This window comes from Sebastes fasciatus, chromosome 13, assembly GCF_043250625.1.
Source record: "Sebastes fasciatus isolate fSebFas1 chromosome 13, fSebFas1.pri, whole genome shotgun sequence".
Taxonomy (NCBI): domain Eukaryota; kingdom Metazoa; phylum Chordata; class Actinopteri; order Perciformes; family Sebastidae; genus Sebastes; species Sebastes fasciatus.
The window spans coordinates 14,099,044-14,243,222 of record NC_133807.1 but is presented as its reverse complement, the minus strand read 5'-3'; the positions used below and the strand labels follow the sequence as shown (position 1 = coordinate 14,243,222).

General features: G+C 40.5%; 5 protein-coding genes and 1 long non-coding RNA gene across 12 annotated transcripts; 3 read left to right on the top strand and 3 right to left on the bottom strand.

The window, feature by feature from the left end:
• The first annotated feature begins 20,032 nt into the window (after positions 1-20,032).
• On the top strand, positions 20,033-23,632 carry nfil3-6 (nuclear factor, interleukin 3 regulated, member 6). Its single transcript, XM_074655654.1, has 2 exons — positions 20,033-20,384; positions 21,431-23,632. The coding sequence occupies exon 2, from the start codon at positions 21,529-21,531 to the stop codon at positions 22,744-22,746; it is 1,218 nt and encodes a 405-aa protein (XP_074511755.1). The 5' UTR covers positions 20,033-20,384; positions 21,431-21,528; the 3' UTR covers positions 22,747-23,632.
• Positions 23,633-30,924: 7,292 nt separating this feature from the next.
• LOC141780432 (uncharacterized) lies at positions 30,925-41,593 on the top strand. 3 transcript variants are annotated; one of them, XM_074655650.1, is made up of 2 exons: positions 30,925-31,315; positions 37,248-41,593. In XM_074655650.1, the coding sequence occupies exon 2, from the start codon at positions 37,641-37,643 to the stop codon at positions 39,483-39,485; it is 1,845 nt and encodes a 614-aa protein (XP_074511751.1). In that variant the 5' UTR covers positions 30,925-31,315; positions 37,248-37,640; the 3' UTR covers positions 39,486-41,593. The 3 variants fall into 3 exon arrangements, with proteins under 3 accessions (XP_074511751.1, XP_074511754.1, XP_074511753.1); XM_074655653.1 differs by lacking the exon at positions 30,925-31,315 and adding an exon at positions 31,908-31,996; XM_074655652.1 differs by lacking the exon at positions 30,925-31,315 and adding an exon at positions 32,166-32,431.
• A 32,071-nt stretch (positions 41,594-73,664) lies between these two features.
• On the bottom strand, positions 73,665-77,109 carry LOC141779924 (uncharacterized). The gene is made up of 3 exons (XR_012596476.1): positions 76,986-77,109; positions 74,846-74,900; positions 73,665-73,719 (listed from the first exon to the last, which is right to left on the bottom strand). It is a non-coding gene; the product is annotated as an uncharacterized LOC141779924 (long non-coding RNA).
• Positions 77,110-77,705: 596 nt separating this feature from the next.
• LOC141780431 (ral guanine nucleotide dissociation stimulator-like 1) lies at positions 77,706-95,635 on the bottom strand. 2 transcript variants are annotated; one of them, XM_074655649.1, is made up of 17 exons: positions 95,258-95,635; positions 90,484-90,773; positions 89,026-89,070; positions 88,729-88,928; positions 88,443-88,600; positions 88,111-88,359; positions 87,898-88,001; positions 87,482-87,566; positions 85,694-85,765; positions 85,017-85,103; positions 83,968-84,000; positions 83,498-83,619; positions 82,671-82,760; positions 82,240-82,369; positions 80,607-80,933; positions 79,566-79,680; positions 77,706-79,462 (listed from the first exon to the last, which is right to left on the bottom strand). In XM_074655649.1, exons 1-17 carry the CDS (start codon positions 95,279-95,281, stop codon positions 79,323-79,325), a joined length of 2,271 nt encoding a protein of 756 aa, XP_074511750.1. In that variant the 5' UTR covers positions 95,282-95,635; the 3' UTR covers positions 77,706-79,322. The 2 variants fall into 2 exon arrangements, with proteins under 2 accessions (XP_074511750.1, XP_074511749.1); XM_074655648.1 differs by having other exon boundaries at positions 79,182-79,462; positions 82,228-82,369; positions 95,258-95,633.
• Positions 95,636-102,394: 6,759 nt separating this feature from the next.
• LOC141780425 (choline transporter-like protein 2) lies at positions 102,395-128,166 on the bottom strand. 4 transcript variants are annotated; one of them, XM_074655643.1, is made up of 22 exons: positions 127,993-128,164; positions 117,511-117,559; positions 117,343-117,416; positions 117,152-117,236; positions 115,552-115,636; positions 115,207-115,320; positions 114,514-114,574; positions 114,237-114,360; positions 114,036-114,119; positions 113,799-113,911; positions 112,314-112,445; positions 112,111-112,210; positions 111,803-111,895; positions 110,452-110,536; positions 109,924-110,186; positions 109,740-109,834; positions 108,528-108,631; positions 108,350-108,423; positions 108,148-108,218; positions 106,752-106,840; positions 106,480-106,564; positions 102,395-103,190 (listed from the first exon to the last, which is right to left on the bottom strand). In XM_074655643.1, the coding sequence occupies exons 1-22, from the start codon at positions 128,018-128,020 to the stop codon at positions 103,084-103,086; spliced, it is 2,115 nt and encodes a 704-aa protein (XP_074511744.1). In that variant the 5' UTR covers positions 128,021-128,164; the 3' UTR covers positions 102,395-103,083. The 4 variants fall into 4 exon arrangements, with proteins under 4 accessions (XP_074511744.1, XP_074511743.1, XP_074511742.1 ...); XM_074655642.1 differs by lacking the exon at positions 127,993-128,164 and adding an exon at positions 120,504-120,960; XM_074655641.1 differs by lacking the exon at positions 102,395-103,190 and adding an exon at positions 103,643-105,930 and having other exon boundaries at positions 127,993-128,166.
• Positions 128,167-135,805: 7,639 nt separating this feature from the next.
• LOC141780426 (glutaryl-CoA dehydrogenase, mitochondrial-like) lies at positions 135,806-143,340 on the top strand. Its single transcript, XM_074655644.1, has 12 exons — positions 135,806-136,053; positions 137,531-137,646; positions 137,747-137,779; positions 137,900-138,040; positions 138,363-138,425; positions 138,755-138,925; positions 139,012-139,141; positions 140,480-140,696; positions 140,927-141,030; positions 141,152-141,277; positions 142,307-142,467; positions 142,574-143,340. Exons 2-12 carry the CDS (start codon positions 137,544-137,546, stop codon positions 142,645-142,647), a joined length of 1,323 nt encoding a protein of 440 aa, XP_074511745.1. The 5' UTR covers positions 135,806-136,053; positions 137,531-137,543; the 3' UTR covers positions 142,648-143,340.
• Positions 143,341-144,179: the final 839 nt, after the last annotated feature.

The following is a 144,179-nucleotide window of genomic DNA, read 5'->3' as shown; positions in this document are numbered from 1 at the left end:
CCGCTCCTTCAGCGATGTGAGATAGGGCTCGACTCGGCTCTGCACCAGCGGCAGCAACCTAACGCGATGGACAGATGATGGATGACTCATTCTTTCCACCCACACAACTTCCCATCGTCAGGATCCATCATCAAGGAACTCTCACTTGGCTCCAAATTAAACCTTCATACTCCACACCAGTACCAAAGTCTCACTCAGAGTAATAAGGCTAAACATGTAGTTTGGATATTACAGGAAAAAGGGAAAGATATATATGTCCGGGACCAGGAGAGAAATTACCATTAGATTTAAAGGTGCAGTGTGAAGGATTTGGCGGCATCTAGCGGTGAGGTTGCAGATTGCAACCAACTGAAACTTCTCCTGTGTGCCAACTGAGTATTATGGTGGCTGACGTGAAAACCTGAAAACCAGGCAGCAACCTCTGGGTCTGAAAAGTGAAGCCAATGCGGAAGTGCCTTAAACTTGCAATCTTTCTAATAGCCAGCAGGGGGCGACTCCTCTGGTTGCAAAAAGAAGTCTAATTGTATAGAAGTCTATGAGAAAATGAGCCTACTTCTCACTTGATTTATTACCTCAGTAAACATTGTAAACATGAGTTTATGTTCTCAATCACTAGTTTCAAGTCTTCTTCAATACAGCATGATGTTCATTTAGCAAATTATGGTCCCATTTAGAGTCAAATAGACCATAAAGTATGCTTTAGGGCATGGCTGCTTTGTGATTGACAGGTCGCTACCATAGTGTTGTCCGGTCTGGGTGTTGTCGCCTAAAAATGTCTTATTCAGCATTCGGTTGTACTTAGCTCCACCCTCTCATGTCACTTCTGGTTCCAAAAAACTAAGATGGCGACAGCCAAAATGCCAAATTCAAGCCTAAAAACTGTAGTCCACAAACCAATGGATGTTGTCACGGTGACTACTTCCACTTCTTATATACAGTATGTGGTGGAAACGCAAATTGCCCCATCTAGAGCCAGTGTTGGGTTTGTCCGTTCTGGGCTACTGGAGAAACATGGCGGCCGGCCCCGTGAAGATATAAAAGTATAAAAGTAAAATGGATTAATGGCTGAAATAGTTACCTGAAAGTACAAATGGTTGAAATGGCTAATGGGTGAATTGTTGAAATACTAAGCTAAAAGTAATAGATAAATAGTTAGCTAACGTGTCCATCTTCTGCCAGTCCCAAGTAGAAATAGTATGAATGCAAACTACACAAAAACAACCTAAACATTAACAGTTTAAATGTAAGAAGAAGAAAAAACATTGTAACAATATACACTTAATATAGTTAACATAATTAAACATAATCCAGCTTGAAATCAATTGAAATGAACACATCTGGAACATGTTGAGTGGAGTTGATGAAGGGGTACTTGTGTTCATCTGACAGGCCTTTAGAGGTAAATCAGACAAAACAGGTTTGGAACCTCTGAGTTACAGTATGTAAATAGATTCACTCAGATTATGTATTTTTACAGAAAGTCTGCATACTAAATCTGATTTTGTCACTCTAAGGAGGGACATGCTCAGAGTGTTGGACTTGCCGGTGCTTCTTCTCGAATTACTGAAGTGAAATGAATGAATAAACATTGGGTAGAGAGAGCATGAGGTAAGGACGGGATAAACAGACCTCAGATGGCCCTGCTTAGTTGAGCTATTGTCCTCAACAAACCCTTCTATTCGTTTTCGTTCTCCCCGCCTCCTCCTCCTCTCCCCTCCAGCGCTTTCTTTCCGCACAATGAAGACTCAATTGTCTAATTCCATGATCCCACATTACAACAGTCAACAATAATAGAAAGAAGTCGTGCATGATAAGATGATGGGTGTTTGTTGAATGGCTTCAATTACTCTTTGTCTCCTTGCCTTGGGTTTTTCTATTTTCAAAGCTTGTGGGTTAACTGAGCTCTTATTATCTGGAAAGCAGAATGATTTTCTCTTGAAATACATTTTTGAGGAACTGAAGCAAATTAGCAATTTCCTTCTTGCAATTGAAATGTATATTTAGCCAAACATTATGACAGTTCCACAGAAGTTATGCAGTGCAACAGTGAAAGAGTGAAACACCTTTTTTTTTCTACTTCCATATATCTGCCCCTCAAAGCCTCTATATACTAGCTTCAAATTTGTATTTATTTATTTGAATATGTAAACATGGGATTTACTGCAGGTTTGCTTAAAGAGTCCAGTTACAAAATCCATTTATTCTGAGCAAATAGTTCATTGCAGAACAATAAGTGATGTCTCTGGTTTCACTTACATCAATGATACGGGTGTGCAACAGCATCAATAACTAATAAAATTTACGAAAAAGTACAGAAGAAGTTGCTGACAACCGTTCCTTCACCAAATTTCACAATGGCGGCGGCGTCACAAACTTTCTCATTTTACAGCTAAACAGTGCACTACAAGATGATTCGGAAAACATTTGAGGCGAGAAATAGGAATATACGTAACATAATATTGATTCATATTTGATCAGCGCTGCCTAGTTTGACCGTTTGGTCGGAGTTCGCGAGTGATTGACAGCCGTCTCTAATAGACGGCAGCTGGACAGCGGACCTCAGATCAGCTCTGACTGGTTGTTTTGCTCTGGTAAGTGAAATCATGCAGATGCCGTTAGGAGCACCGGAGGACACAGAGGCACATGATTTTTTTCAGGTTACCTGTTTCATGTACTACTGTCAGGATATAGCGACCGCTTTATAAAAATAACTTTTTTAAATCATATTTGCTCCAATCTCACCTACTTCAGCTTTAAGACAGTGATTCTCAAAGTGGGGTCCGGGGACTTCAGGGGTCCATGGCACTCTGTCAGGGGGTCCACGAAATAATTTGCTATAAATTATGAAATTGTGCTGTATCATTAAAAAGTACATATCTACAGATGGGGACCATTTGTGCCAATAAAACTAGCATATTGTGTCCATTGTTTTAGCTTTGGGCCAATATAAACTCTGATATGATTGTGACACGTGACGTCAATCTGTCATGAATCCGTCACGTCACTCAGAGCGCAACGAACCGTTCCTGCTGCTGTTTAGCTTAGCTTATTAGCCAGCTAGCTAGCTGGCGAGCATGGAGAAATATTTGAGTCCATATCGTCAAGTGACGCTAAGACCAAACTAGCTTAATTGAGAAAATATGATAACAGTTATATCGAGCGACAGCGATGGGAAAATGCGTCATGTGTCTTCAGGTGTTAGTGAACGAAGCCATGTAGCCGGCCAAGTTAAAGCGACATCTGATTACAAAGCATCCAGAATATCAGGGCAAAACAAAGTGGTGTTAACATGATTCAAATCGAAATGTGTTTCTGTTTATCACTATCAAACAGGTCAGAAATATTTAGGTTGAAAGGTTTTAGCATACAAATAGTTCAAATGGCATTTAAGAGTACAAATGGTAGCAAGCATTATGCTTAATCGGTGTTACGATTATGAGGGTGTCCTTGGAACATTTTTATCCCCTTTAAGGAGTCCTTGGCCCCAAAACGTTTGAGAACCCCTGGTCTAAGAGACGTCATCGATCACTCCGGGACAAAGCCTTTCACTGAACAACATTCTGATCTTGTCCCTTGGCTGCTGGCCTGGGCGATTGGCTTTGAGCATCAGGGGAGCAGTTCACCTTGGGTTAAGCCCTTTCAACTGTTCAAAGCCCCTTTTTGCATGGTTTGCCTCTCTTGTGGCTGCCGCAGTACTGCCTCCAATTCTATTTTAGGATTTAAAGGAATGACAGTATTCTCGCTCGACTCTCAAGAAAATCCTTTCAATCCAGTGTATGGAACACCACTGGGATTAGGATGCAGTCTGCATTACATAAAAGTGAAGATCACATCCTCTGTGAATGTTAAACCAAAAAAAGGGAGCCTCCCATGAGAATGACAAAAAACACTCTCGGAGCTTTTAACATGCTGGGGGAGGGGGCTGTGGTGGGGATTTACAAAAATGAAATTTCAAGAGACGTTGTCAACAGAATGGTAGTCAGATACATAGAAACTGTAGACAATACAGCAGCCTGTAAGGTCTTTGTGAAAGAGAATGAAACAAGCGTAGCCTATTACTAATGTTTTTGCTGTGAAAATCTAAAATAAATATAAAGATTACTTGTTAAATGCGATTACGTCTTTTTGCATTATAGAAAGTTACATAAACATTAGAAAAAAACATCCCGCATACTTCCTGTATCAGGATTAAGTTAAGACTTATTAAAGATTTTAAAAATGCAAGGTCAGGAAAAGTACACGTGTTCGTTATTGTGGAAAGTTTTACCCATGGTTCCTACTACTGGCCTAACCTTCACATCATGAGCAGAAATAAGGCACCATGTTGCTTTCATTCAAGCCATCTTTGTTAATGTTACATGACCATGGCTGACAGCATGTTAATATTTAGACAGAAATCCTTCTGTAGCAGCACAAGAGACTTCTCAGAAACTGCTTGACAATCCTGCCAGACTTATCTGCAGGATCCTTGTGCCTCTGTCATCTATGTTCTTCTGTGTTCGACTGCAGATGCTGTAAGCTTCTTTGAGAAAAGGGGATTTCAAGAACCCTGACCTTAGTTGGTCGTAGGAGCATGAGACTCAACAAGACCCACTTCATGTTATGAAACTTGCCTCATTTAATAATTTCTGCTCTTCTTCTTTTATAAAAGACCACGGAAGCATTATGCAGCAGCTGACAGAGGAAGAAGTCTTACGAAATAAAAGAACGACCACGCAGTCTCAAATTGATCCTGTATTATTATTGTCGAAACTTTCCAAACTGCACTAAAAGTACAGAAGATGCTGCTCTAAATAGAAAGCTAAGTGATGTTTGACATTACATTCACAAAGTAAGAATTTCATCCCAATGTAGTCTGCATCAATAGATAGACATTTTCAAACAAACCACAAGGTCTGTTGTACAGAGCTTGTACAACAGTCAAGCAAATTTATTGGTCATCCATATCTCCTAAAAATTACGTTCCCATACAACAAAACTGCATTTTGAATTTCATTTCGAGGTTCGTTTTGGATTACGGTTGTTTTTTAACATATCACAAATACGTTTGTAACGATAGTCCCCAGAAGTCCAGGGTGCTGGATGGGTCAAACAAACACAGGACTTTCACCCAGGAGACCACTGTTTGTGTCCCGTGTGAAACCAAACGTCAACGTTCACTTGTTTTAATTTATGTCAGTAGCTTGAATAACCATCCCGTTCTCACTCCCAACTCATCAAATACAGCTTTTGGTAAGTGCCCTTCGGCATCTGGAACCGATGCATGGAAGCACCATTTAGCAACAGTATGCGACGAACCGGGCTTTCAACTAACTCCAATGTAAACCCACCCACACGGCGTTATTCAACGGTCGGAGCAAGTGGCGTAGTATTAATAGCGCGAGAGTCCGTTGAGGACGGGCGGGAGGGGTGTTTGATGGGTCAAACAAACCCGAGACTTTCAACCAGGAGACCGGTGTTCATGTCCTGTGTGAAACTAAAAGTAACGTTGATTTATTTTGTCACTTCAGTCTTTAGTCACGTGACTCGTCAATATCGTCCGTCCCGTGAGTCGCTAGTTACGTGAGTCGCTAGTCAGTGAAGTTAACGCCAACGGCGACCGTTTCCTAATTCTGTGGTTGCGTTGCGTAAAACTAACTTCCTGTGAAAACGGAAGTTTATTTTGAAAGGACACTAGACATGTTACGAACATATATTGACACGCCGCCCCTGGTCTGTCCAAAAGTAACGCAAGAGGGGTACCCTGTGCATCGGTCTCTAATGCTGAGGGGCACTGACTAAGCAGCGGTATTTGACGAGTTGGGAGTGAGAATGTGTCGGAATAACGTAACAAACTTAGTCATTTTAAGACAAACCATGATGTTGTTTTTTTTACTAAACCTAACCAAGTAGTTTTGTTGTGTTTTTTTATTTTGCTTTGTTTCAATTTTCAACGTTAACCACGTGTTTAAAACGGTTTAAAACTGCCACCATAATCTGGGAGAAGATACGTTTCCCTCAAAACGTAATTGAGAATGCAGTTTAGTTGTATGGGAACATAATTTTGTGGGTTGCATTGATGGATCCAACACCGTTCGAAACAGAGATGAAAACGAATGTAAACGTACTACATACAAGAATAAAAGAAACAGCCACACAAACACTGTGCAAGTTCAAAGCATGGTTCCGCCTTTAGTCTTCATCCTAAAAGACTTTTAGGCTTTTTAAGACAAGCTTTTGAGACGATCCCTAACTTCATCCAGTCTTAAATATTGGATCATGAGGTAAAAATAAGACCTGAGCAACACCAGTCAAGCTTTAAACTGAACTGCATAACAACTGAATGTCTGAATATCAAACTTAAAACTATCTGCACCATGTTTTGTTTTTTTGTTTAGTTTTTTGCTCTTACCCTATTTGTTTACATTTTGGCAAATTGTCATCAATTTCTTTTGATACTGAAGAGAAAGTCTGAATTTTGATGATGATGATCCGAAGTTATATACTGAAAAAATGTGGCTGTTGCATTGACATCTGTTCAGAGGGCGTTATCTGTTCATCATATCCGCCTAATGTTTTCACATTTGTTTACATCTCTACAGCCTAGTTAAACTGTATCCGCTGCGAAAACAAGAATCACAAAAGGAAAACAAACAAAAGGGAAACATGAGTGTTCCGTGTGATTTGCAGGTGGCACACAGAGATTAAACACACAAAGAGCCTTGGCAGTATGAGATGTAACAACATTGATTAATGTTGCATGTCTACTTTGGATGTAATCTGTGTGGCATGGCTTAGAAGGGTTGTACTCTGCTGTGTGTACTGCGGAGTGTCACGGCAAAAGGGTTTTTAGAGAGCCGAGAGATTATCGAACAAACAAATTATGACTCACGCCAGAAACAACTTTTAACATCTGTCCATGTTCATGCTGTGAAAAACAAAAGCATGCAGCATTAATATGTCTCTTCACGACTATAAAACACTGTTGTGATGGCTGAAGTTCAACAATATCAAACTCTGCCAAGGCTGCCACGGCTGAACCTGAGCGTTCAGGACACTGTGTCACTGTCATGCTGGAATGAACAAGGTGGAATCTGGGCCATCTATATCTGTATTACCCTCTGATTACGAACAGATTATGCAACCGCACAGCATGCTTTACATAACCAGCTATGGCTGTGCTCTACTCCTCTATAGACCCTTTGTTTGTGCAAATTGAATAATTCAATAGCGCCCACCCCCTTCTATCCAAGCCGTCTGCCCTCCTGACATCTAATCAAAGATGTTATGACACCAAAACTCCTCAGGCTGTCTGTTTTTTATTATGAATTGAAGTTCACTGTGACAGCGATTTAAATCAGAGATAGATGTTTACACATAAAAACAGCAGCTTCTGGGATGAATGTTGTTTATTGAATGTACACAGAGTTATCTTAAATGACTGATAATGCCGATAACATTGTGCAGTTGCAGTACATTTTCAGTAATATGGACAAACTCTGAGCACTCTCTCTGAGAAAGCACCGTGTGACCTGCCAAATCTCCTCTTAAATCTTTGCTATAAACACACTTTTATAAACTTGCTTTTATTGCTTTGGCTACAGTTAGTTTTACATCTTAGGGGCTGTATGGAAATTATTATGGGGGTGAAAGGGGTCAAAGAAACTTTTTTTTGGATAACTTTTCACTTTGTTACCATTAGAGACGAGACAAATAAACAACACAAAAATGCGACATACTCACCTGCAAATATCATATGTCTAGGGCTTTTATTGTGAAAGGTAAGAACAAAAGGAGTGGATCTGGTCTGCGCTAGCTTTGTTAAGCTTGAAAGGAGTAATAAAGTTTGCCGTCCTGGTTCGGACAACGGAGCCTCCGTGTTCCTGTTGCATAAATATAGGCGCAGCTCAACCTGTCCCGCACGACGTGATTGGTTGATACCTTTATTTATGGTGCGATAGCTCAGAAAATTGACCTTGTTCCGGAAAAAATTATCTAAAAAAACAACAGTTCGAAAAAATATATTGACGTGCAAATTAAGGCTTTTATTGTGGGAAAAAAAAGATCAAATAGTTACATAATAAAGATGAATTTTATTTTGATATTTGACCGTGCGCCCTTGGAAGCTGTCTTGAAAGAAACCAGCACTCTCGGCCATAAGACTCAAAATTCGCATAATTGATTTGATCTCATACACATCGGGCTATAGCATCATCTGACCTAATTCATATTTATTTTCATGAAGTAGTGATTGGGTGGAAATTATTGTACTGCTCAAGTCCGTCAGCAGGCACAGAGCTGTCGCCCATTCCCTGTCTACTCATTCTGTGCTGGAATAACTGCTGACTGGCTAGAACATTTACCATTTTCTTGTTTTCCATAAATGTATTATTTTGAGATATTGTGGGGAAGGGTATTGGATTTTCAAGGGGAAGGTCCAAAGAAATATTGATAACACTGGGGAGGATCTTGCTTTTTTAATAATATATGATTCAGTTTAGACCCCTACCGCCCAAAATAATTTTCATACGGTCCCTTGTTTTGATTGAATTTAGTTTTTTCTTACTTTTTGCTGTTAAAGTTTTTCTTTATTTGAAAACAAACATTAATCTAAAAATAAAATGTATTATTTTTGTCCTTGTTTTTATTTTCATATAAATACTGACTGTAATAAGCATACGGGTAGACAACAGGGAGAACGGCAGACTGGAGTGTGCTGTTGCTGCTCTGAATTCTGGGTCAACAGAATCATTATGTCACATGCAGTCTGGATCCTCTGGACCACTGCAGGATACAGCTCGACCTGTCCTGGTGTCAGTTATTATGACAGATATGAGAAGACATTTGGTTGCAGAAAACAAACCCTTCAGTGACTTCATATGTGCTTTATAACAATTTGAACTTTTTTAAAAACGAGGCCGTCAATTTTGTTATTCTTTCTACAGTTGTGTGTGTGTTGCGCATATTTTCCTGTTGTTTTGATGAATCCTTCCCCATCCCCCCCAGAACACGTCCCCTCCGATATACGTAATTTGTTTTATGAGCATTTCATAAGCCAGCCCCCCCCAGCCCAAACGATCAAAAGTGGTTGCTTTGGAAACAGCGTGACGTATTTCAGAGCCCAAGAATAGAAGCATGAGGAAAGCGGGTCTGAGGCTCTTGGCTTCTTCCTCACAATCGGTCGGAGTGCATTTCCAGATGGTTTCCTCTAATGTGTGTCGGGGGGCCAACGCTCAAATGATGCTGACATTTTTTTGTCTGATTAAAAAGCACACAGCAGTGTCTGTGTTGGCATGGTGCTGGGGAGGTTACCTGCTTGTGGTTTCCCAGATAAAAAAAAAAGCCTCACCTGGCTGGTGGAGCAGACCGAGGTCATGACTGATGCAGTAAACTGAGGAAATGACTGAAACATTTGGTAGGGGAGCTTATATTACCCACTGCACTGACAACAAATCATCAATAAACATATACCCTATACATGCGCACAGACACACACACGCTCAGCCTGTTATGAAACAGCCCCCCAAGTCAAACAAACTGAGTCATAGCCTATTAATAGCTACCGCAATACATCTCTCATGTGCTTGGATGGAGGCTCTACTGTGTGTCTGCGGTATAGACAAGCTGTTACATAAATGTGCTTCTGCATACATGTCTCAGGGGAGCAGTGAGTCATACCATGAGCATAGCTGTCTTTTTATCTGCATTTTTCTTAGTCACCAGCCAAGAAAAAAATAATCATCAAGACAAGCTAAATTTGGTTCTGCTTTTACACATTTTTCTAGATATAAATTTGGAAGCACAGCAGATAAGGACGTCACGATACCAGAAACCTAGTGGTTGATACCAATACCAGTGAAATTCCACAATTCTTGATACCAATCCGATAACACAGTAAAAAACAAAAGTAAAACAATATATTCTATGTCAACGACTCCGTTATTACGACATGCTGGTTTTTGATGGGAGTTTAAACAGGTCATAATGCCCTCTCTATTATCTATTTTATATTACTGTGAAAACATCTCCTTCAAACATCTGGAATTATTCAGGTTTCTCCCCAAAAACTGCCTTTTTTCCAAGATTACATTTGAACACATCATGATAATGCTAGAATTTACCTTCACCCAATACTCATTTTACTGAATAGAGCCTGAACACGTCATAATGTAAATCAGTGGCACCTTCCGTTAAGGTTAGCTGTTAGCTACATGCAGGACTGTGCTGCTTACCGACCGCTAACAGCTAACGTTAACTAGTTCTCGTCCTGCGGATTTCAACCCAGATTTGTGGTTCACAATGTAGCACGATCAGGGAAAGAATTGGGTGCGTCCCCTGGATGCATTGATAGTGAGTTTACTGCGTCCCAAACACATTTTTCTATCATCCCCGGGACGCCGCTATTCTCGAGCCGTCGTGACGGAACCTGCGCCACTGTAGAAAAACAAGGACAGTCACGTTTTCTGAATTTTAACTTGGTACCGAAGTATCGGTTCCCGTGACATCCCTAATAGCGTAACAGATTTTGGCCAAAGAAAAGGTGCTTCCTAACATTTAAATGAATAGCTTGACATTTTAGGGAAATATGTGGTATTCTCGTTCAAGAAGAGAGTTAGACAAGAAGATTGAGACTGCTCTGATGTCTGTATTACAAATATGAAGCAACCGTAAGCAGCCAGTTAGCTTAGCTTAGCACTTTATGCTAAAATAGAAATGGGGGGAACAGCTAGCCTAGCTTTGCCCAAAAGTAACAAAAACACGTTATATCTCGTTTGTATAATCCGTTAATAACTGTTCCAGTCTTTATGCTATGCCAAGCTAACCAGTTGCTGGTTGTAGTTTCACATTCAGACATGAGTATTGGTCTTCTCATCTAAATCTTGGCAAGAAAGCAAATAACGGATTTTCCAAAACACTTCAAGGGCAATGCTCCAGGCATTTTTAAAAGTTGCAGTCGAGTTAAAAAGTGACACAACATATGTTGAAACAGCTCCAATGTGTTTGTGTAATTGTAGAAAGAAATGTAGCAGAGCCAAAATGAAAGACAAGAAGAAGAAGGAGGGTAAACAACTATGCAAAACTGGATTTGATGCGATAAACATGTGCAAGGGTCAGACGTGCTCACTATGAAACTCCATTTGTATTTGTTAATATCTAATATTACTGACAGCTTCTCTTATCTTTCATAATGCCGGTCGACCAGCGCTGAGTGTTATCATATTAGATAACGTTATATAGCAAGTGAAATGAGGCCAAGCTGGCATGTAGCTCAATGATGATGTGTCGGTGGAGCACACTGTGTCGCCGCTGAGGGATTTTCTTCTGAGCCATAATGAAGCAAACATGAGAAAGGGATTTTCTTAAACAACATCAAAGTGCAATTAAAGCACAGCGGGGGTGGAAATGTCAGAGGAATGTTCAAAAAATGTGTGTCGAAGTGAAACGAAATACAATAGCTGGGCAAAGGATCAGAGAAAGTGGTGCTGTTATGACAGGTGACGCTCCGCTGAAGGTGATCAATGGCTATCTACGTGACCTTTTTCCTAACTGTGTCAGCAGAGTGACGGCCTCCTCCCTTCCCTGTCCTCTCCGGACTTCCCCTGTGGTCTAGTTCGCAGTGTATTTTAAGCTCGTGCCCCCACCACCTCCTGCAGGGCACTTTGCATAACATGCTTTTGCCCGTCAACTTTGGCTAACACCTCCCAGCTCATCTGTCGGACTCCCAGTGGCTGCTTTCGTAAAGCCGGTCAGCTGGTGTAAACAGCCTCGCTGTGAAGTCTTGTCTGTGCCACCCACTTGGCAAGGAACAGGGCACAGATATTTATATCCGTCCTGCTACCCACCACTGCTGCGGATCCCTGAGCGGATGAATTATGAAGAAAGCCAGGATGCAAAAACGATACTGTCTGAGTAAATCTCATTCTGTTCCTGTTCTAAACATTTGTGTTTACTGCCAAGCTGGCGGAGCTTTCCTCTGGGAAACTCAGGCTTTTACAACTTCTACCATTGTTTTACAAGCACGATTAAAATACATTTACATTACTGCTACCACCACAAATAATCCAAAACCAGAGAACTATTACTGCTGATACGGTACGGGGGGGATATACATGTGCCATAAATTCCTAATAATTACTTAGGGAGTTTCCTGGAAAGAGCTACGTAGTTCGGTATTAATCAACAAAGTTCTGAGAATATTATTTAAAGGAACAGTGTGTAACATTTCGGGGGATCTATTAGCAGAAATGGAATATAATATTCATGTTTTCATTAGTGTATAATCACCTGAATTTATGAATCATTGTGTTTTCGTTAGCTTAGAATGAGCCCTTCACATCTACATAGGGAGCGGGTCCTCTTCACGGAGTCCGCCATGTTGCTCCACCATGTTTCTACAGTAGCCCAGATGCGACAAACCAAACACGGGCTCTAGAGAGAGCCTTTTGCGTTTTTTAAGTTACCTGAAGGCCACCGTAGTTCATTCTCTGCTCAGGTAGCGATCCTCCTCTATATCTTTTCATAGCAAATAATCATTTGCTGCTATACTAATGCTCTGAATATCATATAGAGCACCATTAAAAGAAAAAGCACCACCCTCCAAACTCTTTATATACGGAGTATTGCTCTTATGAAAGCCCTGTGCACACTGCTTCAGCATGTTGAGGAATGCAAAGCTTGACAGGCCTGCCGTGCCTTGTTATTGATTATTGAACTATAACTATAGCTATAACTATTGAACTATTGAACTGGACATGTCCGTCCCATTGCACGGGTAACACTGTCTCAATCCCAGAAATGTCCAAAAGAAGAGTGATGTTGGTTTTCTCTCAAGGCGTTATACGTAAATGAGATTAAGACTTATGCCGGCCTTACACCAAACAACTTTTCAAGCGATTTCATTGTCGCAGACATAATTTCCAAAGTCGGAATAATTCACGAGAGCTTTGCTAGCGTTGCAGCCACGGTTAGTTATAGCAATCTTCAGCTGAAAAATACAGTTAGCTCGTAGGTTAATAGCAAACATTCCAGTAGCTAATGTTATCTTCTATCCACATCTTTCTCAACAGCTTTTCTTCTTGTAAATTTCCACCAGGAGCAGGATGTGACATGTGTTACGTGATAGATTTGGTATCTCAAAAGGAATCTAGTTGTAGTCTTGTAATAGTGACACTGCAAAGTTCCTGTGGTCTCACTGTGACTAAAGACATATTGTCTTAAGATGTAAGAGGGTGGTAAGACTTCAGTCTTTTAAAAAGACTTTTCAAAGTCTCCTAGTGTATGGTAGACATAACCTAGTAAAATGAGCCTTGAGCTACTTTGTACAAATGGAATAAACGTGTGCTTTCATGTTACTCACACAGTTTGTCTTGAGCATTGTACTACCAATCTTTTATATTGTGTATACTGTTCAGTTCAGAAGTTTCAGGCCGTCAGTGTGACTCTAAAGTCCTCCTGTAAATATTTGCAAGCTCTCCTGAGACTTGAGATGTTTTTCGGTTGAGACAACATGTTCTGTTTACAAGGATATCTGCCCTCATTCCCCTTCAGGTCAAAGCTACAAGGTGAGCCGTCACATAAGAGGCCGTGCTAGAATGTCAAGAATTCAGCTCAAACTCGTTGAACTCATGTGGTCCCTCCTCTCTTTATGTTGTTTTCCTAGTAAGTCAGTTGCGACACAGTTCCGACTAACTTGTGAGGAATACAAAACTGTCAATGCAACGGTGTTGAAGTGTTCACACCCACTTTAGAGACAAAAGAGTAGAGGAACCGCACAGTCTACTTTAACTGAATTTATATCTTTTGTGTTGGAGTGTTGTGCCAAGATCCTCTTTGACATGCTTTTTTTTTTTTTTTTCACTTCCAAAGAAACCTAAGTTTACACCACTTTCTCAAGTAGATGTGTTACATACACACATTTCAAAAGCTGAACTGTTAACCAGATGTGTGGTGTAACTCACTTCCTGTTGCATAAATCAAACGGACATTTTTGATTTTGTGAGAAATGTTTTTGTATTAAATGGCGACACATCTACACGTTAAACACAATAAATAATCATCTCATTAGAGCTGCGGTCTGTAACTTTGAGCAAATGTGCTAAAACGTCATTTTTTTATAAAACTGTCACTATATCCTGACAGTATTGCATGAGACAGATAATCTATGAAAACAATCATGTTCCTCTGTGTCCTCCTGTGCTCGTAATGGCATTAGAAAGATTCCACCGCACCTGAATGAAAACAACCAATCAGAGCCGAGCTGTCTTTAAAGCAGCTGTCAATCAATCTCGAAGATTCTGTTACTGTAATAGAGCGCTATAGAGTAATAGAGACCACCTTTTTTAAGAAACACAAAGGCTTCAAAATTCACGAGTGGGGTATTTATTGATGTATTTTATGTCGTAGAACAAAACGTCTTAAATAAATCTATTAATCACAGACCTTATTTCAGGCAACTAACTAAAAACCCATTCAAAAAATCCATTGACTTCCAGACGAGGGATCAGGAGGTGCTAAAATGCTAACTCAAGTCCGGGTTTTAGGACTCATTCCTGTAGCACTCTATGCCACAAAATCTTTTCAGAAACATATATTTCAATGTACTGTTTAGCCATGTTGAAAACAGTCAATCCAAAACCGAGCACCGCCCACCGACCTGGTCACAAACTTTCTCATTTAACAGCTAAACAGAACGCTACAAGATGTTTCTGAAAACATTCGAGGGAAGAAAGAGGCATTACAGTAACAGTATCTTGATTCATGTTTGATCAGCTTTGCCTATAGTTTGACCGTTTGATCGGAGTTTGCGAATTTCGTGAGCTGTGATTGACAGCTGCTTTAGAGACTCCTCGGCTCTGATTGGTTGTTTTCCTTCGGGAGTGGTGAGATCTTGCCAATGCCATCAAGAGCACTATAGGAAGAGACAAAGAAACCTGAAATAAAGGAAATAGTGAAAGTTTTATAAAAAAAAAAAAAACATTTCATCATGTTTGCTCAAAGTTTCCGACTGCGGTTTTAAACCTTCTGTTTTATATTCTCCCCATGCCTCCCAAGACTCGGTTACAGCTGTAGCTTAGAAGTAATTGATCATTTAAAATGAAAAATGCCTACCGCAGTCAGTTTTTTCCATCTTTACATTGAAGTTAAATGACAAAGAGCCAAGAATTTCTCAATAATTTAAAGTTAATTTATGGATATATTGTAGGTGTGAGCAGTATTTGAAATATTTAAGGGACAGATATAATTAAGTTGATAAAATCTTCAGTTTCGCATAACAGGTTTTCACTCTCTTGGCTAAGATGGTTGCCTCTTTACACAAAGGGACCTCCTGGCACTTTGGATTATGACACCCGCAGGTGCCAGTGGCTTACAAAGCTAATGTAATTTCTCAATCACTCATTTGTGAGTGAGCCTGGAGGCAGTAGCCTGGACGGCAGATTGGCCTACTCTATTAAATACAACTATCAGCACACGGTCTATATGCTGTTTGTGCCAGCAATCCATTTTATTGAGCCGGGAATCTCATGAAGCCAGAGTGACACATCATTGCATGTAGTCTTAGCAGCTTTCATGCATAGTGTAATGTTGTGGGTGCAGAGGATGTACTGTACAGTGCATGCAGTAAATGGAGAACCTGACGCAGCCCGGTGTTAATCTCTGTCCTCTTCTGCAGTGACGTTGCTAAACTCGTATGCACTCTGTGGTTAGTCTCCAACCAAGAGGCCTTTCAGAATCAGTAGTATCAAACTATTGTGCCCAGTAAATGGTATAAAGACGGACACACATGGTAAATTCTCATCTTTTGAGCACAAAATTTTTTTTGAAATGTCTCAAAAATATGAGCTGTGTTTGCAATGATTTGAAATGACTATTATGTAATATCTTTTATTACAAAATTGAACTCATGATTGGTTAATATTTGTGAGTAGGTCAACTCATTCTAATCTGTGGAGTTCCAAGCAAGATCACACACTTAACCAACTTTGTGGTTTGTTTTAAAGAGGGCCTATTATGCTTTTGTGCTTTTCCCTTTCCTTTAGTGTGTTATATAGTTTTTTGTGCTTGTAAAAGGTCTGCAAAGTTACAAAGTCCAAAGTCCACGCCAAAGGGAGTTACTCTCCCCCACAGAAACACTGCTCCTGAACTGCCTGAAACGCCTTGATTGAAGTCCTGCCTTTTCTTCCGTGACGAGGTGATGTCAACAAGTAACACATTTGCATAATACCTGCCTGGCGGATAGTTTGGCACGAGCTCAAAGAGAGCGTTTCAGACAGAGGGTGAAAAGAGGTGACGCAGCACAGCCAGTATGAGAAAAATAAGGTGTTTTTTGAACATTAAGTGAGTATTATTAAGAGTATGAACCTGAAAATGAGCATATGTCTTCTTTAAAAAAAAATGCACTATGTAGTTCCCTCACTTTAAGGTAAAATTTCAACATTTTGGAAACTTGTCTTGGCTTGTCTCTGTCCAAAGGTAACGCAATTTTTGATTGGAATAAACAGATGAGATATAACGTATTAATTAATGAGTTTTAGAGGTGCAGGTAGGTGGATTGTGTTACCTTTGGATAGAGCCAGGCTAGCTGTTTCCAGTCTTTATGCTAAACTAAGGTAAGCTAACCGTCTGCTAGCAATAACTTCAATATGAATCTTCTCATCAAACTTTCTGCAAAAAAGCAAGTAAACGTACTTCCCATAATATTAGCCTATTCCTTTCATCTTTAACTTTTTACAAGCATTACATAGACACCGTCAAACAGCCTAGTATTGCTGTCATTACTGACAACAACACATAACAAAGTCATGCAATTTAAAGCCAGAGAACGTGTTTTCTATGATGCAACATTTATGTGGAAAATTCCACATTAACTAAGTCTTGTTAGGAGCAGCTGCTGTACTGTGACTGTACAGGCACGGCTATCAGAAACCAAAGGGGCAAGGGGCCCAGAGTGTATCTCACTGTCAACTTGAGCATGTTTGCTCAGGGGGTTTACATATGTGATATGATACAGTGCATGCAGGTCATTGTCTCCTGCTCACTGTAACAAACGGAGGTCAGGTGAGTCCTCATGCTGCCCTCGCACTCGGCAACACGTGTTGTCAGCTGCCCAACATACAAGTGTGTGTGTTTGTCAGCAAACACCCATTCGGTATAGATGTTATCTTCCTAACTCAAATCAATCACGCATAATGATTCAGATGTTGTGTAATGCACAGGATAATACTATTTGAACATCTTGACATCCTGCAACCATGGAGGTGCTGTCAAAACCAGCGGACATAATATGCACAGCTTGTTATCCAAAGTACTTATTATTATCCATTATGCCTTATGTGCTGTGAGCTATAAATTAATGTATCTATTTAGGTATGACACGTTACATCATTTTGCAGCGTTTGAGACTGATGCACCAGACTATCTGGCCTCACTTGAGTCTTTATGTTGTTTTGAAAAAACTATTTACGGGTCCTGTAGTTTCCTGATAATTCCAAGTAAAGGAACTGACGTCAGTAAATTCTTAGGATGTTAGCTTGAAAGGAGTATATAATGTGGCTCTAACTACAGGGAAAAGGAGCCAGTGTTGAAATGGGACACTTAGATATCCTCAAACATTCCTAAAACCTGCTTGTGACATACATGGCCTACATACCGGATTAGCCTGTTACTGGCCCCAGGCACCTCCTGTTTTCCCCACATACTTTGCACCCTGTCACCTTCAAGTCATGTGCAACAGGCAGTCCTATGCTGGAATCATTTGTGTTAGTTGGGCTGTTTTATAATTTGTATATTAACCCTTTGTTGATATTGGCTTCTTTTCTCATTGTTTGTACAGACCCCACTACACAAATAATGATTGGAAAATCAACTAATTTTACTTTCCTTCTGACCTTATTAAAACCCAATAAGTACATGTTATTGAAGAGGTATCCGTCCCCTTTGCCACAAACTGGGCTTGCATATCTGAAAAATCTTCAAATGACATAAACGCATTGTTATTACACCAAATAAAGAAATATCTCATGTTTTATACGTTATAAGGGCTAAAAGGGCGGAACATTTTCGGATAAACATAATATAAATTAGTTAGTTAGTAAAGCGATAATAACACGTTAAGGCAAATTTGTTTTAACGCCACTAATTTCTTTAACGCATTAACACAACTTACGATTTTCAAGGTTGTAGTGGGCTCAATGCGGGTTTTAAAGCTGCTACACTTCCCATAATGCAACTCTATAACACCTTCCATTAGACCCACATTGCCTCCTAAATGCCCACTTCCTTCAAATGCAGAAACTCCAGTTTGTAACAAAGGCCTTCTGTTAAGATGAGATAACCCTGATGACATAATCAGGGTTGTTTTTATCAAACTTTAGAGAGCTGCCTCCAGAGCTACAGAAGACTGTTTTCATAAGTTTCTACTTCTACAAACTCCATGTGTAAAATAAGTAGGGCTGTCAAAGTTAACGCTTTAATTACCCTTTAATGCATTAACGCAACTTGCAATTTGTAGGTTGCAGCGGGCTCAGTTTTAAAGCTAGAGTGAAGCTACTGGCATAATATGAAACTAGAAAAGAACTAATAGACTAAAGAACCCATTGGTACCAACCGTGTCATACTAGCTTGTCACGAAGGAGGTTAAAAAAACAATCCAAAGTTATGCTAAATTTTGGCGAGGAAAAACTGTCATGGCCATTTTTAAAGGGGTCCCTTGACCTCTGACCTCAAGATATGTGAATGAAAATGGGTTCTATTGGTACCCACGAGTCTCCCCTTTATGATAATCACATGCAGTTTGGGGAAAGTCATAGTCAAGTCAGCACACTGACACACTGACAGCTGTTGTTGCCTGTTGGGCTTCAGTTTGCCATGTTATGATTTGAGCATATGTTTTATTGTTGCATGCAGACAATATCTGTCATTGTTTTGTGTTGGAAATTGATTTCCAATAGTAAATGTATACATATGTTTGTTGTCGATAAAAGTATTAAATACTTGACAAATTTCTTTTTTAGGTACATTTTGAACAGATAAAAAATGTGTGATTAATTTGCGATTAACTATGGACAATCATGCGATTAATCGCAATTAAATATCTTAATAGATTGACACAGTTTTGTTTGCCAAACAGTCATTTACAGACAAAGACATGTATAGTTATCCTACATAGAGATATCACTTGTGTTTGGGGGTTACAGTTCTTCCTTATATAGTCTACCTCTTATGAACAAAGTGTTATAAAAATCCAAAATAGACTAGGGATTTGGGAGGGGTACTGCTGCGTAAAAAGTAAGTGCCACCATCAATCACAGCTTTGCAGCGTAGGAAAATCCATTGTACTTCACCATGTTTTCTGAGAACCCAAACAGGACGTAATGCGTCATTTTCTGTTGCTGACATCTGAAACTAAACAAACAAAAGTCATGAAGTGTGAAGCTGATAGAAGAATGATATGTTGGGTGTGTTTTTAGAGCTGTCGAAGAGGGAAAAAACACTTACCTACATATACTACTTCTATATAATCCTGGGTAACCCTTCATTTTACAGGTCTAACTTTGTACTCTTGTCTTGGAAACGTATTAAATATATTACATGCTATTTATTATTGCTTATTGGGAAATAGTGGAATACAATTTATATAATATATATAATGAATTATTTATAATAGAAATAATATAATAATAATAATAATAAAAGTCCAGAGTCAAGTCCCAAGTCAAGACAGCCAAACAAAGTAATTTTGAGGTAAATATTGGGTCAATTTGGCAGTAATCCCAAAGAAATTTCAAACAATTTACTTTCTAATTATCACCTAATTACTCTGAAAGGAAGTGTTACCTAACCTCGCACTACTGACTCACAGAAAACTGCCTCTTAATGCCAGAAAGAGAAAGACTGCAGGCACAACATTACCTAATTGTTATGAGATTATCCTGTCAGTATAAGGGTGGCGGGGCCAGGGAGGTCAGATGATGATGATGATGATGATGTTGATGATGATGTCTGAACTATGTTATGTGAAAGCCTTTGGGGTGGGGGTGGGGGTGGGGGTGGGGGTGGGGGGGTCACACAGAGGGAGGCGGTCCCAGTAAGTAACAGCTCACACTAAAAGAGCCCCGCTGGTTCAAGTAAGGATAAGGACCGTCCTGAGCTGAACTCAGCGTTACAAATAGGAGCTGCGGTATTCCAAGTGGAGCAGAGTGGAGGTGCGCCACCGATCATAATATGAAGTAACAGCCGCTGAGTGGATCCGCAGTATTCAACCAGAGACGGAGACGAGAGGAGGAGCGCTTCTTCTTCCTCAACCAGGACACACAGCGACACCGAGACACACAGACGTTCAGGACACAGAGACGTGTGGAGACGCGGAGGACTTCGTGCACACCGGCAGACAAAACCTTTCCTCAGAGGTAAAGATTGAGTTTTTTATAAATAAGCTTTTCGCTGTTTTCTTTTAGTTTCTTTTTATGAACACTTTGAGTATCATTTCGCTAAAATAAAACAACAACATGAAAGATGATGCATTAGAATAAAACGCATTCTCTTAGGAAATGAAATTCGTTTGAGGTAAAGATTGAGTGTTTTATAAATAAGCTTTTCGCTGTTTTCTTTTTAGTTTCTTTTTTCGTTATTATGAACACGTTGAGTATCATTTCGCTAAATAAAACATGTAAGATGATGCATTAGAATAAAACGCGTTCTCTTAGCAAATTAAATCCAGAAAACAGTCTATGACATTATATTTTACATTTAACATTATAGTTACAACTCTTTTAATCGTTTTTAGACATGTGTTAAGTTGTGATTATATGGGAATACGTTGCATCCAACATGTTATTCGAAAGTTATTGCTTATACTGCAATTATTTTGATTTAAATAAAGTAAACAGAAGTTAATGCACCTTTTTTAGAGAAAAAAATAAAACTAAATTGAAGTCTGGGGGATGCTGCTGAGTGTAAAAGAAGAAAACTAGAGTGAGGTCAGATTAGATAAGTAAGAGCAACCGACAGGAGATCAGCATGTCCCTGTCAGACATGTGGGTCAGTGCTGCTGAAGCAAGTTAAAACAGTCAAACCGGAAACCCATCAGGGGCTTATAATAAAGATGACACATAGAATAGAATAAGGAACAAGAAACGCTCATAAAGATCAACTTGTACATGTTTGTTTAGGTCTTCAATACGAATGTAGGTTACACCAATAGTAGGTCACATTGTGATTACTATTTATTGTATTTTAAACTGGTGCTGTAAGCTTCTAGTGATGCCAACAGTCTGCTCTGGATGATTAACTTTGTGTTTACAACACGCTTTGTCCCATATTGAACATATAATGGGGTTATGGTACAAGTTGCTCCCGTTTTATTGGAGAGATGTAATGGGGTTACATAACTGCTGTGTTGTAATGGCTCTTGCATAACCACTAAATCCCTCCTCTTCTTCGCTTTGAACACTAGGAGGCACTGTTACTGAATCCTTAGAGAGTCTACAGCAAAGCACTCAGCACCAACACAGCACCGAGGAGAGACTCACTCCAACCCACCTGACAGGCGTGATGTTTGAGGAAGAGTCCCAGCATATGAGGGGGCAGCAGCAGCAGGATTTGGCTGTGCTCCACGCTCTGGAGTCACCTGTGAGTCCAGGTGGAGGCGGAGGAGGAGAGCCTCTGTCCTTCACAGATGAAGCTGTGTCCATCCTGACCTCCAGCAGCATGCTGGCCCGCTCCCTGCTGGGCCGCACCTCCGCCGTCAAACGCAAAGAGAGCCCCTCTTCCAGCATCCGACGCAAGCGCGAGTTCATCCCCGTTGACAAGAAGGACGAGGGCTACTGGGACAAGAGGAGGAAGAACAACGAGGCAGCCAAGCGCTCGCGGGAGAAGCGACGCGTGAACGACATGGTCCTGGAGAGCCGCGTTCTGGCTCTGCTGGAGGAGAACGCTCGCCTCAGGGCCGAGCTGTTGGCTCTCAAGTTCCGCTTCGGCCTGGTCAAAGAACCCTCCAACGTCCCCATCCTGCCACTCACTACAGCTCCCAACCACACCGCTCAGACCTTGACCCCTCACTACTACCTCCACAGAGGAGATGGAGGCCTCCACAGCTCCTCGGCCTCACATCACAACAACCAGACAGGCCTGCTGAGCTCCAGGGCCTCCAGGGACGCTGGCAACATGTCGGAGGACTCTGGGTTCTCCACGCCGGATGGGTCCAGCGTGGGCAGTCCTTCTTCTTCGATCTTCTTCGAAGACCGGCTGAGCGACCACGGGAAGTTGTCCCCACACAGGGCAGAGGAGCTGAACTACGACCTCCACCACTCCCCCGCTGAAGTCCACCACGCTGCAGGACCAGCCGGAGGGAAGTTGGACCACGTCGAGGCGTTGATGATAAACCTTCCTCACAAGCTGCGTTTCAAGAACCCCTGCTGTGGGGACTCGTATGACGACGCCAGACGCAGCCCTATGCTGTCCACAGCAGGACGTGAAGGTCCGAGAGACACCCCTAAAGGACTCAGTGGAGGCGAGACGGCAGCAGGGCATTGCGCCGGCCCCTGGCTCCAGCAGTCGGACAGGGAGGAAGGCAGGAAGGGGAGGCAGTCCCCTCAATACATCACCTTAGCTTCCGGCTACGGCCTCCCGCCTCCTCCCACGCAAGGACAAACCGAGGTCCAGTACAAGCACGAGAACACTCACCTGAAGTCCAAGCTCAACTCTCTGAGCGAGGAGGTGGCTCAGCTGAAGAAGCTGTTCACGGAGCAGCTCATGGCCAAAGTCAACTGAGGATCAGGCGCTGTGAACGTCTAGACTTTTAAGGACGAGCTGCAAGTGAGCCGAGAAATTCAGCGCAAAAACAGGAGCGCCGGACCATGCAGATGTTCACGAGGACTGAGAACTTTCAATCCTAACAAACTTTTAACAACGTGTTTCAAATACTGTATAATACTGTACTAAATGTCTATAAAACATTCATCTCATAACCTGCTGTTTTAACTTAATCTCACCTCTCGCTCAGACAGGGAGTCTTATCTGTAGTAGTGTTATGTGTGTAATAGTTTCTCTATTCATACACTGTGACGACTAAAAACATATAAAACCGTTTACATCACATCATTACAATGCAAGCTTCGCTTAAATCGCCTCACATTTTTTAAGAGACAACAGCTTTTGGTGGTTCTGAAGCCACATTGAACTCAACTGGAGGTCAGCGAGCCAGCAGGTTGTTATAAAACATCCCGATGGAAGACGTGTTTGCGGTGTTTTTGTTAAGAGTGGTTTGACTTACTTTACAAGTTTCCCTCTGTTGAGACAGGTCTGCTGGAGGCTGTAAACACAAGCAGAGACAGACAGTAAATACACAGAGATAGCTGACATGACCTCCATTAGTCTTGAAGGCTGAAAGACGGATTTGTTTTGAATCGGTTTCGGCTCACAAAAACATGCATTAGGCTCGTTTCTCATCACTTTTTATGTATCATATGTCATGGAGCTCCACTGTAACATGTACTGTGTTGGTGTTTCACGTCTCACTTCAGTCTCTGTTCATGCCCCGTTTGAATACATTTTATTACTGCTGTGTTATCTGTACCGAGGTGATGACAAGAATTTTAATGTCTGCTGTCTTTCTGTACATTTTCATATTAAAAATAAAAAAAATTGACAAATTCAACATCATGGTGAGTTGATTATTACTCGAGGAAACCTTAAAGGAGCACAACAATCATTCGCTAGGGATGTCAATCGGTTCAAATATTTAATCGTGATTAATCGCATGATTGTCCATAGTTAATCGCACATTTTTTATCAGTTCAAAATGTACCTTAAAGGGAGATTTCTCAAGTGTTTAATACTCTTATCAACATGGTAGTGGGAAAATATGCTGCTTCATGGAAACGTATGTATATATTTATTATTGGAAATCAATTAACAACACAAAACAATGACAAGAGGTGATACTGAGTTGAATCATGGGAAATGTAGTGGGAGTTAAATTCAGAATATCTCGGCATCTGCTGCTTCAATTTTCTTTTCCTTTTTTTTAAACAAGTCTCTAGTGAGTCCCCAAAACAAAGTTGAAATACTACATAACTGGAGTTTAAACCCTTTAAACAGCAACAGAAGGGAACAAAGCCTCACTGTTATATAACATACATTGTTGTCTAACAGCATACAGCAATAAAACTAAACACACATTACGTCACATTGCTCAGCCTGGATCCAATTTCCCTAATAACAGGTAATAAGAGACGAAAGAAAGAGAAGAAGAGAAGGGGAAGGTTCGGCTGACAAGTGCTGACAAATGCAAGCGTCGAGGAGAGGAGCTGTGCACTTGGCAGGTTTGTCTCCCACAGTCCCTGACAGCCAGACAGAGACCGAGACAGAGACCGAGACAGAGACGAAGACAGACGGTGGGCGGGCCGTCAATCACTCAACACTTAAACCTTCAAATTATTTAGCATAACAGCTGGAGGGGAATTCAAGTCTTTGAAGAACGCATAAAATGGATTTGATGAGGTCACATGCAGTCATATTCAGTCTATATAATGATCCTCGTGGTTATTTTGCAATGTGTCTTTTGTCATTATGCAATGACATTGCCGAATTTCAATACAAATTTTTAGGGCTGTAAAAGTTAATACGATAACGCATACGCAAATTAGTTTTAACGCCTCTAATTTCTTTAACGCAACTTGAGATTTTTAGGTTGAAGCGGGCTCAGTTTTAAAGAAGTGAAGATACTTGTATCACATGAAACTAGAAAACCTAAAGAATCCTTTGATACCAGCCATGTCATACTAGCATGTTGCAAAGGACGCTAAATGATAGTCCAAACTTGTGCTAAATTTTGGCGAGGAAAAACTGGCATGGTCATTTTCAAAGGGGTCCCTTGACCTCTGACCTCAAGATATGAGAATGAAAATGGGTTCAATGGGTACCCACGAGTCTCCCCTTTACAGACATGCCCACTTTATGATAATCACATGCAGTTTGGGGCAAGTCATAGTCAAGTCAGCACACTGACACACTGACAGCTGTTGTTACCTGTTGGGCTGCAGTTTGCCATGTTATGATTTGAGCATATTTATTTATGCTAAATGCAGTACCTGTGAGGGTTTTGGACAAGATTTTTCATTGTTTTGTGTTATTAATTAGTTTCCAATAATTAATACATACATATATATAAATAAAGCAAGCATATTTGCCCATGTTGATAAGAGTATTAAATATTTGATAAATCTCCCTTTAAGGTAAATTTTTAACTGATAAAAAGTGCTATCAATCGCAGTTAACTGTGAACAATCATGCGATTAATCGTGATTGAATACTGAACGTCAATCAGTTGACAGCCCCAGAAATGTGGGATAAACTCAAAATCTGTTATCACTGTTTCCCTTTAGGCTTTAGTTGGAATTTAATTTTTTTTAAATCATGCTACTTTGGAGTCAGCAGGGGGCGGCAAAGACAACACCTTCAGCATCACCGTGGAGTCCAGAGTCTGTGTTTCACCATCTCCCACAGGATATTAATCATGCTATAGATCACTGCAATTTGTATTGTTCCTGCAGATCAGCAAGTTAGTTGGCATGGAGATGAGTGATAGTTAAATTCAGCAACTGTGAACATCTATTTTTGTGTGTGCGTGTGCAGGTAGAAATGTGCAGATGCTGACGCTCAAGTATAAAAAGGTCAATTGAATTTAGAGAAAATACATGAAAAAAATGTCCTTATTTCAGGTTCATTGCTAGTTTGTAATGAGAAATCATCCTCTAATAACTTATTGAGCTTGACATGTGTCATAATTTCATTACTACAGAGATGATCGCATCTGCTTACGCTTAAAAAAGCTTTTCAAATCCATTTTGGGAAGCTGGGACAAAATTAGATATATACTGTAATTTGTAAGGCTCCTAATATTTAAGAAAATAAACACTAATTTTGGCTACAATTCTTCCCAAAAACAGATTAGAAAAGCAACATTTTGCAAGTACAGATAGACTCTGAGCCTGTGGTGAAATGGAAAGGTAATAAGAGGCGAGTCGGACGCTGCAGGTGTGGAGCGGAGAGAAGAAGAAAAGTCTGATTTAATGAATCTACTGCAACATGCTGCTGTTACGCTACCGTCCTCACCCACATAAAAAAAAAAAACGCCACAACCCCCTCTTCTCTTCCCCCAATTCTGTTCCCCCCCTTTTTTTTTATCCAGTGAAAGGATAAAGCCTGTTGCTAGGCAGGCAGTGCGACAGTTGCCATGGGAACGCTTGCAGACATAGCTGGAAGGGGGGAAAACGTTGGGCAGGGTGGGGATAAGGATGGGGTGCAAAAAGAGAGCAAGTGATGCGGAGAGCGTGTGTGTGTGTGTGTGTGTGTGTGTGTGTGTGTGTGTGTGTGTGTGTGTGTGTGTGTGTGTGTGTGTTTATGGGGGGAGGGGGATCCAAGTTCACGGCCAATGCCTCTGCTCTTTCACTGCTGTTTGTCTCCTCCAGCTAAAAGAGGAAACAAAGAGGTGCAAAGGAATGGTGATCCATATTTAGTTCAAATTTGAAGCTCCGCATTCAGGGGTTACTCTCTGATAATGCAGTGTGACAGGATGGAGGTGTGAATGGCAACAAAAAAAAAACACATTTAAAAAAAGACGGCTGTAGCAACTTCATAAATCTGGACTAATTCCCAGGCTTTGATAGTGCATGTAAAAGAACAATAACACAGAATACTAAATGAAGAAAAACAAATCCCATAATTGAGACCGACAGTTATTGAGTGTGTTCAACAAACTAGAGCGTGGACAAACGCAAGAACAGATAATTACTGTAGTATCAAAGGTGAAAAGTCCTTAACGTCCTCCAATTATACAGAATAATTGATGCAATTAATGCAATCGCATGCACCGAGCACACTGTGATACGGTGAAATGTGGAACATCTTTGTGGGATAATTGTGAAAAAAAGTTTCCAGCACATACACTCACTTATACACACAGCGTCCACGCCCATGCAAAAAGATAGTACAGCCTTTGATATGGAAGGAGATAATGAACACATCCGCAGCAGACGTCAGCCTTCAAAGCATCCGTTCAGGCACTTTTTCCCCCCAGTTTACATCACTGTGTGGATAATGTACTGTAGTACACATTCACTGAGACACTCAGCAGACCTTTGCCATCCTCGTGTCTGGAGCAGGATGGAGGAAGATGGCTATCTGACACAAGCCAAACTGCACAGTTGCTATTGTTGCAAAGCAGCAATTTATATTTCCTCCCTGCACCTAAATGGGAGCTGCCCCGAAACAAAATGTAGAAATCCGTCACTCAGCACGTAGCTCTCATCCAAATACACCTCTGATACAGTCCTCTGAATGCCACAACACAGTCTCAAAGCAGTTCGTGAAATAGTCATGAATAGTCACAATAGTGGCGCTCAGCACGTCTTTCAACAACGCATTTTTTGTGCTTTTTCCTACGAATGTCCAGCAACACGTCACACGTGTCAATTTCCGCTCCAGTCTTTGCAAAATAAAACTACTTAGTTAGGCTTAGGAAAAGATCGACTTGGTAAGTATTAGGCAACAAACTACTTAGTTAGGTTTAGGAAGAGATTGACTTGGTTAGGATTAGGCAACAAACTACTAAGTAAGGTTTAGGAAAAGATCGACTTGGTTAGGCTTAGGCAAAAAACTACTAAGTTAGGTTTAGGAAAAAATTACAGTTTGGGTTTAAATAACACCGGAGTGTCATAACTAAAGTACGGAAGTTACGTGACAAAAAACGACTTAGGTTTACAAAAAGATCGTGTCTTGGGTTAGAATAACTCCGAAAGTGCCGTAATTTAAGTACGGAAATTACGTGACAAATAGATCGACGTTGACTTCTGGTTTCACATTGGACACAAACACCAGTCTCCTGGGCTAAAGTCCTGTGTTTTTTGACCCACCCATCCACCACGACCTCCTCCCTACGACTCAATACATATTTCACTACTGACTATTTCACAAACTGCTGTGCGACTGGACTGGCCAGTGTAATTGTCAGCCATTCCACTGTTATTCAAAAGCCAGCTCTTTAATTTCCCAAAGGAAAGTGTTAAAATCAACAAAATAGTTTGTCTCCCCTGCTCCATGCTTCGTGCCTGTCACCATGACACGCATTCCTGCCCGTGTTCAAGATGAATCAAAAATGCGTACTTCAATTACATAATACATGAATGCATTCTGGCCAGAGGAGCTTATTCGACGCTGTGTGGTGGGAGCAAATTCAGCTTATTGTAACAATTTCAATCTGTGAGTGCCAGGCGAGCTTCTGTAACTATTAAACTATAATGTTCCACTTGTGTTCAGGCTCTCACAATGACAATAGTGTCTGTGGTTTCCTCCACAAGGCCAGTGTCACAATGGTTAGTCTGAGTTGAAAACACAATGACTTTGCACAATGAGTCTTTTCCTGGGGGGTGGTGTAATACAGAAACACTGAGTTGGTCCATCAGTGCAGGGGGTAGGAGCAACACATGCACGGGGCAGGAAGAAACACATCCCACATAAACATGTATCTTAATCTTGAGGTACTTTGATTCAGTAGTTCAGTTCCATGCTACTTTATACTTCTATTCCATGACATTTCTGTGGTAAAATATTATACTTTTTACTCCACTACAATTATGTGGCAGCTATGGTTACGGTTTATTTGTTTGCATACATACTGTACATATATTTGCATACAAAACCTATGATGAGTCTCTAAAACGGAATGCATTGCACAATGAAATCATTTTAGTCTGTAATTGAGGCCTTAAAGGGGACATATCATGCTGAACCTGAAAATGTTCAGGTTCATACTTGTATTTTGGGGTTCTACTAAAACATGTTTACATGCTTTAATGCTCAAAAACACATTATTTTCCTCATACTGTCTGTCTGAATATACCTGTATTCACCCTCTGTGTGAAACGCTCCGTTTTAGCGCCTGTCTCTTTAATATTTATTGGGTGAAGGTAAATTCTAACGTCATCATGTGTTCAAATGTAATCTTGTAAAATTGTAGCTTTTTGTCAAGAAACTTGAATCAATCCAGTTGTTTGAAGGAGATGTTTTCACAGCAGAAAAAAATAGATAATAGAGAGGGAATTTTGACCTGTTTAACTTCCTAAGAAAAAACAGTATGACACCAGTAATAAAGGAGTGGATGTTGAAGTACATGGGATTTAGTGTTTTACTTTTGTTTTTTACCAAATAATTTTTTTTTTTAAATAATTTTTAACAAATAATCATCAGTAATGTGGATATAATGACTGAGTGTAAAAGATAGAACAGCTAGAATGACATCACTTTACTGTAATGGAGCCTTTCAAACCAGGAAAAGACAACACTTATGCCATATTACGGTATATGACGTTATCCAAAATGTAAGACGATATCAAGTCTCATATCATGATATCAATATAATATTGATATCGATTGGCCAGCCCTAGTATCAACTAATAACTTCCTGGTATCGTGACATCCTTACACTCATTTATAGAATTTCTTTACTTATTGATTTTAATTAAAAACGATTAATTACATTTTTATCTAAGTATCATCAGCAAAATGTAGAGATAATGGTCCTCTTATGTCCTATGTTATATTGTTAGCCTATTTGATTATTATTACTGATGCCTTAAGTTATTATAAGTAGCAGTTTAATATTGTGGTTGGTTGAGATGGAGCTAACTTTATTTAGTCCGGGAGGTTCATTTATAACAAATCATATTTTATAACCTCATATTTAAAAGCTAAGTCATGATTTGTGTGTAAGTAACCTTCACCTGTACCTATACCAAATGAAGTACCTATACCTACATTGTCTGACTATAGCCGTCAGAGGAATGTAGTGGAGTAAAAGGTACAATATGAAATATAGTCGAGTAGTGAGTGCTGTATAAAGTGGCATAAAATGGAAATACTCAAATAAAGTATACCTTAAAATTGTACTTCTTGAGTACAGCACTTGAGAAAATGTACTTAGTTACTTTCCACGACTGGGCTAGCACATTGACTGTCCAGGTCTTAACCTGTAGGACAACTAGGGGACATTAAATACGGACACTGAACAAACAATTAAGCTGTGCAATATTAATACACTGAATGTGAAATACATTTATCTGTGCAATATATCCTTGATGCAATATACACCTCAAGTGCAACTTTGTTTATATTTATTTATTACATCTACTTTACCCATTTTACAAGTGCAATTACCTTTGTTTACATTACCTCTATTTTTTATATTTTATACTTCTAGTGTAACACTTCTGTTTATATTTATTTATTACATCTACCCTACCTATTTTATATTGCTTTATAACTGTGGGTGTGTTTTACCTGTTATATGTTTTATCTGCATCGTTTAGTCTTGTCAAGTAATTGTTTTACTGACCAGAAGTGGCAACTGTGAATCTCGTTGTATTTAATACAATGACAATACAGCTTTCTATTCTATTTAAGGCACTTAATGCAACAGCTTTTGGAAATTATGCTCATTTGCTTTCAGATGAGAAGATTGAGTTAGCCTTTCATCTACAGAGGAAACTAATATGAAACAACTCAGAAACTCTCATGGGTGTGTTAGACAGTCTGCTATCTACACAAAGGCTGAGAATATGATTTTCCCAAAACACCAGTTGTGGGTGTAAAATGTCCATATATCTGAGCTCGCTGCTCGTTCCTGTGTGTGTGTTCCCACTGTTTTCTTAATGTCTAGTAGTCCTAAACTTATTATGGGTATCATAGGTCTTCAGTCTGGCTTTGAGCCTAGTCCCTCCCCCCCTCCAGGCCTCTCTCCTCCTCCCCCAGCATCTCCTCCCCTGCAACAGGATTAGAAGGCAATGTAGAGAGAGAGAGAGAGAGAGAGAGAGAGAGAGGGAGGGAGGGAGGGGGCAGAGCCGAGAGAGAGAGGGAAACAAAAAACGTGACTAGGCACCCAAAGCGTCCTGTTATGCAACAACTGACCTACTAACATACATTTAGAGAGTCAGAGAGAGAAGGAAAGAGAAAGAGAGAGAGAGAGAGAGAGAGAGACAGAGAGAGAGAGAGAGAGAGAGAGAGAGAGAGAGAGAGAGAGAGAGAGAGAGGAGGAAATAGAAAAGGAGAGAAAGAGAGAGAGAGGAATTGGAGCAAACATGACATGAGGAGCGCACTGGAAACAAGCATCACTGTGTTCACACTCTCGCATACAGTCAGTCTACCTGCGCTAATCGGAGAGCTGCTGTTTCGAAAGTGACGGACTGAAGGAGACAGAGACAGACCAGCAGCAGATGCAGCAAAGCGGATTGTAGGAAATCTGTATCCTCTGTGGAGTCTATTCCTTTTTAGACAAAAAAAAAGGGTAAGTTCTTCTTCTTATTATTATTATTATTATTATTAATAATTATTATTATTACATGAATGCATGATGTTGGATATATAATAGCTCTCTGAATACTCTTTGTGTTTTTGTGCGCATTTACGCAAAGGAATCCATCGCGTCTCTTTTCATCACCATGAGTGTTTGTTTTGGTGCTCGGGTGCGTTTTCTCTCAATGTCAAGGCGAGGCTGTTATGTGAGGGTCTGTGTGTGTGTGTGTGTGTGTGTGTGTGAGTGTGTGTGTGTGTGTGTGTGTGTGTGTGTGTGTGTGTGTGTGTGTGTGTGAGGGTGGGGGGAGGTTTTGGGATTCCTTCAGAAAAAGGTGCGGTGGGTTTGTTGGATTGAATGTGGACACACTGTGGTGTTATGGTGAATATTGCCACTCTAATCACATAGTGATAGGTTGTTGTGGTGCTTTCAGGGACCTGCTTAGTCTGGTTATCCCAGATTCGGTTTAGTGGGCTAATACACCTGCTTTCAGGTAATTATTATTCAACTATTATTATTATTATTATTATTATTATTTTGATTCTTAGGCTACATAACGTCTAATTATGACTATATGACTATAATCATAGTCATGGGTTGTTGTGGTGCTTTCAGGTACCTGCTTAGTCTGTTTATCCCAGATTCGGTTCAGTAGGCTAATACACCTGCTTTCAGGTAATTATTATTATTCAACTATTATTTTTATTATTATTATTATTATTATTATAAGGCTACATAACTGTTCAGTGTTGCAGCGACTCTATGATCTGCCACTTATTTATACCCGGCTTCTTTCAGGTTAGTAGGCTATACAGTCCTATACAGGCAACTGTAGGGAAAAAAAAAAAGCCCATGCAGGCACCGAGGACACACTTCTCTCCGTCACGTGTAGTAGAGCAGCTCTTTGTAAAGGTTAACGCGGCTGTGCAGGTTAACCCTTTATAGTGTGCTGTTAGCAGTCTGAAGGAAGCACAGATCATCCGTTCTGGATACATGTGGTGGACATTTTTAGTTGGGTTTCTTTACCGTTACAACCTCGGACTGATTGGAGCCAGAAATAAGAAATAGGAAAAAAGGATGAAGGATGGTCACGCGCTCTGGAGCTGCCAGGTGAGCTGGTGTGGGTCGGAACATCTGGGTCGGAACATCTGGATCCAAATGTGGGTCAGATGTGCTTCTGTGTTTCCTGAGCAGCTCTCTATACTGACAGATATTCTTGGAGGTGTTATATTTCTGATTACATGGCGGATTTAAAATGTGTAGATTCTCGTGTTTTTTGGGGTGAATTTCACAGCACAGATGTGATTCACGCAGTCAGTCGCCTCGGATGACTGAGGATCCGATTAGATATGCATGAAGACGATTTGTCAGACAGAGCCACAAAGGAGGCATGCGGGGTAACATATTTCTCACAGTGTGTTGCTATAAGTGAATGAGAAGTGGAATTAATCCATACATTATGGCCTTTTTTTATTGAACTTGGACGCATTAAAACTCAGTTTTCCTGCAGTCCAGCACTGAATCAGTAGTGGTTTAAATATTTCCATAACTTGTAAACATATAGGTGATAAAGACGAGACAAATTTGTGCGTTTTATGAGATATTTGACATTTTATTTTGAAAGAGAATTAATTTTTTTCCCACACTGGCTTTGTGGGTTTATGTGCTGCACGTGGGCACCTCCTTCCACCTCTTACAGCTTTCCTCTCACATGTACTGTAACAGTATATATATATGTTTATATACTATATTCATATAATTAACACATGATAGCATTGCGAACAAGCCATTTTCTAGATTTGTTTTGCTGTGAAAGTGGAGTTGAAGCGCTTTTACGCATTGCACATCGTGCTTGTGCACCTTGCATCTTGTATAGCTGCACACCGGCGTATTAAACACTGAAGAGGTTATTCAGGTTGCATAATACATTAATAAATTAATTAAAAACGGATCAAAGTATACGGGGCAGATTATGCAATCGGTGTAAACCCAGAGGTCTGTGGCTGTGCAGCCCTGCGCACTTTGCTGCGCTTTGGCGCACAGCACTGGGTCTCTATGCCAGCTCTGAATGTAGGTCACATTAGTCCTGTGGGAGGGGGGATGAGACTAGAAAGGCAGAATCAAAACCACCACCAAAATAAATCCCTCTACCCGCCATAACAAAGAAACGAGGCAGACATGCAGAAATATTAATTTTTCTTACTTGTCTGTCTGTCTATGGTAACAGTAGGTCTATTGTATGTGTACTTTTTCTCAAACTGAGCTGCCTATGGATGCAAAATGTGCAAACTGACAAAGTTGTATCGTATGGTAAATCAAGACTATTTCAGTTATCAAAACTTACACAATGTATAGGAAAAAAAACAGCTTTTCTTCCAAATATATTTAAATCTTATTGCATCACTTGATATGAACTGCTTAAGACAACTGTTCTGTGGTTATTTAGGTCTGATGGAAACCCTGTCCAGCTTTACTAAATTAAACTGTGCATGGGAGGGGGAGTTCATGGGCAGAAGCTCAGCAGGGCTTTCCATCCTGTCCCACTTTACTTTGAGGCCTCTCGACTTTCCCGGGGTTTCCTGGCACATAAAGATGATATAAAAAATGAGGGCTGTGCTTTGTTATTGTGCTGTGGTTTGGAGGGAGCCAGCAAGCAGAGGCGAATTACACCATTTAGTAGGCCAAGGGAGCACATGTGACTGGAGCAACACATGGACTGAGTCACTAGGCTTTTTTTCCCCCTTTTTCGGGAGAGGGTGATATGGCCTGTGTGTGTTCGTGGAACAAGAATCTAGGTTGGATGGGACTCCGCCTTGCTGGCATGCTGCCTGATTTCCTAACCGCCCCCCTGCTCCTTTTTCTTGGGAAGATAAAGTCAACCCCCCCAGACTTGGAATTCAAGCAGACCCCACCCATGACCCCCCCCCCCAACCCTGCACCACGTGCCATACATTCTTCCCAGTTTCATCATTCCCCTTTTCTCTCAAGCATGTGCCCCCTCCGCCCCAATCTCCTTTCTTTATTTTAGACTTGCTCCCATTTCCTGAAACGCTCCACAGAAACACGTGCAGGGGGGTTTGAACTCTTGTCTACTGTTTTTCCAGAGCTCGTCGCCACATTTAGACTCTTGCGGCGCTGAGGGCCCCCGCGGTTGTGTGAGCGAGTGCAACTGGGATTCTTTTCCTGCGCTATCATTCCACAAGTGCCACAGAGACCGAGCGATGACACGTGTAGATTATATGATAAATTGGGAAAGAGTAAATCTAGGTCAAGGACATGTGGGGGGCTGAGATTATACTGTATGTTTGCTTGCATCAGTGGGATGTTATTTGTGCTGGAAAATCACACTTATGCATGTAAATTAAAAAAAAAAAAGCTGCATTTTAACTTGGCAGCTGTGATTTTTCCTGTTCTGGCTTCAAGCATCTCCCGTTTGGAATTTTGATGACAAAGAGAGGGTGAATGAAATGGATTAGAGGTTGAGCTGTGAAGGAGAGACACACAGATGTAGGTCTCTGTGCTTCATTCACATGGTGGAATACTGAAAGAGAGACGGGGCAAATGCACAGAGAAAAGGGCGAGAGCCACTACTGTGAGTTAATTAAACACCAGAGTTCATTCACGTGCCCGGCTCATCCTGACTGGAGGGGAGATATGTAGTATACGCACTTTGTGACGTCAATCGCCCTCCTTTTGTTACCCAACGTTGTTTTCTTACTATCTGCCTTTGGCCATGTCAAACCACTGGTTCAGAGGAAGGGAGAGAAAGTCCGATATGATTGGTCGCCTTTTCTGTTTCCCTCATTTTGTTGCTATGGGTGACACATTCCTTCTATTGATGCATATGTCTCAATTGCCTCTGGTTTCCCTGCCTATCCAGCTTCAGTCTGATCTCATCTCCATCCCTCTCTTTGTTTTAACTCTCCCTCATTGATTCCCTTCCTTTGTCTCCGCTCCACTTGCTCTCACCTCCGTCTATATTTAGACAACGCTCTAATTCTCTGCGCCTCTTTGTTCCTTTTTTCTGTCTTCCAATCTCTTTTTTGTCCTCTTTCTGATCTCGCCGGCTTCACCTCTGCGCAGCTCGGCTGACCTATATTCCGACGAGCCGTGCAAGCGGAGGCAGCGAGACTTGTGTTTAAGGAGTGCAGTCGGTTCCCCGGTTTCTGGGTCAGTGGGACACGCAGAGAAAAAAGCCTCCTTCTTTTTCTCTCTTGTGCCCGACAGCCACATGTCCGAGGCTCACGAGGGTAACCTTAAACCGCTCAGCCAAGCAGACGAAAAACCAGACATAAACACAAATATGGTGTGAATGTAATAGATTTGATCCTTATATTTATATTATAGCGGCAAAATAGTCCCAGAATCTGGGCTCAAATCCATATTCATTGCGAGGATACGCCTGTTGTTACATAATGGTGTCACATCCTGGGAATAACCAGTGCAAACACCTTGCCAGATTATGAGATTACAGATTCAGACAGTGTAATAGTGCTTATGCAGGAGTGCAGATGTTGAGTAACAAACATTTCCTGCAGCTGGATCTACTCTGACTCTATGTTTGACCTTCAATACTTAGTCAATTTCTGATTGTGTAGGTTCGTGGTAATATAAATTCAGACTGATTAATTTTTTGTTGTTATGTCATGCAGGAGCACAATAACTGCATGAAACATGGCAAAAAACAAGCATTTAAAAAGATGACTTTTCAGTTTAATTCATTGGTGTTCTGCTCTAATAATTACAACATCGTACAGTCTGGAGGCACACCTGTTCAGCTCTTAGAGAGTGCTCCCCGCCGTGTTCCAGCTCTGAGTAAACCATCCACATAGTTATTATGAGACTTCCGACCACCCTCGTGTTTTACCCAAACGTTAACAGGCCGTGTTATTCCTGCCCGTGTCTCGCCTCCCGCCTCCTTTCTTCCCAGGAGCCCGTGACCTATATTTATCAACGCCCCAAATCCCAGCTGCCCCCACACCTCCGAATCTCCCCAGCCTCAGCCTCTTTATCCTTGACCTGCTCTGTCTGCTGCCTTTGTCTGCCTTATCTGCTCACTCTGCATCATTGATTTGGCATTGAGTTGTTTTGGCGAAGAATGCTGCCACATTCCTCTGCGGATGAACGCATGTGGGGGGTTGTGGCGTTTCGCCGGTGTTTGTGGATGGGGTGGAAAAGCAGTGGGCTGTTCCTCTTCGTGTAGGTTTTCTTTTTTTGTGTGAAATGTTCTAAATCGGATCCAGGGAACCCCACCAGCCCTGCATCTGACTCACCCTTTTGCTTCGTCTGGCCAAAATACTCAGCAGGCGAACAAAAAGAGCCAATCCTGAAACAGTGGAGTTTGGTGCTCTCAGCATTTGTCAGACTGATGCAATTTCTAATGCTGTTACATTATTAATTGTACCTCAGTTGCCGTATATGCCATTTCTAATTACAAGTCTTTTATTTTTTATTTCACATGCTTAAGAAAAGGCGAGCTCAGATATTTCTACAGGTTTAAAATGTTATGCCGAAGCTTTTAGAACCACTGGGTGTCGAGATGAAACAGGATCGTCCGCCTTGCAATGAACTCAAGGGCCTCATTACGTCACAAAAGTCAACATCAACATGCCAGGATAAGGGTCAGGGGTCATAGGCTGCAGACAGAGCAGATCAATAGCGGGGCTAAAAGGTCAGACGGTGAGGTCTAGCGACCATTCATTAGTTGCCAGGGGCGACACTGTCAGTTAAAGCCAGACATGCCAAAACGGAGACGGAAAGCTGCTCAGATGTTGAAATGTGTCTTTGATCATTACGCAAACAATAGCATGAAATGTTTTAGAAAAAATGCCTTAAATAATTTTGAGTCTGCCTTGTGAATGCATAATGGAGGATCAGCAGTCCACATGGATTAACGTATCCGTTTTTCTGTTTTTTATCTCTGCAGCCTTTCATCTCGCATTCAACCGAAGAGAGACAGACAGACGGAGCGAGAGCGAAGCTCCCCAAGAGACTGACACACCGAGGTAGACGGGCCGACCTACATCCTGCTGTTTGCGTGGGGATCTAGGACTCCGCCAGCTTAACAACCAACAGCGGAAAAACCAGAAGAAAAGAGTCTGGACACTGAACCAAAAACCCCTTCAACTGGATAAATGAGGGTTGCTAATGCTGAACTCCAGCTTTGGACACTTGAGTCCCCTCCTGTCATAACTACACTGAACCTGCAATAAACAGACCAAGAACTTTGCGAGAAAACCTTCAAAGTTGTTTTTCCCTTGGCCTCTGACCTGGTTCTTTGCCACAAGAAACATTTTAAACTGGCTGCCAAGAGACAAAAATGGAAAATCTAACTTCAGCTCTAAAGACATTAACCAAAAACTCAGGGAATAACCATAACTGCATCGAGACCTTCAGCAGTTATGAAGAGTCTCTTCCTTCTGCCGAAGGGAGTCCGTCTCGCATGGGGCGCCTCCCCAAAGGCAAATCCAGCATGAGCTGCAGGCGAAAGCGTGAGTTCATTTCAGATGAGAAGAAGGACGCCTGCTACTGGGAGAAACGCCGCAAAAACAACGAGGCCGCCAAGCGCTCCAGGGAGAAGAGACGTCTCAATGATATGGTTTTGGAGAACCGTGTCATTGCACTGAATGATGAGAATATGAGGATCAAGACAGAGCTGCTTCAGCTGAAGCTGCGCTTTGGCCTCATAAGCACTGCCTCCTACATTGAGAAGAGCCAGCAGATGGGTGCAAGCAACAACGCGGGAAATGGAGGCTCATCCCCGTCCTCCCCCTCTTCTGCCCAGTACTACTCCAGCGGTTACTCTAGCGGCTCTCAGGTGATGATGAACTCTGATTCTTCAGAAACGGAGCAGTCTGGACGCGGCGACGGCCACCGGCAGCTGGTGAAATATTCCCCACGTGGCTCCCTCTCCGACATGTCCGACGGCTCCTCCAGGGACAGCCCCGAGCCAATTCCCTTTGAGATCAAACAGGAAGGTGATAGGCTAGAGATGGACATTGCCAATGGCACCACCACCCAGATCATGTTCAACATCCACCGTGGTCTGGCCTCTGTGCCCACTCACCACCAGATCCAGCAGCATTCTCAGGAGCTGGAGGCTGCGTACCACAGCCAACAGCAGCACCACCATCACCAACAACAACAACAACAACCCCATCAGGAGACTATCACTACTGTCACCCAGCCCGCCCCTCACCCACCTGCTGCCCAGAGGAGCGTCATTCTGTATGGCTCCAGCAGTGCCTCCTATCCAGTGGACAGCCTGACGCGGCACTCAGAAGTCGACCTGCAGGCGGTCCAGAGGCAGAGCAGCGGCAGCAGCCAGACGTGTGTCAGCCGCCCGCCCCAGTCTGTTACAGAGAGCTCCACGGAGACTCTAGCTGAGGTGACAAAGCAGCTGGAGAGGAAGACATTAGACTCTCCTCCGTACGAGCTCTCAGACAGCCGTAGTGAGACTGGAGAGAGACCGGTGTACAGAGTTTGCCCACTTCCCCAGCAGCACCTCCAGCAGGAGCAGCACCAGCAGGAGAGAGATTCACCTGCAGAGCTCCTCCACAAACAAGTGGAGGGGGTCAACCACTCCCACCTGTACCACCACCTCCAGCAGCCTCATCATTCATACCTCAGTGCCCAAGACGAGGAGCCGCCTGTGCTCACATACGAGGGCGGGCACGGGAACAAGGCTTACTACCGAGGGCAATCCTCTAGCAAGGACACATCATCCAGCGACGGAGATCCCCGCAGCTCTGACAAAGAGGCCTCCACGGATGACGATGAGTCCCCCTCCTTATCCTGCTCAGACATGGGCAGCTTCCACAACCAACATCTCACCAGCTTCCACCATCCTGCCTCGCCTCTGCGTTCCTCCCACGGCTGCTCTCAGGCACAGGGGGAGGTGAAGGGCACGGCGTTGCCCCACAAACTCAGACTCAAACACCGGGCCATGAGCAGCGGGAGCAGCGGCCAGGAATCCCCGACAACCCCTCCCTCCGCCACGCCGCCTCCCCTGCCCCAGCATCCCTACTTGTCCCTCATGCCACAGCAGAACATTATGCGAGAGAGCCCGGGCGTTGGCTGCAAACAGGTGGTCTTGGGGGAGGAGAGCAGGAAGGAGAGCGTGAAAAAGGAGACAGGTGGACGACGAAACAAGAGGCGAGATTAGGTGAACTTTTGTCACGACAAAAAGACAATTTGTCCTCTAAGAACTACCCTGCCATCATGCCTTTTGCCCTATAATCAAATCCCCCATTCCTCAAGCCCTCGGGACAGGAAGCTGGGCTTTTCTACTCCCCCTATTCCCCAATTTCACCAAAAAGGCTGGACATTTTGTAGGGCTGTATTATACTTGTATATATTGTACAGATTTGTCATTTCTTACATCCTCTCCATACTTACAGAAGCACTTTTGTTTATGTGATGAGAGGAGGAATGGAACTACCTGCTTTTCTACTTTTTGTCATCCAACAGTATACAGCTGAGCACATTTAGATCACTTGCAAACAAGAATGTAGGACAAGTTTTGAGCTTTATCAGTACTATAAATTTGGTACATATCTGACTGTAGACAAACATACACATGTATGGCTATCTGCCTTAATTAAAAAACCTAATGCAAACGTACACTGGGGACATTCCCCTCGACCAAAGAAGCACCAACACTACAAATATCAAGTTCCATACCTCTTCCCAGACCCTACCTCTACCAACCCATCCTCTCCCCAACCATCTCCATTATTTTCACAAAAGATTGCCATCACCTTTATTTTTTAAGCACTTGGTTTGTAATATGACTGTGATATATGAATATATGTATCTATTATAAATATATATTTTACAAAGAAAATTTGAATACAAATTCAACAAAAAATGCGACAAACCTGCAATGGTAAAAGAGGGTTTTTTGAAAGTGACCATCCTATTATGAATTACTGTACAGCCACGTTGTCCACCGTTGCTACAGGACCCATTCGAGTTAAAAACGCCTCTCTCTTGATTGTTAAGCTTTAGCATTAATCATTCGTTAATGCCCTGTTTACACAGAAATGGCCGTCCGGTTTGGAGCGCCAACAGCACTGAATGGAGAACACGTTGTTTCCTGAGGCAAAGCGCCTCGTTTAAAATGTTTGGATTTCTTAAACCTTTAACCAGCCTTTAAATATTCGGTGGAATTCACCAGCTGCAGGCTTTAAGCCTTTATCTTATTTGAGCTTTATCAACCATATCTTGTTGTTGTTACCATTCACTGGCCCAATGTATTTATTTCCCTCTTCTCCACACGCCCATCACTGTAGAAAAGCCCACAGGGACATAGACGGAGAATGTGTACAGACCTTTTTAAGATACATACTGCAGCCTTGAGTTTGAACTGTAATGGAGGTATTGGGATGCTTGGTGGGGCGAAAAAAAACGCAGAAGGAGTTAAGTCACATTTTTGTAAACACACTACAGTGCACTGAGTTCTGAACAAGTTCCTCTTGCGTGAAGACCGAAGAAGAGTTACTGTACATTAATTGTAGTGTGACCAAGCATGGCCCTTTAGGTTCATATTGGCTTCCAGATAATTATTGTGAAATAAAAGTTAATGCAAAACCAAAATTCTCTAATTGTCCAATTGGTGCCAGCGTTAAAAATTCCCCAGCAACAATCTGAGTTTAAATTAATGAAGAAGAAGAAGACCTCCCTCGTCTCCCATGTGCCTCCATTATTCATTTCAGGGGTTATTCATCCCTTTCTCATGGTAGTTCTGCTACTGGGCAGTGATGAATTGCCTGCACTGGATCCTAGTTTAGCAAAAGTCTATGTACCACGTTTGGCTTTTTGGTGCTTGTGTATAAATGTAAAGTTCCCCTCCACACTCGAACAACACTGTAATGTTTATTTCATTGGTTTTATATCCTCTTTTTTTCGTCGAGGTGTTGTTCCGTTTTCTCTATGCTGTGTCTTTTCTCCTATTGACTGTGATGACATGTATTTGCCTCATTCCTCCTCTCCTCCTCACAATCCCCCTTTTTTCAGTGTGTATTAATCAGTAATGTTTGTGGTTTTGCTGATGGTTTTATGAAAAAGACAAGAGGACAAAAAAAAAAAAACAGGCGAAGATAGTGTGGTGTTTAAAGATGGGTGGCGGTTGGTCTGGTTGGTCATTACCATCGCTTCCTTTTGACATGAATATGTATGTAAAGACACTAATGTTCATTGTGGAAGATGGGAGCATTTCAAGATCGAAAATACAATAAAAACAATGTTGACTCTATCAACATATCATGAAAACTGCCTGTTTCTCTCTGTTCTTTCACGAGTGTTTGGGTGGTTTAGCACAATGACACCCATTAGGATGATACACACACACTTATTACTGAATTATCAACTGACTTTTACAGCCCGCAAAGCAAGACTAACATTGAACTGAGCAGCCATTACGATCCATCGAAGAGCAGCGACTGTCAACAAACTCGCAGCCTGTCAACTGTTATGATGTTCTATAAACCTTATGCCAAAAACCCCCAGTTAGGTAACACATTACTCACTGATTGACATAAGAGAATGAGTCACCATTAGTAACCAAACAGACTAAATTAAAGCAAAACAGCATTATAACCATACTTGTTTTTTCTGTTATACTGCTTGAGGACAGAAAGTTTCACTGTATGCCATATTACATAAAGACACACCCCTGCTTTTCTGTAAAGTACAGAATTCACAGATGTATGCCTAATTCACACTACACGACTTTAGCCCTGATTCTCCGCTGTTCAAGTGTTTTTAGAAATCCTTGACAAAAGCCCCAGATCAGAGGCAAATCGGCGTTGGCTCGCTGCTTGATCATCGGTGCTCGAGCGTCCGTGTGAACTGCTCAAAGACACAAGTCGAGAGGCTCGCCGACGCCCGCCGATGCCTCGCAGACACATTCCAGATATCTTGCATGCTAAATACCTGGATCTGACGGGGACTCCGGCCACGAGCTACAGCCAATGAGAGTGCGAGACATTGAGGGTTAACCTGGTGGAGGAGGGGTCGCCTGTAACAATAGGAACTTACTGTATGTGTCGCATTTCCTCGCGTACGGTATCACGTAATTTACCGTGTATTTCTCGCATGTGTTTTCGTGACAAAACAAAGTTTGGAGAACTCATCTGGGATTCCTCCTGGTGAAAGATCTTGTAGTCAGTCATGTACTGTGAAAAACATGATTTAAAGATTCCTGATTACAAGACAGCAACTTGTGTAGTGTGAGCAGTACTGTGATCTGACGATTTTTAAAGTGTGAACTTGGCTTTGGACGAAGGTAAAGCTTCAGAGGCACAACCTGTTTCCATTGTGCAGAGATAGCCTTGTATAGCGCTTTGGGCAACTCACTCTTTTTGGCATCGGAGGCTAATCTGCAAGGAGAGGAGCGTCGCAGTGACACACTTTGTCCGTTGGGGCCAGCACACTCCCTGGCAAGCTCGTCTGATGTAACACTGGCCTACTTCTGCTAATAGACATGAGCTGAACGCATGAAAATACCATCAAACAGTGCACTCGTGTAGCCAAAAAAAAACCTGCATAGGTACACACTCTGCTGATTATAGACTCTGCACTTGAGACTCATGTTTAAACCTCTTTGATGTCCTGTTACTTTTGACACATTGCTCTTGACCTTGGACATTAGAGAGCTGAAAATGAATAAAAACTGAAATCCTTGACTGTGATCTCACTCAGCAGTGACCTACAAAGCCAAAGGATCATTTTGTTGAACAGGTGTGCCCCCTCCTGAAATCCAGAATATTTATAGCGGTGGAGCAGCACAAACTGGGCCACGTTTCAAACTAAACAGCCTATATGTGAACTGGGAGAGTCAGCTCTGCGTGATGTGTGGGACAAAGCCGGGGCAGAGCCAGTCTGAGCCTCTGACTGCTGCTGCTGCCAGCCCGACTGTCCTGCCAAAGTCCCACTGCATTCTTTGTACTGACACAGAAAAGGCTGCTGTGTTATCAAAGTTCAGACTCACTATATGGTGCCATATTTTAGGAAGACTATACAGCTTGTATACGAATTAGGGCTGTCAATCGATTAAAATATTTAATCTCTATTAATCGCAAATTAATCACACATTTTATATCTGTTCAAAATGTGCCTCAAATGAGATTTATCAGGTATTTAATACTCTTATCATCATGGGAGTGGGCAAATATGCTTGCTTTATGCAAATGTATGTATATATTTATTATTGGAATTCAATTAATAACACAAAACGATGACAAATATTGTCCAGAAACCCTCACAGGTACTGCATTTAGCATAAAAAATGTGCTTAAAATCATAACTGCTGTCAGTATGTTGACTTGACTATGATTTGCCCCAAACTGCATGTGATTATCATAAAGTGAGCATGTCTGTAAAGGGGAGACTCGTGGGTTCCCATAGAACCCATTTTCATTCACATATCTTGAGGTCATAGGTCAAGGGACCCTTGGAAAATGGCCATGCCAATCTTTCCTCACCAAAATTTAGCACAAGTGTGGAGCGTTATTTAACCTCCTACCCGACAAGCTACTATGACATGGTTGCTTTAAACCTGAGCCAGTTACAACCTCCGAAAGATCGACTCCGTTGATGCTTTAAAGTAGTTAGTGGCGTGAAAACAAATTTGCATAACGCGTTATTATCGCGTTAACTTTGACAGCCCTGATACGAATAGTTAGATACTTGAAGTCAGTATTCAATAATCAACTAATATCTTGCCTTCTTAATCATTAGAAATTAATCAGAATCAGACAGACTTTGTTGATCCCTGGAGGGAAATTGGGAAAATTACAGTCCATACATATTATAATCAGAAATTGTAATGGTTTTATTACACAATTGGTCCCTAAAAAATGGGTTGATTACGGAGTAACCACATACAGTGTATCTTAAGTAATCCATTTTTCCTCTTTATCTCCCACCCTCTTATGAATCAAAATGGGGTCACATTCACAACAACATAAAGGGCAAAGGGAGGATCAGCGAGGGGAGGGAAGTTAACCCAGTGCACTAACTTGATCTAAGCCTGCAAACAAAGCACCTCTTTGAGGCTGACGCATCAATGCCCTTCACAATGCTCTCAGTCACACACACACACACACACACACACACACACACATACCGATGCACATTCTGCCGTACCCGTAGGATTTTGGCTTACGGGGGAATTGTTCAGTAAACATGAAAATTCCTCAGAAAAGCCGTCCTACGCAGCACCCCGTGGGATCGTACCAAGGTGACACTCCCTGAGAGGAGCAGCAAAGCCCCGGCAGCATTTTGCTGCGTCCCCTATTTTTTTCCTGATTTGACTTGAACGGCTGCTGCTGCTGCACCGGAGCTTGCATAAACAGGTCAGGAGGAAAGTAGGTCAATGTGCGCTGAGCGGGGAGGGAGGAGTGAGAGGGAGAAAAAAAAAAAAAAGGAGAAGCAAAGAGAGGGAGTGCGCTGAAGGATGGATCGATGAAGGTTATGGCTCCATCCGTGTCGCTCTTGTTTGTCTCTGGGCAGCAGAGATGCTCTTGGCAAACAGAGCAGAAACAGGAGCTCTCGTGTTACCTGGTTCCCCTTCACAGCCTGGGGAAAAAGGGTTAGTGGAGCAGGAAAAGGAGGGAGGGTGATGTAGAGTGAGGGGAGGATGAGGGAGCAGAGTAGTAGGGAACAGGGGTGGGGTGGGGGGGGAGTGGGGGACCCCAGGACTGCAGAGATCTGGTTTGATTCCAAGATGACACACAAGAAACTTCTCACACATTTCTGGGACAGGTTCCAGGATGCCTGCGAAGCCATGTCAAATTCAATTAATACAACTGAAGAATTTCCCTGTGTCGTGCATACTGGAAAGTACAGCCGAACCCACAAAACTCTATTTGCTCTGTGTGTCATTACATTCTGTAGCGGACATGCTGTATAGTGACCTGCACTGCATGCTAATAAGGAGCAAAGTCGGGCAGCAGACCTGACGGCTGACCCCCTTTCTTACCTGCAAACTGTTCTATAGCTTCTGAGCAAACACACCTGTGCACACAAACGTGCACGGGCAAACATGCAGAGTGCATATGTGCCAGCATGTGAAGTGCTGATGCACGCAGTTTCACCATGCTGCTGTTGAGATGACCTACTTGTTTATCATTCGCCACCCTGAAGGGGCGATCGTTTCCAACAGTTCACTATCAGACACGGGAGGTTCTCATTACAAGAGCTCCTAGACTTGTAGTATTATGAATCCTCATTACGTAAACAGAACAAAACACAAAGGTTTCTCCTTTTTAAAAAAAACAATTGTGCATTCTTGGGAAAAAATATTCCAGTATTGGAAGCCAGTCAAAAGAAGAAGCATATGAAACAGTAAAGATGAAAAACATCTTCTGCTTGCATAACTAACTTGTAGCTTGAGGCTCGCTACACATCTAATCCCATGTTACGAAGAGGTTACAGGCAGACGGAGCGTTGTTTGATCAGAGGCAGCAACAATAAAGGGCTAAAAAATGTGAGGCAAGTGCGATGAGATGCGAAGTCTGAGGTGGATAAATGCAGTGTAATGAAGTGAGGAATGGGAGAAATTATGTGTTGAAAAAGAGGCACAAATCAAGACTCTCACGGTGGAAGTGACGGCATCTTTAGGTTTGGCATAGAGTAACAGTGAGAGATGAGGTGGATGACACATTAAATTCTCCACGCAGTTGTTCACCCACATTCAAACTGGTCTGAGGCGGCTGGTGGAGTGAATAGAGCTGCGACAGGGAGTGGCCTTGCCCCGATTTAGCTTTGGGCCCACTGACTGTAGCCCCCACTCCCTTCACTGTCTTCACCATATACTCACTAGGTCATGTACACACACACACACACACACACACAGCTCAAGTGTGAGTTGACTTAAAGTGATGCAAGAGGTACAGGAATGTCACAGACTATTTTTTGTGCATTTTTTCTTAACGAACAAGTTAGTGGCTTAAAAAACACACAAGCTTAAACCTGAAGGAATTCCAAAGGTGTGTTGTGTAACACCATGTGATAGGAAACGGGAGCAGTCGAAGAAAAGAAACCTGACTCAAGTTAATCCTCGACCTCTGCTCTACTTATTACTATATCAGTATGACCCTTTTTGTAACAGCAACTCCAGTCCTGATATCTGGTGGGACAAAACCCTTGAAAAAGGTGCCTCAATAACCTCTCACCACCAACCCTGTCTTTTACAAGATTACGTTCCCATACATCTTAACTGTATTTTCAATTACGCTTCGAGGGAAACGTATTTTGTCGCACTTCAAAAAGTTTTAAACTCGTGGTTAACGTTGTAAATTGAAACAAAACAAAACAAAAAAAATGCAACAAAACTACTTGGTTAGGTTTAGTAATAAAACATGATTTGGCTTAAAATCACTACGAAATTGAAACGATTGTTCGGAGGTGGCAGCGGGCTCAGTTTTAAAGCTAGAGTGAAGATACTGGTATCATATGAAATTAGAAAAACCTAATGAATCCATTGGTACCAACCATGTCATACTAGCTTGTCGTAAAGGAGGCTAAATAACGCTCCAAACTTGCGCTAAATTTTGATGAGGAAAAACTGGCATGGCCATTTTTCAAAGAGGTCCCTTGACCTCTGACCTCAAGATATGTGAATGAAAATGGGTTCTATGGGTACCCACAAGTCTCCCCTTTACAGACATGCCCACTTTATGATAATCACATGCAGTTTGGGGCAAGTCACAGTCAAGTCAGCACACTGACACACTGACAGCTGTTGTTGCCTGTTGGGCTGCAGTTTGCCATGTTATGATTTGAGTATATTTTTTATGCTAAATGCAGTACCTGTGAGAGTTTCTGGACAATATTGGTCATTGTTTTGTGTTGTTATTTGATTTCCAATAATAAATATATACATACATTTGCATAAAGCAAGCATATTTGCCCACTCCCATGTTGATAAGAGTATTAAACACTTGACAAATCTCCCTTTAAGGTAAATTGTGAACAGATAAATGTGTTTAATTTGCGATTAATCGCGATCAATCATGGACAATCATGCGATTAAACGTGATTAAATATTTTAATCAATTGACAGCCCTAGTAAAAAACTATGATTAAAATAAGTGACCGTTTACTTTTAATTTCACACGGGACACGAACAGAGATTTCTGGGACAAAAGTTTAGTGTTTGTTTGAACCATCCACCCCGTGACCTCCTCCCTACGCGGACTTCAGCGGACTATCATCAAACGTCAAAAACAAACATAATCTGTGACAAAATGTGTTTCCCTTGAAACTAAATTCACAATGCAGTTTTGTTGTTGTATGTGGGAACATCATTTTGAGGAGACAGGGCTGCTCACTGCCTACACCTGCAGTGCAGTGGGATCCCCGCTACTCTCCCTCCCCCCTTAGCAAAGCAGAATGCAAATGCAGCAGCGGATCTGCTGCTGACTGGCACACAGCAGCCGACCTGGGCGAGGACTGTAACTGCAGTGCCAGGTTCTGCCGGCTCATATTAGAGTGTAGGAGAAAATAGTCCAGAGGGAGAGACAGTGAGAGAAAGAGATAGAGAAAGAAAAAGACAGGTGTATGAATCTGTGATAACCAGAGGGGGAAACAGTCTAAGGGGGAGACGGCGAGGACAGATCGTGACTGATGATGGAGGCCCAGAGGGAGAACATTATAGGGAGTAAAAAACAAAGAGCAGGCTGTGTCATTCGCTCCTTGGGCTTCCTTCCTGTTGGGCAACAAGGCCATCAACTAACTAAAAAAAACAAAGAGAAATCTGCTCAGCATACCACCCCACTGCAGCCCCACCCAAACAGCAGCCCCACCTGCCAAAACAGAGGCTTAACTCACTGCAGTGATGCAAGAGTGGGGGTGACGCAAATACCACAAATTCTGTTGAAGAGGCGCAGCCGCCCCCCAATGCAGCTCCCGCCCGAGCCCTCCAGAGCTTACCCACACACACACTGCAACACCGGACGCCACCGCCCAGCGAGTCACTTTCTCAGGTAGAGATGCCTGGACTCGTACAGACACACAATCCTCAGTTGATCTCAAGTGTTAATGTTGTGCAATACTTATGCTTTAACAAAATGCAAACCACTTACAATCCAATGACATGCTATCACAAGCTGTCATTTCAACAGGCCAAGACAATAAATCAAAGCATGAAAAACATGTTGGCTGCCAGTAGTGGGGCAACATTGTTTCACCAGGATTACACAACAGCAATAACAGTGATGCTGCCAACATCGAATAGTCTAGTGACGGTAAAGAAAATTGTTTTTTTAAGGACTGTCAAAGTTTAACGCGATAATAATGCTAACGCAAATTTGTTAAATAACGCCACTAATTTCTTTAAGGCATTAATACAACTTGCAATTTTTAGGTTGTAGTGTGCTCAGTTTTAAAGCTAGATGGCATATGAAACTAGATAACCTGAGGAATCCATCGGTACCAACCATGTCATACTAGGTTGTCGTGAAGGAGGCTCAATAACACTCCACACACTTGTGCTAAATTTTGATGAGGACAAACTGTCATGGCCATTTTCAAAGGGGTCCCTTGACCTCTGACCTCAAGATATGTGAATGAAAATAGATTCTATGGGTACCCACGAGTCTGCCCTTTACAGACATGCCCACTTTATGATAATCACATACAGTTTGGGGCAAGTCAGTCAAGTCAGCCAACTGACATACTGACAGCTGTTGTTGCCTGTTGGGCTGCAGTTTGCCATGTTATGATTTGAGCATATTTTTAATGCTAAATGCAGTACCTGTGAGGGTTTCTGGACAATATTTGTCATTGTTTTGTGTTATTAATTGATTTCCAATAATAAATACATACATACATATACATAAAGCAGAATATTTGTCCACTCCCATGTTGATAAGAGTATTAAATACTTGACAAATCTCCCTTTAAGGTACATTTTGAACAGATAAAAAATGTGCGTTTAATCACGATTAACTGTGGACAATCATGCAATTAATCGTAATGAAATATCTTAATCGATTGACAGCCCTAGTTGTTTTCCATGAACTGTATTGCCTTGTATTTATTACGCAGTGACTTTAATAATTTATTGCATATACTGTACAGGTACAACTAAAGAGAAGAGGAAGTCGGAGGCGTTTATTATCTTTACACTGCCACGGTTTAATGGTTTGCCGTAAGGAGCGATTAAGTTACTGAAAAGGAATGTGTTTATATAGTGTGACGATAAGCCTTAACACAATCGTTGCACAATACGGTGAAAGAAAACAATGGCGGTGTTAACATTAGGCCTGAGTGTGCTGCTGCTAGAGAGTCATAAACTGTGCTAATCTCATCTAAATATTGACTTGATATCAAAGGTTGTATGACACACACCGTAATGACCCTTTTACTGGGAATACTGGTATTACCACGGAAACACACGGAGCTACGTGCAAAAAGATAAAATGCTTTAAGCCAAAGCCTTTTCCTGTAACACACGACACTTTTGAAAAAAAAAAAAAACATCACACTTTTGTTTTGTTCAAATCTTGCAACTTCTGTTGTGGTATTTTTAGTTGTTTTGTCTACTACGAAGCAGCAGCTTCTTCTTCTTCACTTTGGCAGCAAAAACACTGATTTCACAGAGGGCATATCTCAAGCCGACGAGTGTTGTGGTGTAGGTTGGAAAGCTCTGGGGAAGAAGGTGTTACACAATATTGGGCAACCTGCTGCCTGTAGTTTCACTTGAGTAGCACACGGCTGCCTGTGTTACTGTGGGATCCGGGCGGGGGGGTGTGGAATGTTTGTTTGGATTTTAGAGGGCTCAGTCTGGGGGGCCCCGCCACAGTACAGTGTGTGTGTACATGCATGGAGGTTGGTGCACGTCTATATATGTGTGTGTGTGTGTGTGTGTGTGTGTGTGTGTGTGTGTGTGTGTGTGTGTGTGTGTGTGTGTGTGTGTGTGTGTGTGTGTGTGTGTGTGTGCGTGCGTGTGTGTGTGCGTGTACGTGATGGGAGGGTTCACTCACGGCAAATTACCCTCACTTGCCTTGCCTCTGTTTTTGTTTTCAATTCCCCATCCATGGCTGAGAAATTAGGTCAACAGTCACACAGTGACGCGTTTCAGCCAGGGGAGCAACGAGAGACGGAAAAAAACAGAAAAAACATGAGACATTCTTAACCTTTTTAACAGATATTTCTCTGACAGTCTGTAGCTAAGCCTTAAACTCAAAAGCTTCATCAGCCCATCTGTAGGCTTTTTGAGGCCACATATATTCGTCACCCAAAATAAGAGTGTTTCCTTTTCACCGGAGCCGCACAGAAATGGCAGTTGGCCATGTGTTATGTTTTATTGTTGACTTTGGACAGGCTCCAGCTTTTAGTGACCTTGTGGAAAGTCACAATTACACAGGTGTTGTTGGTGAGTGTGCATGCTATAGGAGTGGCAGGAACAAGGAAACAGTAAGTGCTACAGTACTATGTGTTGTGTTGTCTTGACCTTCATTATAGATGCATACTTGAGATAAGATAGTGCGGACAGACATTTTTTAACACTGCATCCATGGCCCACATTTATATAATGACAACAAACGGGCTGTTATTTGTAAAATAGTCCACCATGGATTGTGTTTAACTCAAGGATTATTTTATGCGACAGCTGAATGGATGACGTCGACAAAAGGGCCCAAAGGAAATAAAAAAGGTGCGGTGATAAAAGCAGTGACGCAACCGAATCAGAAGCTTTTGCTGACTTTCGCATTCGCCACGACAGCCTTGCTCCATATCAAATATAAGTTAAACAACATTGAATAGAATACCAACAAAAAGACAAATTTTTACAGTGGATTCAAACTTCTTTGTGTCTGTGAGCCATCTCAAGTGGAATGGATTATTATGTGGGTGAGGAATATGTACAGCATTGATTTCCAGCGTCTAGACTCTGTCACTGCCTATAAGGAAGCACCGAGCTCAGCAGAACAGGGAGTGACGATAGAAACTTTTAGGACAATTTTAGGCTATTTAAGTGTTCATACTGGGAAGTTGATTTTCTTTGCTTCTATACTCTTTGGTGTGGAAGCAGTGTGAGTGCACTGCCATAATCAAAAGGGTGGGCTGGATGAGTAATGCTGCCTGAAGGCATTGCTTAATTTGAGTCATTCGTTGAAAGTAAAAACCCCATAATTTTCTGCAAATCGTTGTAATTGCTAATTCCCTTTGTTTGCCCGTAATAATTTAGGGTTTAAGGGGAGGATAATGATGTCTCCTCAGACATGCATGCAGTCACTGTCTGCTTCTTTCACCTGTAAGCAAGGAGCTTCAACCGGAGGGTGAAACATGGATGGGAAATCACACAATCACTAATCACAACCTTCTCTACAAGAGTGACTAAAGATTAAACCAGGCTACAAGAGAAACAAGGCTACAAGTCTACAGCCACTCCAGCAGCTCTGTGAGGCTGTACGTGGTCAGCATGCTGACACGCTGGTATTGCAACACATTCTCACTCCCAATTTGTTCAATAACGCAGCTTGGTCAGTGGCCCTGCGCTTCAAACTATGACGCTCTAGGCACCCCTATAGCATCAGTTTTGGACTCAGGGACGGCGTGTCAAAATAAACATGTTCACAGGAAACATATAGTTTCCACTTGTTACATACATACAGTCTTTTCAAAATAAACTTCCAACATGGGTTTACTGGTTTGGGGTTCAAATAAGTATATTTGTTACATAAAATAACTACGCTTGTTACGTAACTGGCGTTAGTAAAGTCCAGTTACGTAACAAAACTACTGTAAAAGAACTCAGCCCGTTTTCATTCGCATGGCGTTAAATACCGAGGCTTTGTCACGGCCGTCGGCGTTCGGTACCACCACACATGGCACCCGCGCCGGTATGAAACGCACCGGGCGTTCCATTAACTATAATGTAATCCCATCCGCGGCAGCAGTAAGCGCTCCGAGAAAGTGCATCAGTAGTGTGGTGACGTAATTTAAAAAGCGATAGAGACACACCGGGTGGGCGGGAGAGGACAACACAAGGCTTTCATCAAGGAGACCGCTGTTAATGTCCTGTGCGTTATGTTACAATCAGCTGTTCGTTTCTGTCCCGTGTTCACAACGTTCAGTGTCATTTTCACTGTACAAACTATAGTGGTTTTGATGCTGAAAATAAATGGCATGACGCCAAGGGGTGTGACACCAAGGGGCGATATGTGACAAGTTGGGATGAGAATGTGTTGAATAACAACACATTGGTTTGACGAGGATAGGTTTACATTGGCGTTAGTTGAAAGCCCGGTGTGTCCCATACAGACGCTTAAGGGTGCCTCAGTGCGTCAGTATCAGACGCCGAGGGGCACTGGCCAAGCTGTGGTATTTGACGCATTGGGAGTGAGAACGGGTTGGATATTTAGCAGGTATAATATTTACGATGTTCAAACATCTTAGTTTATCAGTTAGCACGCTCACATTTTCTAATTACTAATAAACGCAGAGGCTGATGACAGTGTCATTTGTTTTCCAGGTATTTGGTCATAAACCAAAGGAACTAGTTTTGGGCACACTCTGTTTCAAACATTAACATTGTGCCTTCTTCTTTGGTTCTTTGGTCTATATCTGTTAAATCAACTGTGTTTTGTCGTCCTTCCCCAATTTAAAAAACAAATAAGAAAAAGAAAAAAGCTGTTACATGCTATTATATGCATCTGGTGTAATCTTACATCTTTTGATGCCTGACAGCCATAATTTCAACCAAAAATAGGTATTAGTCAATCAGCCCTTTGTGGGTATCCGCACAGCGCTAAAGCCTGGCGCTGGAGGCAGCAAGCAAAATGTAGGTCAGCCCCTCCCACTTTCTTCAACGCGGCCCCACCCTTCTCTTACCCTTCCGCCAAATAACTTTACGAGCAGCGAAGCCTCGAGTGAACCCGCGCGCCACAGCGAAGCAGCTGAGGCCTGAGGCTGTGGGGTAACAGAGGGGTAAGAGGTACAGGGGGGGGGGGGGGGGGGTGTTGGGTTGGTGGCAGTTGAGCAGGGGCAAAGAGAAGCTCCAGCAAAAAGAGGACATGCTTAAAATTCAGATTTGGCCCTCCTAAAATGGCTCTGCCTCTTGGCGACCCCCCCCACCCCCTCCTCTGTTTTTTCCTCTCTGACTTCAGAGGAAACCTCCTCTCTGCTCCAAGAATCCTGACCATATACAGCCGCCTGTGAGATCACAAACCAACACACTAAACCGCAGTCACGTGTCTCAGCTGGCTTTGATTCCAACCTCAACGGCCGACTGCAGGAATGTCACGTCTCCGCTGTGACCCCTCTTAGCAGCGACCGTTACCTATCAGCATGTTCAGATAGTTTTCCCCAGTGTTGATGCAGCCAAACCATGACGGTTTGTCTAAGGGGCAGAAACAAGGCCACCTTTTAAGGAGACAAAAACAACTCGTTTGTTACAGGAGTCAGGAAAAAAGATGGAGAAGATGGGGTGATTCTTATTTTCTCCTCAGACTGGAATGTGAGCAGAGACGCTGTTTTGGGGCCCCCCGGCAGCAGCTGACTGCAGCGGCGTGGGTGGGTGACTACAGCCTTCCATTACCAGTCGGCTGTTCAGGGCAGTGTGTCACCGACTGGGGGAAGCACACTTTCCACGTTGGCTGACGGTGCTGCAGCTAAGAAGTTAAATCATCCAGGTTATGCATCAACGACTGAGCAGAATGAAACTATTAAGGAGGAGGAATAAGTCACTGATGAATCACTGTCTTTAAGACAGTGATTCTCACAGTGGGGTCAGGAGACCCCCAGGGTCAATTATAAAATAGTGATGTATCATTAAACAGTGCATATCTACAGATGGGGACCATTTGCGTAAATAAAACAAGCACATTGTGTCTATTACTCCCACCCACGTTAGCTTTGGGGCCAATAGAAACTGTGAGTATTAAATGTTTGACAAATCTCCTTTTAAGGTACATGTTGAACAAATAAAAAATGTGCGATTAATTGTGATTAATCATGGACAATCATGCGATTAAATATTTTAATCAATTGACAGCCCTGGTTTAAAGGTATATAAGTGATATTAACATTAAATAACGTTGTAAATTTCCCCGCTGTGGGACTAATAAAGGATTATCTCATTTTATCTTATCTTAACATGATATAATTTGAAATGTGTTTCTGTTTATCACTATGAAACCGGTCTAAAGTATTTAGGTTGAAAAGCTTTAGAAAACAAATAGCTCCTATTGCATAAAAGAGAACAAATAGTGGTATGCTTGATCTGTGGTATAATTAAGAGGGAGTCCTTAGAAAATGTTCTCCCCTGTAAAGGGTCCCTGGCCCCAAAAAGTTTGAGAAACCCTGCATTAAGATGCGTACAGGCAGACACCTTGTTTGTTACATAGCCCACTGTTTAACCTCCTGGCCCATTCAATGATTTTAAGATGTTTGGAAGTTAATAATGGGGCATTGCACTGTCCCGGCAAGATTTAAAACACAAATCTTTCAATGTTCAACCTGAAACGTGGCCTGTGCAGCAATACAACAGGCATGAATCACACACTGGGAGCGGCGAGAGAAGTGTTGCACACAGCAGCAGCAGGGCGTCAGCATCGACGCGATTCACAGTGAAAATGAGATACGGTGGGAGGGGAGAGGAGATAAACCTCTGAGAAGGGTCTCCCAGTGAGATAGCCAAAATATGATCTGAAAGCAGAGAAGCTAAACTGCCTTCAGTGGCCTGTTACACAACTCGGTACAAAAAGAACCTTTTGTATGAGACTGAGAGCACATAATAGCGCCATCTAATCCACAGTGGCCTTTGCAGAGAAAAGAGAGATGAGGCTCGCAAACAAATGCAAGAATTCAAAGGGGGGCTGGTTATATTGTGTGCGACCGATTGTGCAAGTGGTTATATTTCTTGGCAGACTGCTGTGTACAGCGTCTTATTCAATTCACATGCATAGATAATACTGTGACCTGCATCCAGTGACACACACACACAACGGGGCCCTGTTGACATACATCTTTTGCTCATGTTATCTGTTGCCTTCTCTCACATTGTTGTCTATTGCATACATATACGCCCACAGCTCCAGAGTGTGTCAAGTGTAACTGATGCTTCCTCCCACACACAACGCCACTGAACCTAGTTTCTCATCCAGTTCGATCCAGTTTGTCACAAAGCGGCGGAGCAACAGGCCTCAGGTGAGTGAGACCTGACAGGATTGTGAGCGGACATTCCGGAGAGCCTTGTGTACGATTATCTCTGGGATCAGATGTCAGAACAGGAAGGAAAAGAAGACATGGCTATTACCTAACAGGGTCAGAGGTCAAAGCGACACCGGAAAAACATCACTGGAGCCGCGCTGGGAGGCACACTGGCCAAATTGTTTCTCAAAAGAACAAACACACACACACATACCTACACGATTTAACACAATCCCCACACACAATGTTTTAGTTTAGGAGGAATGTATTATTATTGTAGACAGACAGAAGCTGGATACTCCTTCTAGTTGCTTCTGTTGCTGTGAAGTAACTTCTGTCTGAAGGTCAAGGTCTTCCTGGCCTGCAATCACTGGCTGAAATGATGTAAGCTTTATGAGCAGACACACTGATTAGGCCGCCATATTGGAAGGTTGGGTTGCAGGTTAGGATCAGAAAGGAGTAATTCGACATTTTTTTTAGCCTGGCTCTGTCCGAAGGTAACAAACCCCTCACTATTTACCATGTTATATCCCATTTGTTTACTTTGTTTTATCAGTGGGCATGCTAGCTGTTTACCACTGATTCCAGTGTTTGTACACAGATAAGCTAACCAGCTGCTGGCTCCAGCTTTTTTAAATTTATATTTACCTTGATCTTCGCATCTAACTCTCGGCAAAAAGGATTGATGGTGTTTTGTCTTGACAATACAACTAACAGGACGTATCCCTCCACCGCAGCCCAGCATTGAATCACAGATAAGGAATTTCATACTAAAGACGCTGTAACATTTAAAATACCTACTTAATGTGGCTAACTCAGACTGTTGAAACATCATATTCTCATTACAGACTGCCACTATAGACTTAAGACATTTTTACAGTGACCAATAATGCTTTCAATGTACATTTGGCATTTGAGTATTCTAATAAATAGACTTAAGGATAATGGAAATGTCATTAGTTTTGCAAGTAGTCATAAAGAAACTGAAAGAAAGAAACTGGACCCTATGATAGCACTAGATGAAAAGTTAAAGGTGATAAATGCGATATTGGGAGCATTTCTATCGCCTCCGCACGGTTCTCAACATGGCGACGGCTGAGCTGGCGGCTGGCAGCTAACGGCTCTAACAGTGAAAACAATGGCAACAGTCCTGACAGAGCCAACAGTGTTAACATGGGGGAGAACCGGAGTATGGGTGCTATGCTTCCGCGAGAACGCCCAGCTGAAACCAATGTATGAGAGCAGTGCAGAGCGGTAGACGTGAGCAAGCCAGTGGGGCACACTCGCATGCACAAACATGCACTAAAAGCATGCGCAGCAAGCCCGGCTATGCCAACAAAGCAAGGGAAAATTCAGATTACAACACACACAGAGGGAGAGTGACTTCATTCTCTGCTCAGGTAGACTTTCCTCCACCATATCTTTACATAGCAAATAGATGTTTGCTGCTAAATTAATATTCTGAATATCATAAAGAGAACCTTTAAAAGGACCACTATTGTTTTTACAATTGATCCCGAGGGGAACATGAATGTGTGCAACAAATTCCATGTCAATCCATCCAATAGTTGTTGAGACATTTCGGTAAAAAACACAAAATTCTACCCTCTGGTTGCTGTAGAAAAAAAAAAAAAAAGGGTCCACCTAAATAATTAAGATACCTCTTTGGAGCACCATGGATATCTATATTACATTTGATGGCAAACCATCCAATAATTCTTAAGATTTTTCAGTCTGGACCAAAGTACTGACCAACCTCCCAACAGGTCATCATTGCCACGCCACTACCATGACTAAAAATGATGTTAAAATATAATTAAGTAAAAGAAAACTCACACAAAAACTGATAAATAAAAAAAAATTAAAAACAGCATTATAAATATGTTTAGATAAAAGTCTTTACATGGTCCTGTTTAGGTATACCATCAAATATGGTTATGTTTATGTTACAGCTGGTAGGAATGTAGCAGGGATGTCCGCCTCTGTCCCTCACTATGGTGGGATCCATATGACAACATAATGGATGCAGGTGTGAGAGAGTGTCCTGTTGACTGACATGTTATCCCTCCCCACAGTGGCGTTGACTTCCTGCCACAGACAAAGGACTGGGCCATGAGCCTGGATTCCTCATAGGCCTCCATGTGGATCTGGTTTATTGTGCCAGCCAGGCATTAGCTCTCAGACAATGACAGGCCTTGTGTCTCAGTCCATGTCTCTGTAGCTCACCATCACTCTCTATCACATGCTCTTCTTCTTCTTCTACTACCCTTCTCTCTGAGTCTCTTGCTCCCTCTGATAAGCTTCACTAGTGATGCTCCAAAAAATATACGTGCTGTAACAACTGGTCATTGTTTAAACAGACATCTGCAAGACCTCGGAGCATAGACGCACAGAGTCACTGTTTTGTAATAGGAAGAAACAAGAAAACAAAGCAATAATAATGGCTTCTTGTGAAATAAGTAAACTATGTTGTGTGGTAATTTTGTTTCTGGTGGGTCTGTTATGCAAAAGGTTTTCACAGCTGAAAGACATAAAAAGATGGGTGAAATGTCATGAGGCTTAAGTTTGAATCCGTTTTAATTAGGGCTGTCAAAGTTAAACCGATAATGACGCGTTAACGCAAATTCATTTTAACGGCACTAATTTCTTTAACGCATTAACGCAACTTGCAATATTTATTTAACCTCTTAAAAATCTGAGGGGCTGCCGATCTTTCGGAGGCAAGAAAGACAATTATTATCATTATCATAGCTTTTTTTGTCTGACCACTAGTGGTTGGGGAAAAAATCCACATAGCATAGTATCGCAATATTTTGTATCGGCCTTTTATTATATAAACTATTAACCTCTTAACACTCCAACGGCTGCAATTTAATCTTTCGGAGGTTGTAGCGGGCTTAGTTTTAAAGCTGAGTGAAGATAATATAATCATATGAAACTAGAAAACCAAAGAAATCCATTGGGAGCAATGTAACCAAGTCATGCTAGCTGGCTTGTCGGGAAGAACGCTCCAAAGTTACGCAAAATTTTCGTGAGGACAAACTGGCATGGTCATCTTCAAAGGAGTCCCTTGACCTCTGACCTCAAGATATGTGAATAAAAACTCTGAGATGAACAGAGTGAAAACTGTATCTTATTAGATAAAACAGATGACAAACTGCATAATTTGCAGTTGAAAAAGGTAATAAATAAATAAATAAATACATAATATATCGCAATACAGATGTTTAAAATCGCAATAAGATCGTATCGTGGTCGTGGGGCCTCTAGGGATTCTCGCCCCTACTGACCAATCAATCTAACACACACACACATACTGTATTCATTAGATACATACAACGATCAGCCATAACATTAGATCAGCATGGGCACCCTGACCGGTCTGCGGCTACGCAGCCCCATACGCAACAAACTGCGAGGCACTGTATGTTCTGACACCTTTCTATCGGAACCAGCATTAACTTTTTCAGCAATTTGAGCTGCAGTAGCTCTTCTATTGGATCGTTCAACACGGGCCAGCCTTCGCTCCCCACGTGCATCAATGAGCCTCGGGTCTGACCCTGTCGCCGGTTCCCCGGTTTTCCTTCCTTGGACCACTTTTGGTAGGTTCCTAACCACTGCAGACCGGGAACATCCCACAAGAGCTGCAGTTCTGGAGATGCTCTGACCCAGTCGTCTAGCCATCACAATTTGGCCCTTGTCAAAGTCGCTCACATCCTTACGCTGGCCCATTTTTTCTGCTTCCAACACAAAGTTCAAAGTTCAAAATGTTCACTTGCTGTCTTATATATCCCACCCACTGCCAGGTGTCATTGATGAGATATTCAATGTTATTCATTTCACCTGTCAGTGGTCTTAATGTTATGGCTGATCGGTGTATAACTTTTTTAAGAACCTGTCTCTCGCTAGATATTTTATCACTTGAAACTGGCAAAATTATCAAATTACATACAATAAAAGATTATTTGATTTGATTAACTAATTAAGATTTTACGCTGCACTGGTCCAACTGCAGCCCACTTCTAATGGGAAAGCAGTCATCAGCTGATGATGTTCATGTTCACACATGTAGGGCCACTTGAGTACACATAAAGCATTACTCCACTGTGTCCAGAGTCTGAAAAACATGAAATACCTGCTTTTTAAGAACTAACAAACATATTTTAATCATTTTCAATGTGATGTGTATCAAGTCGATGTGAGAGTCCTCTGCTAATCTGCTCATAGACATATAGACATATCCATTTATCATCATCATCTGTAAGTGTGCACATCATTTACTTTTCCCGCCATAAAATATGAGTTAAAAGTCCTCGCTTAAGTTTGAATCTGCTTTAAATGATTATTATCATAAAGTAATCTATGATAATGTAATATAGAGTAAAAAAAAATAAAAAATATTTGATATTGTAGAAAGACTTTTCACATTTATGACTGCATGGTTCTCACGGTATGGTTTCTCTGGCATCCTGGACGTAAAGTAGAGCAACAACAACAGTTCCCACAGAGCTGGATCCTCTCCACAACAGGAATATAATCTGGGGTTCACTGCCAGATTACGCTACATATCAAAGGACATTTGCTTTTGCGGCAGAAACACCTGTGACATTAGATACCAGCTTGATGACCCACTATCATTTCCTCAAACAGCTTTGTCTACAGCCATGGTAGCGTTGTATCAGATCCTCTATTTTTAGTTCAGTTATTTAGACCTCAGATGATTTTCTTCTTATCTAATGATGAAACATAAACAGAGAGAATCAGAGAAAAACGTCTCCTGGCTCCTCCTCTCTCTCTCTCTTTGTGACAAGTGAATCTTTTGCACCAAGGTCTTGCAGAAATGTATCGTCTTTGTAACGCCGCGTAGGACCTTGGTGCACAGACGATAGTGTTTGTTTTGTAAGGATAAGAAATAATAAAGTAATAATGAGGGCACAAGGACTTTTTGATAAATTAGTGAAAACAGTTTTGGTCAGCTTGGACAACAATTTGATGGGAAGTTGAAGTTTTCAGTGGGTTTGTTAATAGGCCTTTAAAGTAGATACATGATTGGTGAAATGTCATCACTTTAACCCTATTTAGCGACCTAGCGTACTATGAATCCTCAAAGCGGGTTTCAGAGCAGACACTGGGGACATATTGATTATTGCGGCATTTAAAATATGATTTGGTTATTGAAGAATGTGACTAACGATTTCAAAGATTGTTATAATATACTCAATATTTTTTTTCAGACAATGTTTGAACTTAAAGATTAAATTGTGCTCAACATTGAATTTTTTCTGAGTGCTTTCTTACTGTTAGACTAGTCAACTAGTCTACGTTTAAACTTCCGTTTAAACGTCAGGGAAATTAGTCACATTAACACACTCTTGTTAGTATTTCTCTTTCATCTCCTACTTACATGTTCTGATTTATGTCATGTAGAAAAGATACACATACGCACACAATCTCCTCTGATTTCATCATCAGTCATTTTATTATATATATATATATCTATATTTTATTTTTATTTTTTTTCCCGAATGGTTATTTAGCTTGTCTTGTGGCGGGAAGTTGTTTGGATTGCCCTTGTCAGGCATCCAGCAGCACTGACACGACAGTTTGCACAGTAAACTTCATAAACAATTACAGGTAATAGCTATAATCAGCCAATAGACAATCATTGTCAATAACCTATATAACCTGCCAATATGTCGACAGGGCACGGCTCAAAGAAACAAGCTGTGAATCTAGGTCAAACTTTCCTTAATGTGGTTCACTGGGTCACCAGGTACACAGAAAACGGCTGAGGTGCACGCACATTCATGCAGTACACACGCCATGCGCTTAGTGCCTTTTATTACAGTGACCTGGTTCCATTTCCTGACTATTTTACTTCCAATTATTAACATTGTTTATGAGTAGTGGTAACTAGGTACCTATAACAGTTGCTAATAATACGCACTAAATTAGGAACAGAGTTTATAATGGACTAAACACACGCTTCATATTGCAAACCAAAAGGTGGGCAATATGGACAAAATGATTATCCTAAATATTAATGTGACAACATTTACAACATTCAAGTATTTTAATAAGAACTAAAGTATATCCAATAGTTTTCAATAAATATATGTCAGAATTTCTATTAGTAAGATTGTACTCCTACTCTAGCTTCGGTAATTATGAACAAATGAATCACTGAACAAACATACCATACTCATCCACCCACCCACGCACACACACACACACATACCATTCCAATGAAAAACCACACACCCGTGGAATTTATTAACTATTAATTCAGGGTTTAATCTCCGCATACCAACAAACATGTTTACTAACAGCAGGAGCGGCAGTGTGACAAGCGCACACACACACACACACTGTACCTTACAGTTCCCTAAGCTTCTGGGAAAGAACCAGTAAATGTGTGTGTGTGTGCTTGCTTTGGTGCCACGTGAGTTGTTGGTTAAGTAGGTCAGTCAGTAAGTCAGGAGTGGCAGGGAAGGAGTGCACAAACACAGGCTAACTCCATTACCTCATACAGTGGATTAGTGTCAACAGGCCCATCCATCTGTCTCGAGCCGTCCTGGTTCAAGTGACTGTAAGGAGAGCGGCGGGGATTCGTGTTCCTGTCCTCCTGTTTGCCCCCCCGTAAAGCCACACATAACCGCACACATACCTGTGAGCAATGCACACAAACATCCGACCGAGTGCCTACACATACGAAAATGTACACACACACACACCGTGAGGTCTACAGCGCACGGAGTCGGGCCAGTAAGGTTACACCTGTAGCCCTCAATGCTGAATTAGTTCGACCAGCCGGCAAACAAAAGGAGCACTTCCTGTTTCTTGTATAGAGTGTCAAAGGACGAACTGAAGTGAGAGAAAACAACAAAAGAGAAGGAGGGGGGGAGGGCTTATGCAATAACCTCATAAACAAGCCTTCAGGAGTTTACTGACTGCTGACATACACAACACATGTACAGGAAGTGTCCAATTGCAACTTCTCTGGTTACACCAGTAAAATGCTGAAAGTTACAATGAGGAAGTTCTTTAGTTTTAATAAGATAAGATTTTCCTTTAGTAGTTACTCAGTGGGGAAATATGCATAAGCATGGATGTATTAAAAGATCCGGATACAGCATTGGAGGTGGGGCACCGGCCATTCCTATGAGAGATGCTCAGTGGCGCATGAAGCCTAAATGGCTCTACTTCCGTCTGGAAAAGTATCCGGATCTTGGCGGAGTAGCGTCCGAGATGATTGGCGGAGTAGCGTCCGCTCGGTCACATGACTCGGTCACGGCGTCCCAACGTCACGCCGTCGTCACGGCTTGCGCTCCAGCCTCGGTCTGGGTCTCACACACATGAACGGAGGAAGGGAAATAACTCTGGATTCAGCTATTAGAGCATTTTACAACTTTAAAAACTTAATTTTTTAAATAAAGGCTATTTAGGTGTTCGTACTGGGAAGTTGATTTACCTCAAAAAAAATTCCCTGCTGAGTTACAGACGTTTCTTTCCCAATGTAAGTCTATGGGAAAAAGTATTTTTGGACCCAATTGCATCACGTGATGGACACGGAAGTTGCACTACCGCCGTTTGGCGACTACGAAAGTCCGGATCGACGACCGACGCACTTCCTGGGGGCTTGGTTTTAATGGGTGTATTAATATTTTCATTACTTAGAGATTGATTGGCTAAAATATGTTAAAAAAAGAAAAGAAAGCAGCAGAAACAACACTAACAACTGATCACTTTTTAAGTTGATGTGGTGAACTTGTTAGTATGACTATTAACACATTCCACAGATAGGGAGCAACATTAGTAGTGTTTCTGGCCACCTGATGAATTAAGTCAAATATGAATTTTTCCTTTTAGTTCTGTTTTGGTCTCCTCCAACTCCTGAGGGAAATCTGTCTCTTTAGCCGTAAATGCTCCACTATGTTCACCAGCAAGTTGCTAACTGTGTGTGTGTCTTCTGTTTGGTGCTGGGCAGGTAGCATATAGTGGGTTTTTAGAGCTTGTTCACATTAAACAGCTGCCTGCTGCGGCCGAAAACACTGATGAGAGCCATGGGAGTGAACCACAGTAGTAAAGTTGAAGGGCCATAAAACCATTACAATGAACAAGAAGATGCTATAAAGCTCTATAGAGCTAAGGAAACACAATTACTCATGTGGTCCATTGTTAATATAAAAATATTGATAATAATCGCTTTAATGCTTAGTAATGGTAAATATGGCTGTGTGAATTTTATTGCTTTATTTCCAAAGTGCCGAACAGTCATCTGAAGTATCTCTCAAGTCTGCTATATTATGAAACTATACCAAAGAACTATGGCGACAACATGTCCAAGGTCATTTTGTTCTTCTCTTTTCTTTGAGCCTTTTTGTTTTTCATTCATAATTTATTTCGACGGTACCACTTTCTAAGAGGGCGCCTTTATAAAGAGTTTAGAAGCTGTAACTAATGGCTTTATTAGGTTAATAAGTAATTTACTAAAGCTTTATGGATTAGTTATAAACCATTAACTTTTTAACACCTTTTGAGTTGCCAGTTTGTGAAAAAACTCTTCGGCTAATTGGACCATATGAACATTAACCTCATGGAAAAGGGCTGAAGAGGGTCTGGAACAACATCCACATAAGCATTTATTTAGCGTTGCTACAATAGTAAAGTAGATTGATCGAATACGCTGAATTCACACCAGAGAAGCAGCGAAGTGCGGCCCCGTGGCGAGCCGCCATGCAATGTCTATGAAACCCTGCAGCGGCCGCTACCGAGCTCAGTGAGCTGTGGCCATTTGATTCTGCGGCGAAGTGCGGCCAAACTAAGAGTTGGGAAAAATTGATCTTCTCGATATCGGCCGATACCGCAAGTTCAGATATCGTAATCAGTATCGGGAGGGAAAAAAATGGTATCTGAACATCTCTATGCATTATTACCAAATACAAAGGATAATCACTTTTTTGCAACCTGTCAACCCTAATTCTGTTCTCATTCATTTCTGATCACTGATCTATAAAGCTTTATTGACCATTAATAAAGCCATTAGGTTATATATTATATAATTCTAAACCCTTATATAAAGGGAGCCTGATAAGAAAGTGGTACTAATGTACAATCAGGGTTATATTGTTATATTGTGTACCTAGAGTCAGCTGGTTAATTATTACCTAGATAACTGCATCACACCACAACAATTACATAACTTGCATCAAAGATTAAAGAAGTGTTCAGCTTTCCAAACGAGCAGATGTTACCACATGTTTGGAATGAGCCGCTGAGGCACTGTTAGCTGCCTGTGGAGATGTTTACGCAATATTGCGTTTAGCAGTGCTGCGTCTCACTGGTTGTGAGGAAAAGCTGGAGCATGCTCGAGTGCTCACCGACGGTAAGAAAGAATAACGGGAGCAGAAGAGATTATGTCACCGAAGTCTAACAAAAAACTGCACATAAAAAAAAGAGAGTCTTGACATAGATAGGCTGAGAGAAAGAAGGAAAGAAGTGTGCTATAAGTGTACACGGTGACAGCAGGGGAGTCAGTTTACAGCGTGGGGCCTCCCTGCTCCTCCTCGCCACTCAATCCTTCCTCCGCTAATCCAAACACCTGGAGGAGGGGGGGAGGGAGGAGAGCGACCGCCGAGTCCCCATGTGAGTGGTTGCTCACATGCAGTCGGCACACAACGTGTTACAGTAACACCTTTACTGGGGCAAAGGCGGGCGGTTGCGTAAGGCAGCCCTACTTAGACATACACACACATATATATATATACTGTACAGACGCAGTGAGCCAAAGCGTGGTCAGGTTAGCAGGTGGCGTAAACTGGACGGAAGGGATTTACAGTGTCAGCTGTTGTTTGTATCTGCTGTTTCACTGCTTCCATGCTGTGTTAAAGTGTGCCACCATACACTCCATCATTGTTACCACACCACGTTGTCTTGCCAAAGCAACATAATGTGTGAGTGGTTTACATTCAACAAGTTTATTGGACGGGAGGTGGTTGCAGAGGAGGTGACAAAATATTCCAAAGTGTGATTACAAGAATTGAACACGGATAAAAAAAAAAAATGAATTATAGAGCCCTACAAGGATTGAGATATATTTGTAGAAAATAACTTTTGGTCAGGGTTTCCCGTAGTAGTCCGAGGTCTCACGGTGTCTTGTTACGATTGACACATCTGGAGTTGAAGAGCTCAAGGAAAAGAGACTAGACCGTAGACAAACACGCAGGCTGCGTTTCCAAGACTCCTTGGAGTGAGAAAGACGGGTTAAGCTGGGATTTCACTTGGAGTATGTGGGTCACTGAACCTGTAACGGCAGGTTTTTTCAGACCCTATCATGACGCCGGCGATGACAATTAACAGTACAGCCGTGTCAGTTCAAACACCTCGCTGCTGAGTGACCTTCAGCCTCAGCCATGTGCAAATAAATGCTAGAATGATAGTCTTTGTTTAAATCTGAGAACTTAATACTGTTGAGATTCAGAGAATATTTTGTTTTTTCACTTGGAAAGCAGCTACTAATGTCAGGAACGTGAGCAGGGCAAGAGGCTTCCCAAATTTGATTAGACATACGATACGGTCCTCATTCACCAAATTTTCTAAGAAGTCGTCCCTCTTCCAAAAACCCTGCTGGAATTCTCAGTAAAAGCCCTTCACAGACAGGCTCTTTATTAATAGCAGCTACAGCATGAGCAGTTGGGACATGTTTACGTTTAGCTCGAGCATGACTGCATTGCAACAGAGGCGGTGAAAATTCTCCAGCGACAGAACAAACTACACGTCAGAAAGCAGCAAAAAAAAAAAAAAAAGATGAATTACGTGATATGTAAAAGTGAAAAAAACAGCATCTCTTGCTTTTTCAGTTTGTTGTTTTTCCAAGAGAAACTAGGTTATCGACAGGTACTTAAACCAGGGAATAATGGTCGCCATTGTCTGTGCAGTAACAGGCAGAGCTGAGGAAATGGGTGGGTTCTTGGTAAAAAAAAAAGGGGGAAAAGGGCTGCGAGGCTGGAAGAAAGAGTGGGAGAGGGAGAGGAAGGGGAAGGACAGCACGTGAAGGCAGGGAGTGTGTTGTCTGAGCGCCATGTCCTGGGCCAAGGCGTGTGAGTGACTGAAACTGTTCAACGTCACTGTGTGACTCACACTGGAGGAGGATGTAGCGCGCCACACATCCCCATTCACACACACACAAATCCATCCATAAAGGTGATGCGTGCAAGGCCGCCAACTGTGTAAAAATAGACGGGCGCACACATACAATGCACAAATTGCAAAAACACTCAATACAACTAACACGCACACCTCCGAGTGAATGAGTAAAAAAATGACTGTATCTCGTGATTGGCCCAATTATGGTAGATGCATCTCAGAGACGGGTCAAACATGTCGCCACTCCGCCTCCTGAGATGAAAACTGGCACACTTCAGCTCTTCTAACTGGATCAACATGTACTGCAAAAATTGTAGTATGAGTATGATATGATACTGACCTACATTTTCTCATTGACCTCAAGTTCTTTGGCCCATATACTAACACTGACCAAATGACCAATGTGGGATTTAACTGAATTAATATTATTTTTATTCAAGTATCATACACCTAAAGGAGAGCAGCTAACATGGGCTTACAAGTACAACTACTTATAGTACCTACTGTACATAAAACAAAAGCAAAGCAAGCCAATACGTGGAGCTGTATACATATGTGACAAACATTTATATCAAATATAAATTTAACAAATTAAACATACTATGCAGGGCTCAACAATAAGGATTGCCCGCTTGACCGAGGCAAGTAAAATGCCACGTCGGGCTAGTAAATATAGCAACTCACTTGCCCAATCAGGGCATGTGTTAAAAAAATAATCTAACACCGATCGTCACTCGTGAGAAAATGGTGGCTGGGAAAGACAAAGTTTATGAACTGAAGCGCAAGCGAGCATTTAATTTATCCTGGAAACAGGAGTTTAGTTGGGTGGCGTTAAGAGGATGTGGGTGAAACTCCAGATTAATTTACTTAAATAAAGATTAAACACAACAATTAACTTTAGTCTTTGTTGATATTTGATAACTGCTAATAAATACAACAATTTGTATAGCAGTAAGTAAGAACTGACTTTGGCCGAGTACATTTCTGACCCACTTGCTGAAAAACGTTAACGGAACAATGCATTGCTCTGATAAGTTGACAGTAAGCATTTAACATGTACTGTTATCTATATTCACTAGACTGGGATGTCCACCAGACATTTTCAGGAATCTTAACTCGAAGATCACGATAAAAAGGACAGTGGAATATAAAATGCATATCATTCTCAACCTCATCCAACTCACCCAGGCGACACCTTCTGTCCTCTGGGACTGAAAGGAAGCATCCAGCCACGGGCAGAATCTCACATCTTAACTGAGATCTGGTCGAGGTTAAAGGGTCAAATATTGCTTGGGATGGTAAGTATGCTTAATAACACAACAACTTGTTGTCATAGAGAGCTTCCATGGCTTTATAAAATGTTATAAGATTTCAATAGTTTGAAGCTACGAAGATCACGATATCCACCATCAAAAGCCTTCTTAGTGTTTAAGGATCATGGGTGAAGCTTGGCAGTCATAACAACATGGAGAAGCAGCAGCACCTCATTATAGTGATATACGTGTATAACTCGTTTGATTAAAATCTTCTCAAAACAGAGCAATATAACTGTGCCAGCTCCATATGTGAGCTTGCAGTGTGTGACACTAGTTCTGGCGAGGTTAACAATCCTGATCAACCTCCTACATATAACTCAAAGTGGGCGGCAAAACATCTGTATAGGAGTTTAAATGGGCATGCGATCGCATAAATGTCTGCATCGAGGTGGGGAGTCATATTGAGCCCTTCATGCATATGCATGCACGAGTCTGTGCGCATATGGCACAATCAATCTGCACCCTGCGCCAAGAATATCTACGGATGCAAACGACTGTCACTCATAATGATTCAGTGTTTGTATACAGTACATAGTGTGATTTTTTTTTTCTGTGTGTATGTGTGTCAGTACGCTTCCTCTACAGAGAATGAGGAACGAGGTTTATCAACAGCGTCCAGAGTCGTACATGCAAACAGGGCTTGGAGCTGGCTTTGTTACAGCTTTTACAGCCACTAGCACATGTGGAACAGAAATAGAGATGTTGAAAAAATGGCAGTGACTCACTGACCTCAACACACGTGCAATATCACACACACATAAGTAGGGATGGGTCAGTGTAAGAATGTTCAAACCGGTTTGATATTAAGCCAAACATTGAACCCGACCGGTACAGGCCCCCATCCAGAGCTCGCAGTGATCGTTTTTAAGGATGCTTTCACAAGCCGGTCTGTTTGTCTAGTCCGAATCAGAGTAAAATTGATACTTCGGGTTCATTTTCTATTTAGTTTGGTTCAGTTTCACAGTGCACAAATTAAAGCGGACCAAAAAAAAAATAATAATTTGCTGATGGGATTGTACGAAGGAGCAAATTTATCTTGTTCGTCTCGAGAGCTGCCTCTTATATGCGGGGAATCGCGGACTTTGAAATATTGCTGTCAAAGTTTTTTCACTTTGACTGATCTACTGTGCGCATGAATCCCTTCTCCTCCAGTTTATCTGAAATGACTTTATAAGCGGCACCATTTTTGTGGACTTTATTTAGCATATTCTGTATGTTCTCTTTGGCCCAGATGTAAAGCAAACATCGGACTTCTGCAAATGTCCTCATAGTTTTGCTTTTTAATTCATTATTAATATATCTTTTAATCGTTTAACCGATAGCGTTAATCGGTTAAAAATCCTAATGTCGGTTAACGGTTAAACGGTTAATTATTAACATCCCTAGAAAGCACCTAAGATTTTTTTGAGTCACCAGCCGCCACTGGTAAAATCTCATTTCATTGATTCGCTCAGCCCCTCCTCTCTCACACTAAGGCGGGTGACCTTGTCGTCAAACAAGAACACCTTTCAGTGTTGGAAACTCAACAAGACATTTCTTCTGAAATCATAAAAGAGCTCTAACAGTATTATACAGTGTAAAGCTCTTTTACCAGTGGTGAAAAAGCTGTCAGCATCGATACTGATCAATGTCAAACCTGAGGAAACATCTAGCTTTAATGCACAGTTTAAAACATTTGTTAGAAAAGTAATAAAAAAGTAATCAAATGTAATAAGTTACATTACTTTCATAAAGTAATTAGAATAGTTGCATTACTAATTACAATTTAACAGGTAACTATTGATCTGTAAACTATTACAATTCAAAAGTAACCTTCCAGACGCTGGATATATTAATGTTCTGAATGTCGTATAAGAAACGGTAAACATTGTGAGATAAGACATTTGGCCTTGGCGGAGCTCTCCGAGTTCCTTCTAGTTTGTTTGTTGGTTTGTTTGAAACTTGGTAAAAGGGTGTAGCATGGGCCAAGGAAGAACACATTCAAATTTGAAGCGGATACGAATTTTGACACAATTCTAATAGTTTTAGAAATATATCCAGACATTCAGTATATAATAGTTGCGCTTGCAGATTTGCATATCATGGAAGACTGGACTATTGGCCTTGGAGGAGGTATGTTACTAATGCAATTTAAGTTAGATTTGGCGCTGCGACGCCGTCGGCACAGGTTGCCACTTTTAATTTGCCAGAGCGTTTCATGATGGCAAATGCTGGTTCAGCCGGTCTGCATAAAATCAAACCGGTTTAAGCTCGTACACCGGGCCAGACTGGCAAAACCACAAATCCACCCAACTCTACACAGAAGCTGCACGTGCAGTCAATTAGTTGACTAATTGGTTGTTTTGGTTGTAGACGACTGCGATTTCTTTTGTTGATGTCATTTGTAATGGTTTTTCATGCTGGATTACTTATTTCTAAGAAACTCATGGGCACATGTCTGGTAAACACGAGATCTAAAGTGGTGCTTTTGTGTGATTCTTCGTGGAAAAACTCAGTTTTACAGATCTGTCGATTAAATTAACTAATCGATTAGTCAACAAAATCGTATGAGAATTTCTTTGGTAATTCTTTGGTCGAGGACAACCCTACATTTTCCCCACTGGCTCGGCGCTGTAAAAAGAGCTGAATGTCTTTCTCTTCCAACAGGAGGAGAGCCAGAGGGGCAGGGTAGGGGGCAGCTGTCTGTCGTCAGCTTCTCAAGGCTCGGCTCGAGCAGAGGTCAGAGGAAACTGTTGCCTAACATCTTCATAACTTCCTAACACGTGTCTGCAATCGGTTATGAAACTACCAAAACAAAACAACATAGACGTGTTCAAAAGGTAAGGACAAGTCTTCCTCAACTTCCTCCTGGATCATGAGCTTCGATAGAAAAGGCTACTAGCGACGCAAGTAAAGCATCCGCACACACTTCCTTCTAATCTGATACACAGGATCTGATGTCATCACACCATGTTCAAACAATGCAGAGGTCTTGGAAGTTACAGCTGAGTGAAAAAAAACTAAAAGGGAATACACTGAGCTTTTAGATTTAGACAAATTGATATCAATATTCCATGAAGATCTTAATATTGCATTTTGAGACAAACAAAATGCTTAACAGGCCTGAGGCTGTGTGGACTTCTGACGTCACCACAACATATCTTCATTTGAAGAATGCAAGCAGCCGGGAACTGAAACATCCCTGACTTCCTCAAACACTCTGGGGTCAACAGAGGTGAAGACCATCGATTTCATTGACAACTAAAACTCCGCGTCTCATCAATCCTCATTAGAGACCTGCTGCGCTGATTTCCTGGACACAATCCAGATAAGACCTTGAATGTCTCATTCATGGATTTCACAGGGCTAAGGGCAGCATTGATACAATGTGCACTTCCGTGGCTACATGCAGCTCACACACACATAAGCTCACGGACCGGACATCACAGGCATACATAATACATGAGAAAGTATGAGGTGAGGGGCAGTGTCCTGTTTCTCCTCCAGAACTGCTGACCTGAGCAATCCCCCCGCTCTCTCTCACACACACACACATATCACGAGCCAAGTCCTCACCTAATGAATTCAAACCCATATCCCCTCTGCTGAGTGTGCGTCTACTGCAGCCAAGTGCACTGAGTAGGTAAATGGGCCAGCGGCAACTCGATAGAGGACAGATTCTCTTTAGGTCTGTCTTCTGCTGCACCGATAATCTGATCAGGTGCTGGACTTGGTCCATGAAGATGTTACTAGGTCATTCTATTTATAAGAGACTAGGTTATAAATTGCCCTACATTCAAAAGCCAACTTCACATTCAGGTTTGACGGGATTAAGTGGAGCAACTACTGTTGTAGTTTCTAATTATCTATGCACGCTCTGTATTGTTTAGAGCTACAATGGCAGTTAACTGCCAAAATCATCAAGGAAACCAAGTGTGTGCGTGTGTAGACTCAGCAGAGTGAGCTATCACTTACTAAGATGCTACTGCACCCCTGTGGTATCTGGATGTCGGGGCAGTTTCCTGGTAAATTAGTTCACCTGTGGCCTGAGTACGCAGCTCTCTGAAGCCATCTACTGGTGATATTTCATTGACTTTAACTGTCTTTTGTAAACATGAGGTGAACTATTTTAGCCAATGTCCTTTTTCTTTATAAGTTACCTAGCTTTAGTTAGAAGTGGTTGGCACGTTGTCTTACCTTTAGTGAGCAGTCAGTGTCTCCGTGTCTGGCTCGAGGACATCATTAGGTCGTTCTATAGTTATAAAGAGACAGGGTTATAAAAATCCCTCCATTCAAAGACAAACTTCACATTCAGGTTTTAATGCAATGAAGAGGAGCAAATGATGTCCTGAGGGTTTCAAGTTATTTAACAAGCAACCTGATGTTGTTTCATTATCAGAACATCTACACACACACAAATACCTCTGTGTTGTTTAAAGCCACAATAGCACTTTACTGCCAAATATAACAAGGAACCAAATGTGTTTCGACTCAGCAGAGTGAGCTATCACTGCTAAGGTGCTACTGCACCCTTGTGGCGTCTTGATGTCATTGCTGGTAGATTAGCTCACCTGTTTGCTGAGCACACAGCTTTCTGACCATAGATATAAAACAGTAGATGTGACATTATGTCATAACTAATGGAATAACCGTCCTGCATCTTATCTGGGTATTGTTTACAATTGCCACCTATATGGGCAGCAACAGGTTATCAGCTGTTCAGCACCTTACTGCTTTACCAGAAGGACCAAAGAGACCTGGGAGGCTGGCATCACTTTCCACACATCAGTACAGAATAGATGAGAAATGTATTCAACTAAAACTACAAACAGTTAGTTAGTTAGTTAGTTACCTCCTGACTTTACATGATTTCCTTTCAGTAAAGCAAATACATCTCTCCACATTATCATCGTAGAGTTAATGTCCATAACGTTACTTGGCGAGGAGAATGAAAGGCAATTGAGATGAGTCCATCAGGAGTTCTGCTGAAGACAATAACCTTTCCAAACAAAACTTAACGTTATCAAACTAAAACAACTCGTCATTTACAGTTAGCAAGACTCTTCAACCTCTCCTCTCAGCATCACAAACAAACCCCACGCCGGCTGGCCGCAAGAAAACAATGCAAAACAGGAAGTGACTGATTTTAATTGCCTGCCTATAAACTACAATACTGAATCTATTTAGGATTTCTACATAAAAGATATATGTAGTATATTAGCCATTCAGGTTACCAAAGACAGTTCTTATAAGTTCGGTTTCAAAATTGGAAAAAACTATAATCATTGTCTGCAATATAAATGCACAACTATGAGATTATCTTCATGACGGAAAGCGTGATTTGTTCTCTTGGAGCTATAATAATCAATTCTACCAATATCTTTGTTTTTTTTTGGTTCATTCTAGACACATGCAGTTGTCTTACACTCATTACTTTGACTAAAAAACAGCATTGGTGTATTGGTAGAAAAATCCAAGGATTATAAGAACACAAGCCTCTTTTACCAAGTTCCAATGACAGCAAGTTTCAAACTGGACCCAGGTAAGATGGCCACCATATGGTTCAATACTGAAATCATTAGAAGGTGTCACATCTACTGTGTATATCTGTGTCTCTGAGGCCATCCACTGGAGAAAATTTCATTGACTTTCACCGTCGAGGGTTTTGTGAACTATTTTGGTCCCTTTCTTTATAAGTTAGCTAGCTTTAGTTAGAAGTGGTTGGCACGTTGTCTTACCTTTGGTGAGCAGTCAGTGTCTCCGTGTCTGGCTCGAGGACATCATTAGGTCGTTCTATAGTTATAAAGAGACAGGGTTATAAAATCCCTCCATTCAAAGACAACTTCACATTCAGGTTTAATGGAATGAAGAGGAGCAAACGATGCCCTGAGGGTTTCAACTTATTTATCCCTCCTATTGTCTTCCCGTCGAACAAGCAACTTTTGTCTTCCCCCGTCAAAATTCGACCTGGTCTGGTTTGAGTGTTTATAAAGCAGACAGTATAAATGATCAGCCAATTCTAGGTTACACCTTTTAGGCCAACTTCATTCCAACTCATTACCACAAGTTTTACACTTTTATGGGGGAAATTATGTTTAATACACCTAATTTCCATGAAATTATACCTTATTTGTGAGTTAAAAAAAACAGAAATTATGAATTATTTTTTCTGTAGTTATTATCAGAGGAACATAATATTGATGAATTTTCGCAGACTGGTATATGTAAAAGTTAAATCTGGATATTGTTTTGAAAGCACTTGAATTTTTTTAATGGCAGCACATAATGACACCTGTGGTCCTTTGACCCAGTCTGGTTAGACTGTTTATAAAACATACAGTATAAATTATCATATTGCACATTGTGTGACACATTGCACCTCCAAATTAAATTTGTTTTATTCAAATTTATAGCATCTGTGGTCTCCCCGGGTCAAAATTGACCCGGGGAGACCACAGATGCTATAAATTTGAATAAAACAAATTCAACAAAAGTAGTGATCATTATTTTTTTTATTTTTTTTGCTAAGACCATAGTAGGGAACCATCCATGTTATTTTGGGGCCAATTAGATGAAATAAATCCATATTTATGATAAAATTAACAGGTCAAATTTGACCTGAGGACAACAGGATGGTTAGCAAGCACCTGATGTTGTTGCATAATCAAAACATCTACACACAAAATGCTTCTGTATTGTTTAAAACCAAAACAGCACTTTACTGCCAGATACCATCAAGGAACCAAATGTGTTTAGTTCACCTGTGGCCTGAGTACGCAGCTCTCTGAAGCCATCTACTGGCCATATTTCATTGACTTTCACTGTCTTTTGTAAACATGAGGTGAACTATTTTTGCCAATGTCCCTTTTCTTTATAAGTTAGCCAGCTTTAGTTAGAAGTGGTTGGCACGTTGTCTTACCATTGGTGAGCAGTCAGTGTCTCCGTGTCTGGCTCGAGGACATCATTAGGTTGTTCTATAGTTATAAAGAGACAGGGTTATAAAAATCCCTCCATTCAAAGATAACTTCACATTCAGGTTTAATGGAATGAAGAGGAGCAAACGATGCCCTGAGGATTTCAACTTATTTAACAAGCACCTGATGTTTGTTTCATTATCAGAACATCTATACACACACACAAATACCTCTGTGTTTTTTTAAGCCACAATAGCACTTTACTGCCAAATATATCTTCTTCTTCTTCTTTTTGGGGGTTTTACAGCAGCTGGCATCCTTTGTGTTGCATTGCTGCCTCCTTCTGGTTTTATCCGTCCACTACCCCTCTACTCTATCTACTACAGTCTCTTAATTAATCCAGTGTTGATCAGAAACCTGAAAATCACCTTTCTCCCCTCAACAGTATCCCCGCATCCAAGCAAATCCTCCGCCCCATTCTCCACTGGTGCCAACCTCTGCAAACCTGCTAACATACTCTTGTCTATTTAACTCATATTTTGTGCATGAAGTAAGTACGTGTTCAACTGTCTCCATGACCTGACACTGGCTACAGTGACCAGTAGGGTGTTTTCCAATAATATGCAGTGAGCTGTGTGATTGGCAGTGCCCAATTCTTAGTCTGCTAACTCTAACCTTTACTTTTCTGTTTTCTTACCATGACTTCTTAACCCTCCTGCTTTATTTGGGATTTTGTGTAAATGTCTCCCTTTGGACTCTCTATCCCAGTGCTGTTGCCATTGTTTGTTGACCTCCCTCCAGACAATGCTTTGTCCCTCCGACTTTGACAGTTTTCAGTTTCTTTCGACCTGCTCTATCATGACCGCCTCCTTTGCTAATTTATCTACCTTTTCGTTTCCTGGTATCCCTGAGTGGCCAAATATACCAAGGAACCAGATGTGTGTAGACCAGGAGTCAGCCACCTTTACTATCAAAAGAGCCATTTTAGGCAAAAAAAAAGAAATACAAATTCTGTCTGGAGCCGCAAAATATTTTAGCATTGTGATGAAGGTAACACAATTTATAGTCTAAGTATATAGTATATAAGTCTAATGCAGTGAGGGCCTAAGTGCAAATGTACTACGGAGTATTAGAGCCACATTTAGGGGAAAAAATCGGAGATTTCGAGAATAAAGTCGTAATATTACGAGAATAAAGTCATAATATAACGAGAATAAAGCCATAACTTTACGAGAATAAAGTCGTAATATTATGAGAATAAAGTCGTAATGTAACGAGAATAAAGTCGTAATAGTACGAGAATAAAGCCATAACTTTACGAGAATAAAGTCGTAATATTACGAGAATAAAGTCATAATATAACGAGAATAAAGTCGTAATGTAACGAGAATAAAGTCGTAATATTACGAGAATAAAGTCATAATATAACGAGAATAAAGTCGTAATGTAACAAGAATAAAGTCGTAATGTAACGAGAATAAAGTCGTAATATTACGAGAATAAAGTCATAATATAACGAGAATAAAGTCGTAATGTAACGAGAATAAAGTCGTAATATTACGAGAATAAAGTCGTAATGTAACGAGAATAAAGTCGTAATATTACGAGAATAAAGTCGTAATATTACGAGAATAAAGTCATAATATTACGAGAATAAAGTTATCATGTAAACAGAATAAAGTCGTAATATTACAAGAATAAAGTCATAACGTTACAAGAAAATAATTAAATAACACGTAAAATTACTACTTTATAATATTATGACTTTATTCTCATAATACTAGGACTAGGACCATCGTTCATTAGACCTACAACAATGATAAATAAAAATGAAAATGTAAACAAAAAAAAAGTTATTCATTTCCACTAATTGTTTTATAAATCCACAGGGAGCCACTGGAGAGGGGCTGAAGAGCCTCATGTGGCTCCGGAGCCGCAGGTTGCTGACACCTGGTGCAGACTCAGCAGAGTGAGCTATCACTGCTGGGATGCTGCTCCCTTGTGGCGGCTTGATGTCAGGGCAGTTTACTGGTTAATTAGCGCACCTGTGGCTAATCACACAACTCTCTGAAGCCGTCTACTGACGATATTTCATTGACTTTAACTGTGTTTTTGTAAACATGAGGTGAACATGTTGTGTCTTACCTTCGGTGAGCAGTCCGTGAGAGGACAACACGTTGTAGAAACATTTATTCTATGAGGATACATCTAAATGTAGACGCTAATCATGTTTATAGGTGTTTGAAACCGCAAAAGCAGGAGCGAGATGTTGACGGCTGCAGGGGTCAGTGACGTCAGGAATTCTTCTGTGGTGTTTTATTATGACGCGTTGCATTCAAATAACACCTGTAAAAAGCTGTCAATTTAAAACTTCGAATTAACTTCAAACATTTTTTTTTCTTTATTATGTATTTATTTATCCCACTTTATCATGTTCTATAATGATTATACTGTATTATTTTTTAGGTTCAATAAAGAAAAGAAGACAGAGACTACATTTACTCAAAAAATAATTGTTTTTGTCTGGGTATTTTCAGGGTTGTTACAATTCATGTTGGCCTGCATTTGGTTGAAAATATATATCTAGAGCTCTCATATGACTGAAAAAAACTTGAACATTGTTCACATGACAAGGAGTCAAAATATGAAGGGGGTGGAGATAAAATATATATATATATATATATACTGTATATACACATAGATTCTTGCCCCACAAACACTAATTCCAAAGATAATGTTGATATTGCATTTAACTTATATTGTTAAGCTTTGAAAATGAAACAACTTTATAATAACTCATAAAGGAAACACTTAACCCATGACTGGCTACATTGTGCTCAACAGCAGAAACCAGTCAGACAAATAGGACTGAAACATTTTTTATTAGGAAGTTGTCAATACAGCGTGGAAATACATCTCAAATCCCATTTTTTAAACCGTGTACTTCTCTTTGTTTTACAACTGCGGCAGTTACTTCATTAATCCCTAGAGTGAAGAAAAAGAGGCATTTTATAAAAGACAGTGTTTACTGTTTCAAAGCCCCAGATCTGTGTGAGCAGCGTAGGTAGAGGAGGTCAACAATAAGACATCTGTGTCTGTTTCTTTCCTCGAAAGCTATCTGTGCCCTTGAGCAAGGCTCCTGACACTCCAAGGGCACCTCAGAGTGGTAAAACTTGTGATTTTACTAAAGTGAGTCTATTCAATGTGCAACTCTTCCTCTTTGCGAATGCTCCCCGGAGCGTGAACTGTAAGAAATATGATCATTATCAGCCATGTCACGAGAATCTCTGCGTCAATTGACGTCATTGAAATGATTACATCTACATTCCCCGTTATAGGCTTTAAATCAAGCCATTTAAGCACCAGTTACATCCAGGCTTCACAAGTCTGAACCAAATCTGTTTAATACAATTTTTTTTTTTAAAAACTTTCATTTTAAAATTTTAAATATTGTCATTAACATTTTAAATATCCTCAGAATTCATCAGACATTAAGACATCTCTAAAATTATAACCTCACTAATCAAAGTTTAGATTTTTTTTTTTATATGTTCCAACCAGTCAAGAGACAACTTGCCACCCAGCGAGTCGTCACAATGTGTTAATCAAATAAAGGTGCAATCAAAGTGTGAACCAGAAAATAAATACAAAACATTAGAAAAAAATTGAAACTCTTAAAGTGAATCTTACTTAGTCGTAGCACTAACACTGAAAGCACACACACAAAGTCCATCCAAGTCTGCTGTCACGGTTCCCCCGACTCAGGAATGCCATCCTTCCAGTCGGATCTGCTGGCCTCACACGATGAGTATCACAGCAACACCGTAGCAGCAGCTGGGGCTGAAACTCAGCTGGTACACCGTGATCCCTGGTGAGATCGTACCCTCCCACTCCTCAGATGGCACTGGCACATCACGCCGGGTATCTCATCTCAAGTGGCTGACAACCTGCTGAGGGGCCCCAGGAGTTCATTATCAGCTGTACGCCCTTCACACAGCATCTGACCCCCGTTCCCTTTTTAACACACAGGTTATTAATGGCTCCCAGCTGCGTTGGGAGATGGCCAGGCATTTCTCCATGTTCATGTTAGGTCAGCGTTTTGACATCTAGCAGCCAGTATTTGCATCCATGCACTTAAAACCATGTAAGCGTCATCGACACATCTCTGGGGAAAAGTCAAGGAATGGGTTCTTTCTTTTTCTTTTTTAGGATTCATACAGAGTTTATTCCAACAGGAAATAAAAGCATGTCTGATCCAGATGTTTTTTAAAAGCTCCATCCGTTTCTGTTGAGGCTTCTTCATAAAGTGCTTTTGCATCATCTTGTCCATTACCATAAAAACGTCACATTTTTTACCTCTTTGGAATCCAAAAAAAGGATTGGAGAACATACTTGTCTTATAAAACTATTTAAAAATATCTTCAAGGAGAGCCCCGTGTGCTTGGTTCATATTCCAGGTGCACGATTTGCAGACCAGAGGTGCTACTTTGTGTATCGTCCGAGACTAGACGTGGCCCTCAGTGGTTTCTTCTGGCCTTTGGGGAATTGGCGCAAAACAAAGTCAAAGTTTGCCATTGTGGACATGGCATAGAAGACGTTGGCTTTGTCTGGTATGAGCAACTCTGAAAACAGAAAAACAAGAGAAATTGTCAAAAGGGGCGTTTCATTTCTTTTTCAGCACTGTTTTCCACAATTCTTTTGATAGTAGAGTCCTCGTGTTCTGACCTCTCTCCTGGGAGATGACCTGCGTCAGGGTGAAGTCCTGCCAGTTCATCTGCTCGAGGTGATGCTTCTCCAACGCCCTCTGAATCACCTGGGTAGTTTTGTCCTGGCTGGTCAACTATGAAAAACAAAGAATAATAAGTGCTATTTCAACACACCTTAATTAAGTTTTTGCTTTAGAAAATCAATTGCAACTCTGCACTTTGTGCATCACTCTGGCTCATTCTAAATGTTCAGAGAGTAGTGCATCACATTAAAGTCCGGCGGCTGTTTTGTCTGCTGAAACGAAAAGTTTCTCTGTGCTCACCTTAATTAAAGGTGCGTAGGAGTGTGTGTGTGTGTAGGATCTGGTGGCATCTAGCGGTGAGTTTGTAGATTGCAACCAACTGAAACTCCCTGTAGGAGAACTACGGTGGCCAAAGCTGAAAATACAAATGTCCCTCTCTAGAGCAAGTGTTTGGTTTGTCCGTTCTGGGCTACTGTAGAAACACGGCGGCTGGCTCCGTGAAGAGGACATGCTCCATATGTACTGAAGATATAAAGTACTTGCAACGATTTGTATTTTCAGGTGATTATACTCTAAACACATTCCATTTCTGCCAATAGATCCCCCTAAATGTTCCTTTAAATCTCAGTTCAACACGTGCAAACAGGCACGATTTGTGACACCACAACAAGTTTAGAAGCCAATCCCAGTAACGCTTGCACTTTACAAAATGTGACGTGGAAACCGGACGTCTCCAGCACACACACACACACACACACTGATAATTAACTTTTCAGTGAAGTAGGAGACATCTTATGTTCACTAGATAAACACTTGACATGAACAATGTTTGCATATTCACAGATTATGGATTTTTCAATGAAGGAGAAGTAGTAGATATAATTTTAGCAATTCTTAACAAGGTCTTTGAACATAAATCAAAAGTAAAAATGTAGAAAGAAATTTAAAAAAATGAAATATCTATCTTTGGATATGAAAAACAACACAAGGTGGTGAAGATCTAATATTTTGAAATCAATACTTGAGGATAAACTCACCAGGATGCTTTTGTACATGTTGCCGTTGTTGTGGCCCAGGTCCACGCTCACCCTGACTATACAGGAGTCAGCCACCTGGCGGTTATACAGCGGCAGGGAGGTCATGGACACGGAGCGCTTGTGGTGTGAGGCCAGAGTGGGCTTCGGTCGAGCGCCGCCGCAGGATGCGGCTGGAGAGCACAGATCGGTCCGGCAGTCAGAGGAGGAGCTGGAAAGAGAGGGGGAGTCTGGAGAAGAAGCCGCGGAGGAGCGGGGGGAGGATGAGGACGAGTAGGATGAGGAGGAAGAGAAGGCCTCGGACACGTTGCTGCAAGAGCCGTGAAAGGACTGATGAGACAAAAACGAGAGAAGGAATATTGATGAGTGACACTGGAAATATGGTCAAAGCATCTGTAGCCTTTCAGAAGTGATTGCTCTGCAGAGAAGAACTAAGCTATTGTATGGAGGATGGAATCAAAATGAAAAAATATATTAAAAAAATAAATAAAATGAATGCCATTAAATGTAAAAATCATGAATAAATAAACAAATACATAAATTCATACATCAATTTTATAATGAATAAATAAACTAAAAAATAAATTAAAAATAGATGCAAAAATAAATTTAAAAGTCAGTAAAAATAAATAAATAAATAAATAAAAGGGAAAACTAAATAGAAGAGTATCTAGATAGCAGAGAACAACTAAGATTAACCCGATCTATTGGCAGAAATGGAAGATAAAATGAAAAAGTATGTTTTCTTTTGTGTATAATCACCTGAAAATAAGAATCGCTGTGTTTTTGTTACCTTAAAATTAGTCGTTTATATCTACATAGGGAGCGGGTCCTCTTCACGGAGTCCGCCATGATGCACGGCCATGTTTCTACAGTAGCCCAGAACGGATAAACCAAACTGTTAACTTTTCCTGCTTGGGCCGGAGTCAATAACGTTACTCGCTCCCATTGCTGCCGCTCTCGCTCTCTCTTGCTTCACCGCTCAATTCCCACGTACGCACACACTCTAAGCACTGGCTCTGCTCCAAATTGCTATAGAGAGGGCCAATCACATCATGTTTTCGCGTCGGCCACCGTAGCTCTCCAACACGCTTGGCACACGGGAGAGGCTTCAGTTGGTTGCAATCTCCTCACTTCACCGCTAGATACCTCCAGATCCTACACACTGGACCTTTAAAGAAATATTTATTTTTTTAATCGAGTCATTTATTTATTTTTTATTTCGGCAGGTTCTGTCCTCCATACTCTCGAGCCACGGTGCTGCAGTGAGAACTGTGTACCATTAAACAAACCCTCCTCCAGCTCAGCTAAGGACCAATTGAAATTCCACTTGTTGAGGGCTCACGCTAGTTTCGATGGCCCTTTAAAAGAGGATCTTTTGTGAAGGCATATTATGTGAGTTTCCCAGTTTTAAAAGCCATTCACTGTATTTGACTTCTCATCAGAAATGCTTCCGGGTGTTTTTTACGACTAAAAACAAAACGATTGTTTGTGAAGTGTAAATAGTGGGTTGTTGTGCTGAACACAGATGCCCATTATTAGATGAAGGCACAGCATGACAGAGACACCACTATGCACAACTGAGAACAAAGTACGGACAGAAGACAATGAGGCAGACACATACATAGCTGTTTACCTGCAGTCTGATGGAACAGGCTGAGTTTGGGGAGGATAGATCCTCCATCTCAGATCCACTGGATCCAGATGATGAAACGCTGATCTGGTCAGCAGGGACTTTTTTAGATCCATCGCTCACTGTCAGGAGACTGAAGACAGAGACTCAACTTGAGTTTGTATCAGAGACAAAACTCATTTTAGGATGATAATAATGCTGTTTTATATAAGATTATACAATAATTTAGAATATATTTGTATGTATCAACACTGCATACAATAAGTCATACTCAAAAGAGCTGCTTCCTTTCATGTTATGGCAAAGAAAGCACTGTTTGTACCCACTGTGGCTCCAGGGTTAAAGGGTTGTGTGCAGGTGTGTGTGTGCATAGTAAAATGTGCATGCACCGTGTGTGTTTGAACATTCAAATCGGACCACAGTAGCATACTCACAAGGAGAGTTTCTTTGTGAGTGTGCGGTGTCTCCAGGGAGTTGGCGAGCACACGTCCAACGGAGGCTCCAGCTGTCTCGACAGGTCATAGCTGTAAGAGAAACAGGAATGAGAACTGCAGGCCTCTACGATAGATTTTCATGTAGTGAGGAAAACTTTGGACTTGTTGCTGCTTTGTCAGTCTACAGGCATTTAACCCTTGAATGGTCTTCTCATGTCTAGAGCACATTTTGAGTTGTGATATCTTGATGATACATTAGTTGTGGTTTAATAAGTTGTGGTAATCGTGCTCTACCAATCAGTTGAGATTTCCATAAATGGTAGAGGTTGTTTTGCTGGCAATTCTTTATCAAAACTGGGCGGTGCAACTGCTACCTAAAGGGTGTATCCACATTTCAGTGTACAGGAAATACTCAATTTTATTGTTTTTGAATACTCAGCAGTCAGCAGAGGATTGTAAAACCACAAGAAGCTGAAAAAACTGTTGTGCAGTTGCACTGCACAGATATTTGGGATATTTCTTTTCAAAATTGCTCAGCACTAATCTTTTAGCATTATAAATGTCAAAAGACTGGCTGCTTTATTAGATGCCATTACTCAGTATGACTGCACCTTAATGCTGAATATTTCAGTGGAAAGTCATGAAAGCAGCACACCTTTATTTGTCCATATCGAGAATTAACTCTTTAATGAGAGAAGAAGAATTTTTACAATGCATACTTCAGATTATGTAACATTTATTGGGCTTACAGCAGGCTTTCCTCTGCTCGTGATCGGATCACGGGTATGTTGTGTGGAAGGGTAATTAAAACACTTTCTTTAGCTCACCTCTCTTGGTCGGTGAGCAGCTTGTGTCCCTGCAGCCAGACGGCGATTCTGGGGTGATTGGGCAGGTTGTACTGGGAGCAGGACATCTGTAGCACACGGATCTGTGACAGAACCTCAAACTCCTACAGGAGAGGGAGAAATGATGATGGATAAACAGAGTTACAGAGATGCTCCTGACATCTGTGTGTTTACATAAGCAAATCTGTTAGTAAAGTGTTCCATAAAGAGATATGTAAATGTTTAAAAAGGTCTCTAGCTTTCAGCATGTCACGTACTGAAAAGGGAGTCAGAAAATGTCCCTCTCTGTTTAATTTGACAATGCAAATAAGCACACGCCCAACTGCACCATCACTCACATGCTGACAGAATGCTACATGGACACCTTTGTACTTTGTTTTTGACCACTATGAAGAAAAAATTATAAATAAAAGGGAAATTCCTAAAAGATGACACAAAGAGGAAACACTTACCCTCCTCCTCTTCTCAAAATTTATGAGCACAACCTGTCAAAAGAGAAAGTACATATTTATTGCATATATCAATGACTAATTGGATCAAGAAATTAATAATAACACTTTGGTAACACTTTAGTTTAACACCCCCTATTTAGGATTCATAAGCAGTATATCAATGATTAATAAATGGTCTATAACACATTGGTATGTAGTTGTAAGCAGAAATAAATACCTTCTAAGTTTTTATCAATGTATTTGTTAGCAACTATAATACCTCCTGTGAATCATCCATAACTGGTATATAAAAAGATGAATCATGAAACATTGACAATATAATATAATACAGGTGTAATCATGACCATCGATAGGCTGGCGTATGTCTTAATATTTTACATAAACATTAAATATTGCATCTTTATTTCTATTTATTAATAATATATATATATATATATATATATATATATATATATATATATATATAGTGTATTACTAAATACACTCAATTTATTTATTTATTTATTTATTTATCTATTTATTTATTTATTTATTTATTTATTTATCTATGACGACTGAGCAAATTGAAAAGGCCATGAGATGTGGCTGAAAGCTCTGGGAGAAATCTAGAAAGAGGAACTTCAGTGAGAATTTTCTTTCGTCAAACTATTTCCAAGGTCAAGAATGAACCTTGAACATAAACAACAGTTTTAAACCCACCGTTTGTACATGAGTGTAATCATGTCATTAAATATGATTGCAGCTACTGTATGTTATATTGCGTCGTTATAAACTTTCATTATACACTCTTTATACACCAGTTAGCCTACGGATGTTTACGGATCAAGTTAAGACCTGAATCTGACTTTTTGACTTTTGACTTTTGTTTTATCTCATTACAAATATTATGCCATAGAAATTTAATTTGAAATGCTAAAAAAGGGGGATAAAGTAAAGTGTTGCCCACAACGATGTCCTTATATAAAATACATAATATGATGACACATTTTACTTTACAATAGGCTATATACCAATGTCAAATATTAAGCAGAAGAGGCTACATTATGTACCTCCACAACGTCTGGCAGGGCAGTGTCCAGCATGGTGAGGACGGTCAGATAGGTGCCCAGGTAAGGAACCACTCCACTGGAGGTACTCTGCAGAGAGACATGTAAGCACACCGTCCATTAGCATTACAGCAGTAGTTTCATGTGTCACTGTATTTCAATCCAGTCATTAGCTTTCTTTTCACTACATGGGTTGAGATCGAACGGCATTCACACAAGGCAAGTCCCAGTTACAGCACTGTGGGTTCATGTTACGGCCCAGGAGAATGTGCATATGACTCATAAAAGATCCCGGTCTAGTCTATTATTACTGTCCTATAATCCTGGTGATCTGGGGCCATCTGAAACTTGTTGAACACCGAGCGAGGCTAAAGATAGGTTTGGGTATCTGCCATGCCAGAGTTACTCCACCCACACTGAGTGAAATCAGCTCTCTTGTGGATTTCAAAGTTGTATAATATATGGAAAGGATTTTGCATGTGTCTTTTTGAAAAGTTGAAACTAAACCCTGCCTCAGGTAAAAAGACAATATCACACGGATCACATTTTGTAACATTCCTACTGTGAAACGGCACATTTAATGTGGCAGAAAAGGAAGGTTGCTGCAGATATAGGTCACTGAGCTTTATCTCATGTCTTCAAAACATCTCAGTCTTTTCAGATCCTGAGGTATGGCTCACCATCTGTCTGTGGATCGGACACCGCTTGGATATCTTTGGAGAAATGTTATCCACAGTCGCTTGGCCTCCCTCCTGTAGAAGTGGGTCAGACAGAGCTATATTCAGTTGAAGGTTATATTTCAAATTATTAAAAAAATAGCATGATTATTTTTCTTCTCATGCATGTGTTTATGAGGATAAACATTTGTTTATATACATGCACACAAGCACGTTCAAGGGGGCTATAATTGAAGTTTGTGAGCAAATTGTAAACTGGCTTATGAAGCAAGTTCTTCAATACAAGAATAAGACTTATTATTCATTAACTTGGATATCCTGTTTCATAATTATCTTGTGAAAGGAAGGGAGGCCACTTCCAAGTATTCTCTCTTAAGTCTTTGTCAAAAACAGCGATTAGTCTTTAAGCAAATGTCTGAGTCACTGTGTTCACATAGATAAAAGGCACCACCTGAATACAACCAAATTGAAAAGTGAAAAGGAGGAGAACAAGTTAACAAAAGTGAGACGCATAAAATCCTTTCCCAGTGAAGAATCTCTTTGAATGCTATTGTGAAGCAGTAAACACTCGTGCAAGAGAATACAGGTCTATGTATGATCTATTGACTTTAGCGTCCTTTCACTGTAACTAGAGACAAGTCGCCTCTGACGCAGTCGCCTAAAGGAGGCTTCATAAAAGAAAAGAGGGAACACAATGTGCTTGGGGCCTAGTTTCCCATTAACACTCTGTTAAACATTTCTGTAAATATTAAACTCAAAAAATGAATGAGAAATCCATGTGCTTAGGAGGATAATCATTTCCAAACGTGTTTTCAATGTGTGCAAAACATTCTTCGTCCTATGTTCTTTCTGTCTGTTGTGTTTATGGTCACAAAATAAAAAAGACCAAATCTGTAATTCCAGTATTGTGTCATCTGCTGAAAACTGCCCCAATACTGGTTTTATTAGTGATTGACCGCCCCATCTCAAATTGACTGCCGAGACTGAAAGTATGTACAGCTGCACTGTGTTGTATGCATTGTTAAACATTAACTCTTATAGGTAGGTCAAAAATGAACTGTATGCATTCCCATTGAAATGTATAGGAATATTTCTTAAATATATATATGCAGTATCTGCTGTGACCACATCTCATCTATCATTGGCGTTACAAGTCACCTACATTATTTTACACAGCGATACAATTTTACATTTGATAGATGTATTAGAAATATCTCCTACCTTTTCACTTCAGAAAAAGTGATATTACTAAATTGATAGCTGTTTTCCATAACATATACACACTCGTTATGATTATGTTAAAGAGTACCTGCTATTATAATCCAATTACTCTACTTTATAGCTGGCTAATTGGCTTACAACTAACATTACAACTAACATTACTGTAGTTGTGGATGAACTGTTGCCATAACAAGTAGCTAAGTAGCACAACTGAGAGAGATAGACTCTAAAATTCACAAGTATATATATATATCATTTGATAATGAAAATGATAAACTAATGTTAAATTATGATTGTGGATTACAAATGAATATTTTGAGAATAATTATGAAGATGGCATGTATCTATTATCAACAAAAAACATTGATTCTAATACGGTTTATTTTTGCCTCGCTTATGGACGACTCTAGGTTCCAATTACAGATGCATCTAAAGATTAGCTAACACTGTGTTTACATGGACATGAATAACCTGATAATAAACCGGTTATGTATGTTCATGTAAACACAGTCACTGTAAACACTGAAGTAAATAACCTGTTTTTTGTGCAATAAGCGGTTTCCTTCTCACCTCCACCAGGAGCTCTCTGTTGGTCAGGACACAGTTCTCATCGGGGAACGTTTCCGAGAGGTTATCGAACGTGGCCATGCTATCCCTACAACAAGAAAGAGACACAAAAAACAAACAGATACTTTAATAATGAACTATTATAACACTTTGTCCTTTACACCATAAAGAGAACATGAAGTTATGCTTCAGTTATCCTCGACGTTATAATAGTTTACTGCATTGTTCATGACCTGACATTCTGTAGAATATGGGTCATCCAAAGGCAAGGCTTTTGCTGACTTGCTCCGTCAGTGACAGTGAATTGCACTTGATGAGGGTTCAACGTCCTCATTAAAGGACGATTATGTAAAACGCAATATAAACGTAACGATGGAGACGGACAGAGGTTGTGGCCTTTGAAATGGCTATAACTCTACCTGCTGACAACAGCCCAAGTCTTCCTCAGCCTGTAAACTGCATTAGACTGAAGGGCCGACAGGATCGCCTTGAGAGAGGAGAAGTTCTTCAACCGACGACAATCCTGTAGAGGAAACAATTTCAAATCAAATAGTTTTGCGTTGAGGATTTACTCCTTTTATAAAGCGTTAGTTAATGAAGCTCTTTGGCTCACTTTGGCATTTTTGACCGACCTGTGCTACTCTGATCCACTTCTCTATGATGCGGGCCCTTTGAGCTGGTGTAGTGGGAGGCCAGCGTGAGGAAGTGGGACTTGAGGTGGCGTCGGCCGGCCGGCAGAGCAGGGACATGATGACCTGGTTTGTGATGGCGTTGAATTGCGCGATGGTGGCTCGGATGGTGGGAGACATGTTTTCCTTCTTGTCTCTTTGCGACCACACACAGCCCAGACACTGGTATGGCACCACTTTGACAAACAGAGCCTGAAACGTCATAAAAAAAACAATCATCAGCCTTTAATCGTCAATGTAAAACCATAGAACATAAAATATATCCTCTCACGTACAGAGTCCATCCGGGTGAGCTGTTCAGCAATGGCTGCAGCAGAGAACTCCATGATGCCACCTTGATCCAGAGAGTTTTCACATCCTGAATCCTCATCACCAGAACCCTCCTCATCTTGCTCCAGTTCAGCCGAGGCTGTACTGACACTTGTCTCAGCTTCTGAAGAAACACACCGAGCAGAAATCAAGAAATAGTGAGCATTTTTGCAGAAGGATTTGGTATGGTGACATTTGGCTCATGGACAAAGGCCTTATCATGTACAGTCATGTGATGTGATGGAGGATCACCTTCGTTCTGTAACCTCTTGAGCAGCACCTCAGCCTGCCCAGCCAACGAGCTAAAGTTGGGCTGGCTACGCATGTTGTCGTGAACGGCGGAGCTGATCCTCAAATGATCCAACAGCAGCCTGAGAGCCGGGTGCAGGGGAGGATCCCTGAAGTCCTCGCTGTACTCATCCAACCATGTCTGGACAAAGGCCAACAGAGGGCTGAGGAGGCAGAAGAATAATCATTACAGATTAACCATTTAAACCAGAGGGACATATTAGAAATGAACCGCATAAGGGTCAAAAGCCATCCACATACCTCGTGTAGCATTCACCGTTGTCCAGATCTGAGGCAGCATTGTCTCTATAGGGGGGGAAAACAGACTTAGTCGCACTCTTCAGAATGTTTTCTGTATATTTTGTAATTATTATTTGCTCCTGTCCTGCGACTATCCTAAACCCGACCTCGGTACATGCCAACCGCAGTCTAAAACCGCTATGTGTGTAATTGTTGTTGTTGAAAGCCTCAGCATAATGAGCACCTGCAAGCTACTTATTACTACATCAAAGCAGGCAGGGGGTGGTTGCCTTGTCAGGGAAACAATGTATAAAAAGATCCTGACGCAACGTGGTGACTTTGCATGTGCAACAATCCAAGTTGTTTTCCAAGAATCTAAAGCACAAAGGAGATGTCTCTTCACCTGCAGCTCTTCATCATGTTTAAAATAAGGAGCCTGTACTTTCTGATCAGGGGAAGATAACCAGAGAAAGAGGCTAAACTGTGCAAAAATGTTAGCATTTGCAGTGGCTGAAAGAGAAGTTGAAACCCAAAGTAGAAAGAAACTGAAGTAGTCAGTGCAGAGTTGAATGTGAATGAGGGGGAACGTCTCAGTCAACTAACCATTAAAGGAATAATTTGACATTTTGAGAAATACACTTATTCGCTTCCTTACGTAGAGTTAAATTAGAAGATTGATACCACTCTCGTGTCTGTATGCTAAATATGAAGCTGCTGCTAGCCAACAGCCAGTTAGCTTAGCATTTAGGCCATAGCTTCATATAGAGAGCTACAGGAATGAGTCCTAACACCTGTAAATGAGTTAGCATTTTAACACTTCTGGTTCCTTCGTCTGGAAGTCAGTGGGTTTTTTTGAATGCCTGAAATAAGGTGTGTGGTTAACACAAGCTTAAGAGGTTTTAACGTTTTGTTCTACAACATAAAATATGTCAGAAGTTACCCCACTTGTGAATTTTGAAGCCATATGTATGTGTCTTAAAGAAGGCGTTTGCTAACAAGTGGCTAAATGAGACTACTAAACGTCATCACGCCGACTCGTCCGCCTTTACAGCCTCATTGTGTTTATACTCGCATTCATGTGGGTAATTTCGTTCATGCTGGATTGCATTCACACTAAAAAAACTCATAAAAGTGGTGTTCATTTATGTAGATTATCTTGCAGAACAAAACGTGTAAGTATCATAAACATGTGTTTGCCACAGAGCTTATTTTCTACAATAATCCAAAACCCAATGGAGCAATCCCATTGGCTTTTTGTCGAGGGAACCAGGGCGATGCTAACTTCCTGGTTGGCCTACAAAAATACGTCATCCCTGGAGCACTCTATTTACTGTACAGACATGACAGTGGTATCAATAGTCCCATCTCACTCTCAGCAAGAAACCAATAAGTGTATTTCCCAAAGTTCCTTGAAGAAAAACTAAGGTAAGGTAAAAAAAAAAACAGGCATACACTGGTAAAAAAAAAGAGTGATTGTACCTCTGGAAGAGCAGCTCTATCAGCTTTGAGGTACCGGTGAAGGTTCTGTATGTAGAGAGGAAGATCCTGCCGTAGTCCTGCTCCTGGCAGCCAGGGTCGAGGACGTGATTCACAACGAGGTCCAGGGTCGCGGCCTTCAGACGCCGCACCTTGCAGGTTCGGTACTGCACAAAAGCGCGGCTCGGACTCTTCTCACCAGGGTTGGGGGAGGACGGGACGGGCTCCCGGCGCAGAGTGACCCCGTATACTGCGCCGTCCTCAAACTCCTCACCCCACTCCTGCACTGGGTCCTGAGGATGGTAGAGGCGGGAAATAATTATGTTTGAGGTTTTCACGGTGAGAGTGCGGCTGGCTGCCATGCAATATCGTGCTTGTGTCCGAAAAATATACAGGTGTACGGGTCAAATACACAAATGTATATATGGTAATGTTGCTGGTCACAACATTAGGGTCAGAGGTCGGGCCGTGAGGAGGTTAAAAAAAGCAGCAAGCCTCCATGCCAGGTGAACCAACACAAACAAGTGACACGCCATCCCACACTGATCCCGTGTCAGCCACAATGACTGTGCAATATTTGCTGATAACCATCACGCCAAGCCTTCAATGACAAACAGTTTAGTGTGTAATGATAATAATTATCAGATGCTCGTCCACTCTACATGTTGGTGTTAGCCACTGCTTAGTTTTCATTTCAACAATTTCCCTGCAAAGCAATCTGAAATTACCCAGAATTTTGCACAGTAGGTTCACATGAGTGTTTATGGACAAATAAAGGATTATCAAAAGGTTAGTACATCGAATGGTACACCAAAGCAAAATACCAAAACACATGCCAGACACAGCCGAAATATCAGCGAGTTTCAATCAGCATCACTCATCTTCCAATGACTAATAAAAAAAAGACTGTGGGCTGTTGGTTCAGCAGGTTCAGATATACTGAACTGACATACACATTCAGACAAGAGGTCCGACCTTGTTTGATCTCAGTGAGAGCGATCAATCAGTGTTTGAGCGACAGCTCCTCCTGAGTGCTCAACAGCACTTGACCCAGCATAGGGAACAGAGTTTATCAAATGTGAATACTGAGCGCCTTGTTCAGACTCTCAGATTATGTGAAGTGTAACGGCACAACAGCTGTGATGCATAATTTAAAAAGGTCCAAAGGAGCCGCTAAACAATATGTGCATAAAATACTACCACCAATGAATACTCAAGACAATGAAGTCACGGCTCAAAAAGCAAGGTAACAAGAGTGAAATGGTTCATCTTTGAAATTTGTTTTCATTTTTGTCTTTGCGGTTTACCTTTTCATAATCACGATAAAATTCAAGGGGACATATACCTGCAGAGCACAAGACACCCACAACTGCCCCCTTTACCGTCCATTGAAGCAGCAAATCAGATAGAGGTTTTAGTTCACATTTTAGATTTCAAACTTTATCAGCTATTTGAGACCAAAAAATAAATCCTGTAAAATATTTTCGCCGAATTTTGAGAATTGCATAGTTTTTGGCCACTGGCAATTCTGTCATTTTCGGACCCTAAATAAAGCACTTTTAGGGTTCAATATCTTGTTAAAATGTAACACCTGGAGCCATGACATTTGGTAGGGGCATGGACAAAACGGTGTACACCAGATCCAAATGATTGAAAGGCACAAGTAGATGTCATACTTTTCATTACTGACCCTTTAAAATTAAAAGAAAAGTGCAAAATGGGTGGTTTTGGGGCCCAACGCAGTACCCCAAAGTATATACGTATGGACAATTCCATATTTTCTGCTAAACATACAGTGTTTGGTTGACGTTGTGCCAAATATCAGGGGCTCTAACATACACAGAATACCAGAAATGGCAAGTATGGCAAGCCAAAATTGCAATTTTTTTGCCGTTTTGAGATGCCAAAATGCCAATGTGGACTCATTCCTAGGAAAATGGAAATTTGTGTGAAAAGGGGGCTAAATGTGGATATTTTGTGTGTAAAGTAACACGTTTCTTTCGATGTTGTCTTCATGTTTAAATTGAACAAGATATAAGGCTTATTATACCCAATTAATTCATGGTTCTAGGAGTTATCTGTTAGAAGATATTGAATCCTAAAAATGGCTATCCGGCCCGACTAAGACGTTTTTTTAGGGGGGTGAGGGGATGACAAAAAATTACCAATTGTAAAAAACTATGCAATTTACAGAACTTTTTAAACAAAATGTTGACAAAAACCTATAGCTATCTCATTTGACACGGAATGACATCTTTCGTTACACTGACCCTGTCTGGCACGTCCTTCAAAACTTCATAACCCACTTTGTAACGCAGGCAATCTGTTCGAAATTTCCAATCCCGAAGACCAAATCGGGGTAACCCTGATGACGTCACCATGACATCATCAGGGTTATTTTCTCGCAGCTGTTTTCACAGGTTAAGTAGTACTCCTCATAACAAATAAACTAAACTTCATGAGTAAAATCAGTGGAGTGCTTCATTAAATGTCTGACCCGTTATATAACAACACCGGGCATCAATAACTGGTCTTGCATGACTCCTGTCTAATCCATCTGGTTAATAAGCAAATGATTCACAAATCCATACAGATGCCCCGGAGTGAAAGCAAGTACACATTCAATATTAATTCCTCTGAACTATTCAGAATAGAAAATCATTTGTGTCACAAGCTTTTAGTTCTGAATCACATGCCATACAACTAGACAACTTGTTGCATCTTTAAAAAAAACAACTGTATTTTTGGACTAATAGTTTTGTCTCAAGGTCATGTCTGGACAATATGGGCACACAGCGAACATTACTGACTAAATACTGCAGAGGAGATTAAGAAAACTGCCTGCGTTCACAATAATTATTTAAAATTGGTTATCTGCTGCAGATGGGAGGACTCACATCCTCGTATGTAAATGACTATTTAAATTTATTTATGTAACGACAAAAGTTGAGCTGTTGTGTCTGCCGGTGCTAACCAGTATCACACAAACCCCATTGTCCCTCATAGAAACTAGGATTGTTTGTTAGCTACACAGATGCATTGTGTCCTATGTTACTCAGAGTCGGCGATGGTGGTGCTAAGCACTACCAACAGGCAAATCTCATATCTGAAAATGTATCTATGGAGATCTGATTATGTTGCCTCTACAGCATTTAATATGAAAAAGCAGATCATGGAGCAGCAAGAGGAGGACTCGTCGGTCTCGAGTGACAGACTTAAACACGGGGGAGTAAATACAGTCACTGCCTTCTTGACCTTTTGCAGCCCCAGTTTGTGCCTCTCATGTATTAACATTTAATTTGAGTCACAAAGCAGAGACAAATAAATACCTGCTGATCTTTGACAGTTGAAAGAGGTGGAAAGGTCATTTAAAAACTCTTAAATATCAGTTTTATTGAGGTTTTCTTTGCAACATTCGTTGTTATACAAAATAAAATGTCAATATTTTGCCTGTGTTTTACAAAAAAACAAGGACATTTGTCATTCTCATCAACCTAGATTTGGAAATATCATTGCAATTTGAAAAAACAGGTTCGGAATATTTTTTTTGATGTGCAACAGACTGAACATGTTTTTCATCCAGATGGCGAGGATTCTTCAAAACAGCATTCAATGTTTCTAAAATTACTTCTGGATGTTTCAAACATTACTGATTTTTCAGCAAAACTGATGCTTAGTTCTGTTTTTCAAACGTAATGGTAATACATGAGAGGCACAAACATGAGGCTAGACCTGTTGCAGCTTCAGTACAGTGGACTGTAGATTCTCATAGATACACTAACTACAGATTAGCTGTGGGATCAATTGAATTACAGAGGTTATGAAAAGACAGTGGTGGAAGAAATACTCAGATCTTTTACTTAAGTAAAAGTACAAATACCACAGTCAGAAACTATTCTGTTAAAGGTTGAAGTCCTGAATTCAGAATGCTACTTCAGTAAAAGTACAGAAGTGTTATCAGCTAAATGTACTGAAAGTATCAAAAGTAAAAGTACTCGTTATGCATAAAGTGTTATATTCTTATAGAATATTAGATTTTTCCTGTTTTGATCTCTAACAATATATTTTAATATTGTAGTTCTTCAATTTAGATACTTAGGTTTATATACTACTGGGTAGATTAGTAGTACAGTGCTGCACCATATCATAAAGTAGCATAAAATGGAAAATACTCAAGTACAAGTACCTCAAAATTGTACTGAAGTACAGTACTTGAGTAAATGTACTTAGTTACATTCAGGTGTGGAAAAGAGGCATTTAAATATGAAGAGTAAGATTCAAGAGCCAACTACACCCAGTGATCTCATTTCATTTCAAAATGTATTTCGAATACAAAAAAATAAATAAAAGAAAATAAAGAAAAAGAAAATGATCATACCAACAAGTGGACAGTCAGAAACAAGTAGTATTTACATACAATGAAAAGCGTAAGAAAAATAAATTGTCAAACACTTGATGCCTTGATTTACATATTGTAAAAGGAGTGAGAAGAAGAATAAACTTATTTAATCCCAACCCTTCTCCATAAGTCAATTAATTAATTATTAACCAGCTTCCTTATTGAGCCATACATATACTTTAATTAAATGTTCCTAAATTTGTCTAACTATAAATATTATTATTTATAATTATAATTATTATTATTTATAATTATCTCTTCACATGTTAATCAGAACAAAAGCACCATTTAATTGCATCTATTACATTACAGACTATGCAAATAAATGAGCCTGCACAACAAGCATTATTCTTGAATCATATGAAGCATTTGTCTTACCATTGTTAACTCCCATTTTCCCATCTCGTCCTTAAGGAGTGGTGCTTTCCATCTTAACAGCAATTGTTAGGACTGAATATCAACTTCCACTTCGAGAAACAGTAAAGTTTATGGCTGCATCTTGATATAATAATAAAAACGTTTTTAAATGATGTTCTTTGGAGCTACATTAACGCGCCTGTATTACAATTAAAAGACGACTTTCACGGCAGAGTCTCTGCTACATGTTATGTCAGCATAGACATGAGTATAGGTCTGCTGTTTCCATGTGAGTCAGACCAGAGATAAACTGTAAACCGACTTGTTGTCTCTCGGTGCTGTGAGACGGTTTGTTTGTGTCCTCCGGTGCCCGCTAGCTGCTGTCCTCTGACTGGGGACAGACACTGAAACTGACTGGGATTTATAGTGGGAGGTGTCTTTCTGCTGGAGGACTGAGAGGAGGTGTGTCTGGCTGGGTTTAGTGTGGGGAGAGAGGGTGCTTTAGAAATGCACAGATCTGCAAATGCGCAAATATCATTCCACCTGTAGAAATAGATGCACAAATGCGTATATATCACTTTGCATGTAAACCTATAACATTTGTATGTGGAATTATTAGTTATTTGTATTTGCAAATCACCCTGTATTTTTGTGGACGTGACTTTACACAACACAAATACAAAAATACGTTTGTGGGTAGTGAAATATTTGCAGATCATAGTACTTATTTGTGAATTGTCTTCTGTGGATTACAACTATTATCTACAGATCTGCTGCAGTACCAATTGGACAAAATTCCGTAAACAAACAGGCAGAAAGTTACAAATGTCACGCGCAAATATCATTCCACGTGTAGAAATAGATGCACAAATGCGTATATATAACTTTACATGTAAACTTTAAAATATGTATTTGCAGAGTAAGTTATGCGTATTTGCAAATCGCCGTTTATTTTTGTGGATGTGACTTTACACAACACAAATACAAAAATACGTTTGTGGGGAGTGAAATATTTGCAGATCATGGTATTTATTTGTGAATTGTCTTCTGTGGATTACAACTATTATCTACGGATCTGCTGCGGTACAAATCGGACAAAATTCCGTAAACAAACAGGAGGAAAAGTTACAAATGTCACGTGGCCCATAAATCCACAGGATGCGATCTGCAAATGCGCAAATATCATTCCACGTGTACAAATGGATGCACAAATGCGTATATATCACTTTGCATGTAAACCTTAAAATATGTATTTGCAAAGTAAGTTATGCGTATATGCGGAAATCGCCCTTTATTTTTGTGGATGTGTCTTTACATAACACAAATACAAAAATACATGTTTGTGGATAGTGAAATATTTGGAAATCATGGTACACATTTGTGGAATGTCTTCTGTGGATTACAACTAATAAAGTCCAATAAAAACTTCCATAGCCTTCGATATAGCAGGATTTGTAATTTAGCATCCAGGTAGCCAGCAGGCTGCCATCTTTGTTTTAATTAGGAAACAGAGTCGTGACTTGGGAAACGGGTTGGAAATCATTTTTAGCATTCAGCAGACGGAATGTTTTTAATTCATATGGTCAGAAGAGTCTTTGTGGATCATAGAAATACAATGGTAAGTGTTTTTAAACGGCCCCCGCCAGTTATTATTAATACAAGAGTCACGAACTGGGGCTAGGAAACAGCTAGCCTGGCTCTCCCTAAACATAAGAAAATCTGCTTAAAGAAATGTGAAAATCACAATTTAATAAGACCCAGGTCATCCATGATTGAGTGAGAGAGTGTGCGTGGGTTTGTTTAAGGTAACAACTTCACAATCTGACCTACAGTACACGATGCTGGCTTTTCCAAGAAGCCAGCATCCTGCTTAACTTTTCTATGAAAGATGGCTGTTCTTTCCTGAGTGTGGCATTTCGATGCACGTCATCTTCACAGCTGATGTGTAGTCCTCCCCCTTCCCATAAAAAGTCCAACAGACAACAAACACATCAAACGCTCTTTGTTTAGGAAAGACATGGATGTGCTTGTAGCCTACTGAACCACTGACCCACATATGGAAGTTGCACGACTGACTAACGTCTAATGTTAGTGATGTATTTTATACTCATGCATCATAGGTACACCACAGGGGTCATACTTAAATCACTGTAACAAGTGACACAAGTGACGTTCATGTTTCTTCTTCACCTAAAATCGTGACAGATTTAGCTTCCGTTATCCAGTCAGAACAGAACAGTCAGTTCACCCGCTGCTGGGAACCCTCTGACGTCTTTAGGTGTGGTTCTTCCCCCCGAGGGCCTTTCATTGTTGATAGCGTTGTCATCATGTATTATCCCAGGCTGTTAACTCAAATTTGACACCATACAATGCGGGCTAATACCTGCTATTAACATGTCATCTTTTTTAATAAATTGTATTTAATTTAAGGTCAATCGATGGTCATTTCTGAAAGTGTTAGCAGACATTGCTTATTTTGATTCCGATATTGTAAAGTTTTTGTACTTAAAGAAGAGTCAATCCATTTCTCCCAGTAAGATTCAACATTATCAGGCGAGTTGAAGGAGAACTTCACATCCCATGAACAAGGCTTACAGTGTGTTCCAATCCACGTACTTCCTGAAGTACACTTCAATGTAGTGCACTGTGTGCACTCTGTACTTACTTGAGTAGTGCGTGAATTTCAGCAGGGTAGGGTCGTCTCTAATCGAATACTCTGCAGCGCACTTACAGGTAATGACGATCGCAACATTTGACCGCGGCTCGCTACCCGCCAAAATATCTTCTTCTTCTTCTTCGGGGTTTAACGGCAGCTGGCATCCTTTATGTTGCACTGCTGACTCCTTCAGGTTTTACCCGTCCACTACCCGCCAAAATATCTGCCTGCTTTGTTGATCCAGAATACACAGAAAATTAAATCAAATGAGTAGACGTGAAACTTTATAACTTACATCTATAAGGTACGTTGTTCAGCACCGCAAAAGCTCCTGCATCATCTGCCGCCATGTGTGAGCCTGTACTTAGGCACAGAAGTGCTTTGAGCTCTAACATCTGCCTGCAAACGTGAACAATGACAATGCTAACATACAGATGTTTAGCAGGTATAATGTTTACCATGTCCATCATCTCAGTTTAGTTTGTTAGCATGCAATTATGCTCACAATGGCAATGCTAACATGGATGTTTAGCAGGTATAATTTTTTCCCATATTCTCCATGTTAGCATGCTAATATTTCGCACTAAACACAAAGTACAGCTAAGGCTGATGGAAGTGCCATTCGTTTTTGCAGGTGTATGGTCATAAACCAAAGTATTGGACAAATTTGACCAAAGTTGTTACGATTCATCCTGAGGGGAACATGAATGTTTCATGGTAATTAATCCGATATAGCTGTTACACATTTCACTTAAAACAAAAATGTAAACATCATGGTGGCGCTTGAGGAAAATCAGGGGCTCATCAAAGACAGTAGGATTCATCCTTGGGGCACCATGAATGTGAACATTTCATCCAATACTGTAATGGACCAAAATGATGGACCACTCGAGTCCCAAAAGCCATGCCGCTATAGCATAGCTACAAAAATAGACAACATACACAATCTGCAGGCATTTCACTGTTGAACACATTCCCACCTCAGCATGCCGTCTATCAACGTCCACCTTCAGATTGTGTAAGGCTCTTGAGCAGCAGCTCTCTGTCTGCTTTCTGCCATGTGAACACCTGTCAGGGATTACAATCTCCTCTTTTGATGATTGCAGTGATTGGGCCAAAGAGGAGCGTTTATTACTCTGGGACACTCATTATGGTCAACAATATTGGCTGACCGACTCCAGCTGATTGGTATCTGACATCAAATAATGGGAGTGGACAAAGAAGTGTTGGCCAATGAGTCCCTGCTCCCATCAGACAGGACTACAAATCTGGATTTAGGTATTCAAAGACTGACGCACAGTGGTTACAGCAGCGGTAAGGAATGCAGGAGGGCAGTTTCTTTATCACAACACAGCACAAGAGGCAAATACCTTTTGAAACTCTTAGCATTCACAAGTCTCATCACAGGGGCTGGTCTTTAGGGCAAAGCAGGCTAAACATAAGAGTATGTTTATCTTCAGCACATTTGGTTTCGGTTAGTAAACCGGAACAATGTGCTCTACGCAGCCGTGTTTTAAAGAACCACTGTGTAAAATTTAGAGGGATCTATTGGCAGAAATGGTATATTAATAAGTATCGACATCAAGTGCCGATTAAACTTGCGGTTGTAATATCAAGTCCTACAAGCTCAACCAAATGTATTCTTCAGTGTATAATCACCTGAAAATAAGAATTGTGTTTTCGTTACCTTAGAATGAGCCGTCTATATCTACATATGAAGCGGGTTCTCTTCACGGAGCCAGCCGCTATGTTTCTACAGTAGCCCAGAAGGAACAAACTATACACTGGCTCTAGATAGGACAATTTGCGTTTTCGCGTTTTCACGTTTTCATGTTTTTCACGTTTTCACGTCAGCCACAATAGTTCTCCTACACGCTTGGCACACCAGAGAAGTTTCAGTTGGTTGCAATCTGCAACCTCACCGCTATATGCCACCAGATCCTACACACTGCACCTTTAAATGTTACACACAAGTTCATTCTTTTTTCTAAAAAGATCAATTAATGCAGATTTAAGCAACGGAAATGAAAACACTTTTGGTCACAGGTCAGAATCCAGACACTACACACTATAGGGTGGCAATATAGTGGTGGCCGAAAGGTTAGGATGTAAATTCAATTCCCGGGATTGAATAAATCAAACTGGATAAACCTGTATGTAAAGTGTCCCTAACCCTCCCTCATTACCACCACTGAGGTGCCCTTGAGCAAGGCCCTTAAGCAGATCAGACTGTGGTTGTACTGGGAAGCTTCCAGGTGTGAATGTGATCAGGGCATTCCAAGAAGGAACAGAAGGACCAAGAAGAAAAAATAAATAAATTAAGTTTCCTGTTCAGTGATCCAACAATGTCTGCCCTCCTAAGATTGCTGTTATACAAGTTGAAATATGTGCCTGCAGATGTGACTGCTTTTGGCTCTCTCCAAATGTGAAACTCTCCAGACTAAAGAAAAGTGGTAAAACATGACTCATGAGGTTTTACCAAAAGGCTGTTTCCAGGGCCATATATCAAGTGCATACCAGGCACTCTCAAGAACTCCACCACTCCTGCTAATGACTCAACCACTCAGGCAGTTCAGGTGTTCTCCATGGAGACCGGAATGAAAGACTCAGGTCCTCTAACGCAAAACTGCTAAGAAAACTTCTTCTGTGACTGGATGGCTGAATTTTATTGCTCACTGTTTGACTGCAAACACAATGAAATGCGGTCCCACCGCCTCGGGGACACTGATGATGATGATGCTAATGAGTCAGCTGTATAAGCCTGGGTGTGTTTACCGTGTTGATGGAGATTATTGTGCAAATGTTAAAAACTGTCTGTGCTGAATGAACGTAACCTTTGGGAAAGGTGTGGCACAATGTGATGAAAAGCAAAAATCAACACAAAGAGATTGAGTCCAGGCCAAAAACAACACAATAAAATAGGATAATGTTACACAAGGCACTGAAAAACAATCTCTCAGTTTTGTTCATAAAGAGTAGAATTGGATCACAAAATGTAGTACAAACCCGTCAGCTGTGATTCAGAGTGGTATGTCACTGTTGGGTTTTGGTATGCCGCTGCTGTTCTACTGGTTTACGGCACAAATGGCGTGACACTCATTCCATTGTCACTGTTCTCATAGTATTTACGCATTTAGTCCTGTTCAAGGTCGCAGACAAATGGAACCTAATCCTACTGAACATGGAGGGAAACATCCGGGGCATCACTACATTACAGAGCAAACGAAGATAGACAGACCTAGCTGTTATACTTATGTGTGATTTGGGGTCACCAATTCACCCATATGGCAACTTTTTTGAGTCTCCAACACTACTGACTAGCGTGTCGGCACAGCGTCAACGTGACAGTATCGTCCACGCATCACCACAAGTGATGTATCTGTTGAGATGCTGATATGACTCTTATTAGAAAGATGATTGTAATCTAAGTAGGGCAGATCTTTCCTGCAGCCGTCAGGTAAGCAAACTGGAACTATGCTGACTGACCTGCACTGATACTGGTTAGATTACACACACTCCATCTCATGGACAATAAAAAAAAACTGGACACTGGGCTTGAAGGTCCTTGGAGGTCATTCCTGAACACACCGCATTCTGTCGGGACACACACTCTTGTGGAGTCTGACTGTCCATGAATAAATTGTGTTTATGCTGAAATGACATGCAATGTGAAATGAATATTTTTGTGCGACTGCTGTCGGTCTGTAATATAAATTCAAATGTTTGTTGTAACTCGTGATTGCTCTGCACTTCCTGCCCCTTTTTTCTTTCTTTTTTTTTATTTAGTTATTTATTTTTCCCTTCCTTCTTGGTATCTAGATCTAGCTGCTGGAGATAAGAGACCTTCCTCTGCTATGCTGACTGACCTGCACTGACAATGGATAGATTACACACTCCATCTCATGGACAAGAGCAGAACAGCAGGGAGCATTTTATGGCTGTTTGTGAGAGTGTCATGTATCACTTTTAACGTTTAGCTTTAACTGTTGGCATTTATTATTTAAACGATTGTATCCTGTTTTATATCTTGTACATGTTTTAGCTTTATCATGGTTTTTATTGTATAGCACTTTGCAACTTTGTTTTGAAAGGTGCTATATAAATATAGATGTTATGTTGAGGTAGATGTATGTAACTGTCTGCAATATGTCCCATTATGCAATGGAAAGGAATACAGCTATGGGGTTAACTAAAAAAGAATCAGGGTTTAAAATGTTAATGTATAAGGATTAGGGCGGCCCCTTTTTATTTGAAATCTAATATAATCTCAGTTTTCTCAAGGTGATTCTTTGACATGGAGAAGGCACACACACAACTGGGGTCATCAAGACGAGCCTTCTTCCCTCTCAATAAGATATTGACTTGGAGTTGGCAAGCTCTCTATTAACACATGACCATCTCATAGAAATAAAACAAAGCAGACTGGGTTTATTATCAGCATCTGAAAGATACCTAAAGAGCAGAGAATGAGTAATTGGTTAAACAGGAGAGACAGTCTCATAGAAATTTGTACAAAACTCTGTTTATTTCAAAAACATTTTCAATTCAACTCCACAGTGATGAAATGAGCACCAAAGTATATAACCCTATACATCAATTACAATATAAATGTAGCTTTTGTCTCTGTTTATATTTCTCTCCATATGCTGCTTACTGATAAATAAAGATGCTTTATGCAATAGTCTAACCGTCGACGGAAATAACCTCCACTTTGCATGATGAGTGGTAGTGTTATGGCTTTGGTAACAAGATTAAATATTTATTCAAATATGACATAAGATTACACCATGATAAAAGCGCAGGGACGTAATAAACAACTTTAGCAGATTACATTAAGCTTACCTTCATGTAACTTACAAATAAAACATGCTCACATTAAGCTGCGTCTTTGATAAAAAAAATGTACAACATGATAAAAATGTTTTTGGATGATAACTGTGTTCAAAACAGGCATTTTTAAAACCCACAAAGCTCTAAATTGAATACCAAACCGTGAAAAACTGGATTCATAAGAAGCATGTGGGAATGAAACATTTGTTGGTAACAAAACACAAAGTATGACACTAGTGATTGTCACCTGTAGGCTCCTGGTGACTGATGGCGTCAGGTTCTTGTCCAAGTCGGGTTCCTGTGAAAAAAAAAACACAGTCCAGTCCAGCCCACAGTCTGGCCTCACAGAGGAGGTGGTGTTCTACTGAGCCGGCTCCGTCTTGTTCTTCTTATTCAGGACTTTGCGGAGGCTCTCAGGCATCAGGTAGGGCCTCTCTGCACTGCCGTCGTTCCTCTCAAGATCCTCCACTGGAAACAGATTTTTAAAAAAATGGACATTAGAGCCACAGAGACGAGTACTTTTAATGAGGGTAAAGCTTCACAACTTAGTGAATCTGAAGGACAATTGATTTGGCTTGTTTCCACTTAATAAACGTATATAACTTTGATCAATAGTTCAGACAATCACCAACAACATGCGTCAATTTCAAGAGTTTAAAAGGTCCTATAAATAATATTCGGCCACTAGATGTTGCATTCTCCCTCCCCCGTTCCATTGCATATACTTCACGACAAGTGGTTGCCAGACACTTTCCGTCAAATCTCAGCTTTTATCTGTTTTTTTCACACTAACTGACGACCCACAGATACCTTGTGATACCAACATCGCTTTACTATTGGCACACAAGCCTCGTAAGTAGTGGTAACCAAACGTCAGATATCTTCCACAGAGATAAACAAAACATTTATTTTGGACCTGCCAAGATTTTAAAATTATTTATTCAAAATCAAATAATTTTTTTTCAGGAAAAGCCATACTTTTATTCAGAACCTTTCTAAAAGCTCTGTTGATGTATTTTCTTTTCTTTTAATATTTGTCTACACAAAAATGTTATCAATAAGACCTCTAGATGACTTTGTTTCGTGTCTTGTTGCCTCAAATACTGTTTATTAAACCAACTTTACAGCCAAGAACACATTCCTTTGTAAAAAGGTACTTAATGCAAAACTAAATACATTCGTTTGACAGTAAAAACTTCAACATAACAGTCTGCAAAGCAGCTAACCTCAACAAAAAAAACCAATCTTCATTTGTACAGATAAAAAAAACCTGTTTGGTGTTAACAGAAATTAAAGTGCATTCATAGATCAGCACACTAACAAAGTAATACTGATGATCACGTGGTTCTGATTGTATAAACTGTAAACAATTAGATACCCTTTAAGTCAAACGGTGCAAACAGACCTACGTTAACACTGTCAATTAGGCACATGAACGGCTTCAAGTTTCTATTGGCCAGTGGCAGTGGGAGGAACTATTAAAAAGCTAAAAACTGAGTTTAGAAATGTCACAGTAAGCCATTCATACAATTTCCAGACATTCAGTCGAGCAGGGTTACGAACACGTTCAGGAGTACCGTAATCAAGCACCATGTCATTAAAGTGAAGGAAGACCTGGCTGTTAACAAGAGAATCTTTCCTATCTCCAATGAGAGACCATTTCATCGTCTTAATCATGCAACAAATTACACACATTTTAAAGTGCTCATTCCTAAAGACAGGCTTGATGTTCAATTGACCATTCGCTAATCCCCATTAATTGTTGCTATGCCTGTCAAGCTCTCCGTTCTCACATATATCCATTTTTAAGGGGGGCAAAATACAGTAATTTACTTTAAAGGAAAGTTTTCATTGTGTATTTGTTTCATATTGCAATGGAATAGCCCATTTAAAATGATCATATACCAAACAACTAATCAATGCTGATACTGTAGGCTAATAGATAAAGGAGGGATGATACAGTACATGCTTTGCATTCCTTAGACAAAGCTATGCCGTGTTCTAAGCAGACCGAATGGCATGCAACAGATGATAGAACGTTCATTACAACCATAACAGACTTGAGACTTGACTAGGAATAACGCGTTAGGCTGCGGTGGCTCGTGTGTAAACTGTCTTGCTCTGTATTGGAATTAGGAAAGAGTCGCTAAGTTTACCTACACTCTGATATAACATCCAGGACCGGCTTCCACACATTGAAAAATACTACACAGTGAATACGCCTTTTTAACAGAACCTGTAACCCCCCAAGATAATGTAGTATAAAATGCTCCTTTGCGTTGGAACCAACAACGGGTTAAGAACTATAGGTTGTAAGCTAGTTAGCCAAACATGCTAACACTAAACTGAGTTTAATACATTCCAAAAACCTTTACTCTTAATGTAATTATTACCTTCAGCAAGGAGGTTATGATTTTAGTTCAGTCTGTTTTACAGCAGGGTTACGGAAAAACGACTGGCCCGATTTGTATGAAACTTGGTGGAAGTGTGTATCACGGGCCAAGGAAGAGCCCATTAGCACGTTTAGCACACGTTTCTGAATCACGGGGTGGATACACACAACGACCTTGGCGGAGGTCAGCACTCTCCGATTGCCCTTCTAGTTCACTTCGTAAAGCTACAACTCTTACTACAGCCTCTTGCACATCGTTTCGACATGCGGAGAAATTCAAAGCTTGAAAAGCTAGATATGGTTGCTAAGCTATGATTGGCCAATCACTGATGGGGGGAGGGGTTTAGCAAATGGTCAATTAAGAAAATCCTTCACATCTTGTTTCCTATGGTTCGTTGTGTTGAAGGACAGATAAGGTAAATGGAATAAAGGAAACACTGAATCTCCACTTTAAGGCATAGTGTTCGGTAGCTGTGTTATCTGCCTCTGTGAGATGATGAGTGGGTTTAAGTGCAAAGGAGAATTTCCCAATGGGCAACAACAAAGTCCTTAATATTATAGTTTAAGATATTCTTAACTAGAACAGTTTAAAAAAATGTTGCATGGGTTTCGTTATGCCCGTAAATCTGTCTCTTTTCCCGAAAAACTCCTGCTGTCTAGGCTGCGTCCTCCTCCTGAGCCTGCTGCTGTTTCAACTGGTGTCTTCATCGTCCTGTTGCTGATACTCGGCCTTGTTCTTCCACAGAACCTCATGAAGAGTTGAAGACATGTAATAAGGCCTTGCGGGGGAGCCGTCATTGCGCTCCAGGTCTTCACCTTATTGTGTGTGTTAGTGGTATTTGAACGTGTTAATGGATGGAACAGAAAATTAGTATTGAAATGAAGGTTTAAAAAAAAAAAAAAAAAGGAAGTTATAGGGCCAGTAGGAGGGGAACGGGGAGGTGGTGAATTGTGAGAAGTGAGGGAAAAAAAGGAGACAAAAAAGAGACAGAAAGTCAAATAGCAAGCAAGCAAAAGCACCCACAGGCATTTCAGATTTTGAAAGTTAACAGTTCAACACCAAGCAGCAGCAGCAATTAACCAGATTAGCACACTGGAAGCCACAGTTATTTTGTTACGGTGGTGACATTTTCAAGTGTGGCACACCATATTCATGCAATTTAGAATTAGTGACAGCCCAACACCAAAAGCAATAAAAGATTTGAAGAAGTGAGGAAAGTTTTGATTCAGCTGATAATTAAGCTTTGCATTTTATATCGAGGCCTTTCTTCAATGCAACAGATCTGGTTCCTTTTATGTATCCGACACGGGACAATCTAGAGGTAATACGTGGAAGGAAATAACGGCCGAGGAGGTGCTACTTACAGAAACAGAGGAAGAGAGTGTCCACACACATGGCATACACGCTGAAGAATCCATGGGCAATGAGGTAGGAGCCGACCACCACAGTCTGGTGAGGACAACCATGAATTACACATTTCATTCATAACACACATAAATACATTTTAAGCATGAACATCATGGATCAGAACCAAAAAAAGCAGGGGAAACAATTACATTTCTGTATGTGTATTCTGTAGTGTTTTTGATTAGATAACAATGTTCTTTCTGGGAAGAAAAAGGACCAGCAGACTCACCAGGATGGGTACCCAGTAGTAGTGGAGATGGGGAGCTGTATTCTCAAAGGCCTTCACTCTCCCAGAGAAGAAAAAGAAGGCAAAGATCCCTGTGGAAGAAAGAAAGACCATAAAACTCACACTCTTATTTGATGAGTCGAATCATGTTAAATGCTTAGCTTCTCTTATTGATAACTGTTAAACAGTACTTTGAGTTACAATCCAAATCCACTGTATTTACATATATATGTATTATGTATATGTTCCTCCTGCTGTATACAGTACAAACTCCATTCAAACTTCAAAATGCTCTATGTTGCACACTGATCAGCTGTGAATGAACTCATTATGATGACATGTGGATATAAGTTAAATAACACATTAAAAGGGATAGTTTGGGTGTTTTGAAGTGGAGTTGTATGAGGTACTTATCCATTGTCAGTGTATTATAGGAGTCGCACAAAACCACCAGACTCCATTGAAAAAAAGAGTTATGGTCTACCGCTGCCTCGGCTGGTAAGTTTGTTTGTGAAATTCTGTGAATTTTGTGAATCTGAACTAACCAAAGTCACACAATAACACAAACTAACCGATCGAGGCAGCGGTAGAGCAGCAACCCCCGTGTTCTGCGAGGGAAAATTACTGTTTTTGTCAATGGAGTCTGGTGGCTTTGGCAAGAACAAAGATAAGCGCTTCAGTATTCCGTTGGAAACATACACTGAATATCTGTCTTACGGCGAGGTAAAGTGGTGAAATATTCTAAATATAGTGTACACTTAAACTGATATTGATTTTTTTAGGTGGGCCTTTGCTTCCGTTCGGTAATTCGGTCCGTTTCTCCAAACTGGGGTCGTGCCGACCGTCATCTACTGTAGGTAATACACAAGTACCTCTTACAACCCCACTTCAAAACATCTATCCCTTTAAGGTCTATGAAAACCCATTCAGTCTCATTCTATTTGCAAAACAACATCTGTATTCCATTCAAATTCCAAACACTCAGTATTTCCCACTGATCAAATGTAAATAAGCTCATTATGACGTCATGTATAATTTATGAGGTATATTTTGCATTACAGTCTATGAGGCCCATTCAGTCCCGCTATACTTACAAATACAGCGCCTCTGTGCACCACAGTGGTTGACTGTGAATAAGCTCATTATGATGGCCATGCAGTTTGAGTTCAAACTGTAATGCATAAAGGTCTAGTGCTAATGTGTTTTAAAGCTCTCATTCACTCCAATTGCATCAATGACCCAGCCATTCAGATCAATGTGTTTTCATATTATAAAGCATGCCAAACAGCATCGATGCACACGTATATCAAACTGATTTTCTTTTCTATTCTAAAATACTGCATATGTTCAATGAAAAAATTCATGCATGAAGAATAAGGGGTGAAATAAACAGACTCACCCACGAGCCCAACAATGAGCAGTTTGCCCAAAAACAAGAGGAAATCTGTCACTTTGTCCAAGACAGCCACCCTGGGGGATTAAAGAGAAGCATTTATCATTTGCAAAAGAGAGAATGCTGGTCATATGAAATCAAACATGAAAAAAACATTACATTTATAACCATGCAAAATGATATAATCGCAAACCCCATGTCCGCTCACCTGACCATGTTCCTCATGAGGAGGAAGAAGGCATCTCTGGCAGAGGTGCAGAAGTTTTTGCCATAAATCGCCACCTAGAGGCCAAATACACTCATTACATTCAAACACTTCAGACATTACTAATAATATGTTTCTATTTGAATGATGGGCTGAGTAGAGTGAAATAAACCACACACACCATAATGTAGGCGTTTCTGTTTAGGAACTTGACAAATTTCTCCAGACACCAGAAGCAGCACTTCAGACAGCACAGCAGGAACCTGGTACACTTATTTTTGGCTCCTGTGAATGAAACCATGATTGACAGATTAGTGAAGGTCGAACCAACACTGGAGACACATCTCCCAGGTTATCCAGATGTTGCATGAGAACAGTGGTTCCCAACCTTTTTCCTTAAGGGAACCTTTTTCTATCATTGAGTAAACTGACGGTCCCTGACTAAGTGACATTTTATGGATATTTCATATTATATTCAATGCATAACAATAACAGTACAGAACAACTGATAAACTGTACAATTAACCCAGAAAGTGAACGCAGTAACTGCAGGAATTTTGTGTAAAACAAGCGATTTGGATGAATTTTAAGCAGATTATTTCTTGTGAATATTGCATCACAGATGAGTTTTCCTGTTATTTTTAGGAACTTTTAAAACAATTCTCTGTCTGTATTATGTTTTTTTTAATATTTTTAACAATCATACATACTTAATAGGTTTCTTTTTTGACAAATTCAGCGTTTTCTTCTCCCCGACGCTTGGCCGTTGTTCTATTAGCTCTTCGGTTGTTTAACTGCATACTTTTTAAATGTTTAAGTTTATATCTTAAACAACAATCCAAACTTTAAAAAGAACAAATCATGTAGTTGTCTTCACAGAAATGAATAAACTGCTGAGATAAAGGCCAACAGGATATTGTTTTTAAAGAGTTGTTATACACTCCTTAAAATCAAGAAGGCCTTGTGACCCCCGTGAATCTAGGCTAGACTATTTCAATTTATTCTCAATTTATTTTTATACAGCGTCAAATCACAACAGAAGTTCTCTCGAGATGCTTTTCTTATAGAGCAGGTCTGGACCGTACTGTATAATTTAGAGACCCAACAAGAGATCCCTCATGAGCATGTATTCCAGTGCAAAGCGGTGCATTAGAAGGTACTGACTTTGCTATTTGTGCAGTTCATTAATTTAACAATCAGAAAGAAATGCTGAACAACAAACTAATACACTTTTACATCACGGACATTTTCGTTGCTGCTATTTACCAGGTAAAACCTTCCTGTAAACTAGCTTGATCAAAGGTTATCGCTTGATTCAGGACAGTATGCTACAAGAACTATGGATTATAGCCTTGAGCAGAAATCTAAATTGTAGTCAACAACAGTACCAGACCTTTCAGCTTGTGGTCCAGATACTCCAGCAAAACCCTGATGATCTGAATGATTGAGAGGATAAGGGAGCCGAACGCCAGAGTTCCTGTGTGATACCTAAAACAAGATATGAAAATAGCGTTATAGTATAGTGTTACATGGCAAATGTAAGGTGTGAGATGAACTGAAACGTCCTCCGCACACACCTGAGAGATCTCCCTAGTGCAGAGAACACTGGGAAGGCAGGCATGTCGTCCGGCTTCCTGAAGGCCCAGTAGTACGAGGCGAAGGCCCCGGCCAGGGTCATCTGTCCCATAGCCGTGACGAAGTTGGCACACCAGAAGAAGAGGAAGACGTTGTAGAACTGCAGGCCGATCAGGTATTTGTGGTAAACGGTCTCTCCGCCGTAGAAGGCGAAAAGGCACTCGGATTCGGGGCACTGCGCCTTTTCAGGACTGGTTGTGTAGTTCTGAGCACAGATACAGGTTATATAGAAACCTCCTATACACACTTTGGAAATCCACAAGATTTCTATTTAATGTATAGGAACCATATATATTTACTCAATAAATGAAAGTGAAAATTTAAGGGAAGAATCAGGGTTCATAAGATCAATATAAGGATAACTAATTAACAGTGATGTTGTCTATAAGCTGTAGTGAGATTAAAACATGCTGCCTGAAGGATCCAACACAAATATAAATTGAGAAAACAAATAAAATGAGAAACCTTACCGCTGGATCACAAGTTTTTCTTGAGTGGTCGCACACCGTCTCATTGAAAACTTTGTAGATGGGTTCATTAGAGGTAGACAAGAAGCTGATCAGTTATGTCAAGGACAATGATCATAAGGTCATTAAATGACTACAAATCCCATTCAACATCCCACTTTTATGACATTATATTCATTTTGGCACACTTTGGTCAACATTAATGGCTGACCCACTGTCCCACCTGAGCTTTATTACTTATCCACATGTGCTTTTTAAGTTAATTTCTGCTTCAGGCGCCGATCAGACGAGTGTTCACAATCAAGGTTTAGCAGCTTGGGGCGTCTTTTTGTAATTGTTTTCAATGAGAGCGAAGCGTTACGCGCGCTGCTTTTGAGTTGCTGAGCGGCTCACGTTTTTCTGCTCTATGTGACTCCCGTTTTTACAGATGAACATTCGTTTGCTGACAGTCCAATTTAAAATCGGGAAAGTGCCTGTCGTCACTAGCATTTTTTCTCATTGTGGGGACTTTTGCTGAATACCTGGAGCTTTATGACTTTACCAACCGTAGTTACAATGATCTGAACAGAAAACGGCAGGAAGCAAATTAGTACGTTACTTGAGATTTTGGGTAAGTTGTTTTCACTAATTTAAACTTTACAATATAAACTATTAGGTAAAGTACAGTCAACCACTCATTTGGTGGTTGCCTAGCAACAATATGTAAAAAAAAAAAAATGCAGCCAATGGCAAAATACGTCTGATCGGGCAACAAAAGGGCAGTGTGGTGCGCTCGGTGTGATCAGGGCCGAATACAGTTGCACACACATACATCTAGGAGTTACCCGCAGAAAACCTAATGCTGAATAAAAATGTCTGGATAGTCACCGCACTTGCAGACTCCCAAACTTGTGCCAAAACCTGTCCAAATCCACAATTCAACAAGTCCACAAGGCCTCGAGCAGACTTTCTGCAGATTTCTCCTCAAAATTAACTGGATGGTTACTTTGTACTTTTTTTAAAACTAATCAAATGGAACTGAGAGTTAGCACAACGATACTGGTGTTTGTCAAGACAATGATTATTCATCTTTATTGTTCCTGATGTGCCTCTGTGTCACAAAATGTCTCATATATGAAAGTTCAAGCTTACCTTAATGAGTTATTGAAATCATATATGTAAAATAGGTCATAGATAGAGTTATTTTCTTTGAAAGCAATCACTCCATTGTAGGAGCTGGTGGTTTAATGCCTGGCTCATGGGCAGTTCCACAAGCGTTGTTGAGTCCTAATGTTCTCTACCTGTTGCTCCTACGTTTTTTGACTACAGTCAACCCTAAATAATGACCCTGACTGACAGGAAGTTGAAAGGATACACAGCAGTAACTGCCCAGAAGGCGATGACCATGGCCAGGAGGAGGAAGGTAAACAGTGGGTAGAAAAGGGAACTCATCACATGAGCGATGGCTCTGTAAACACAACAACACAACCAAGCCAAAAAAACAATCATCACTAGGAGTTGTATTTCGATTACTTCATCTACGCCTGTGCCATTAGTCAGATACTTTAATCCATTACTATGAGTCACAGTAAAAGGATTTTTAAGTCATAACAATTTAACATTGATCTGTTTTTCCACTCCTCCCATCCTCTCCTCTAAAACAGCTCTAATGTGAAGTCTGACCTGCTGGCTTCTTTGATGAGCGCAATGGCGAGGAGGATCCTCTTCCTGAGGAAGATGAGCAGCAGGATGATGATGACCTCCACGATGGCCAGGATAATCACTAAAGGAGAAGAGTAGCAGAGGGAGCGGTCATGTGGGTGTCCCCAGTTAACAGCAACGCGTTCAGAAACTATAAAGAAGTAGATGATGTGCTGTGTACTGACTGAAGGCCAGCCACGTCTGTCTGATCTGCAGGTAGACGGTGAAGTCTGTCTGGAAGCCCAGATCCTGTAGAGTCACATCAGAGCCCGCCTGTCCTTTCAAAGCAGCGTACTCCATGTAGCAGTGGAAGATACCTAAACAATGATACACCATAAAACAGACACATTAAAGATGGCAATAAGCAACTGGATTTTTCAACAAAAAAATGGAAGCGGTGTGCAACAGAACAGAAAAAAATGCGATATAAAAAATCTTCTAATGTGTATGCATTAGAAGATTAGAAAACACCTCTTTAAAAAGTGTCAGTTGGGCAGCAAACATCAAGGGCGTCGCTGAAAGAATACAGGGAGCTTTTCCAGTAAACGGGTTCAGTGAAAACTCTTGAGTTCGTTGACCGTGAGTTGATGGAACGTTTTTCCGTTCCAGAAACATACATGACTTTAGCTCCGGGTCAGTTACTGTGGTAACTTACTGTGAGCCTACAGTAACCTGCTCGCTGGAAGGTTCTCTTACTCAAGTTCCTTTTAAAGCTTTTCTGCACATTTCTTTTTACGGCAATCTTTGTCTTGAGCCCTTTTCAGACATAGAATACGTAACATTGCTGGCTTCATCTATCGGTTAAAGTGATGGCTTTTTTTGTCATTTAGACATTAAAGGTTTAGGTTGGATATTTTGTTGCGGTTATATGAGGTACTGCTGTGGACGGGAGCACCAGCAAAATTTATTTTAGCCACCTAAAAGAAAGGCCCACCTGGAAAAAAAAAAAACATATCAGTTTAAGTGCACTCTACATTTAGAATATTTTCACTGCTTTACCTTTCCGTCAGACAGCCCTTTCCGATGGGGAACTGAAGCCGTTATATCCATCTATGCTCTCTTCAAAGCCACCAGACTCCTTTCATAAAAACTGTAAATTTACCTCGCAGAACACAGGAGTTGCTGGTCTACCGCTGCCTCGATCGTTTAGTTAATTTGTTTTGTTGTGTGACTTTGGTTAGTTCGGATTCACCGACTAACCGGTCAAGCGCCCCTTTTTGAAAATGACCATGCCAGTTTTTCCTCACCAAAATTTAGCGCAAGTTTGGAGCGTTATTTAGCCTCCTTCACGACAAGCTAGTATGACATGGTTGGTACCAATGGACCCCTTAGGCTTTCTAGTGTCATATGATGCCAGTATCTTCTAAGTATATTATCTTTAAAACTGAGCCGGCTACAACCTAAAAATCGCAAGTTGCATTAATGCGTTAAAGAAATTAGTGGCGTTAAAACAAATTTGTGTTAACGTGTTATTATCGTGTTGACTTTGAGAGCCCTAGTATATCGTATAAACTGTATACAGTTAGTATGTAGAATGGGATTGGGACACAGCATCAGAGTTAGCATCAACTAGTTTGTTAAACCTTATTTTCTGAAACAGGCCCCAGAAGTGCTGAACTATTTTGAGGTGAGTACGACAAACATAATGACTATTGTGCTTTGGCCCTTACCATATCCGATGACCAGTATCACCAGGACAATCATGACCCAGACCATGATCCCTGCCAGGAAGCGCAGGAGGACGATGAAGAGCAGGCTGGTGAGCATAGCGAGGACCAGCCCTCTAGAGAGAGTGGATGGTGTGAGGAGGGAAGGAAAGCACAGACAATGGTGTTTCATTCTTTACACACGAATTGGATCAAAGAGGAAAAAGAAGCAGATTTACAAATTGGAGGAGGGTGACTTACATCACGATCCAGTACCAGGACTGCGTGTAATCCTCAAAGATTTTCATGACCACCTGACGAGCCTCGATAACCACAGTGGCGTTCCTATGGAGAGATACCCGTGTGTTTATACTGTATGTTTAAGCAGCATTATGGAATTCCTCGTCAGGTACCGTTGGGACAAATGGTGACAGAGCGGTAATCATTTTGTGATGTACTCACTTGACTCCATCGACAAGATCCTTGGCATCTCTCATGTTCCCACTTCCATCATCAAAGTGAGAGCTGTTTCCCACAGTTATCACCCCTCCTTTGTCAGCCAAAGCCGGGAAACATCTACGAGTGACTGAAAGTAGAAGTAAATGTAAAATGAGGCTAAAGGAAAAAAAAAAAAACGTATCACAAAATACATTTTTGTATGCCAGAACTTTCCAGATCTACACCAGCAATCTGGATGTATACAACATATAATATATAATATATTTTGGATCCAACTCACAGGGTCTGCTGGGGGTCAGCATGGCAGGACAGAGACCCAACTTAAGGATTTGTGGTATACCCTGAAACACAATATACACAGTACAAAACAGATGAGAAGGTGTGAGGAAACCTGGACAATCTAAATAATCAAGGAAGTACAGAGTGGCACTGGAAAGAAGCATCCAAGGAGGTTCAAAGAGGACCTAGTACGCTCATTTTCAGGTTCATACTTTTTTATTTGAACATGTCTACATGCTTTTATGTTCAAAATGTTTTTTTTCTCTCATACCGGCTATACTGCAGCATCTCTTTTCACCCTCCGTCTGCAACGCTCTGCCCAAAAAGCCCAGTCTGCTCTGTTGTGATTGGTCAACCAAACCAAACTCTTTAGACTCTGCTCCAGCTCCGCTCTAACTAGCTTTGTTTGAGGGCGTGCCAAACTAACCGCCAGGCAGGTGTTATGCAAATGTACTACTTGGTGACATCATCACGTTACGGAAGAAAAGGCGGGACTTCAATCAAGGCGTTTCAGGCAGTTCAGGAGCAGTGTTTCTGTGGAGGAGAGTAACTCCCTTTGGCGTGGACTTTGGGCTTTGTAACCTTTTACATGCCCATAAAGCTCTATAACATACTACAGGGAAGTGAAAAAGCACCAAAGCATAATAGGTCCTCTTTAAACTCAAGTGTCTCAACAACATGGAATTAAACTCACCATTGTATTAGTCACACCTTCCTTGCAGAAGGTCTTGTAGTAGTCAAAGTCTTTTTGGTTGGAGTAGGCTTTGATTAATGTCATGAACTTATCGGGGCACTTCTCCACACACATCTGAGGAGGAAGCAGACACAGTTACATCAAGTGCAGGAAAAGCATTCACTGGTTCAGGATGTTGGATACAAAATGCAGCACAGCAGGAGACTGAATGCCAAGACAAACTATTTTTCAGACCATGGTGATAAAAGGAGAAAAAACAAGCAGTAGCTGTGCCCCAAATCCAAACTACATACTAATACTACATACTACTACAATCACAGGATGAGAGAAGAGTGGAGTTCACACCTGCGAGGTGGGACACTGGAACTCCAGCAGCACCATGGGGCTGGCACACTTCATGATGTTGAAGTAGAACAGCAGTCGCTTGTTCCTGTTAAAACACACATGCAAAATGGTCAGAGGAAGAAAATGCTTACAGAAAAAGTGCATGAGAAGTGTTAAAGCAATATCTGTGCATTTTTATGTTTCTGGTTACCTTGTCTTTGTCAAGTACACAAAACAACATTGTCATCATCCTTTTCTTATGAGGATGGTACATCCAGGGACATGCAGGCAAGTGTACAAGTGAGAGATGTGGTTTTCAGGCTCTTTAAGTCTGAGAGGGTTGAATAAGGAACTTGACCTGAAGCCAGTTTTATATTATTTATGTCTTCTGAATTATATTTGTTCTCAAAGAATTGGAATTTTGGACATTTAGTTAATAGATGGATGGGTTAAAAACAACCACATATTGACTTTGATTCGATTAGTTAGGGTTCACCATAAATATAAAAGGAACATGGAAGAGATCGGAGTATGCTGTGTTTACCAGCTGTGACAGCGTGTGGCTGGTTATGTTTGCACCTTGTGAATTTGTGTGTGTGAGTCATCATGGTTAAATGTGGTCCCGGAGACACCGACTGTAGCGGCAACTACCACAGAGGAGGTTTAGAGTTCTTTGCCAGGTGTTTATATTCCTGTCTGTGGACAGATTTTGTCACCGCGATAGTCACAACAGTGCAAGATGCAGTCACGAAACTTTACAGCTGTGTAGTTGAGATCAAAATGAAAGCAGAGTTTGAAAATGGGTGTAGTCTGAGCAAGGGTGGCGAAGTTGGAAGTTAGGGATTGGGGAAAGGGCCTCTACTTTACGCCCCAATGGCCCAATTTGGCATTGTGTCGGGTGGAATCCCATCGATTTGAAAAAAAGAGGTTGAAAGAATAGTTTGTTGCATTGTATTGAAAAACAGATATTCAATCATTTTATACATTGATGGGTTAAAGGAATACTTCACCCCCAAAATGACCATTTGTATATCAATCACTCACCCCATGTTACTTTGAATTCTTGATGAAAACTTGGTTTCCTCGCCTGCCTTCACGATGAACGGAGAATCTTAAAGTCTTAAAATGGGGGCCATGTTTAAACAGCTCCCATTTACTTCACTTTTCTCCGTTTTCTGATTCTCCGTTCACTGTGGAGGCATGCGAGAAAACCAAGTTTTCTCCAAGAATTCAAGGTAACACGGGGTGAGTAATTGATATAGAAATGGTCATTTTGTGGATAAAGTATTCCTTTAAAATGAAAGATAGTAACTGCCAGAGAATATTCTGAAAAGAGGATTAGAAAATAATATGTTTGGTATTTAATGCTCATTTATCTTTCTCTTGCAATGTTTGTACCAACTAAGGTAATAATATTTTCGAGGAAAAGGATAATAATAATGTTTGTATGCTTCACCTTCCCTGATGGTACACATTTGGTGAATATAGCATGAAGTTGTTTTAATGTTGATGGACATTTGCGGCCCTGAAGCTCACACCGGTCTGCGTACTCAAAGCAAGAAGTCCAGCAGAGAAACGGGGGACAATTATAATTATAATCTATACTTGGAAAGCAACTCACTCCAGTGGGGTGCCAGCCTGCCCACAGAACTGGCCTCGACTGTCTGTGGGATAGATCACCTTCCTGGGGTCGCCCTGGGACCAGGCTGGAAGCACAAAAACAGATGGTAAAGGTTACAAAAAGTATTTTTTTTTTATAGGTTATAGATTGTGTTTTTAGAGGTATACCAAACGGCAGAGCTGTTTACTTACCGAGTATTCCCACTGCGATATAACCCAGTATGGCGATAATGAAGAGGATGCAGCACACGATGTCTGTGCAGCCCCTAGAGAGGAGAGACAGCAACGTTTGAAAAAGAAACTCCTTGTAGTCACTTACACACAGTAAAAAACAGAAGTAAAATCACATCTCCATCTCACCTGTTCTGGATCGGGCCCTTGAAGTTCGAGTCATATTTCCTCGGCTCGCCTACATAGAAGAAAGAAAGACTCTTAGCATTGTGACTACTGAAAGCATGGCTTGGTGAAAGGTCTACAACCGTACGTGCAACAAAGAGATGCACCTTGCACCCAGACTGAGTTTTTAAAGGGGAGCTGATTTGAGGTTAAGAAACAGTGCCCCCCTCTCTTCCTCCCATTCTTCTGTCAGATGACTTTCCCCTCTGGGCAGACACGCCTGGCAACACAACAAATTCCTCCCCGGTGACTAAGCAGAACGGAACCCATGTTGCTCCCCGGGCGCTTCACAGCAGCCCACTGCTCCTATATGCTCAGGAAGGGTTCAATTCAGAGGTCAAATTTCATGTATGTACCTGTATGTATATGACAAATGTAATAAAGTTGAAGTCTGTTTTTTTTAAGTTGAAAGATGGAGCCAATGTGACTTGTACGGCCACTAGAGGGGGCCTAAATCATTTACTGCTGTATATTACTTTGACAAGACAATAATGTCATGTTGTTATGAGATTTATGCCAAAACCAAGAAAGCTGTTTGAAAGGTAAAACTTGAATTAAAAGCAACTCCATCCAAATCAACAAAGCAAATCACATTTATTTAATAATCCCAGATGCATCCATGGGTTTGCAAAGCATGAAGTTGAATCGGTTAAATTAGGGCTGTCAATCGATTCAAATATTTAATCGCGATTAATTGCATGATTGTCCATAGTTAATCGTGATTATTCGCAAATTAATCACATTTTTTAATCTGCTCAAATTGTACCTTAAAGGGAGATTTGCCAGGTATTTAATACTCTTATCAACATGAGAGTGGACAAAATATGCTGCTTTATGCAAATGAATATATATATTTATTATTGGAAATGAATTAACACAAAATAATGACAAATATTGTCCAGAAACCCTCACAGGTACTGCATTTAGTATAAAACATATGCTCAAATCATAACATGGCAAACTGCAGCCCAACAGGCAACAACAGCTGTCAGTGTGTCAGTGTGCTGACTTGACTATGACTTGCCCCAAACTGCATGTGATTATCATAAAGTGGGCATGTCTGTAAAGGGGAGACTCGTGGGTACCCATTGAACCCATTTTCATTCTCATATCTTGAGGTCAGAGGTCAAGGGACCCCTTTGAAAAGTTTGGAGCCTTATTTCGCTTCCTTCTCCTATCTTAAAAACGGAGCCCGCTACAACCTAAAAATCACAAGTTGCGTTGATGCTTTAAAGAAATGAGTGGCGTTAAAACTAATTTGTGTTACCGCGTTAACTTTGACAGCCCTGTTAAATACAATATTTTACTACCAGGACTGCCATGCTTTAATGCCATTTCAGATTCTGAGCATCCAAGTGATGCTCTGCGGGTTCTGAATTACTGCAGGCTCAGGCATTTAGCTAAGTTTGCTGCAAGTCATCGGAGGTCAGCATGTCAGAAAGCAGGAAGAAGAGCTTCTATTATCTAAGCAAAATTCATCTTGAACTAAAGTCATTGGGGAACATTAGCTTCACTTAGCAGGCCAGTGCTCTCCAGGACAGACATAAGGAAGCAATCTGTCACATTATTACCAACATCAATCCCATACTAAACTACCACAGCATGTACATGTATATGTACATATGTAGCGATGGATCCTGACACCTTAGAGTCTAGACACGGGGTATGATATTCTCTGTGGCGTCTTTGCATATTAATTATGTATGCGATCCAGAGGATAATGCTGCAGCAAGCATTTAACAGGCGAGCCCTTAGAGAAGTCACAGCTTCCTGTTCGAGAGAGCACGGCTGTTGCATTTCATATACACGGTGTGATCTCGGCATGGTCACTCTGGGGTGCCATTTTTGACAATTTTAGACAAGTCTAACTGCTTTGATATGAATTGCAATACCTGAGCATTTCCATTGATTACCCCAATTGTGCCCAAAGACTATATTTAGTTCTGATTGGTCAAAAGTATTGAAATTTGGGCAAGTATCTATCAGTACAGCTTGGAAATTTTTTAAATCACATGAAAAAAATCACTTTTATTAATAATTAAAAATCAAGATTTTTGAAAAATTAGGAAAAATGCTAACATTGTGTTTATTAAATGTTTTTTTAAACACTGAATATGTGTGTATATCTTTGATATTCAACTTGTTATGAGTTCACAGATACCAAAACATGATTGTGCTCATTGTAGTTTCTGAGATACAACTATTTTCCTATCATACTATATCTAGATATCTAGTATTTTGGCCCATGGGACTATTGTTTTTTCTTAAAATATAATGGAGTCCATTGCAAAAACAGTAATTCTATGTGCCCAAAGATTACTAGACTAGATTTATATTACAAGGCTAGATATAGTATGATCACAAAAACTCACTTTTCAGCCAATGGTTTGACCGATTTTGCAAATTCCTTCACATTTGATCATAAGCAAGCCCAGAGAACACTTCCACCAAAGGAAATTTAAATTTTCAGTTGCAGGCACAGATGGATTAATATAAGGTCAGACTCAACAAAGAAAATGGAGGCCTTGTTAACTTCAATATGTAGCTGTAGGAACCGGTGACAGGCTTAATGAAGCATTGACTCATTAGCCTGCTCTTTCAATGCTTATCCACACACACACACACAACACAGTGATATTTGTGCAGGAGAAAACACTGATAAAAGAGCACCCTGCTCTCACACACCTGTATAATCAGCAGAGCTGCCAGCAGTAGCCGGTTGCACAAAGTCACACACACACTCACACCCATTCCTTCCCCACAATGTTGACATGCTGATACTGACGCTCCAGTTTCACTCCACACGATTTAGACAGATTAGTTTTTAAGCAGTGAGAAAAGAAAAGAAAAGAAAGGGCTAAAGATTAACCGATAATCCTCTGACTTTTCTTTAATGAATACAGACAGAAAAAAAACTGTGAAATCAATAGAAAACTAAAGCAAAAACAAGCAGTTACCATGCTTTCCATAAAACTCTCCTTCTTCTCCCTCATCTGGCATTTTGAAGCTCCTCTCTTGGCCGAATGTTGAGCTGTACAGAGAACCCTTTTTACTCTTTCCACAGCCACTTTTATCTGGTTCACCTCTTCTTCCCTCTCTGCTGGTTTAAATGAGCAAAAGCGGGGGGAAACACGGGTATTGTGAAGCCAGAAACCAGTCCAACCTGTCCCTGAATAGCCGAGAGCCCGAGCAGCCAGCAACGCTCCACCTCACCTTCCCTCTGTGTTTATCCTGAAACAACTGCCTCCTCTCCAATCTGCGCCCCACCTGTGCATCTCCCTCTGTCTCCTCCCACTTCCAAATGACCTCGTTCTGTCTGTATTCACACTATGTTTCTGTCTCAAAAAGCCATCTGAACAGGCAAATTAGGCCATCCAAATAGGCAAATTAGCTAAACTCCAGGAAGGCTGTGAGAGAAAGAGAAGAGGCGTGGACATGTGAATGTAAGGGTGGGGACTGTTGTTGTATATGTGGAGGAAAACAAGTTGGTTAGTTGTTATCAAAAACATGTGTTTGGATACAACAAAGAGCCCCCCAGTGGTGAGTTGAATAGCTGCGGAGGAGGAGGAAGCATGATTAGATTCAGGTGTGCAGGATATTTGGGGCAGCAAATACCAACACCTGCAGTGAATTTATAATATTAAGCTAAAAGAATTCAGAATTTTGCCATTAAACTGCCATGTGGAGCAGCTCAAATAGGATCAAATCAAATCTCTTCCTCTCAAAGTGTTTTCTCCCATCTTGTGGGGACATGGCAGTATTGCACCGGGACCAAATGAGATAAAACAAATCTGTTTAGATCCTGTTTTTTCTGCTTTCTTTTCCACAGCAGGAACTTTTCCCCGGAACTAAGAACCTTTAGAGGAGCTAATTGCGTTTCGACTGCAGGGACCAGGGTATCAATTAAGTTCTGGAGACATTTTACAGGGCCTTTTTACCCCCCAAAAATGCCTTGGTCGGGGGGCAGTACTTTCTGAAAGTACAGGAGCTTTTGGGGTGGAGTTTGCAGGGATGACCGTGACTGATTGGTAAAACACACACAGCACCACTGCTTCAACAGCTTCAACTTGTGTACTGCCAGGGCCGGAATGCAGGAAGAACAGCTGGCAAAAGAAAAAACTCCTGATGTGTGAATGCGTAAATTAACAGAGTTATTAATTTAACGGAACACTCAAAAGTAAGATATACTCGTCTAGATATAAATAGCTGACTATTTGAACCTTCTTTCAGCTGCGTCCCCCCTCTCATGTGGTGTGAAACAGACTCAAGAGAAAGTAAGAAAAAAATAAGTATGAAAATATAACTCAAAGCGGTAAACACCTACAGCCTACAGCCAGCTGTCCTTCCTGCATTTGTCAGTTTAAACTGTTGTTTTTAGTCTGGATTATGACTTAAACTTCTTCATATGTGTATAATATTATCATACAATCACCGCAGAGAGCTCTGATTGGTCAGTAGGCGGTGCTTTTATACGAGTTCATCTCTTATCTGGAACATAACCCGCTCTGGAGCAGGTTAGCTGTTCAGCATAAGTTGCCATGGTGATCTACCCCGGTAAGAAGTGATCCACCTTCGTAGGACGGAAAACCCAGGGTTAACCCTGAAGTTACCTCGATAACGCCAAATCCTGCTTCGTAGTACAGGCCTCTGGGGGATTTGAATCCTAACCCTAGAGGGCGGTGGAAGGGGGGGCTCCAAATACGAATTTCGGCTAGGGCACCAAAAGGGCTAGAGCCGGCCCTGTGTAACGCTTCATTCATAAACAAGGAAGTACTCTAGTATCAATTTAGGACTATTTTAGGACGAGGGGAGGGCATTTTTTTGTTTCATAACATTAAAAGTAAAGTTAGGCTTTGCCGTTGGCCTCACGACTCAATTAAAAAAAGAGAGAGAGAAAAAGAGAGATTGTGCGAGGGAGCTGAGAGGGCGATCGGTAGAAGAGAGAGAGACGTAGCGCGGCGGTGCTGTGAATGAGAGAAAGAAAAGTCATTTTCTGATTGTTTCACAGCAGTTACGTTCTGAAGCACAAATAAATAACCCTCAAACACTCAACAGATGATTGACTGTGGAGACAGACGCTTAGTTTAATTTTCCTTTGTTGCATTTCATTCATTACATCCAACGCGCATCAGTTAATACTATGCAGCAGTAAATGTTTTTCCCAGCGTGGTTTTTAAATGAAACAGGTGGACACACGTGTTTACCGGTTTGATCACCAGCAGCCCTCGTCCCGTGTCATGTTGCTTTTTCATACATCAGCGGACTAATTTGCCTAATCTTTGCAGGTCTTTAGACCGCGGTGGAAACGCAGACAACAGTGGGCTGAAGGAACCTTTTAGTTCCATGAAAAGTAGTTCCAGGGACTAAAAGTCTAGAGAATTTTAGGGTGGAAACACAGCTTTAGCGCTTTCATGCACTAGAATATTTTGGATAACTCTCTGTATTCAACAGCCAAAGGCAATCAGAGTATGACAAATCTAACAAAGAGTCCACAGAGGGACTAAATGCCGCAGATGTTTTTAACAGATGCTGACAGAAACTTTCGTTTCAGCTGAAATGGCTGAAAGTTTCCATCCACTCTGTTCTTGTTTCATGGCCAATGTTGCTGCGCATGGGGATTCCCATCAGGAGCCTTGGCTTTTCTGTGATTTCCATTACAAAAAAACTTTTTTTCAACAAGTGACTCTGAAACAGAGACCAGTAGTTTCTGGTGAATTTGGTTTCTTGGATGACGACACGAGACACAACAAAAGTTCTTCCTTCCATCTATTGTCCTTTCACTGTTGAACTGATGCTACAAGTTTACCGTCCATGCGCAATTAATCCTGAACCTTAGTGTGACATAAGGGATGTATGGTGAAGTAAAACCCACCGTTCAGTTTTTTAAACAGGCTTGAATTGATTATTGGTAATCGTTGTTCTTTGGTGGCAGTGAGCAACTGTTTTAATATATTAAAAGCTCCCCAAGGGATCTAATCTAATTCCAACAAGCCACAACTGTTCAACCAGACAACCCTTAAGCATTCACTAAAATCATTAAAGTATATAAATGACGTTTGCTACATGTAAGAGCTTTGATTCAATTATGAAATCTTTACAAGTGCTGCCCATTTACAGAGAAACCATCTGTCTTTGTATTGTGCTTTTGTGTGTTTTGATCAGTACAGTATTATGTATCTAATCATTTGTGTTATCTATTATTTAACAATGAATTAGACCGTTAGAAAGGAAGAAAAACGTGCTATGAATTCATAAACACTCTTGGGTCATATTATCATAGTTTATGTTGTGTTGGAGGAGTTCTGTTTTCACAGAAACAAAATCAAAAGTGAAAGTGAAACCAAACATGACGTTTTGCATTGTTTCTCAGAGTGTTTCTATTTACAGACATGAAGTTTCCCTGCTTTATTTCCTTGTCACCGCCCTTCACAGCCCTAATGTACGAGGAATCTTTTTCGTGGAAGACGTTTTGACACGTCACAGTAGCAAAAGCAGAGGTGTAAATAATAAAATGAATGATGGCTGAATTCCATTTAGCTGCTTCAGTTTCAGGGTTCTGGTATTGTGACGCTGACTCACTGGAATGGCCGTGATGACACACTAAATAAAATGGGACCACAATTAATTTGATCAGTTACACCTGTTTATCCTGCTATGACATGTCAAAATGGATGTTGTGAAAGGGGCCTATTACTGCTCTGCAGCAATTAATACTGTTAATATTTGTTACACTTGTATTTGAGGTTCAACATTTGTGGTCATCCCAAACTGGCAAGGGTGTGAAGCATTTTGACGGGTGTGGTTGCTTTTGCCAAACGACATTTTGCCCGTATTGTGCAATAGTACAACCATACAATTTCTGCTTTTAGTTCCTGAACTAGAACAGTCAGTACGGTAGGCAGACTTAAACACCATCTAAAGGTTACAGCAGCTGCCCTCCCAGCCCATCTCTTTCATTACAGTAAGAGGGTGTGGACTGTTTATGTTCAGATCTATTTTTGGTCTATAAAGGGAAGCAACCCCACAATCACACACATCTACAGAATACACCCACAGTAAAATGTTGTCTCCATCGGCATATCGAAATTAAAGCAACAAAAAAGTTTCCTTGTTTCTGAAAGAGTTGACATTTGGATATGCCATATTTTCACACAACAGCAGGAATATGGAACAGTATTTTTATCTACACTTGATCTCTAACCTCATCTCCTAAATAATCCTCTAACAAAGTTTACCTTTACAATGTGTCATCTCTTATGACCCTATGCCACACAACAGTGTCTGGTGCTCCCATTTATGCTGAACTCATAACATCAACCCCTTATCTGTGTCGTAACACTCGGTGTAGTAGTTATTTCTGTAACTCAGACAAGAGAGATCCAATTCATACATTTAGGCAAAGTGAATTAGCTAAACTATTTACTGACACAAGTGGTAAACAGGAAGCAAAGACAAGGACATTTTTCTAGACTAAGTATTCTCTTTGAGACTTCATTCCTTAGATACAAATGAACAGTCATGACTTTGGTATAAAAGAGAAATTTCAAGGAACATTTGATGAAAATATATAGCTGTTAAAGTTCCCCAAAAAATGCTTTCCTATTAAAACATTCCTGATCAATACCGAGCTTCAGTAAGATCAGCCAAGATCAACAAACACAGCTACTGACTGGTAGAAGAAACTGACTAACACAGAGGGTGGTCCGGCTTCCACATCCAAATGACTCTGCATTTGTATCTCTTCCTCTCCCCAAACTCATGTCCCCAGACCTTAATAACCAGTCTCACACTGCTGTGACCATGCCTTTGTATTTCACACTGTGGGCAAGTTGGCAGAACCGCTAGACAGTTAGCGGAGTCACATGATCCTGTTTGGGTTGTTAGGGTATGATGAAGCGCATTTAAGTGGAAACGGGTGGCTGCAATGACCGAGATGTTTTCTGGCTGTTTGTTAGGGAGGGAAAGCTGCAGCTTAGAGGAACAGAACTGAAAACTATACAGGACTAAATCTGCAAATGTAGCTCAAACAAGCTTTAACAAACTGCTCGAACATGAAAGAGAGGCCAGAGAAGCTCGGCATCAGGTTTCAAACCACTACTCCTAAATATGGCTTATAATTACACCTAATCTGCACCAGGGCATGGCCGCCTGCCTTTCTTAAATCCTGTCATTGAGGTTTCTTGTTCTATCTCGGCCTGAAATTACTCCAACATGTGAAACTATAGTGGATCCTATACAGTATGTTCTGAAATGGCATGTTTAGGATATTGTCCTCGTCTGCTTTTTTTAGCTGGTTTTCCTAAAGTCTCAAGATGCGCTGATAAATATTCATGTGTGCCGCACAGTTGTAAAAGCACTAAAAGATAAGGCTCTCATCTCAGACCTCAGTAATTTCTTAAGTGAATATGCCTCAGCCGTCTTCCTCCATTGGTCTAAATATAATTATGTTCCCCCTCTGAATCCTTGACAAACTGTCTGTATTTTGGTTATTACAATCAAGCAAAAACAGTACGGCTCTGCCTTCTGAGGAGGGTTGGTAATGTGAGTCAATTAGCCATCGTGTGGCAGGCGGAGTGGGAAAGGGTGTGTGCAGAGAAGAGGAGGAAAATGTTAAAGCCACTTTATGAAAGCCAGCAGACAGAAGAAGTGCCTCCCATTGTTTTCATTCCTACTTGATAACATCCTGCAAAAGCTTAAAGTGCTCAACATGTTGTTGCAGAACAATATGAATTGCAAAACGTGATGATAACACGTTAACGCAAATTTGTTTTAATGCCACTAATTTCTTTAACGCATTAATGCAACCAATCTTTCGGAGGTTGTAGCGGGCTCGGTTTTAAAGCTAGAGTGAATCTGTACTGGTATCATATGACACTAGAAAACCTGAGGAATCCATTGGTACCAACCAAGCTTGTACTAGCTTGTTGCGCTAAATTTTGGCGAGGAAAAACTGGCATGGCCATTTTAAAAGGGGGTCCCTTGACCTCTGACCTCAATATATGTGAATGAAAATGGGTTCTATGGGTACCCACGAGTCTCCTCTTTACAGACATGCCCACTTTATGATAATCACATGCAGTTTGGGGCAAGTCATAGTCAAGTCAGCACACTGACACACTGACAGCTGTTGGGCTTGAGTTTGCCATGTTATGATTTGTGCATATTGTTTTATGCTAAATGCAGTACCTGTGAGGGTTTCTGGACAATATTTGTCATTGTTTTGTGCTGTTCATTGATTTCCAATAATAAATATATACATACATTTGCATAAAGCAAGCATAGTTGCCCACTCCCGTGTTGATAAGAGTGTTGAATACTTGACAAATCTCCCTTTAAGGTACATTTTGAACAGATAAAAAGACAAAACAAGGCCTTTTCGGCATAAACATGCTCCCATAACATGCTTTTTCTTCTGAGAGAATCGTTCATGCTTCACTGATGAAATGCACTTCCCTTGTTAGAAGCAAAGAGCTGCATTTAACACCCACCACAAAACAGGGTGTGTCACTATATAACACAATTATAAGAGATATTTTGGGGGGCATTAAGTACAACCACACAGAACCAGAGTGGCAATCCAAGCAATTAAAGAGATAGTTTTGAACAATATAGAAATTGGATTTTCATGAAGCCTCGTATGACACTAAGCATAGTGTTTATAATATGACACAACCAAGAGACTGAAGACATGTGGTTGAGAAACACAGACCCTCTTCACATGTTTGTGGTATTTTCTAATAAGCTCTATACATAGCTGGGCGTATAAGCTCCTGTTGCACTGATGCCATACCAGTCTGAGGAATGTGGCAGCAACTGGACAAGCACAAGATAAACTGGGACATTGTCCACCCTGACAATATATGAGAGACTATGTACCACCAGCTTACTTACTGTTTACATAATGCAACCTGAATTTTGAAAACATGACAAAAATAAATAATAATAAACAAAAATAAATAAAAAATAATAATAATAAATAAATAACAAAATTTAATAAATATTAAATAAATAAATAATAAATAAATAAATAATAATTTATATACATATATAATTAAAATAAAATAATAAATAATAAATAAATAATTATTATATATATATATATATATATATAATTAAAATAAATAAAACTTTATACTCATGCAGTGTATCTGTAACGTTGGGAACAAAGTGAACAACCAACGTTACGAGCTCATATTTAGGTTTGTTTGCATCAAGTACACAAGAGAAAGTGGTCCACTAGTACCAGCTAACTTGCGACAATAAGAAGTACACCACAAAAAAAGTCTTATTGTAAATACTGAACTATTTCAAGAACTATTGGCAGACCAAATAGTAAGGTTATCGTCTTGCTAGCTCACATTGTTTATAGATGCAGCTACAGTCACTGAGTGGACAGTTATCCCGGGACAACACGAAGAAAAGCCGTGCTGGACTTTATATAATTACCATATCTCGGTTTCTCTTCCAGTTCCATGATAACGGAGTCTTCTTTCTGTGGGCCAAAAGGTGCCTATAGGTGAGGGCTAACTACAGCATATTCCCAGCCTTTGACACAGAGGTGGTTACCGTGTGGCGCTGCTGCCACTTTGAACACTTGAGAGTAGAAATCCGCTCCAAAATCTTCACTGTCCTCACATTTAAAGGGAGAGTCCTCCGAGGAGAGGGTTGACCAATGAGAACGCAGGACGCCCTGATTGACAGGGCACTGAGCCAATCACTGAGCAGGAGGCGGGTGTTTATGTTGCTGGACAGGCTTCATTGCTAGTACCGTTAACTGATACAGGCACAGCTGTCCACTGAGCTGCTATAACTGTCTAATAAGCACCAAAATACAATAATATATAAACAATAATATATAAACAATATTTATTTATTTTTTAAACAATATTTTTATTGAATTTTACATATACACATATATACATATATACACATACAGACAGACTAACAATATTAATAATTAAATTATACAATGAAATGTTTAGTCAGAATTTCAAAGAAAGAGAGACATGACATTTCATGTATTTCACTTATCTAACAAAAAATAAAAATAAAAATAATATATGTATATAAAATAAAATAAAAGATAAGACTAAATAAATAAATAAATACCTCAAAGAAGAAGAATAAAAAAAACACAACACAACAACACACAACAATTCCAACAACAGCACTTACCAACACACTGCAGTTTTAATTTGACTGTGCGTTTAATCTCAATATTTAATAAAATATAACGAGGTATATATCACTTGTCCATTATTACTCATTCACAGCTAAATCTGTCTACATCAGCCAAGAGTATACAGCAAATTAATGGCATAGCATAACTCTTATTGGCCTGATGAAATTCAAGGCAACATTAATTATAAAAGCAATCTATTCATTCATAATTCAACTTACAGGCCTAACATTGCCTGGTCTGACACTGCACTCTGTGAGTCATGACAGCTGCTAGTCGGCTGTAGAGGTGGAAGAGATCCAAATAGTAAAATGAGAAATACCGCAATGTAAAAAAATACTCCATCACAAGTAAAAATCCAAATTTTACTTAAGAAATAGCCTAATATTATGAGCAAAATGAAAGACATTTTTTAAAGTAAAATAATTCATCATGCAGAACAGACCCTTTCTGAGGATGTAGTGCATGCATGCATTGTACTGTAATAAGGTAGCAGTAACCTTTTCCACTCCCCTCCTCTTTTTCATAGACCTGTTTTTGTCTTTTTTAGGGGGGTACAGGGTTTTTTTAGGGGGAGATAGCAGGTCAACAGTAGATGTCACATAGAAGTGGTGTACATCATCTGAAAGCTGGGAACCTGAAGATTAATTTGAGATGCAGCTCAGCACTGTGTGTCAAGTTGTTTAGTCATGAATCAGATCTAAAAAATAATAAATCGCTAAAATGAATTGTAAAAGTGTATAAGGACATTATACTGTAAGACTTCGATGTAAATTTACAGCGAGATTCTAACAGTTACATACTGTAAAATGCTTTTACTGTATATTACTGTGAAAGCAATGCATTCTGGGAGTCAGAACGCTTGCTCCCATGATCCCAGCGGTCAAGTGTATCTTTTCACAGTAATCTACTGCTTGCCGCTGAGAATCTCGGGAAAATAAATTAACGGCTATTTTTCTAAATTCTCGCGCGTATTTTTTTCGAGTTGACCGTTGAGCGCCACAGCTCAACGGTCAACAGCTCAACGGTCAACAGCTCGACGGTCACTCTGGCAGCAGCAGCAGCAGCATCGTTGTTGTCCAGTGCAACTTGAGGAGAAACAGCAGCAGTTTGAATACACACTTTTTATTTTCACCACCGCCAGTTCCATTTTGATCGTCAGACCAGACAAGGGAAACTCCAGTGGTTACATTACGTTACTTCATGGTAAGTCAAATCATCAAGTTGTATTGTACCTTTGCTAACACAGTGCACGTTCCTCCATGGATGTACATTAGCTAGCTAACGTTAGGTCGTTAGCTATTCTTAGCTTCGTCTATATTTCAATACTCATTAGTATCACAGGTAACACACATCAGTAGTCTATCTTATATTCACGGTAGCTAGCGCTAGCACGTTAGCTAGCGCTAGCTCGTTAGTTAGCGTTAGCTCGTTAGCTAGCTGGTTTTAGCTTAGTCAGCATTTAAATTCTCAATATAATTACTAATAGGTAGCAGCAATCTAAAAGGGAGACAAGGCAGTATCTATCTTGTGTTTCAAGAATGTTCAACTGTCAATTTTGCCGCCATGCATGTGGTACTAAATATGCCTTTGTTAGGCATATGAAAGTTCACCAAAACACCCCACACATCACATTTAAATGTGCTTTCCACGATTGTTACCGTTCATTTGGCAAAGTTACAGCTTTAAAATGCCATGTATATAGAGATCACCCAGATCAGAGGGAGTCAAGCTTGAGGGAAGGATGTTCTGGCATAAGGACATTAACATTAGACGTTTTATCATGCCACATCGATTTCTGTACTGTCAAATGTGACAGTTTGTCTACATTATTTTCTCACTTGAAGACTCACATTAAAGAGGGGAAACCAGTCTTATGTCCATTCACAAATTATGGTAAAATGTTTACTGTGATATCCACTTTTTCATCACACTTGTCAAGAACACATAAAGGTTGTGTAGTTGGTAATCTTTTGAGTCAGATCAGGTCAGGTAGAGATGATGGAGAGAATACTGTTGAGCAAGCAGGGTGCTCACATGAGCATGCAGGGTGCTCACATGAGCATGCAGGGTGCTTCAAATAGAAGAGAGATGTCCTCATCTTGCAGGCAGATGTGAGTATAACTGATGTAGTTTATTTCAGATTAAGACATTGAAATGCAATGAGTGGAGCTCAGTGTGATTTTAAAAATAATTTCTTTAAACAGGAAAATTGATGACAACTATAGTTAAAGCATTGTTTAATTGTATTAACATTAACTTAGAATTGCAATGCCTTTATTGTCTCCTATATAGGTGTCAGACACAGCGGCGACTGTGAAGACATCCCTCACCCTTCCTGATAGCCCTTGGTTGATCATTCTAGGTAAGCACTAAGCCCCACGTTTCTACTTACACTGTACTAGTGCACATATGCAGAGTACTTCTATTGAGCCTGTCAGCAGGCAGTCAGAAGGTGTGGGGCAGGCAGGAAGACGCTGCTTGCCGCTGGAGTTGGAGTTCAGTTGTAGTGAGTTTCTATGGTTATGTCTTCTATATTGTATATAATACACACAACTTTACATTCTTATAAATAGATACTGATTCTGAAACAGTTGTGCATACAGAAATGGATAAATAAATATGTAGTTTTAGATGGTTAATAAATAGTTGACTATAATACATACACAGGCTATGTTTTAGTTAATAAATAGTTGACTCTATAATACATACACAGTAGGCTACGGAATAATAATTTCTCTGATTCTTCTCTGATATGTAAATAGTTTGTTTAAGCTTTTCTCTCACTCTTTCTGGATTAGGGTGTTCCTATAGCTTGTAAATATGTAAATAGTTCGTTTGATATTCTCCCTCCCTTTGTAGATTTTATTTTATTTGTATTAACTTTTTTACTTGATTTCTCCTTCACTGCAACGGACACAACCACTAAGCTTTATGAAAATGAGTGCGCGATGGTGTCGCAAGTATGTAAATGGCTACCTGGATACATCAAAGAGCAGTACAGTAGATGAGTAGCATCTCGCATCCTACATCAAGAATTCCTGATATCTAGCGGAGGCTTACATTTTTTTAGAAAGGTTTTCAAATATCAGTTGGAAATGCCAGTACCATACAAAAACAATAAAGCGGTAAGTGGCCACTTGATAATTCGTCAAATGGTCAATTTGGTATTCAGCCTAAAGCTTTTTGCATTGTGTTTCAGGTCCAATGATTTCCGACCAGCGCTGGATGGTAAGCATCGAGGGTCAGGTGGTGTGTGAAGGGGCATTGTCTGCGTTGGGGCTTGCTGTTGTCTTCACATCCTACTACAACTTCAACCTCCAATATCAGGATCACGCTGCCTGGACACTTGAATTCATACAGAAGTAAGTTTGAATTCCATATAGTCATTTGTGTCAGATGTTTGGGCCTTACAGCTATCCTTGTATCTATCTATGTGTGATAGACATACGATCAGAGAGTAGGGTATGGAGAGTTCATTCCAAAATAAGCTTAAATGATCACTTGGATGTTTGGGTGTGTATGTGTGGTTCTAAAATATATACAAGAAACATAACAGTATTAGCCTTCAATAATATCATTTCATATATAAATTAATAACCCATTGTTATTAGTCTTGAATAATTAAATTAAATAGATAATTATCAAAGAGTCATCAAGTTACCAAAAAAACTCAATGTTATATTCATATTCCAAAAGTGTGACTCATAAAACATCAGGCAAGTAAGCTATATTAGCAAGAAGTATTTCACCATGTCCACGTGTATCTACTCTAATATGCATTGCAAACATAAAGCATGAAAAAGAACGATTTGGGGACTTATAATAAATCAGGTATTATTTATACTAACAATATTTAGCGGTCTAATTTTAGGTAAGAGGTGGTTTGATTCACATTTGTGTCTTTTTGTTTTACCTTGCTATGCCTTGTAGAAGCTGTGTCAGGATCAACCCAGAGAGAGGGACAAAGGCACGACAGGGAAAGGTGACCAGCAAGAAGAGCGGGAAAATGGTTCATAAGAAAGGGACATCCCTGAATCCTCATGTTTGCACCCTCCTGCGGAAGCTCATGGATTTCGAGTGGGACTTTGTGTGAGTTTAACAATCACATCCCTGACTCTGTCTGTAGAGACAAACCCTCCATATCTCACTCAATTACTGAAAATCCCTTTATGTCTGTGTCTCACTTATTCACAATGTTATTTTTTATTTAATTTTGCTTAAAATGTTCAACCTGGCATTATTTATACGTTTAATAATTGACCATATTGAGCCAGCACACAGTATTGTTCAACAGTATTGTTCTGTCTAGTGAACCCCCGCAGTGTAACGGGGGAGGCTATTTCATTTTGAAACAGAAAAGTTACAGTATTTACTCAGTCCACAAAGTACAAATGTTTTAAGCCCGTCACTTACTCAGATACACTCACACATGAATTCATTCATTCACAACAGTATTTTTATTTGTAATGGCTATTTTTGTATTTTTGAATTTTATTCTATTTACAATGTTCAACCTGGCATTATTTCTACGTTTAATATTGAAGATGTTTAGCCAGCACGCAGTATTGTTCAATAGGATGGTTCTGTCTAGTGAACCCCCTCAGTGTAACAGGGGAGGCTATTTAATTTTGAAACAGAAAGGTTATGGTATTTACTCAGTCCATGGACTCAGATATTCATACACAGTCAAATATACACCCTCACTCAGTCAGTCAGATACACACACACACACACTGTGTCTCTTACTCACTCACAACTCATCACACCATTTTTATTTGTAAGAGCTTGAGTATTTGAATGTTTTATTTGGATGTTATTTTCTGTCAAACTCAGGTTATTATAATAAACAAGAATAATATGAATATGCCATGTTGTTGTGTTTATTGTTCAAAATTGTTATTTTTCATTTGCTTGTTAGTTTTTATAGATGCTTAAAATACTGTAATTTGTGGAATTATTACAGGAAATTATTGGACATTTTGATTACAACAAGTTACTGTATTTCTCTGATACAGTAGAGATACTGTAAATTGTACAGTATCTTGCTGGTGAAACTGCAACCAATAAATTACTGTATTTGGAATTATTACAGCAAGTTACTGTATGCTTTGATTACAGTAAGCTGCTGTATTCTTTTGATACAGTACAGATACTGTAAATTTTACAGTAACTTACAGGAGAAACTGCTGCCAGTATTTTACTGTAATTTTTGAATTATTACAGCAAATTACTGTATGCTTTGATTACAGTAAGTTGCTGTATTCTTTGATACAGTACAGATACTGTAAATTTTACAGTAAAATACTGGCAGCAGTTTCTCCTGTAAGTTACTGTAATTTTACAGGAAAAAGTTTTACAGTATGTGATGGCCATTCCCATGCATAAGTTGCTGCAGCAATGTTTGGGTTGATACCATTTGTTTTACAGATCTGTTGCTAAATTTTACTTTTTTTTCACTCGTGAATTGATAAAAAAATATATATTTTTTTTAAAAATCCCTCCAAAAAAACACATTAAGACACCAAGACCTTGAGGAACACCATAGAAAAAGCCATAGTGTGATTCGGTACCAAAAACTTTTGACATCTGGAAATTTCTGCAAGAATTGTATTTTTCAGCATTTGGATGGCGAGCACTTCTGTTCTGGAAACTGCTCAGTTGCAAGTTTCATGAGATCACCACAGGTCAATTTATACAGTGAGTTCAAATTTTAAGAAATGGTCTCACGAAAGAAACCACCCACTCTGCTCATTGGATCCACAAGAGGTCTCAGCTTCAAGCCCTCTAGGAGTGGAAGACCAAAAATAAACTTCAAGTTCAGTTTACTCACAAACATCACTGTAAACCTGTGAACACAGTTGTATAATGTCATCTGTGCCTCTGGAAGGAGTTTAGAAAATATGTGACAAATGTTTAAGCCTGTGTAACATGGGTCCTGGAGTTTGAAAGACATGGGCATTTACCAGGCAGTAGCGGTGTAACAAAAAACACTGTCATCCAGTGTTTTTTAGGCTTGACCCATATTTAAGACTAAAAGTCAAGGTATCTCAGGCTCTGCTGCTTTGTTTTTCACAATTATTTTAAAAATGTATGTCTTGTTAGTCCCCTCAACTTTACTGAAGTACAAAACTCAGTCACTAAATCACTACCTTGAACATGTAAATTACATGTTGTAGCTGGTACAGATGGAGCTAATTTTAACACAGCTTATTGTTGCACTGTGTAATGTATCATGCTGTATATATGAGCTGACCATATGTAAAATTTTATCTGCAAAGTAACTACCGCTGTCAAATAAATACGGTGGACTAAAAGATTTGTTTGTCAAAAAACCTGATACTAATGAATCCGAAGTTCTCTTCGTTTTTCATGGAGGTTTATTTTATTGAATGCTCTTTTGATCTTTCTGGTTCTGTTATGCCATATGGAGGACCACAAGAGTCATGTAAATAGTAATAAAGCATTTAATTGATTATTAACTAATTGTACAATAAAAATAGGCATTCACAAATTTCTTTACAAATGTATTTTTTTAATCTATGAATAAAAAGTCTAAATTACAAAGTAGTTCATTGTTTGACATTTTAATGGGCAATAAAAAGAGGAATTCTAAAAAGAATTTACAAATGTATATTGTAAACAAATTTATCTATGGCTATCTTTATTGTATAATTAGTTGTTTATCAATTAAATGCTTTATTACTATTTACGTGACACTTGTGGTCCTCCATAATGCCATGTTTGCACTTACGGAAAATGGTAGCGTTGAAAAATCGAATTGGCCTCCTGCACTTAAACTTTTTAAATGCTCAGACAACTCATCTCTGAGTAGCAGACAGGAGTACTGCTATGAGAACAATTGAAGTGCTTATTGTGTCTGCTGTCGGGAATGGAGGGCTGACCTTAATGGAAAATTGGCAGCTACTGTCATCCTGCAACTGTTTTATTCTAGGAACTGAACTATGAATACAGCCACTCCCCCAACATCCACGCCTCTACCAATGAGCCAATCACAGTCGTTTACAGTTGCTAAAGTATCCCCCTTTAGGTGATATGGACGAACACAGAGTTCATTCATAGTGTTTATGTCTTAGTCTCATATTTAAGATGTACTGCTTTCACATAGACAACATGATTTGCTCTGTAAAAACATAAAAACAAAGTTTAGCATGGTTTATTCTCTGACACGTGGTGGCACGTCCAGTTTGGCGTGTTTTACGTGATGACGTCAGGTTGTGTTTTGAGGTGTTGACGTTCAGTGTCGCTGCGTCATCAACCTCTGTGGCAGAACAGGAGGAACCAGAGCAAGTTGTCTCACTAAACAGGTAAATGCTCCTTTATACAACCACCACCGTGGTACCATACTGCTATCCTCAACACACAGCGCTCATACAGTATATTGTTACCATGGTTATTTGGTTTATTATGTCGTTTACACCCAAGTTACAAGCCAGCTGTGGTGAGCTAGCGCTGTTAGCTTGTAGCTACAATAATGTCACTTGAACCCACACAGGTTACCTGAGCTAGGTTAGTTTAGCTCGGTGCTGTGACAGGTTGCTTCATTAGATATTACAGTGAACAATCTGACATGATGGATAAGTGAGAATGCAACCACTGTTAAATATTAATTTCTGACAGTTATTTACAGCAGCCAGCTAGTCCTTCCTTCCAGCAGCTGTCAGACTCCACAACCAACACTGCTCCCTGTAGACCACTTACACTTACATATACACACCAAACACTGACAAGAACTGCACTTTACTGTACACCAACTGTCTATCAGTACTACTCAGGTGTAAATCATACTGTGCAATATCATTTTACTCATAAAATATCATGTATAGTTAGAAATTCAAATAGCTAGCTGTGTATAGAGAAAGACATACAATATCAACATTTTATTTATAATATTTATAATACTTTTTGCTATTTCTTTATCTTGCTTAGGCTACATTTTTGATAATTAAGGTATAATAATTGTAACAATAATAGTAATAATAATAGTAACAATAATAATAACAATAATAATAATAATGATGGTAATAATAAATGTATTATTATTATTATTGTCGTTATTTATTTAATTTACCAGTCAAAAATATTGAAAAAGGCTTAAATTGTTAAAATTAAAAGTGTGTGAAGCAGCGCTATCGCAGGTCCTTCCTTCCTGCAGCTGTCAGACTCCACAACCAACACTGCTCCCTGTAGACCACTTACACTTACACACCAAAAACTGACAATAACCCTATATTTTCAGGTGGAATTTCATTCATTCATTCATTCATTCATTCTCACAGTGCAATATCGTTTTCCACTTGTGCAATTTTGTTAATAGTCTGTTTATTGTCAATACTGTATATACTGCTCCTATTTTTATACTTCCTATTTAAATGGTTCATATTGTGTTACACTTTGTTTAGCTCTTTTTTTACTGTGTTAGCTGATGCATCTTGTTTTTTGCACTATCCCCTTTGCTGCTGTACACTGCAAATTTCCCCACTGCATATCTTACCTTATCTTAACATTTCTCATCCCCAGCTGTAACTTAAGCCCTGCATTCGTGTCAAACTCATTTGTATGTATAAAACGTGTACGAGCCACGCAGCCAAACACTGATTCAGGGTTAATAATAGACTAAATTCATCTGATGGCATCAGCAATTCAACTCTTGATGCTCTTAATTCTCAGTTTAGGAAGACAGTTTTTAAAGTTACTGCCATTACTTTCACTGCAAGCTACATGGTTGACTGTTGCCAGTTTAATGAATGTGAATGTAAATGTTAAAAAGTGTGTATTTTATAGACTTATCTTCATCATGGCATTGAGAGGCGCTGTGTGCCGTCTCTTGGTCAACCCTCACAGATGTGCCTTCATCTCAGCTTCCAGAGCACAGGCAACTGCAGCACCTGCCAGAAGAGGTAACTACTATGACATCATTCCAGCCACAGAGATAACACTGTTTTAAAGGGATGGCTCACATATAATATTAATCATTTTTCTGGTTTGAATTTTCCACAGATGCAGAGAAGACTGAGCAGAAGTCTAAAGCACGTAAGTGTTAATAGCTCCTTATGTCAGAGCTTATGTTTTGGATTCGAGGCTCTCACCAGAACATATTTTGAACCAGAGTTTTAAGGTTTTTGAATTGCTCTTCCTCTAAATGTCTGACAGCGAAGGTCCAGTTTGACTGGCGTGATGCCCTGAACCTGGAGGGCCAGCTGACGGAGGAGGAGATCATGATCAGAGACTCCTTCAGGACCTACTGCCAAGAGAAACTCATGCCTCGCATCCTCATGGCAAACAGAAACGAAGGTGAGGGACTCATCTTGATTTTTTTTACGTGCGCGAGCCAGAGTCCTTAATTCATTACTTGATTTTTCCATCCATCCATCTTCAACCGCTTATCTGGGATCGGGTACTTGATTTTTCATTTAGCTTTAATAAGTCCCTATGTTGCCTTCACGCATAATGTCCATTTTAAGTGTCTATTAGTGTTTATGCTGAACAACAGATCTTTATATTATGTAATGTGTACTGCGATATTACCACTTTGTTGACATACTCTTAGTAGAAATAAAGGAATGAAACTCCTCTAAAACTTAATGTGACCGATACTTGTGTCATTTTTTTCCAGTGTTCCACAGAGAAATTGTGTCCGAGATGGGAGAGATGGGTGTCCTGGGCCCAACCATCAAAGGTGAGTCTACTTGATTTGACAGGCACTTCAACAGAATGGACCATAGATGTGTGTTTATTGTAGCATTTTATTGTGAACTATAAATGTTTCACTAGACTACTATTATAAAACACATAAATGACTGTCAGAAATGGACTTTGGCCATGTGTACGCTGGACCTGTGTGTTTTGTTTGTTTTTGAGAAATCTTTTTAGTGAGTCTGTCCATGACAAAAAGGTTTTAGCCCATTAGATTGTACTGTATTTCCTAACTTTAATTCCTTCTGATACTTCACAAATCTATTTTTAATAACACTGACAATAACTCCTCTTCCTGTGTTTGATATAAAGGTTATGGCTGTGCTGGGACGAGCTATGTGGCCTACGGTTTGATCGCCAGAGAAGTAGAGAGAGTGGACAGCGGCTACCGCTCAGTCATGAGCGTGCAGTCGTCGCTGGTCATGCACCCCATTAATGCCTATGGCACAGAGGAGCAGAAACAGAAGTATCTCCCCAAGCTGGGTAAGAAGGAGAAATCAGTCAGTTCAATCAATGCATTAATCATGATAACCCAGGGATGAGTGACTGAGCTCTTGGTTTACTCCCAGCTCGGGGAGAGATCCTGGGCTGCTTTGGCTTGACGGAGCCGAACCATGGTAGTGACCCGAGCGGCATGGAAACCAGAGCAAAGTACAATCAATCCAGTCGTACCTACTCTCTCACTGGCTCAAAGACCTGGTAAGTAGAGGATATATAATTAAAATAAAATAAGAGATGTTTTCTTTAGCTGTGAATCCGCAAATAGCATCTCATTGGAGGATACACCTTTGTGGAATTCAATGTCCTTTTTGCCCTAATTAGCTCTCTGATAGAAGGAGACAATATAAAAGAGTGTGGTATTTTTACCCTGGTTTGTCTGTTAACCCACTACAGACACTTAAGTATATTAACACCCAAGTGTATATTTTTAAACCTTTTAGGAAAGATATGTAGGATTATAAATCAGGCTATTTATTACACATTACTGCAAGATCAGACATATGTGTGTGTGCCCTGTTACTTTTTAGCCCAGGAAGACTATTTTAGGGCTGCAATGAAAAATGTCGATCAGTGTTTCTCAAAGCCCAAGAAGACGTCCTCAAATGTCTTGTTTTGTCCACAACTCAAAGATATGCAGTTTACTGTCATAGAGGAGTAAAGAAACCAGAAAAAAAAGAAGCTGGAATCAGAGAATTTTGACTTTTTTTTTTTTTTTTTAAATGACTCAAAGCGATTTATCGATTTATCAAAATAGCTTTACGATTAATTTAAAAGTTGACAGCTAATCGATTAATTGTTGCAGCTCTATACTATTTCAAGGCAGCGTCAAGCAGCACTATCAAAAATAGAGAAAACAGTGTGATGTGTCTGATGGGGAAGATTAACAGTGAGAGTTGATTTTAATAGTTGAATGAAGTACCAGTATGTCTGTAATCACTTGAAAAATTATGACATGTTGCATAAAGTATCTGATGTTAATGTCAGGTATGTTTACATACAATTATTTTGAATGAATTCTCAGTAAACTGCATGGTACACAGCAAACACAGACCAATGTTTTCTTTTAGTGACCTTAGTTAGATAGTTAGTTAGATAGTTAGTTAGTTAGTTTGTTAGTTAGTTAGTTCGTTAGTTATGGATTGTTTTTTTCCCCTCGTCATCCAATTTCTTGTTTTACATTTTTGGGGTAGTATTTCTGTTTTCAAGATAAAGGTTTTTGTTTTGGCATGTGACATTAGTTGTCCACATGGTGGAGCTCTTCACACTTAAAGTATTGCATGAAACTCACAAAGACTTTGGCTTTTTTCCGAGGGTTTACTAGTGTATTTTTTTTTTTTATCAATTACATAACTTCACACAAGGAAATACGATTATTATGCAGTAGGTCCAAGGCAAAAGAAATATTACAAGATAACAGTACACCAGTAAAGTACCCACCATCATACTGCATAGTTCAGATCTATGCTGTTTACTCTTTATAGTAAAATGACACCTACCTGTGCATCTCCCTAACATTCCCTTTGCTTCCACCCTCAGGATCACCAACTCCCCAGAGGCAGATATTGCTGTAGTCTGGGCCAAATGTGATGATGGGAATATCCGCGGCTTCATCTTGGAGCGTGGCATGAAGGGCCTCTCGACACCAAAGATTGAGGGGAAGTTCTCCCTGAGAGCCTCGGCCACCGGTATGATCGTCATGGACGAGGTGGAGGTTCCTGAGGAGAACCTGCTGCCCAATGTCTCCGGCCTCAAGGTGAGTGGAGTGAAACCATGAACATTCTAGATGAAGTAATGGAAGATACGTAAATAACTGTACAACCATTGTTCTGTTACATTGAATAAAGTTTGTGACTCGCAGACTTTGTTATTGTGCAGTTTCTAATAGGTATTTAGCTTCAAGTGAAATGACACAGTGTGGCTCAGTGTTTCACAATTTAAACACACAGCGGTAATCGCTCATCACACACCTTCTGCTGCTTCCAGGGTCCTTTTGGCTGCTTGAACAACGCTCGTTACGGTATTGCATGGGGCGCTCTGGGCGCTGCAGAGTTCTGTTTCCATGCAGCTCGACAGTACACACTGGACAGGTCAGACGTCCCAATTGTCTGTGTAATTTGGTCAAAATGACATGAATAGTTCAGTTTGGACAGAACGAGTTACTTTGATTATTTATTGATGAGTATAACACTGTTGTTTTTTCTATACCAGAATCCAGTTTGGCGTACCACTAGCAAGAAATCAGCTGATGCAGAAGAAAATGGCCGACATGCTGACAGAGATCACCATCGGCCTGCAGTCCTGTCTGCAGCTGGGAAGACTAATCGATGCTAAAAGGTAAAGACAACTTTATCCTCTAAGTGAAGTGTATTAGATGGATGTGACATAGTACTAATGTCCATTAATGGCACTAGTGTTTCCTGAGGGGCCCATCCATCCATCCATCAAACCACACAGTCACTCTGACCTCTTTCTGTCAGGTAGAAAAGGATGAGGTATTTTCTCCTTTGGTTCTCAACAGTGTCATGAAACTGTTCGATACTGTAGGCTACTGTGTCTCATTCTGGTGGCTGGCTGTGTAGTTTCATTTATGGCACACAGAACAAAGATACAACCAAACACAAAGTACATCTGAGGCGGATGGGATTGTCAGTTTTGCAGGTATTTGGTCATAAAGCTAGAATTGGAAAATATTTAAAATTTGACGTGATGATGGCCCTGGATGAAGAGTTAAGGGATCACCACGGTTAATAAAATTCATCCTGAGAGAAACATGAATGTCTCTTCCAAATGGAATGGAATTGCCTTTCTATATTTGTTAAAATATTCTAGTTTGGACCAGTGGGCAACCTCTGGTTCTCAAAAGTGAAGCCAATGCTGAAGTGCCTTAAACTTGCATTCTTTCTAACAGCCAGCAGGGGGCGACTCCTCTGGTTGCAAAAAAATAAGTCTGATTGTATAGAAGTCTATGAGAAAATGACCCTACTTCTCACTTGATTTATTACCTCAGTAAACATCGTAAACATGAGTTTATGGTCTCAATCGCTAGTTTCAAGTCTTCTTGTGCTTAGCTCGGCCAAAAACCAAGATGGTGACGGCCAAAATGCTGAACCAAGGCCTATTGAAAGAGGCTTGGACACGGTCTTGAGCTATGGGGTATAACACATTCACAGTGTAACTGGAGCTGCGGTCGTGCGTTGCCATTAGCTCAATTTTGGCGAGTGCAGATCAGATTTTACTGCGCATGTTGTTGTACCCCAAAGATATGACGCGTTAATGACGCGTGACATCTTTCCTCTTTGTCTCCTCGACATTGCCATCCCTTGCCAAACTAACGCAAAAGAAATGTGGTGTTTTCTTTAACAGAGCCGCCCCAGACATGATCTCCATGCTGAAGAGGAACAGCTGCGGTAAAGCCCTCGATATCGCCAGGCAGGCCAGAGACATGCTGGGAGGAAACGGCATCTCAGACGAGTACCACATCATCCGCCACGTCATGAACCTGGAGGCTGTCAACACATACGAAGGTGAGGGCGAAACAATTTGCAATGTACTTTAGTTCCACATGAGATTGTATATAAATCCGATAGTCATGCATACCATGTGTTCATGCTGGGTTGCCTCCTCCTCCAGGTACCCATGACATCCACGCCCTGATCCTGGGCAGAGCCATCACAGGACTGCAGTCCTTCACTGTGGACAAATAGATCCATCCAACCGGAACCTGCTGTCAGAAATGTAGCTCAGATTGTCAACTCTGCAGCAGTTTTAAGATTGTTTTGATGAATTCCCATCCATATAGTGACGATGTTTGTTTTCACTCAGGTTTATAGAATATATATATTTGAGTGCTTTATTTTGAGAGAAAGAACAAGTCACGTTCAACAAGTGTGTCTGAATTGTTGTGAAGTGTAAATAATTCAAAAGTCGATTTTTCAACTCAAAAAGGGCTATTTTTTTACTCTCAATCACAACACTAAAACAGATCCCTATATGCCTGTCGTATAGACAAAGTGAAGTTCATTGAATATACTTTAATGGACACTACTGAAGTGAAGTATTAACGCTTCTGAATGAGGTCAAGATCTAGATTTGCTGCTAGTTACTGCAACGTTGATACTGTAATTCTAAAACAACAAAGCATAAATAACCACAACGTGTTTGGAATTGCATGTGAAGCTTTTTTTATTTTTGATTTGATCTAATTATGCAGATGTTGTTATTGTATAATTGGTGTGAGAGTACATACATGACAGATCAGTTACTATTGTTAGGTTCACTGTGGTGATTACTTCTAGCACTGTTCTGGCTCTGTCACTAAGGTGTAATAACTTGGTTTGCCAGAGGTCAAGGATGTTGATCAGAGCTTTAATAAATAAAAGTTATTTAAGTATTCCAAATGTCTGAAAGGGGATGATGTGTTATTTTGATGAGGTAAGCCACACCCCTCTAATCTGCTGCGATTTCATTCTCGGAACAACATAAATGTGAGGTGATTAATGGGAGACGAAAGACGAAGTTCTACTTTGTATTCGGATTTCGGATTTTTCTCAAATCTTTGAATTTTTTGTGCAATATCGGATAATTTGACCTCTTTGGGCCTCAAATAGGTATTTAAATTAAATAATTTAGTTAAGTCAATTTATTTGAGATGCTGTGTTCATATTTGAAATTGCAAGTCCCAGACAATGGTCCCCGCCTGTTGATTCATGCAACTAGATCAATGCAAGTCTAAATTTTGACATAGTATCTGATGATTTTGTTTTAAATAGTCCCAATTGTCACATTTTCTCACAATTTTGCAGTAAAAACTCACACTTTTGACTTTAAAAAAAAACTTAAAACTGACTTAAAAAGGCATAATTCTCTATAAAAAAGTTTGAATTCAAAATTAAAGTCATAATTGTACACAGATTTTTCTATAATCCTTGCTTATGTATGCAAAAATTGGATGATTTGTCCTCTCTGGGCCTCAAACTGTTATTTAAAAGAAACCATCTGAGAACTTAAGAGGGAAAATCTCTATTAAACGGCTAACAACTGATAGACATCTGAAACATGACAAGGAGCACCAACTAGAGCCAAGCCAAACTGGTTGTGAACCACCTGTTTGTTACTGCTAATCCTCCTCTCACTCTATCACAGTTTGACCCCTGCTATTCATATTAACATACACCATTATCATGAGTTCAATAGAGAAGATGGGAATCAAAGCTTTTGTTACTGAAAATAGAATAAA

Excerpts from the sequence above, each read along its gene's own strand:
- nfil3-6 (XM_074655654.1), top strand. The coding sequence starts at position 21,529 with ATGTTTGAGGAAGAGTCCCAGCATATGAGGGGGCAGCAGCAGCAGGAT.
- LOC141780432 (XM_074655650.1), top strand. The coding sequence starts at position 37,641 with ATGGAAAATCTAACTTCAGCTCTAAAGACATTAACCAAAAACTCAGGG.
- LOC141780431 (XM_074655648.1), bottom strand. The coding sequence starts at position 95,281 with ATGGGAAAATGGGAGTTAACAATG. Across the intron at positions 87,567-87,897 it reads ACTTGGGCTGTTGTCAGCAG|GGATAGCATGGCCACGTTCG; the intron begins GTAGAGTTATAG and ends TTCTTGTTGTAG. Across the intron at positions 85,766-87,481 it reads ACAGAGAGCTCCTGGTGGAG|GAGGGAGGCCAAGCGACTGT; the intron begins GTGAGAAGGAAA and ends CCACTTCTACAG.
- LOC141780425 (XM_074655640.1), bottom strand. The coding sequence starts at position 120,546 with ATGCCAGATGAGGGAGAAGAAGGAGAGTTTTATGGAAAGCATG. Across the intron at positions 114,120-114,236 it reads GATCTTGTCGATGGAGTCAA|GAACGCCACTGTGGTTATCG; the intron begins GTGAGTACATCA and ends ATCTCTCCATAG. Across the intron at positions 106,841-108,147 it reads GCTCATTGTTGGGCTCGTGG|GGATCTTTGCCTTCTTTTTC; the intron begins GTGAGTCTGTTT and ends TTTCTTCCACAG.
- LOC141780426 (XM_074655644.1), top strand. The coding sequence starts at position 137,544 with ATGGCATTGAGAGGCGCTGTGTGCCGTCTCTTGGTCAACCCTCACAGA. Across the intron at positions 138,926-139,011 it reads GAAGTATCTCCCCAAGCTGG|CTCGGGGAGAGATCCTGGGC; the intron begins GTAAGAAGGAGA and ends GTTTACTCCCAG. Across the intron at positions 142,468-142,573 it reads GGCTGTCAACACATACGAAG|GTACCCATGACATCCACGCC; the intron begins GTGAGGGCGAAA and ends CTCCTCCTCCAG.